Here is a 144,179-nt window from a genome sequence, read left to right on the forward strand (position 1 = left end):
ATGGACAGTAATTAAGTTATATCATATGTAGGTACTTTAGTTCCTTGCTCGCATAAATTATTAAGAAGATTAAGTCGTATTTCACCCTCTGCATTTCCATAGTGGATGAAGTGATATCTTCTGTAGTGACGTTCTAATTTGTACTTTTTTATGCCTAATAATTTACCACATACCAAACATTGTGCTCCTCCTTCACTTTTGGTGAACAAGTAATCATACTCCCAACTAGAATTGAACTGTAATATAGAACATCACTTTACCCGATTACTTTGACTAGCCATTTCAACTACACAATGCACTGTACCATGACATAATATAACAGGTGATCAAAAAGTCAGTATAAATTTGAAAACTGAATAAATCACGGAATAATGTGGGTAGAGAGGTACAAATTGCACACATGCTTGGAATGACATGTGGTTTTATTAGAATCAAAAAGGTACAAAAGTTCAAAAAATGTCCGATAGATGGCGCTTCATCTGATCAGAATAGCAATAATTAGCATAACAAAGTAAGACAAAGCAAAGATGATGTTCTTCACAGGAAATGCTCAATATGTCCACCATCATTCCTCAACAATAGCTGTAGTCGAGGAATAATGTTGTGAACAGCACTGTAAAGCATGTCCTGAGTTATGGTGAGGCACTGGCGTCGGATGTTGTCTTTCAGCATCCCTAGAGATGTCGGTCGATCATGATACACTTGCGACTTCAGGTAATAAATGGAAATGTCGTGTGGCTAGGGCCTCCCGTCGGGTAGACCGTTCGCCTGGTGCAGGTCTTTCGATTTGACGCCACTTCGGCGACCTGCGCGTCGATGAGGATGAAATGATGATGATTAGGACAACACAACACCCAGTCCCTGAGCAGAGAAAATTTCCGACCCAGCCGGGAATCGAACCCGGGCCCTTAGGATTGACAGTCCCAAGCCAATAAACGCACAGACTGAGGTCTGGGGAACTGGGAGGCCAAGCATCACGAAAGTGGCTGCTGACACACGATCATCACCAAACGACGCGCGCAAGAGATCTTTCTCGCGTCTAGCAATACGGGGTGGAGCGCCATCCTGCATACCCATCGTACGTTCGAGCAGGTGTTTATCAGCCAGGCTGGGGATGATGCGATTCTGTAACATATCGGCATACCTCTCACCCGTCACGGTAGCAGTTACAAAACCAGAATCACGCATTTCCTCGAAGAAAAAAGGCCGCTAACGGTAGATGTGGTAAATCCAACCCATACTGTGACTGTCTTGTCGTGCAATGGAGTTTCCACGAGCTCTAGGATTTTCGGTAGCCCAAATTCTGCAGCTGTGGGCGTTGACAGACCCTCGGAGCGTGAAATGAGCTTCGTCGGTCCACAACACGTTACTCAACCAATCGTCATCTTCCGCCATCTTTTGAAACACCCACACCGCAAATGCCCTCTGCTTCACTAAATCACCAGGTAACAGTTCATGATGCCGATGGAGTTTGTACGGATGGCATTGGAGGGTACGCCTCAGTGCCAACCAAACAGTAGTGTATGGAATGCTGGAGGTTTAAGTAGTTCTAAGTCCTAGGGGACTGATGACCTCAGCAGTTAAGTCCCATAGTGCTCAGAGACATTTTTTGAACAGTCTCCATTTCTTCCTCCTTCTGTCTCAGCAGCATTACGCCTTGTGCTCGGTCGGCCATTACGGGGTCCATCGTCTAAACAACCCGTGGCTTCGAACTTCGAAATCATTCTCGCCACAGCTGCATTTGTCAACAGACCTTTACCCGATGTGCTGTCTGTTTGAACAGACCTTTACCCGTTCGAATCCCGTTCCTATGGCGATAGGATCGTAACGCTGAACTAGTACACTTCCCCATTCTGATAATACAGCTCACTAGAAGCACCTTTTCAGGTAATGTCAACATGCTGCGACTGCTGGCGCATCTGATTCTATCTCTCATTACAGCTCCTTTTATACACGATTGTCATGCGCAGTCACTGACGTTTTGCTGTCGGACATTTTGTGATCTTTGTTTTTTTTTTGTTCTAATAAAACCCCATGTCATTCCAAGCATGTGTGTCAATTTTTAACCTCTCTATCTACATTATTCCGTGGTTTACTAAGTTTTCAAATTTATACTGACTTTTTGGTCACCCGGTACTCAGCCAGGTACATTACTGTGACTGTGCTTGCAGCTTGACTCCGCATATCGCCATCTAGTCTTTACAGCACAAAGTATTACATAGACGTTGGCTGTTCTTGGCTCCTTGGCTCTGCCTGCACTCATACAGATGGCTCTGGGAGAGCGGCTGTCTCATTGGCCACCTATGATATATATTACATGAATACACCAATTGTTGCATCTCTCCAACGCCTGCAGTCTAAGTGCTCGCTCTTTATGGCACTTAGAACATTACACATATTATAAACCATTTACTGAATAAAAGTTACATAAAACTAGTTGGTGCTGTATCTTTTGATGCACATGGAGTCCAAATGAGATCCATACATCAGCTGAATCATACTGTTTCCATCTTGATGTATTGTCCTTCGCTATACGAATTACCATTTGCATGGTGTGAGTACAAATGCAAACAATAGTTGATTTCGATTGTGACCCACTAACAGCAGAGCTGACATCGTGTCCGCTACTTTCAAAGTCTGACAGAGGAATGTGGTCCTTTTAAGCACTTAGCGTGCTACTGGCTTATATGCCTAACCTTATGGACCCCAGGGTGCCCACTCATCAGGAGCAGACTCCATCGACACCATCTCAGTGGCCAGCCTGCTGTCGAGGTGTGTGTGCCATTTAAAGTCTGCTCACCAAAAAACCTCATCAAAACATAAATTACAGACAATCGTGTTACGAAGTGCAGCTATTTATGCAAACATAGAATATTTGAGAATGCTTGTTTTCATACAGACATTAAATATTCCGGAATATACAAACACAAGATTTTTGAGAAACTTGCAGAAATGATAAATACTAAATAAGAAATAACTGCTGGTGGTCAGCTTTGAATTGGTGACCCATAGCATGTCAGCCAGCAATGCTAACCACTGCACCATCCTGAACGCACCAGAATTTGGGACAATATGTTGTGGGAGTGCTCATTGCAAAGGCCATAATATAATGAATGATTTGTTCTTTATAATGTTATGTTCTTCATTCAGTGTATTCAATAGTTTATTTGGTTCTATCCCCTGATAATGAAGAGAATGATGGTGATTCCTGAAAGTTGAGTTTCAACTTAAACATGACATTATTGAAACTTCCTGGCAGATTAAAACTGTGTGCCGGACCGTGATTCGAACTCGGGACCTTTGCCTTTTGCGGGCAAATGCTCTACCAACTGAGCTACCCGAGCACGACTCACACCTCGTCGTCACAACCTTACTTCTGCCAGCACCACGTCTCCTACCTTCCAAACTTTACAGAAACTCTCCTGTGAACCTTGCAGAACTAGCACTCCTGAAACGAAGGATATTGCGGAGACATGGGTTAGCCACAGCCTGGGGGATATTTCCAGAATGAGATTTTCACTCTGCAGCGCAGTGTGCGCTGATATGAAACTTCCCGGCTGTATTGTCATTTTAATACTACATGAGCCGATACCAAATCAATTCTAATACACAGTTTGTAATGTAAAAACATCTACTTGCTCATAGTGTGTACTATCACGTACTGCTCACATATCACATTCTGTCAATAGTAGCTGGCGTAATTATAGGGTCAGTACATGCTGTCTAAAGAACTTTTAACAGTCAACAAATTTCGTTGAAAATTTTACATGATGGTTATTAATTGTGGGATACTTGTTCAATACTATAAAGTTCACCAATATTCAGTAATCTAAAATTTCCATAAATATGACTGCATAGCTTACCAAGGGGGAATCTCCTAGGCCCCATTGGAAGAAAGTCAAAAATTTACTGAAAGAAACATTGTTGATGGTAGAGCCCAATCATTTTTCGAAACTGTCTATGTCTTAACGAAAGTAAATTATAATATTTTTGAAAATAACTCAAATAGTGAAACACAAGTCCTCACTCTACTAAATCTGAATTATAATTTCACATTGTGAGTGTGCACAAGCTTTCTCTCCTCCAGATCTCTCCTGCAGAATGCACAAACATTCTTGGTTCTGATTGGCAACATAGCTTTTTGTAGACAGTATGAAAATTTCCCTCCTTCACTAATCATCAATTCTGAGTTTATTTTAATCATTTTACAAACTTAATAATTCCCAAAAATGAAATAAACTTGAATAAATATTATCTTTACTAGTCTTAAGAACAGAAGTAAACCTTTGCTTCTATGATACTTAAACTGGCTGCTTTATATTAAGCATATCGTACCATGTATGTGACACACTCCTCGATTACACAGTATGATTCACACTCCAATCATCACTAATTATCAATACATTTCCAGATTTGTACATTACATACATGTTGCGTTCATCCCCTAACTCACTCTGACAGTATAACAAATGAAAATAATTATATCAAAAAACTGAAACTCTAAATTATTGCTTGTAAACTAAAATGTTACATAACATAAATTGTTATGAACAAAATATTCGCTAATTAAGTATATATTGAAAAAGTGGTGAGTTTAAGCTGTCGTCTTATGTATTTACAAAACTTATGAACGTGTCAGGATGTTGTTTTTAATGGAAAGTTGTAAAAATCTAGTTTAAGGTCTTTTTATGTATGCAAAATTATTACAAGTATGGGACTGGAATTCATACATCAGTTAACTATTGTCATTCTGAAAGGCCTTATAGAATTTCATCTGGGTTGGTGTGTGGGAAATGGCTTTATTAAGTCACAGGTTTGTGTGTAAATTTAATGAACTATATTGTGTCTGTGCATTACTAGAACTGCAACCAGCATTCGAGCAAAGAGAGCAGATGGCAGCTTCCCAGTGGGAAAATGTGCTTTTTAGGCCACCAGGCCGCTATACATCAGCAAAATGAATCTTACAGCATCCTAATCTCAATGTACAGTATACCGCTACACCACACTGCCCAAACAAGAATACATCACATCCTTTATTTAACTGATTTCAAGAGAGGTGTTGTGACACATGTACAGGTACATCTTTCAACCTCTGTAAAATGTTCATCATTAACATTTCAATATATGTTGGGGCATCAACTATGCCTCGATGTATACTAGTAGTTTTGGAGTGTCTTAACTTCGAAATGCTGATCTTTTGAATGCTTCTCACATGTGTTTACAAAAAGTGGCACTTTTTTAGATCAGGATAGAATCAGCTAAATACCATAAAAGCCACTCATAGCGAAGTCAATAGAATGGGAAGCACTGTCACCATCAAATGGTGATGTGTTCACGCAAGATGGGGAGTCGACACGAATTTGCTTCTCTTAAACTAGTACCGAATGATGAAAGTGAGATCATAAGATACTAACCATCACATAAAAAGGTGGAATATAGTTTCAAAAATTAGAAACGAGAAATGATAACATTTATTATGGGACAAAGCGAACTTCATAACTGATATTCTTCACAGAGTTTGTATGGCAAAACGCTAAGATGTGAAACAACAGTGAAAGTATCATCAAAACATTTTAGAAGATTGACATTTATTTGCTAGCTAAAATATATGCAAGCAAACACACAAAACAATATTTCTAAGGCAGTAAATAGAGCCTCTTTACATTATTTATTGTGTTTTTTTTCTTTCTAACTACCAAATGACGTTAAAAACGTGTGTAATCTTCTCCTTCAGTAGAGCTGACTTTTTTCACTGTTAAGAAAAGTTATTTATCGAAAACTTTTTCATCAGTTTATGTTCTTACCTATGCACAGCATAGATATTTTCTCTCTCCAGCTATTGGAAAATCTGAATTATTTTTCGCTTCCAAATATCTAGTCTCTCTTTTGAAAGAAAACTTATTTTAAAAATATCCAAGTCGTTATGAGAAATTTTTAATGTGTCAAGGAAACAAAGCAAGCAATATTTGATTTGATTTTTATTGTTGTAGAGACCTCAGAGATCATCTGAGACATTACGAAAGTCAATATTACACAGTATAAATGTTGCACAAATAATTACAAAACAAGAAAAATATTACACAATATAAATATTACACACATAATTATAGTACCTTCACACAGAAACAGAGAAACTTCTGGTACAAATTGATATTGCACAGTAAATTTAGCCAAATACAGACTTACTCAGATATAGAAGCATGTACAAACTGATCACATAAAGTGTAGTCATGCCATATTCTCTGCCTCTCTCAAAAATTCATGTTTCTTAAATGCTGAGCTCAAGAAATATTCTTTTACTTTTTTTTAAATTGTTGAATTGGAAGATCCCTGATATGTTGGTGTATGGCATTAAAATTTTTATGGATTTCTATAGGAAGCACTTTTGTGTATTTTTGAAGTTACATTGGAAGGAAACTATGTCCTGCTTGTTTCTTGTGTTATAATTATGTCGCATGTCATACTGTTGATAACTGAAATAGTTTCCCTTAATATGCATTACACACTGTAGTATAAATATTGATGTTAGGGTCATAATCTGTAATTTTTTAAAGCTTGGCCTACAGTGAGCTCTGCGTGCCAAGATACATATCAGTCTTATTGCCTTCTTTTGTAGTTTTAAGACATTAGCTGCCTTGCTTTGATGCTCCCACGGTATTATGCCATAGGAAATGTGACTGTGTATTAAAGCAAAATAAACCACTTTAAGTACTAGCACATTTAGACAAATACAAAGCTTCCTTAGAGCAAATATTCCTTTGTTAATGTTGCTTCCCACTTTTTCTACATGGCTGCCCCAGTATAATTTTTAATCAATTGAGATTCCAAGGAAATTAACGGCATTAGAGCATTGCTCAAATTCAGTATTATTATTCCACGATGCATACAGGTCTTGTATTTTTTTCGATTGCCACAAAGGGAATTGGCTTTACGCCAATTTTCAACTTTGACAGTGCACTGGTCTGCTTCTGTAATATTTCTGCAGCTATGCAGACTGCATGATCATCTGCAAGTAAGTAAGTCCTAGTTGATGGCCCAACTATGTTACATGGTAAGTCATTTATATAAATAATAAATGGAATTGGGACAAGTACAGAACCTTGTGGGACACCCGTGTCCACAGGTAAGTAATCTGATTCTGCACCATTAAAAACCACCTTCTGATTTTATCAGTTCCAGAGCACTACCTGTAAAGCCATATAATTGCAGTTTGTACAATAAGATTTCATGAGACAAAGTGTCAAAAGCTTTTGATAAATCATAGAGTTTCTTCTGAATCACTAGCTTGCTTTCTAGTTGCTTCACACACTGTATTAAAAGTAATAAGGCCAGTTTAACAGTTCCTAACCTTGATCTAAAGCCAAATTGACTATCAGTGAAAATTTTGTTTTCTTCAAAGTATTTTACTATTTGATTATTTAGTATAGCTTCTGTCACTTTACTCAAGATTGGCACAATTTGTGTATTAGAGTGATTTTAACAAACTTTAGTGTCTTTGGGAACTGATCCTCCAATATACATGTTTACTACATGTGTTATCAAATTTGGCACTTGAACTGAATCACACTTTAACATGGCTGAGCTTAAACCATAAACATCATTACTGAAACTGATCTTCAATTTCTTCAGTATATTAGTAACATCCTGTACCTTGACCAGTTTAAAGCTAAATGTTCTTTCAGGCTTTGTGGTGTTTCTCAGGTAATAATTACGGTCAGTGGCTATATTGGCTATATTGGAAGTGCCAATCACCTTTATTATTTCTGGCATCTTCTCAGTGAAGAATATATTTAACTGTGAAGCATTCAGATGACTGCTTTCAGCCTGTGAAGTCAATTACACTGACTACTAATGATGTTCCACATTGCATGTGTCTTATTTTCAGATGTTAGTATTATATCTTCATTTTTTTACACGTAGCTTCCTTTAAGGCAGGTCTTCATCTTTTCTTTTTCACTGTGAGCATGTTTTTAATTAATTGAGAACCTGTACTTCTATACTGGTCATAATACTAATCACACTCCCTCTTGATCTTCAACACCTTTTCATCCTTGACCATATTCACTCTAAGTGCCTTTTCACTATTTAGTAACTTAATGGGAGAGGGCATCTTAGCATATACAGAAAGAGTAGATATGAGATCTTCCACATTTTTATCTACTGTATGTTCTCGATAAACCTGCAACCAATTACTTTTATCAATATGATACTTAAACATATTTAGATAATTACCCACACATACTTTCTTTACTGCCATGTGCACTGAGTCAGTGTTACAATTTCTTGTTGTATCTGTTCCAAGAAATAGTGGCCAGTGGTCAGATACCCAGGTCTTAATTACCTCTGACTTGAGATGCATTAGATCATTTGATACAACTACATTGTCAATACAGGTATCTGTTCCTTTATAATGTGGCCTTGTTATTTCAGTGGTTGTAATATAAAGACCAAAAGAATTTAATAAATTATCTACATATGAGTTATAGATAGTGGACAACTGAAAATTCAAACTGAAATCTCCACAGATTATTATCCTACAGTTATACTTACAGACAGTGTCACATAAAGACACTACTTGTTAACGAAATCATCTGTTCAATTGCCTCCAGTCTTAGTTGAATACAAAGCTACAACTATTACATTTGGATCTTTTAATCTAACAGCTGCAATTTCACAGAATATTTTCTAAAAATAATGGCTTAACTTTTGCTATTGGTTCATATTTAATCCATTTTTTTAGAAATATCACACACCCACCATGATTTTTATTAGTTCTACAATATTTGTCAGCTGGGGTGTAGCCCTCAGGGAGTATAGATCTATTTCATCATGCTTTAACCAGTGTTCTACAAGACTGTCTACATCTATGTGGTAACTCTCTATGACATCTTCCACTACTTTCAACTTAGTAGATAAACATTGTACATTCCAGTGAAGGACATTAAAACTGTCTGATCTGTGCTTGAGTCTGTTTAGCTGGATATCTTCCTCCCCCTTCGGCTTACCACTAAAAATCATTTATATTGGAGGGAAGCACCGTTTTTAGTTTACTCACCCTGCTAGTATTTGGTCTTGTTACTGGGATTAGTGATGATGCTGATTCTTCTGCTGGTGGTGGTGGTGGTAGTGGTGGTAGCGGTTCTGCTGTTGGATTTTCAGCTACTGTTGGGACTATGCCTACTGTTGCTGTTGGTGCTCCTGGTGATTCACAGTTTCTATTGTGATAAATTCTTTATGAGGTGAACTGGTGGCTTGACTGTCTGCTGATGTTTCTCCTGCTGATGGTGGTTCTGTTGTGGCATCTGATATTTGTACTGCTGCTGTTGTTGCAGTTACTTCTTTCTGAACTGAAGCCACCACTCCTGATGTGGCTTGACTGACTTCTGCTCTGATGGTGATTCTGTTGTGGCATCTGATGGTTGTACTATTGCTATTGTTGATACTGTAGCTGTTGTTCCTAGTGTATTTACCATATCCATTGTTGTTTCTTGTTTTTCATTTAATACTACTATTACTGGTACTGCTAGGCTTAATTCTCTAATGTCTTCACTACTTTTTGTAGGTGAAATTGTTTATAAGGTATTGCTATTGTTGATACTGTAGCTGTTGTTCCTAGTGTATTTACCATTTCCATTGTTGTTTCTTGTTTTTCATTTAATACTACTATTACTGGTACTGCTAGGCTTAATTCTCTAATGTCTTCACTACTTTTTGTAGGTGAAATTGTTTATAAGGTACGTTTTACCTTCCAGCAGGACCTTATTAATATGACAATGCTTGCACATAGTTTGCTTTTTCCTCTTCTATTTAAATAAGTAAAATGATGTATGAAGTGCCTCCTGTGCAATATAGCATTCACATCCAAGGCACTGACATTGGAGTACACACCTTCCAAGTCCATTATTGCACTATTTAGTGTATATATTGCTACGTTGTATTCTGGTTTATCATAACGATAGGGAATTGTACATATCACAATTCTGGTATTGGTACTCATAAGATCGTTACTGCTTTTATCACAGCCGTTTCCCAAACAATACATTTCGTTTGATCATTGCAGACACATTGAACTGTGACTCCAGAGTTTCCCTTGAAATTGAAGCTCAACGTCAGCCTTGAGCATCTGACAACAGTAGAATCTTTTTTGATCCATTGACATTACATTTCACAGTGTCCCTGATTTCAAAATTAATAATTACACTTCTGTCTACAGTGTTACTGTGACATAATTTCAATACAGATCCGTGATTATCAGTCTCAGATACTTTTGTGACGATGTCCTTGTCTACACTTTTTTTGGTCATTAATAAACTGGATTTGTCAGTGCTTAAACCTACAGCCTTTTCTTGTGTGTTATGTTGGGAGGATGAATTTTTTAGGTCTACCATGGTTTGATTTCTTTGTGGCCTCTCCTGTAACACTAAACTGTTACGTTTGGCCTAGTTGCAGAAATGTTATTTTCGTCCTCTGTTTGAAGAACTTCAAACCTGTTGCCTGTCCTTCTAATTGATGAACGATCTTTTGAAATGCCTCTCACTGTTTTAAATCTCTTTTTAGACACCATGTATTGTTTTGTTTTCATCACAGTTTCTTTAACGCAACATTGATCTTCACATGATTTAGCAATATATTTTTTCTCTCATCGAACATCACTATCATTTTGTCGCTTCTGTCGAGGAAGAACATCGAGCTAACTTTTTAGTTCTTTCACTTCATCAATGAGCACGTTAATAACTTCATAAGAACACTCTTTGTTATTCAAATTTAATCCTAATTCGTATTCCATATATAACCAAAGTTTTTGTTTCGAATTCATATCTACACAGGTGGAATGAAATACAGCTTTGTGTTTGATACACATTATTCCCTTGCACACATGCTTTCCACAATAACAGAGTCCTGAGACTTTTCGAGGTGAAATTGTACTTTGCTGGTAAGGTGCTGTTGCTATGCTGTTTAATTTGACCATTTCCTCACGTCTCGTTTCCATAAGTTTTGATGTTATAAAGCATGTCTATTTATTGCTCCAAGAATCAGTTTTGTACATTGTTTGTACATGTGATATAGGACAGTGGTAAACCTAGTTAGTTTACAATACAGTAGTCAATTTGACTACATTGTTGACATAATAAAAATGCATAATAATGTGGGTTGGTGTACTACATTTCTTCTACATGTGGTAATAGCAGTTAATAAGTGATATGATATGATAAGCACAATGTAAACTATATTATGAATTGACAATTAGTGAAATTTGGTAAATGAGGTTTACTTATTATGATGTCCCATAAACTCAGACGAAGAATAGAAACAGTGGTCAAATAAGAACTGTTTTAACCTTATTTTAAATGCATTTAATGTTGGTATGCATTTTAGGTAAGAAACCATATGGTTATACAATATAGCTCTAGAATGATACACTCCTCTTTTGAATAAGTTTGTATTTACTGTGTTCCTGTGTAGGTTCATCTTCTGTCTAGTTTCATATGTGTCTGTATCATAGTTGTGTCTGAAGAGATTTTCCTTTTTTAAGATGCTCCTTTTTATGAAAATTAGTATTTCATATATATACAAGCAAGACACTGGCAATATTTTCAGAGTTTTAAAAAGAGGTCTACAGGAATTCTTACATTTAGCTTTTTTGATTACCCTCATAATCTTTTTCTGTATTTTAAATGTTTTTGTAGCATTTGTGGAATTCCCCCAAAAATTTATTCCACACATGAGTAGCGACTGTATACTGCAATGATACATTGTCAGCACTGATGTGCAGCTTGTATTTTGACTGAGGATCCCAACAGCATATGTTAGTGAATTCAGTGTCTTATTTAAATTGTTTTGGTGTACCTCCTACTTCAGATCTACTAGAAATTTTGTAAGACTAGCTTTCAACACATTTCTTCCTTCGATAGCGAAAACAGGGTTTGCAGGATGGAGGTTTTGTGTGGTATGAAAGTTAACTGCCACTGTTTTTTCAGAATTTATGTTGAGCCTATTGGTCTTGGACCAGTGTATTAAGGTATGCATAACTGATACTGCAGCCTCCAGCAGATTTTCCTACTTCTATCATTTAACTATAATATTAGTGTCATTTGCAAACAGTACAGTTGTTCCATAATGTATTTTACTAGCAAAGTCATTTACATACAGCAGAAATAGGACAGGTTCTAGAACTGACCCTTGTGGGACTCCATACTTGATTTTCTGCTGTCACTGCAAGAACTAGAATTTTTTGTGTTTCACTATCTTTGTGTTTTATTTCTATAATCTGCTGACAACTACAGAAGTACGACTGGCTCCACTTTTCAGACTAATTCCATAATTACTTAATTTACACGAGAGTATGCCATGACCAGTTACATCAAAGGCTTTACATAGATCCAGAAATATCCCAGATACATATTGTTTATCATCCACTGCTTTTAATATTTCATTTAAGCAGGCATAAATTGCTGACTGAGTTGACTTTCCAGCTCTGAACCCATGTTGGGAGTCACTTATCAGCCTCTCTTTATTTAAGAAAACTGTTAATCTTATAAGGTACATTTTTTCCATAATTTTGCTGAAGCCTGACAAGACTGAGGCTGGTCTATAATTAGCAATATCACTTTTTGTACCTTTGTTATGCAAAGGTGTTACTTTTGCAGTTTTTAGATTATTTGGAAATTTACTATGTCTGTTCCACAATAAATGTGGTTCCACAATAAATGTTGCACTAGCTTTGATAATAGCATCTGGTATCTCATCAACACCCACTGAATATTTATTATGTAATTCTTTTAGGATTCTTGACAGTTCCTCAGGTGTTGCTGGATACAGGAATAATGTGTTTGAATGAATTTTTTTATCTGAGTGACTGGTTGACTGTTTGCCATGGTGTGTATTGATTAACTGCCGTACTGTATTTGAGAAATAATTGTTGAAAGCACCAGCAACATGTTTGGGGTCAGATAGTTTATTATTTTTCATAATCAGCTCTATATTACTGTGGTTAACTGGCCTGGTACCCATTTCTGTCCTTATAATTTGCCAGGTTGCTTTAATTTCATTCTTGGAGTCACACAATATTTTGTCATTTTCTAGTTTTTTCTTTTGAAATAACTCGTATTAGTATTCTTTTGTATCTTTTGAAACGTGGAATAAAGTCAGGACTGGTATTATGCTTAGAGTAGTCATACAATATCCTTTTATTTTGACATGATATCCTTATTCCTTTTGTAATACACGTATTTGTTTTTTGAGTAAAGTTCAACATAGTTGTTTTCTTGGGTAAAGCCATTTTTTAAAAAAAAATGTTTGTATGTAGCCATAAACTTATCATATTTCTCATTGGTCTCATTACAGTCATATACAGATTTCCAACTTTCACCCTATAGGAGAGAACAAAAATATTCCACATTTTTTTATACTGAAATTCCTTACAGTGTCTTTTATTCGACTGGGAATTTGGCGTCCTGAAACATTCATTGCAAGAATTTGAGCATAGTGATCACTAAAACCCATGTTTACAACTTGTGTGCCATAGGCAAATTTGTACATATTTCTCAAGATCTGATCAATAATAGATGTAGAGAGAGGTGTTTCTCGAGTTGGTTCAGTTACTGTTGGACTGATGTTGAATGATTGTAGTAAATTTATAATGTCATCTCTGAATTTATTGAATTTCGAGAAATCAATATTGAAGTCACCACATATAATTATATTATTCTTGGGAAAGTGAATTTCTTCCAAGAGTTCCTCCACATGATTGTAAAACACTTTTTTGTATCCATTTGGTGACCTGTATACAGAAATAATAACTGTATTTTTGCCTTGGTAGATCAGCTATAGCGAGTTCTATATCTTTTTCACAGGACACTTTATGGTATTTAGTTACACTATTAAATTCAATATTTTCTTTAACACATATACAAGTACCCCCATGACTCAACATTTTCTTACAAAGCATACTTGCAAGTTTGAACTGAGGAAGGTGTGTTTGCTGTAACACATCTTGTTTGAGCCAGTGTTCAGTAAAGAATAGTGCAGAAATATCATTTAGATCATTTAATATTATTTCTCTTTCATTTAGTTTATTCAGGATCAACTGAAGATTTTGATGGAGTAATTCAAAATTAGGGACAGGGAGGGAATCATTTTTTCTTGACCACTTACCTCACTATCTGAGCTAGTGTACTTAGTGGAAAAAAATCCTCTTGTTTCCCAGGGATGGTCTTCATGGTGTTTGCCGTGTGGCTTGGTGGTTCACCGTTTGTGGGTTCCTGCCTTTCTTCTGTCGAAATTTTCCCAATTTTTACTTTTTTCCATCCTTTTTCACCCATCTGTCCATTAACGACTGCCTTGTTGCTGCATTTGATGGCCTGAAATTCGACCTAGTCAGTAAGTTGTTATGACTTTCATTGGGCTTATTTTTTGTTATAAAATGGTCCATAACTGTCCGTTTTCTCGTGAGTGGCACTTTCACTTCGAGACTGGTACTTTATATCTGATAGTTGGTTTGCGTATGCTTTTTTCCTGTACCGGTACTTGGCGTTTCAATTTTCGCAGTGTCTAAGAAAGAAGCAAGCCTATTACAAATGCAAACCTTTCCTTGTTTCTTCAGATGTAAACCATGAGTTGTATATTCATTTCTTTTCAGGCGTTCGATTTGGAAACTCACAGATAATCTCTTCCTACACACGCCTGTGATAGTATTGATTTTTTCTAACATAATGCGGTTTGCAGCTTAGATTTTTCTATTTAGACGTGGTACGTCATGTCTAAGCGGTATTGGATGAATTATTACATTTGTTTTTTGCGTGAATTTAAGTATGTATTCCAAAGAATCTTTCATGGTCCACTGCAGTTCTTCTAGAGGTTTATCAGTGTCATTTGTGCCACCATTAATGATTAAAGTATCATTGACGGAGAAGTTATCAGTTAATTTGTCTGCGTTTTTCACAACTTCCTTAACTGGCGCCCCAAGTTTTATAAAACCCTGCACACTGAATTTTGTGCCTAATTCGTCTTGTAGTAAACTCGCACAGTTTCTGCCATGGCTGTCGCTTAAAACAAGAACTTTATTTCCTTTTGTAGCAGTTGTTTGAGGCCTAACAGATCGCGAGTTTTCACTCGAAACATCATTACCGTTTTTCACTGCATTTTGCTCATTATGGGGTATTTGTGCTTCTGAATCCTTGATTTGAATCCTCATAGCAATGTTTTCTTCTTGCAACACTTTTTTAATTTCGTTATTGATCACTTGAGACCACTCGTCAGAAAAGGACGTTGTTTATGGCGGTATTTTCGGCTCACTTTTCTGTATCAGCGGTTCACATATTGGTGTTTAAAGTTTAGTAATTTCCATTTTTAGTGTACTGATAATAAACTGCAATATTTACATTTTTCCGAGGATATGCACTATATACTTTTACACTGGCCACCATATTGCTATATGTTAAACACATATTTACACTTGTCAATATATGAGTTACATTTACAACACTTATTTACGCGAATTTTACTTTTATTTGTCGAGTATTGTGACTGACTATTCGAATTTGACGCCATCTAGCTCATGAGAAACAAAAGCACGAATCTTCTTCTGTAACATGAGTAAGTGTGGGGGAATGGGTTAACTTCTGACGTTAGAAAATGACGCAACAATCCTTTGTCAAACATCAACATCAAACTTTCTTCTTGAGAAACATTTACATTGTTTTTCTGATTCGTTCCATTGATGGCCTGTGTGAATGCCACCAATGCCAGAAGTTAGAAGCCTTGAGTATAGTGTACCTCAAAGATCTGTTATGGGCCTATCCTCTTCATTTTATTTGTAAATAATGTAAAAATATATCACAATGAAAAAAAAAACTGTATGTGTATGACACGACTGTACTAAATCTTTCAAACAATTCTGAAGCACTTGAGGAAAACACTTTCACACAGCACAATGGCACATGGAAAACAAATTAATTATTAATATGAGAAGAAACTGTGTTCATAGCTTTCAACACTAACCAAAAGGAAGAGCACATAGATGTTTTTCTAGGAGAAAAGGAACTGGAAGAAGTAAGTTCAGTTAAGTTTTTAGGCATAACAATAGACAACGAACTTAATTGGAAGCAGCAGACATACATACATACAGATAAACAGTGTTTCCAACAAGCTAAGCTCAGTGATACCTACAATGAAACAAATGGGTCAGTATGAACATCAAGGCCTCTGGGCCACTGTCTACCATTGACTTTTCGAACTACACATGCAAATGAAATCACAGTATGAGGAAACACAGCCATCACAGAAATGAAAATAATGTTCATACTACATCAGAAAGTCATTCGAATTATATTGAAAAAGAAGCAAAAAGAATATTGTAGAAACTGTTTCAAAGATCTTAGTATTTTGACATTTCCATTAGTGTATACTCATGTGCGGCTCAGTTCATGAGCAGAGAATCAGCAAAAGTTCAGTCGGTGAGTGATAAATTGTGCACACCACTTTATGAAAAACTAGAACCAGAAATTAGTGTTGAAAAGTAAACTAGAATTTAGACTACTTACGTACCATATAAGATTAACAAAAATGCTTTTTTTAAAATCTGGGGTATGTACTTAAATCGTTTAACATTATGTATGTACTGTGCAAGCTGTTAAATCTATTTACTGTATATTGGTCGGTTGGTAGATTTGGGAGAAGGGACCAAACAGCCAGGTCATCGGTCCCATCGGATTAGGGAAATATGGGGAAAGAAATCGACTGTGCCCTTTCCAAAGAACCATCTTGGCATTTGCCTGAAGCGATTTAGGGAAATCACGGAAAACTTAAATCAGGATGGCCAGACGTGGGTTTGAACTGTAGTCCTCCCAAATGCGAGTCCAGTGTAGTGTTCTAACCACTGCACTAAAGAGAGTGAGATTTTTTTAAGCGTAATGACATGTGCTGTGGTACAATTACATACCTGTACAAACTGTAATGTATGGGAGCAATAAAAATCACAGTCACCATTTGAAAGGCATTGTGCAATGTTTTCACGTCACGTTCGTTAGGTGTGAATTGACCTTTAACTTCCTACCTCAATTATTATCAGCGCATTCAATATTCATTGCAAACCGAAAGTTGAAGGAAAGCGCTACTTCTGCTGTAGCTGATCGGGAAATAACATGGAATCGTATCCTGTTATAACTCATCGGAAAATAAAAGGGAGTCATAAAACGTGTACTCATAGTGATGCTGTAGTTAACCTCTTCCACGAATCCTCGTACAACCGGACGACATTGAAGCATAATGATATGCCGAATCTTGAAGTGGTGATCTTTGGTGTTAGGACTCACCACCTTTGGGTGGAACGAAATTGGTCAAAGATTGTGAAGTACAATGTTAGGGCGTGTTGTTATTGAATGTGTGGGTTGAACAGTTCGGGAAATGGGTCACACCCTGCTTTGACGTTAATGTGTCTGGGAGACGCTGTGCATACATTGTTGCTGTTAGTCGGAGTTTGTGTTGCAACTGACAAGGAATTATTCATTGTAAGTAATTTGGTTGTTTCCCAGCACCATGGAAAATGTACTTTGACGATAGATTGTTTCGGGGTTCAAATATAGTAGTGTATTGATACATGTATCTTCCTGTCATGTATAGTTGTGTCATTTGTATTGAATGTATGACGGACGTAAGGCTGGTTCCGGTTTGAACTGTGTGTAGATGACATCACATCTTCTCTAATCGTAGGATTGTCTCATTTGACCCTAGTGACATTTACATCTGACACTGGTGAATGAAATTGGAAACTGAAAGTTCGTTGTATGGCTTTAGATTATTAATTTGTTGAGGTTAATGTATATTATTTATACCGTGTCATTTTGTTATATTTCACGTAAATCGTAAAGGGAGAATTCATAATGTGAGGTTCTGGTGTTTACACAGAATTGTTTGTGTTGAATGACACATGAGAAGAGTGTAATTTAATTAATATAGAAATGTAATCTCCGTCAGTGTTTTAGTTATTTTTATTTGGTAGCGTACGTTTGAAAGCGAGAGATACACTTGGTGCGGGCTCCTGTGACGCAGGTAGTTCAGGTACTGAGTTGCAGTAACCTGAAGGAAACTACAAACGATGAACTATACTGTTTATCATGTGGTCGCTACTCACAATACTGCTGTTTCACTGACGTCAATCGGGTATGTAAGCGGCGTTTATCAATTGTGTATGGAAGTGAGCATAATCTCTATACTGATTAAGTGTTGATTCGCCAAATTTTAGAATCGTTAAATAATAGCGCCGTTTGGTATTTTCTGCGACCTGTCTAAGGCATTTGAATGAGTCACAGTATTCTGCAGGAACTGAAGTTTTATGGAATTAATGGTATAGCCAACCAATGGATAATCTCATATCTTACAGATAGAATGCTGTTTTTAGTAGTTCAACCAATGTAATTAGGTGGCATTCTGAATGGGGAGAAATAAAGTATGGGGCTCCCAAGGCTTACTCATAATCGACTATTGTTGCTCATATATGTAAACAATCTTCTAATAGACAACAAGCACAATTAGTTCTTTTTGTAGATGACATTAGTATAGTAATCAATCCAAGCATACATACAGAAATACAAAAATAGTAAACAATGTTCTCAAAAGTATCATTGAGTTGTTTTCTGTAAATGGTCTCACCCTCAGCTTTAAAAAGATGCAACACATTCAGTGATAAGCGTAACATGTGCTGAGGAAATAATAAACATGGTGGAAGCTACGGAATTCTTTGGTGTCCATTTGATAATTTAAACTGGAAAAAGCACATTTTGGAACTCCTAAAACTATTTCATTCAGCCACATTTTCTTGTAGAATCATTGCAAATCTTGGGGAGAGACAAATCACTAAATTTACATATTTTCATCCAATAATGTCATATGGAATAATATTCTCGGGTATCTCATCTTTAAGAAAGAAAGTGTTCATTGTGCAAAAACATGCCGTAAGAATATGTTGTTCTTGCCCATGATCATATTGTAGACACCTGTTTGAGTTGGGCATTCTAACTAATGCTTCACAGTATATTTATTCCCTCATGAAGTTTGTTGTAAATAATCCACTATAGTTCTAAAGGAACAATGATGTGCGTAACTATAATACCAGAAGGAAAAATGACATTCATTACTCCACATTAAGATTGTCTTTGACACAAAAAGGGGTGCACAATGCTGCAACAAAAAGTTTTGATCACTTACCCAGTGATATCAAAGTAAAATCTGAAAACAAATTGAAAAAGTTTTTCCTTGACAAGTCCTTGTAAGATTTAAAATGAAATATAATCTGTGGAACATAAAACTGTGTGTTTCTTCGTGCTGTGCTGGATTCCATGGCAGGGCCCTTATTTTGTATGTGTTGTTACACAGTTATTATAGTGTAGCAATAATTGTAACAGGTCTGTGAGCTGGATTTGTTAGTTATTGTACACATGGGGTGACGTAGACTGTTTAAGCATGATGGTAGTCCAAATCCCCATTGAGTCAACCAAGTTTAAAATTTCTTTGATTTTCCAAAATTATTAAGGCAAAAGATGGAGTAGTTCCACTAAAAAGGAAAGTAGACTTCCTTCATACTTGCGGTTGAGTGTCACTTTTTCTAAAGACCTTGTCATTACGTTACATTACATTAATGCTTGGGCTGTTGATCACGAATAAGATATTTCGTAATTATGTGGAATGTGTCAGCCTAAGATAAGTTTTCTGTAGCCAATAATTTTGTTGCTCCTTCATATCTAAAATTTCATTTATTGAGTAGGAGGGGTTGTCATTCAGATCTGCCTTTTTTCTAGTATTGTAGCTATGCACTTCGCTATTATTTTTGTGCTGGGATGATTTATTAACAAATTTCATGAAAGTGTGTGTATTGCAAAGAAACTGTGAATAACCAGAGTTCCTTAAATAAATGTGTACTAGGTGACCTTGGGTAGGCTCCAGCTATCATTCTGATTACACGCTTTTGTGTGAAGTATACTTTTCTCTTAATGATGAATTACCCCAAAATATGATGCCATTTGAAATCTGTGAATGAAAGTAGGCCTATTTACTGATATGTTTATCACCAAAATTTGTAATAATCCAGAAAAACATAAGTAGCTGTACTCAAACGTTTCAGCAGTTCATCAATGTGCACAGTCAAAAATTTGGAATATTCTGTCTTAGCAGCAGACTTACGTTAAGTCTATATTTATCCATGGTATTATGTCATTTACGGTACAGAACTATGTATACTGTGCTGTCTCAAAATTTAGTGAGGTGCCACTTGCAGAGCTGCAATTTTCAGAAAGACATTACTTGCAATTTCCTCAGCTAATTCTTGATTAGATTATTCAGTTTTCGTTCCATGGACCCAAAAAATGAGATGATTCTCATGGGTGTGGAACATGTTTGTTGGGTATAATCAGCAAAAAGAACTAGCTTTGCATCTTCACGAATATAGTGGCAAGTCATTAATATATATTAAGAACAATAAGGGACTAAAGAATTCTTGATATCTCTCCAGTTAGTGGACTCTATTGATTATTTCTGTAGTGATTGTAATAAAAATAAAAAAGGAGAAAAAAATATTGCAATGGAGTACTTGTTCTGGTTTCAGTATGCTTAGAAATGTTAATGTCAACACAACAACTTAATCATTTTTATCACATTACAGTCTGGCTGGAATGGAAACTGCAAACAAATTTTACACAGTTGTTACAGATTGCTTTTATTTTGTCTACATTTCATGCATGCAAGGAATGCCCTTGTCTCTTGTAGTGAGTTGGTGATTCATAGGTGCACTCTCTCCTTCAGGCTCATGAGGGCAAGGTCACTTTTTACGCCCTCCTATTGAGTAAGGTGCACAAGCAGTCGTCACAACAGCAACAGGAATTGCCATCTGTTCTGATTTGAAGTCTTTGTGGGTGATGTAACACCCCTTTAATCATTGGTTATACCAGCAATGTATGTGCAACAGTAAGACAGGCCAACCCCTGGTGATGAATTTCACGCTATATGTGCCCACAAGTTGATCCGTGATGTCAATGCCCCCTTGTGTTTATTCTAATGCTCCATTACAGAATGCCTTTTTGTATCACCAACTACAGTTGCTGAGTGAAGGGAGGAGACAAGTATAACTGCTTATGATTTCTTTGGTCCGTATGATAATACTAGTGATAAGGAATTGGAGATCTAACATAGTGGATTTGACTGCTAGCAGTCCTATCACTAATAGTACGCTACTGAAAAAATTGTTGGCTACAGTATTGCATCATTGTTGAACCATCTTGTAGTTGGATCTTTTATGACTCTGTAACCCAGGTAGTCTTCCTGGCTGGGTTGTTTTCTCAAGTAAATCTGCCCATTCAATGGAAAAACAGTTCCATCTCTTACTAATTTCTTTGGTATAGATATCTCCATTGCTCTCCATACTATTCCTTTGAATTTAAGCCACATATGGTCTATGTTCAGTCAGATGGGAAGGTGTGGAGGCTTAAGAAGATACCAAGTGAATTTTTATCTGCTTTTTTAAAATAGATATATTGTGTAAATTGGTTCTATTTCGTACTGGGCGCATGGTACAGTAAACAGTTATCAGTCTTTTGAAATACAAGTGTCAGTTGCAAAATCATTAATTACAGAAAGTAATGCTTTTCAACCTTTTGGGGCATCATCAGAGTGATGTAGGGGTAAAAAATGATGAATAGTGAGGCATAAACAGATAAAAATGGGGAAACTGGAGTTAATATAAAAACACAAGAGGCAAAAGTTCCAGGCTGTGCATCCTTCTCTACAATTAATCATAACTAGGAACTTGCGTAAAAATTATTTGGAAAACCAACATTTGTCTATTAATGCTCATATGTCGCTAGGATAAAATTTTATAAGGAACCGTCATCCTATTGTCATGAGATATATGACAGCACTACGGGACCTGGACCTGTGAGTACAGTGCCAAGTATAATTAGTCTGCTGGCCAGGAAGAATGTGACAAACCAAGATAAATTTAAGAAATCTTACTTCAGGAGATCATACGATTGAGAACAGGATATGTCGGTCCTCCAAGCCGGCCACACAGAGCTGTAGAGGCAAGATTATACACCTGTAGTAGCAGACATTACAAGGCAGACGGCATTTGCTAACCATTGTGCTTACAAAAAGCAATTACATAACTAAATTACATGTGTGGAAGGCAGATTATGTAGAACAATGAATTATTAAACCTGAATTTAGTGCAAGAATATTAATAGAATAGGTGAAAATTCGGTACAGATAAAAGGTATCTGACTTGTAAAATTTTTAAAACCTATCAAGCAGTAAAACTTAAAATGACACTGAAACATTAATCAGACAAATAAAATCAGTTAAAAGGTAAGGAATTAAAAAAAATGTAGCATCATATTCACAATAAAAGCTATTGGTGGGTACCATAATATAAGAAGACTGGTTTCTGCTAACCAGTTGACCATTCAACGAAATAAATTTCCCTGTACCAGAGGGTTTCAGAATGTAAATTCCTTCCAAAATATTTCTAAGCCCTTTGCCTTTGCTGGCAGTAGGGAGTACATGTGAATTGCTCAACATTGGATAGTTATGCCCACTAGATTTTAGGTGCTGTGCAAAGGCTGAATTCTGTTTAATTTGTGCATACTTGTTGAGCAAATGTTCGTTAAATCTGATTAAAAATTTCTTACCAGTCTGGCCCACATAGGAAGTCTCACAGCCGGCGCACTATTGTGCAAACCATGGATTCAGCGTGTTTGTCTTTAGTAGATATTTTATTATGGATGTACTGATGCTGGACTCTGTTGATGAAAAGGTGACATCCAAACAGTATTTTCCAAATAGATTTGCAAGGATGTAAGATAAGGTGCCTACAAAAGGATTTTAAAAAATCTAGTAATCTTCTGTAACAGACCTAATAGGAGTTTGGATTCATCAGGATTGGTTCAATAATATTAGGGTTGTATTTGTTGCTGACAGCAATATTCTTAAGGTTACCAATTCTTTCTCAGTGGACTACTGACTTGGGGAAAGTTCTGTGATGCAGTGAATCACTGATTTGAAGAAACTCACTTTGTGATGATATGAATGACAAGAAGAGGAATTAATAACCAACTTCTAATAGTAATTGTAAATCTAAGTAATTGATAATCTTGTCAACCATTACCTCATGGGCGAAGGCCCTCTGAGGGTGAGAGTTAGGGTGGTTACAATCGTCAACTAGACACGGAACCTTGTCCACAGTACCATCAAAGATGATAAAAATGTCATCAACATAATGCCTATTGAAAAGTGTGTGTTTAGATGTAATTGTATTGTTCTTCAGATAGTCACCTTCTAAATAATTAACAAAAACATTGGTATTAAAGCCCGCCAGACAGCTACCCATGGCTAAACCCTTGTGTTGCTTATAAAACTGATGATTGAATGAAAAATAGTTATATGAAGTGAGTAATTTAAGAAGGGAGATGGTTTCGGTGGTCTCATCTAATGTGAGCTGATGCTGTCTACAAAGATTTTTCAGTAAGAGTAATAGTCTCATTGATGAGAATATTCATATATAGATTCTTTAATATCTAAAGACAACAGAAAGCAGTCGGGGGGGGGGGGGGGGGTTGTCCACACATGACTAATAAGAGCTTTCCTGATACAAATAGCAAAACATTCTTCAGAAACATTTTGCAGCAGCTGCAGTAAATATTTAGAAATTGGTTCTCCTGGGTTCCCTATCCCATAAGAAATTGGACGAATCTTGTAGCCTGGTTTGCATCCTCACTAAAGCTTTAGGGTTCATGACTTTCAACTTTGCGGTGACCTCAGAACCCGTGTTATTAGGGCAGGCCTCAAGACAAGTTTTTAGTTCTTTAGCTATGCCTCAGTGTCTATTTCTTTAATGTTATTATGTTCAAAGAAAGTGTGTTTTAGCTATATAGTCTTCTTTGTGAAGAATGACTGAAGTATTACCATTGTCAGCACGAATTATCATTGTATAATCAGATCTTAGCTTGCCATTGAGGATAGTGAGTACAAGATATTCTTTATTTCTATGACTATTTTGTGTAGCCCTTTGGATGAATTCACTTGCTCTACAGGGTGTTACAAAAAGGCACGGACAAACTTTCAGGAAACATTCCTCACACATAAATAAAGAAGAGGTTATGTCCACATGTGTCCGGAAACGCTAGATTTCCACGTTAAAGCTCATTTTAGTTTTGTCAGTATGTACTGTACTTCCTCGATTCACTGCCAGTTGGCCCAATTGTGCAATCATGTCACCAACACAGATTTTCTGTGAACGTTTGGGCAGGCATTGTTGGCGATGTCTTGATTGGACCCCATGTTCTTCCACCTACGCTCAATGGAGCACGTTACCATGATTTCATACGGGATACTCTACCTGTGCTGCTAGAACATGTGCCTTTACAAGTACGACACAACATGTGGTTCATGCACGATGGAGCTCCTGCACATTTCAGTCGAAGTGTTCGTACGCTTCTCAACAACAGATTCGGTGACCGATGTATTGGTAGAGGCGGACCAATTCCATGGCCTCCATGCTCTCCTGACCTCAATCCTCTTGACTTTCATTTATGGGGGCATTTGAAAGCTCTTGTCTACGCAACCCCGGTACCAAATGTAGAGTCTTCGTGCTCGTATTGTGGACAGCTGTGTTACAATACACAATTCTGCAGGACTGCATCAGCGCATCAGGGATTCCATGCAATGGAGGGTGGATGCATGTATCCTCGCTAACGGAGGACATTTTGAACATTTCCTGTAGCAAAGTGTTTGAAGTCACGCTGGTACGTTCTGTTGCTGTGTGTTTCCATTCCATGATTAATGTGATTTGAAGAGAAGTAATAAAATGAGCTCTAACATGGAAAGTAAGTGTTTCCGGACACATGTCCACATAACATATTTTCTTTCTTTGTGTGTGAGGAGTGTTTCCTGAATGTTTGGCTGTACCTTTTTGTAACACCCTGTATATGATACTTTTATTTTGTTGGCCTTACTGCATGGGGTGGTATCAAGTGCCATTTTCAAATCACATCTAGACCTGTAGTGGTCTTTTCATTAAGTTTTGGTTGACTGCAATACTTTACACCTTTCTTCAGTAGCTGCATTTCTTGTGTACTAAACTCTTATTTTAGTTAGGCAAAGGGAAAATGCACTGCTGTGCTAGCATATCGCATTTTAGTGAAGTTATAGTCAGCTTCTTTTAACTTGTGCAACTTCTTAGTGTGTGTTTGAGTGATAGATGGGCTAACTTCCCATAAGACACAATTAAGGATTTTAAATGAATTATATAAAAGATCACTAGTTAAAATCCTTACAGCAATAAAATAGGCTCTGTAAGATAAGAGATCAAGCTCACCTCTTCCTTAATAAAGTTTCTTGATTTCGTTAGAAATAAGGATTTTACTACATTTCACCATGTCTTTACTGGAGCACTGATCCTTGCATATGTTCAAATGTTCACGAATATGTACAGGAAGTAAATGCCCATGGAGGCACTGTTTGCTAAATTGTATATTCATAGAAGTCTTCATTAATTTTAACTTGTAGGCACCTTATCATATGGCCTTGCAAATCTATTTAAAGAATATGGTGTGGACATTGCCTTTTCATCAACAAACGAAATCCAACATCAGTACATCCATAATAAAATACCTACTAAAGACTAATACGCGGAATCTGGGGTTTACACAATAGCATGTGGACTGTGAAGCTTCATATGTGGGCCAGAGTGGTAGGAAATTTTGAACCAGATTTGGTGAAAATTTGCTTAACAAGTATGGACAAATAGAGCAGAATTTAGTCTCTGCAGGGCACCTAAAATCTAGTGGGCACTGTTCTCCAACGTTGAGCAAATCACATGTACACCATACTGCCAGCAGAGGGAAAGGACTTTAGAAATCTTGGAGAGGGAATAGAAATTCGGAAACACTCTGGTACTGGGAAATGCATTTTGCTCAGTGTTCTATTGGTTAGCAGAAACCAGTCTTATGATATGGTACCCACTATTCCAACCCACCAATAGCTTTCATTGTAAATGTGATGCTACTTTTTTATTCCTTATCTTTTAACTGGTTTCATTTGTCTGATCAAGGTTTGTGTCATTTTAGGTTTTACTGCTTGACAGGTTTTAAAACTTTGACATTTCATAGATACCTTTTTAGCTGTAATAAATTTGTGGTTTTGCGCCTGTTTTATTAGTACTCTTGCACTAAATTCAGTTTTAATAATTTGTAATGTCTGCTACTACGGGCGCGTATAATCTCGTTTCTGTGGCCCTGTGGGTGTGGCCGGCTTGGGGGGCTGATGTATCCTGTACTCAACTGCATTATCTACTATTTGTCAGCTGTACGCAACACTCCATGCTGTGTACGCCGGAACACTGTTGGCTCTGTGTTAAGTAAGATTTCTTAAATTTTTTTGGTTTGTCATAGTTTTCCTGTCCAGCAGACAGTGTAGTTATACTTGGCATTGTACTCTGTTCCACGTACTGTAGTGCTGTTGTTCATCCCATGACAATAGGATGATGGTTCCTCCTAAAATTTTATCTTAGTGCCATATGTGGGCATTAATGGACAGATGTTGGTTTTCCACATTTATTTTTATGTAAGTACATAGTTAGGGTGAATTGTAGAGTTGGATGCACAGCCTGTAACTTTGCCTCTTTTGTGTTTTTATATCAACCTCATTTCCTCATTTTAATCTGTTTATGCCTCACTGTCGTCATTTTTCACCCCTAGATCAGTCCGATGATGCCCCAGAAGGGTGAAAAGGGTGAAAAGCATTTCCTGTAAATGAAAAAGATTTTGCAACCAAGACTGTCTTATTTCGAGATACATATTTTGTGTTTATTTTTTTGTGGGTTTGGATGTTTATGGTATTAGGTCTTGCTACAATGACCTTACTTACTAATCCCTGTATCTGTTACAAAGCTCTGTATTTGCTCAGGTTTATTTGTTGCTGGGAGGTAAAATATGTTTTCACAACCATTTACGCTTTGAGTTGGCTCCTGATGTAATTGTTCAAAATAATGTTTGAAGAAAACATTTAGTATGATTTTACATTACATTTAATGCCTACCACTGACCTTAAACATTTGTTCTGGTCAACATATCAAGGCCCCTCAAGGGGTCCACAACTCTCTTGTGGATATGTGCATGGCGAGCATGGGTCCCTATCTCCCCCCCCCCCCCCCCCCCCCCCCGGGTCACCCCGCCTCTCTCCTTCCATTTCCCCTTCTCCCTGTCTTTGGGAGTATGTTTTGTGCCTACGTCCGGAGATGGCACTTATGACTATAAGCCTAGTTTCTCTTCTTTGCTCTCTCTGCAAGAAAGTCTCTGTCCTCACTTTGTCCTTCTCTTTTCCTTGCCTCTTCTCTTTACCCTGTTCTCCACTGCAGCATTTGAGACCTCTTCTTTCCTTTTCTTTGTTCCTCCCTTTCTTTGTCTTTCCTCCCTGTGCGTGTCTGAAGGCCGACTCACACGTAACCGGTGATGGGTAATGCGTAATTCCGCGCTCTGGGTAGACAGGCAGGACATGTATGTACCCACTGGTAAAGGCCAAGCCCAGGGAGGGGTGCTTACCCGAGCTGGTACCTTCCAAACATGCGGAATGGTCCCACTGTCCGTTTCTCCGGATGTGTGACCTGAGGTGTGGACAATCACCCATGGGAGGAGTACCCCCAGACAGGCTCCCCATGAGGAAGGAGCATGCCATTGGAGACGTCGGTAATCATAGGGGATACTTTCGGAATGGTTTCCTCTGTCTAAAACTTCTGCCCCCAAGTAAAAGCTCGATGAGAACCGGCCACGGACAATCTTTCCATCAGTGCCAAAGTTGCTAGTTGTTTCTCGGGCTGATGAAGGTAAAGACTTCCCCACAGTCAACCCTTTCATTATTTAGAAAGGTGTCAACACATTTGCTGGTCCTGTAAAGTCTTTTTCCCAATTATGAAATGGCACCTTGTTGTTTGAAACAGTCGGTGCCCTCCAGGCACAAAAACTGCTGTGAACTACACTGCTACTCACCTTCCCTGTCCGGTTGGAAGTGCACCGCACTTTAAATTCATCATGCGGGGTGGTTTATACATGCTCATTCAATGGATTGTCCAACGAGGACATTCAAAACTACCTTTCTGACCAGGGCATAATGGCTGTATGTAGTCCTACAGAGGGTTGACAAGGACTTGATACCGACGTTTGACAAAGTTCAACTTCCATCAAACATTAAAGTGGGATATGAGAGAATTTCAATTTGCCCTTACATCCCCAACCCCACACGTTGCTATCGGTGTCAGTGGTTAATTATGCCAACCAGTCATGTTCCAATATGGCCAAATGTATTACATATAAGAGGGGTGCCCATGAGGGTGATCGTCCACCTCCATCCCCTCATTGTATCAACTGTATGGGCGACCACACTGCTTCGTCTAGAGATTGCCCTATTTTTAATGATAATGAATTATTCAGGAAATCTGACTGAAGGAAAAGGTGTCTACCTTTGCTGCTCCTAAGTTATTCACCAGTAGAAAACCCCGGTGGGTAATATAGCACTGTCCTTGTGCATCTGCTCTGCCTACTAAGGTGGTAGCCACACAGACTTAGGATCTCACTTTGTGTCACAGTCGTCAGATCAGCCAGCCTAAAGATTGCCCATTCAATGTCTCCACTATCACCTGCTCATTCTAAGGCTCACCCCTCATCGGCTCCTGCTAAATCATGGGCCCAAAAATTGGATGCCTGGACATCCAAAAAAAGAGCCTACTCGTGAAGATTCTTTTACGTACCCTGACCTCACAACCATTGATTCCTCCCTTATCTCAATGTCCTGCTTCCAAGAAGGCTCATATGAAACAAAGTTCCTCTCCTTCTCTGCCATGGCGTGTTTCCTCTATACCACCACCCAGCGGTAGCTGCCCTCAGCCGTTTTCCATGTTGCCAAGACGCACAGCTGGCAGCTGATCAAACAGCTGATCACTGGCGGCAGGAGCTGCCCCTGAACATCCTATGGATCAGGATCTTCTGCCTTTGACTGAATGCCGTTCCACGCCGTTGGCCGCCAGCTCTCAGCGGTCATTGAGTTGACAACAGCTGTGATGAGCTGTTTACCTTTTCTGTCCTCCCTATGCCAATTTTCCATTGGCATATCCGCAGAATTCGCTCCAATTTGGATGAATTGTTGATCCATTTATGATCCTAGTCCCTGGTTGTCTTCTGTCTTCAGGAAACAAAGCTACATCCACATGATCGCTTTGTCTTCCCTCATTTCCAATGTGTCCGGTATGATCTCCCCTCTGTTGATGTCACTCCGGCACACGGGGGACTTGATTCTTCTCCATGATACTATCCATTATCACCCAGTCACCTTAAACAGTTGCTTCCAAGCTGTGCTGTACGTCTTCCCCTTTCTGGATACGCCTTCTCTCTTTGTACTGTATACGTTCCATTGTGTACACCAATGACAAGAGGCGATCTCCTACATCTACATCTACATCGGTACTCCGCAAGCCACCCAACGGTGTGTGGCGGAGGGCACTTTACGTGGTCAGCTCCTGCCCCCTGTTTGCTGGTTGGGGACTTCAGTGGCCCCCTCCCACCTGCTTTGGGACCCCTGTGTCCTTGTCCATGAAGCTCTTCGACGAAGCGGATCTTGTTTGTCTCAACACTGGGAAACCTACCTTTTTGTCTGTCTCCACGTCAACCTTCTCTCGTTTGGACCTTCCGGTCGGTACTGTTCAACTAGCTCAGCACTTTGATTGGTTTACTCTCGCCGATAGACACTAGTGACACATTTTCCATGTGTCCTTCGATTACAGCTAAAATTGCCATATATGTGCCCAAGTCGCTGGAAGTTTTCCCAAGCCTATTGGACATTTTTCTCCTCTCTAGCAACATTCAATGACCGTCAGTTTCTTAGCACCAATGATCAGGTCACTTATGTTACAGAAGTTATTCTTACAGCTGCAGAACGTTCAATACCTCATACCTCCCCTTTGCCCTGGCACCCACCAGTTCCTTGGTGGAACAAAGCATGCCGTGATGCAATACGTGAGTGGAGACATGCCCGTTGCGTTTTCCACCACCATCCTACGTTGGTCAACTGTTCCCGCTGTAAGCAGTTACGTGCGCGATGCTGTAGCATCATCCGCGATAGCAAGAAGGCAAGCGTGGAGTCAAATTTGATGGTTATCCAGCATGTCTAGTTTCTCCCTTCCAGTCTCTGGGCTCACTGTCATGCATGATACCTTAGTGGATCCAGTCGCAATTTCTTACCCATAGGGTCAACACTTTACCCGCCAGCCTCTCTTCCGAAGAAACGAGCAGCAGAAGTGTGGCCTCTTGCTTTCTCCTCTCAAAATCATGAAAGCTATAATACTGTTTTCTCTATGTGGGAACTCCAAAATGCACTCTCTTCCTCTTGCTCTTCCTCCCCAGGACCAGATGGCATCCATGTCCAATTGTTGCCCAAATGTTGCTGCATTTATCATACCATAGTCTGCGTTACCTCCTTCGCCTTTATAATTGAATTAGGACCAACAGTACCTTTCAGAGAAAGTGACGGGAAGTTGTCATCATTCCTGTTCCAAAACCTGGAAAGGACAAACATCTCCCTTCTAACTATCGCCCCATATCTCTCACAAGTAGTGTATGTAAGATTTTGGAGCATATGGTGAATTGCCGCTTAGGCTGTTGGCTGAATTCTCATAACCTTTTAACCCATACCCAATGCGGTTTCTGAAAGCATCATTCTGCAGTTGACCATCTTGTTGCTCTCTCCACATATATCATGAACCATTTTCTCAGGAAATGCCATACGGTAGCAATATTTTTTGAACTTGAGAGAGCATGATACCTGTTGGAGGACAGGCATCCTCTGCACACTGTTCTCTTGGGACTTTCGAGGTTGGCTACCCCTTTTTCTTTGTGAATTTATGACAGAGCACACATTTAAGGTGCTGGTGAACCCTGCTCTCTCCCGTACTTTCTCCCAAGAAAACGGGGTGCCCCATGGCTCCGTGCTATGTGTTGGACTGTTTGCCATCGCCATAAATCCAATTATGGACTGTCTCCTTCCTGATGTCTCGGGCTCCCTCTTTGTCGACATTTTTGTGATCTACTACAGCTTTCAACAAACCAGCCTTCTTGAACGACGTCTTCAAGGATGTCTCGATCGCCTTCACTCGTGGAGCATTGAAACCGGCTTCCGCTCTTCTCCCAGTAAGACAGTCTGTGTAAATTTTTTGCATCATACAGTTTCCTCTGCCTTCCCAACATCTAGACCATGTCGACCTGTTCGCAGACATCGCCAAATTCTTGGGACTTAAGTTTGAGAGAAAACTGTGCTAATCTTCTCACGTTTCATGTCTTTCAGTTTGCTGTCTGTGATCTTTCAACACCCTCTGTGTTCAGAGTAGTACCTCCTGGGGAGCAGATAGTGGTGCTTCTCCCCCTATATTACGTGTTAGTGCGCTTGAAATTGGACTTTGGAAGCATTGTTTAGTCCTTTGCATGGCTGTCTATTCTTTGGTGACCGACTCAGTACACCGCCATGGACTGCGTTTAGCATATGGAGCTTTTTACACCAACCCCGTGAAGAGCCTTTATGCTGAGACTGCTGAACCTCTGCTGTCCAATTGGCGCGCTGTCCTGAGTCGTTACACTAGTCATGTCGTTCATGCCTGCTCATGCATTCCATGCTCGTTTTTTTGACGCCTCCTGAGATTTAGGGTATGCAGGCCACCCTTCCTCTATATTACCACTGGGAGTCCTCTTCCATCAACTGCTACATTCTCTTTCCTTCCACTATCCTAAAACTTTGACAGATGTGGGTACGGCGCCACCTTGGCTTTGTCACCAGACGTGCCTGCTTCGTGTCCTTTGTCAGCTTCGCAAGGATAGTATGCCCCCCCCCCCCCATAGTTTATCGTCAAACAATTGCTTCTCTATGCACACGAATGGAGGATTCCACATTTATTTACACTGACAACTTAAAAACGACATTTGGTGTTGGGACTGCCTATGTTGTTGGCAACACCCGTAATAGATTTTGGCTACCCGATCAGTATTTGGTTTTTACTGCGGAGCTTCACCCTTTTTTTCCAGGCTGCCCAATACATCTGTCGCCATAAGCGGCTACAGTATATTATATGCTTGGATTCACTCAGCTCTCTCCTCAGCCTCCAAGCTCTTTATCCTGTCCACTTTCTGGTCTACTGGATTCAGGACTGCCTCCACTTGGGGGTTGTGTCTGTTGCATTCCGCTGGACCTCCAAGCACATTGGTACCCGCGGAAATGAGGCAGACGATATAGCAGCCAAGGCTGCAGTCTCTCTTCCTCGGCCTGCTGTTCACATGGCTCCCTTAGCTGATCTACAGAGTGTTTTATTGCATCATGTTGCTCTTTTATGGCATATACATTGGTCTACACGTCCCGATAATAAATTATGGGATGTGAAACCTCTTCCCTTTGCTTGGACCTCTTCCTCCTGGCCTCGTTGTTGGAGGAGGTAATTTTAACTAGACTCCAGATGAGGCACTGTCTTTATAGCCACCAACATCTTCTAAGTGGCGATCCTCCCTCTCTTTGTCCCCACTACTTGCAACTATGGACGGTGAGACATCTTTTACTTCAGTGCCCCTATTTCAATCTGCTACTTGCCCATTTACAGATGTCGCCTGATGTATCTTCCCTTTTAGCAGATGACACGCAGTCAGCCGATTGCGTCCCTGAATTTATCAGTGTCAGTGAGATGACGTCGCTCGTTTGAAGCCCTTTTTTGGGAAAACAACCCCCCTTCAGTAGTAGTTTTGAGATTTCCTTCTGTTTTTAGTTTCCCTCGTTTTTGAGTTTCGGTCACATTGCTGATTTAACATTTGGTTTTTTGCCCTCCCCTAAGCCACAGAATGGGTGCTTATGACCATCGCAGTTTTGTGCCCTAAAACCATAAAAAAAAAAATAAAAAAAAATAGAAGTTGACTGATTCCGTAGTCTTGGGTGTGACATGTGAACTGTATAAATTAACTGTGAAACAATTTTAAAATATCCCAAATTAATGATTCCTCTTTCAACATATATTATTTAAAAGGAAATTGATTATATTAAGTCTGAATAAAGAATTTTTTGTAGTTAATGAAAATCTGTTATTAACCAAAAACCATGTGTAATGAGCGTCACGAAATTCAAAAGTGCAACTTAATACTTTGACCTGTCAGGGAAAATTCTGTGAATTGAATGATTATATGTAAACAAATTAATAAGTGCATAATTCTGAAAACTTACTAGCGATGAAAATATCAGAAAGAACATAACATTATTTTCAAAATAATAACGTATTTTGTGTTGTCATGGGTATGATGTGTATGAACTTCTCTAAATAGTTCAGAAAAACAAAAATTTAAAATGTATTAAAATCCCATTTTTGGCAGTTAAAAAATCACATTGCTTAATTAAGTGGTGTTGGAGTTAAATTAATAAACTCAGTTATTTAAAAGAAACAACTCATTTTTAACTAAAACACCCTCTTAGTTCTTCAGCGTATTACACAATATGGAGAATTAAGCAGTGTCCTGTTCAAACAAAGGATTCAGTAGTCAACAAAATAAAGAAGTATACACAGAAACACTCGTAAATAACTTTCTCATGAAAATAATAAAAACTAGATTTTTCCATTGGATTGCAGGGGGATACAAAATTGTAACAATGTTCTTTTGTGAAGAAAAAATTGAAATGTTATTTTCGTTAGCACAAGAGTTTCTTTTCTTTCTTGCAGCATTTTAAAAACATGACCTTGATATTATTCTCCACACACTCTGATTGGCAAACAGCAACAAAACTCTGTCCATTTTCCCTCACTTTGAATCTCTGTGATCTTCAGGAAGATTCCTGCTTTAATTTACTTTGTTGGATTTATGGTTGCATGTACTTTTTCTGATGTTGCTTGATTATCTTAAACATCACTCTTCTGAATCTGAATAAACATCAGAAAATTTCAGCTGTTTCTTGGATTTAGGGACCTCCTGAAAGATTTCATATGTTGCCATTTCACTGCCAGATGTTTCTGTAGCTAAAATATTTAGGACTGTCATAGTTCCTAAAATAATGGTTAGAATGCACATCAGAAATTGGAATGACCTTGTCTCAGGACTTTCCTTTGTTACGTGTACATCACTACTTCAACTGAAGAGAACTTGAACATCATTCAGTTTATCACTAGCACAATCAGAAAATCCCTTTGCATTAGTCACTGTCTCTTTCCGATTCCTCTCCATATGGTTCTCTTCAATGTCCCCCCCCCCCCCCCCCCACCTCCCTTCCCATCAACAGTATCTTTGCTGTGTGAAGCAGCAAAGAAGTTCCACTCAGTTACAACTCCCAAACATGATATAGTATGGCAGAAGTAGGACAGAGTAAATTTATTTTTAAACTGTGCTGTGAAGTGTATTTGTCAGAAAACATGCGAACTTTTTGTAAATTTGGATTTTACTGTTTTAGATGTACTATTATTTTTTTCAAGAAAGCACCAAACTGCAAATTTGACATGAGAAAGGTAATCATTTGCAATTGCATAAGAAGAAACATTTGCACTGTCCCATGTAAATGTTAAATATTATGGCTCCAATGTGCAACCTAAATTTCATCTTGTGACATTTAAGATAAGTTCTTGGTGAAGTCGGCTTGCATGGCAACATCATTCTTTGTAAGCTCTTCATACAGAATTAAAAATATTCGGCTTGTTACTACTTTATCCAGAAATGCCTTTTAAAAGTTAACATTTAGTCCTCTGAGGTGTCCCTGATCTTGGTAGTAAACGAGTTGGTCTTGGTTCATAAAATGTTGACTTGAATTCCTCATAGGCCTCACCAACAGTTGTGATCATATGCTGCTTCCGAACCTGTTCTCATTTTCCACTTAATGAGTCTTTAACAGATTTTACATTATGAATACTGGGAGTAACTTGACTGTCATCATTGTGACAGAAATACTCAGTTACTTTTTTGTTTCAGTTGACAAACTACTTGAACCTCTTGGGGTATCTTAATTTTTTTTTGTCAGAAAAATCCAGTCCCTTAATCAGTTTCCTAACAGCAGCAGTCTGTTTCCTTGGACTGTTTGGGAATGATTTCTTCACCTTATTTGCAGTCTTACCCAATATCTGCAAAATTTGTAGGACCGTAACTCACTGGTGTTGTTTGTTTCTGCAATATTTTTATGTTTTCTTTCCGTGAATCACCTTTTTGTAATTTCATCCTTCTGTCTTTTTTTTCTTCATTCTTCTCATTTTGTCCTTTTTTCTGTACCTTTTTAAGTGTTCATGTTTCAGTGAATCTTCCTTCATTTTATTGCACAGCTTTCTCATTATTTCTGTTGAAGTTCATTATCTGAGAATGTAAGACATATTATTTACATTTATTTTTATGTCAGTAGACCTATATTTGGCATAGTCCATATCAATTCAGGCAGGGTAGGAGAAAAAAATTGAAACCTGGTCATTACTCCAATGATACCCTTGTATTTCTTGTGGAGAAATACAGACCAGTTCTCAGCAAAATCACTGTGAAGCACTAAACATAGTTCTTCAGCCTGTACACACCCTTTCACTTCTGCACTGTATTGTTGTTGCAGTTTCTTAGGATGCTGGTGTGTTACTGCTTTCACTGACCATTTACCAAGTTCATCAATGAAACAGTCAAAGGCCACAGTTTTCTTAGTTTATCCACCTTGTTCAGATACTATCGTTGTTGTTCTGTCTAAACATTTAGAACACAGTCATTACTGGAAACATGTTCACTTTGAAACAGTCTTCAAATGAGAACACTTATTCCCAACCTGAACAAAGTCTGTGTTTTTGTTTGTGTTACATACAATTCCTTCATGGATATGCAAATAGGACATTCGCTCTGCTGTGGCCCCAGTCAGAAGAAATTTCACAGTCCTTTTCACAAAACACTGCATCTGTGTCAACTGGCAAATTCCTCACAAAAACACAGAACTCACTGGATGGTCTCAGATTTCTTAGAAGCCTCTTCAGAAAACAAATTAGCACTGAACAACTACAATACAGAAACCTGCAATGAACAACCACAACAAAGAAACTGACAAGAAACTACAATAAAGTGAAAAGAAGTAGGTGCAACAATGGAAGTGAAAAGAAGTAGGTGCAACAATGGAAGTGAAAAGAAGTAGGTGCAACAATGGAAGTGAAAAGAAGTAGGTGCAACAATGGAAGTGAAAAGAAGTAGGTGCAACAATGGAAGTGAAAAGAAGTAGGTGCAACAATGGAAGTGAAAAGAAGTAGGTGCAACAATGGAAGTGAAAAGAAGTAGGTGCAACAATGGAAGTGAAAAGAAGTAGGTGCAACAATGGAAGTGAAAAGAAGTAGGTGCAACAATGGAAGTGAAAAGAAGTAGGTGCAACAATGGAAGTGAAAAGAAGTAGGTGCAACAATGGAAGTGAAAAGAAGTAGGTGCAACAATGGAAGTGAAAAGAAGTAGGTGCAACAATGGAAGTGAAAAGAAGTAGGTGCAACAATGGAAGTGAAAAGAAGTAGGTGCAACAAATAGAAATAAACATTGTAACAAAAAAATTAGTAAGAAACAACTACAGTGAAGACATACATTACCCTTGAAAGTAAACAAAATGATTTTTTAAGATAAAACCTGTCCAACTTAAAAGTGGAAGCTCTCCTTTTCAGGGAATGTAGAACTATATGGTACTAACCAACAGAAAAAATAAATTTTATGGATTGGCATTTTTGAAAAAAATTTTTTTTCCATAAATTATAAAGTTCAGAACACTGTAGTAAAAGAACGTTGTCAGATAAGTACAAATGGAGGATTTCTTTGCATTCATAAAGCAATTACCTTTAAAATAAAAAAAATAAAAATTTAGAACTGTTCCAGGGATACAGCATTTGCAAATTTTTCCAAAATTTGCATGTTCAGAATGGGTTTCTGTGTCATGTTTGGAGGCCTATCTCTCAGGGCAGGAATTTTTATGGAGAAAACAAAAAGATACGTGTTTCTTACTTACTCCTGAATTTTAAGATGTGCTACATTCAGTAACATCAGAGACTATGAAGGTAACTGCTCTGCCTGAAGTGATGCAGATTATGCCATTTATTTTGCATCTTCAACAGAAACAGTTTGTTTCAAATTTTATATACTGGTATTTCATTATGCTGGAATATCTTAAAAAAGTGTGCATTTTGTCACACCTGTGACAAAAATTACCGTTGCACCTGTGACAACATTTAAATATAAAATAGTCTCGAAGTTTAAATATTTATTATAATATATATGTAATTAATATACAGGGTGATTCAAAAAGAATACCACAACTTTAAAAATATGTATTTGATGAAAGAAACATAATATAACCTTCTGTTATACATCATTACAAAGAGTATTTGAAAAGGTTTTTTTTCACTCAAAAGTTCAGAGATGTTCAATATGGCCCCCTCCAGACACTCGAGCAATATCAACCCGATACTCCAACTCGTTCCACACTCTCTGTAGCATATCAGGCGTAACAGTTTGGATAGCTGCTGTTATTTCTCGTTTCAAATCATCAATGGTGGTTGGGAGAGGTGGCCGAAACACCTATTCCTTAACATACCCCCATAAGAAAAAATCGCAGGGGGTAAGATCAGGTCTCCTTGGAGGCCAGTGATGAAATGCTCTGTCACGGACTGCCTGGCGGCCGATCCATCGCCTCGGGTAGTTGACGTTCAGGTAGTTACGGACAGATAAGTGCCAATGTGGTGGCGCTCCATCCTGCTGAAATATGAATTGTTGTGCTTCTTGTTCGAGCTGAGGGAACAGCCAATTCTCTAACCTCTCCAGATACTGTAGTCCAGTTACAGTAGCACCTTCGAAGAAAAAGGGACCAAAAACTTTTCCCTTTGCACAAACACCCATTCTCTGTAAACTGTTTATACCAACGTTTAATACACCACCTATCAGGAGGTTTAACACCATACTTCGTTCGAAATGCACGCTGAACAACTGTCGTCGATTCACTTCTGCCGTACTCAATAACACAAAAAGCTTTCTGTTGAGCGGTCTTAGCATCAACTGACGCTGACGCCTAGTCAACAGCGCCTCAAGTGAACAAATGTACAACTAAATGAAACTGTATAGCTTCCTTAATTCGCCGACAGATAGTGCTTAGCTCTGCCTTTTGTCGTTGCAGAGTTTTAAATTCCTAAAGTTGTGGTATTCTTTTTGAATCACCCTGTATTCTTAACCTCACTTTCACAGAATATTAAAAATTATTAAGTACTTGTTGAAACAAGAAGCAAACTTTTTTTTTGTCACAGGTGTGACATTCATTGGACACCTCCAGAAAGAGAGAGAAATTCAAAAGAAAGCTTATATGAAAAAAAGTACTCAGTGTAGGAAACCTATTGTTACATAATTTGCTCATTGTTTCACCCTCTGTTTCACAGAAAGCAAATCAGTTCAGCCAATATAAGTTTCTTGGTGTTCATGGAGTACATTAAACTACAATCTTTGTGGTTACAATTCATAACTAAAAATCTTGAATACAGTGAAAATGAGTTTGAAATCATTAAATCTTATGTTTTGTTAGTGCATTCATGTGCTCAAATCTTCACTTTCCTGATTTTGTAAAAATCACCATTTCGCTCATTTTGTGCTGAATGAGCCAGTTACCACAAAATATAATTGTACGTGTTGCTGTCTGTTTGAAATGACTGTGCAGGAACTGATCCTCTGAGTTGGAGGTTGGTAAAACAAATCAATTACTAATTTATTCCAATTGTCAAGTATAACCTCTACCCATACGAAATCATAGGAACTATCTATTTCAATTTCACAAGGTAAATTACTTCTGACAGGAGTAGACAATCCACCATGAACTGTGTTTAACCTATCGTTTCTGAACATGGTTAGGTTGTTTGTAAAAGTTTCGGCTAAATTTATGTTCAGCTTTAGCCAGCTTTCTAGTATGTATAATGATTAGTGCTTCTATTAGTGCCTGGAGCTTTGTTTCTTTCCCAACAGAGTTACACCAGTTTCCAAGTGAAGTACCAATAGTTGCTAGGTCTACCTTTGTGCTGTTTGCTCTGCACCTTCTAGACTGACTCATGTCTACTACTAGGCTCACTACCAACGGTCCACAGTCAATCCTGTAGATTATTCTACAGGCACTGAACTTCGCTTTCGTGTAACAGGCAATACCATGTCAGCTAGCCATCTGAAACGAGAGAATTGCTCCCAATCCAAAGTGACACACATCGTTAGTTCAGACATGAACCACCACATACAGCTTGTTGCACACTGTGCTCTTCATGGCATCCAAAAGCACCCTTTCAATGTCTGGAATGACTCCTTCTGGTATGCACACAGTGTACAATGGATTCCTTCCCATTTTTGGCAGCCACATTCCTAAGGGGTCCCATTATATGTCTAATGCTCCCAATTATTAGTAACCTAGCCCACTGTGACCTGGGAGGCCATTCAGTCAGCCCCGCAGAAAGTCTGTCTGCTAAACCTTGCAATGACCTCCCACTTAACCATGAGAGCAAGGCCAACCTCAGTGCGGGCAGTACCCAGGGTGGCCACAGTAGTGAACCTATTGGAGGACACATGGGATGTGCCAGATGTCTCTTGGATCTTCATATCGGGTCCCCTATGGTCATGTGCATTGGTAACAGCCTCAAGCTGTGTAATCAAACGGACTACCACGTGGAACTGTGAGCAGAGGGTCACCAGCTTGACTCACATGTGAACAGAACAACCACAATCCATATCCATACTAAATGTGGCAGAAAAACAGGATGTATCAAAAAACATTGGATTTAAAAAAAAATCTTAACTATCATGTTATTTGAGGTATGTGTGTGAACAACATACTGCTGGAAAGAGCAGAATCTAGAATTTCACAGGGTTCTCACTAGGTAGCAGCAGTGTGAGCCCACTTCAGTTCTAGTAAAAATGATGTCTGGAGAACAGAAAGCATTTTGTGTTCTAAGTTTTGTGCAGTGTGGGTCAGTAATAACTGTTCAGCGTGACTTTTATACTAGGTATGGTGTGGATCCTCCTACAGCAAAGAGCAGTAGAGGATGGCATGAACAATTCTGAGGAACAGATTGTTTGTGTAAAGGAAAATCGCCAGATTGTCCCCTAGTGTCAGACACAGACATCGAACGCATCCTGCATAGTTCAACAAGGGGTCCCCAGAAATACATTCACTGTGCAGCTCGACAACTCAGTATGCCTCGAATGTCTGTCTAACATTTGTTATGTCGACATTTACACATGAAACCATACAAAATTCAGCTACTGCAAGCTCTTCGTGAAGGTGACCATCATCATCATCGTCATCATCATCATCATCTACCCCACCCTGTGGATCCGGGGGTTAGAATAGGTCCAAGGTATTCCTGCCTGTCATAAGAGGTGACTAAAAGGAGCCTCGCACATTTTGGCCTTTATATGATGGTCCCCTGTAGGGTTTGACCTCGATTTTTAAGATTTTCTCAAAGAGTGAGCCAATTGGGGAAGGGCGCCTTACGTGGTGCATAGTGTCCATCATGCACTGAGACCTCTCGCATCCTACGTCGACGTGGATCTGCACTTCTGCTCATTCTTCCTGTTGGTTGTGTATCCCCCTGACCACTCAGGGATCTCTCTGCTGATGGCTGCACCGTAAACTCCCCATGTATGCCAAGGAGTAGATGCCAGTCACCCTGGAGCATTGGGACTCCTGGCAATGGCCATCCTGCCAGGTGGCCTGTGCTGCGGCTGGGTGGTGCCCGTGGGGAGATTCCCTGGTGGCATCAGGGCAGAGGACACGCCATGAAGCATAGTATGTCATCTCTTGCTGGTGGTCAAACACCAGCAGTCTCTAAGCGGTCAAGGGCTAACTTCAATGGTAAGAAATACGACCACAAATCATCGTCCCCCGGCCACACCATGTGAGGAACACCCGCCTAAGGATGGCAGCGAAGCTTAATCAGCCTGGTACCATGTATGTAAAAGACTTGATGGGAATCTTTCTTGTTAGTGAAACATCAATTTTTTGTGGAGTATTTGGACGACAATTTTGGGGAGGTGGAGGGCTTCTCCAAAATGTGGTAAAGGTCGGTCTTGATCAAAACAACATCCTCTGCCCAGACATGGGCACTACTCACCTGTGACAAGCTGGGGGATGTTTCTGTTTCCTTGATGCCCCATAAGAGCTTAAATATGGTCCAGGGTATCATATTTCACAGGGACCTTATTTCCCAGTCTGACAATGAGCTGCACACCAATTTAGAGCAACAAGGTGTCCATTTTGTCTGGCACGTCCACTGGGGTTTGAGTTGCCACTGGTGCCGTCATCTTGGCCTTAGAGGGTGTCACATGACCCTATATGGTCAAGGTGATAGTCTACCACTGTGACGTAAAGCCATAGATCCCTTCCCGGATGGGTGCTTAATTAAAGTGCTGGAAGTTTGGCCGTATGTCTTCCCACTGTACTTCCAGCATTACCTGTTGGCATTGTGAATGTCTTTCACATCCCAATTCTCTCTCTGCCCCGCCTCCCATCTGTGTCATCTGTGGAGAGCACCAGTCGCCTTGCTCGCCAGACTGCAGGATTCTCCTGAAAGAAAGAAAAATAATGGAATACAAGACCCTGGACCAACCGACCCACACTGAGGCTGAGAGAGAGAGAGAGAGAGAGAGAGAGAGAGAGAGAGAGAGGCTACATCCTGTGCATATGTCAACCTAAGCCGCCGCTATGGCAACGGTTCTACCTTCTTCCATTCTGCCGTGTACAGTTGGCTCTGAGCTGTCAGACTTTTCACCTGCCCCCTTGATAGTGGGATTACTTCCCTCCCCGTTGCTCCTGAAGTAGGTTGTGCAGGAGCAACACCCCCCCACCACCCCTCCCCTGCCCCCAACCCTCGGGGACGTCAGTCCCCACTTTTCAGCCAGAGAAGTGTCGTCCTCTTTGCCATCGCCGTTAACCCTATAATGACCTGTCTCCCGCCGGGCATCTCCGGTTCCCTTTGTGTTGATGATTTTGCCATCTATGCAGTTATCTACAGACCTGTCTCACTGAGCAGTATCTTCAGCGATGTCTTGATCATCTTTACTGCTGGAGCATCGACAATGGCTTTCACTTTTCCACTGACAAAACCATCTCTATGAATTTCTGGCGTCGCAAACGGTTTCTCACACCATCTTTACATCTTGAGCCTGTTGCCCTTCCATTAGTTAAAACTACGAAATTCCTAGGGCTCATGCTTGATAGGAAACACTCCTGGTTCTCCCATGTGTCTTCCCTGGCAGCCCACTGTATGCGGTCCCTCAATCTCCATGTCCTCAATAGTACTTCCTGGGGTGCCTATTGAACAACCCTCCTCCGTTTGTACCAGTCCCGTGTCCGTTCAAAAATAGACTATGGGTGCTTCGTCTATGCGTCTACACGTCCATCTCTCTTACGTCGTCTCAACACTATCCCCCATTGTGGCATCCATTTGGCCATGGGCATGTTTTACACCAGCCCGTTTGAGAGTCTGTATGCTGAAACTGCTGAACTACCACTGTTCTACTGCCATCACTTTCTCATCAGCAGGTATGCATGCCATTTGTGTGCCATGCATGGCCACCTATACTATGCTGCCTCCTTCGATGATTCCTTTGATCGCCAGTGTGTGGTGTTCCCTTTTCTCTTCTGTTACCTCCTGGAGTCTGCTTTCGGCACTTGATACAGTGGCTTAACTTCACACTACCTGCAAATTTCCCAGTGGGTGTGAACCCTTCACAACCTTAGCTTCATGAAGCGGCCCATGTTAACTTTGGCCTTCATTCGCTTCCTAAGGTCACTACTGCAGCCTTGGTCTATCACCTTCAGTTTCACAACCTTCACATGGAACTTCGTGATAGTACCTTTGTATACACTGATGGCCCTCGGACTAACCATGGGGTCGGGTGTGCCTTCATCATTGGCACCTGTGTCTTTAGATTTCGGCTTCCGGCAAACTTCTCAGTATTTACAGCCGAGCTCTTCTTCCTGTATCAGACCATGGAGTTCATCTGGTGACACGGCCTTTTCGATTGTGTTCTCTGCTCAGACCCACTCAGTGCCCTTCAAAGTATGTGTGCTGTACACTGCCCATCCCTTAGTGCAGTGGGTCCACAAAACTCACTTGCTCACTCTTGGTGGAGCCAGTGTGATGCTTCTGTGGGTTCCTGGTCATGTTGGTCTGACAGGAAACGAGGCTGCTGACGCTGCTGCCAAGGCTGCAGTCCTGCCTCAGCCTGCAAGTTCCTATGTTCCCTCCGATGATCTCTGTGTTGCCGTCTGTCAGGAGGTGGTATCCATTTGGCACCGCAAATGGTCCTGCTTTCACAGGAATAATCTCTGGATTATTAAGCCTCTCCCAGTGGCTTGGACAACACTCTCTTGGCCCTCCTGCTGGGAGGTGGTCATTTTAATTAGGCTGCATATTGGGCACTGTGTTTTTAGCCATTGTCATTTAATAAGTGGCACTATCCCACCACTTTGTACACATTGCTCCTAAGTTTTTAACTGTCCACCACTTCCTGATGGAATGCTTATTTTTTAACCATTTACGTTCCCGCTTGGCTTTGCCATCTTGAGTTATTGGCTGTTTTAGCAAATGACGCATGGGCTGTTGACTGCATCTTACTTTTTATCTGCCAAAGCAATATTGCGAAGCCCATTTAATTTTTAGTTTTGGACCTCTGTTTCAGTATGGTGTCTCTTTTAGCCCTTTTTCCACTTGCTGTTTTTAGCTGTCTTCTATTATGTCAGTAGGGACTGACATATTGTCATTTTTAACTGCTCTCTGTCTTTGTGTTCTATAGTTCTGACTTTGGCGAGTATGACCTCAGTTGATTTTTGTGCCCTAAAGCAAAACAAAACCCAAACCAAACCACATTCAAACCTTCCCATCAACTCTTACCAACTGAAATTGGGACTCATCTGATCAGGCCACAGTTTCCTAGTCATCTAGCGTCCAACGATATGGTCACGAGCCCAGGAGAGGTACTGCAGACGACCTTGTGCTGTTAGCAAAGGCACTCGCATCGATCATCTGCTGCTATAGCCCATTAACACCAAATTTTGCTGCACTATCCTAATGGATACATTCATAATGTCCCACATTGATTTGTGTGGTTATTTTGTGCAGTGTTGCTTGTCTGGTAGCATTGTAAACTCTAAGCAAACGCTGCTGCTCTAGGTCATTAAGTGAAGGCCGGCAGCCACTGTATTGTCCATGGTGAGAGATAATGCCTGAAATTTGGTATTCTTGGCACACTCTTGACACTGAAGATCTCAGAATATTGAATTCTGAAATGGAATGTCAGACGCATCTGGCTCCAATTACCATTCCATGTTAAGGTCTCTTAATTCCTGTAGCACGGTGATAATCACATGGGAAACTGTTAAACATTAATCACCTGAGTACAAATGACAGCTTTGCCAAGGTACTGCCCTTTCGTACCTTTTGTGAAGGATACTACTGCCATCTGTATCTGTGCATATCGCTATCCTATGACTTTTCACCTCGGTGTATATTATACATAATTAATCCTGGTCTTTAAGAAGGTTTACAACCCCAGTAGAATGATTAACTGTATAAAATGACATTTATAATAAAAAATATTCTTCTGGTTGGTATCTTGAACGTGAAATAGTGAGGGGGGAGAGAGAACCACCCCTACTAAATGGGGGCACGGTGTGCGTGTGTGCGTGCTTTTAAAGAGGATTCTTTGCCATAAGAAATAAACTGGTATGGAGTAAGGAATATTATCTGGCTTTCAAATAGGGTATTTCCACTTTAAAGAAGCAAATTGACAGGTGAAAAAAGTGTAATAGGTGAGTTTCATATCAATACAGTAACATGACTGAACTCTATGCAATAATTTATGTTCTTAGATTCTCCTCGATACTGCATAATGTTTTTGCCTTCGTGTTTAATGGAAAAATTGCTGCCCACATATTGCCATTCTTATTAGTGTACCCGTAAGAGTGTTTCCATCAAAGTACAATTATTGATGAGTATTTCTCCTCCAGTGCAGATTTTGGTGATTTCTTTGGTGTTCGCCTTGCAATGTGCTAAATACTTTTTTTATACAGGTAAGCCTGTCGAGGTGAGGAAGTCATGCATCATGGCTTCTATAAACAACCCTTCTGTGGGTATTTACAGTAATGGTGGAGCCGATCCAGGTATCAGACGTCAAAAACTCGTTAAACGCATGATTCTTTGCTTGTAATTGTTCCCACATCACCTTGTGTGCATATACATTCCACAATTGCAGAACAAATTATTGCACGTTGTCAGTACAAGGGTCAAGGATTTTTTTTACTCACCTAGGTTTTGCTTTATAGAATAACTTTATGCGGATGAGGAGTATCAGAGGCCTAAAATAGCCAGAAGTAATTTATGGTAATGCAGAGTCCTCAGTGGATTGCAATAGTTTCTGGTAGGAGAGGTGAGCAGATACTGAGGAGAAGTTCTCTTGCTTGGCATTTCAATCCATTTTCACTGCCCTGTTCCCACCTGTTGATGCACTGCCCTTTGCATGTTACATTGAAGTCACGTGTGTGCATGCTTGTTATTTACACACTAGCAGTACTGATATTGCCAAGTTTGGATTTGATATCATTCTAGTTGACTGATCAAGTTGCTAACACTCTGTTAACAACAACAACAACAACAACAAAAAAGTTCCTATCATTTGTTAGTTGCTATTGTTTGACTTAACCTTTTATGTTTACATGATTATTGATTTTGTGCATACTAAATAAACACCTTTGTTAGCTGCATTATGCAGTAAGAAGTATCCAGACAGCTGTGTAAAGCTGCTGTCATTCCTCTGGTGTGTCAGATGGGTTGACCAATTCTATAACCTGACAGCCAACACTCACATCTGTAGTTAAAGTTGAATTGATTCTTCTTGGAGAACTGCAAGGTTTTTAGATTTCGCTGGTTGCCTTGGTTGTCTGGTACAAAGCTAACAATCCCAGATATCTTGTTAAAGCTCAAATGAGTTCAAATCATGTGGTACACACACTACTGCCTTCTCAGCAGATTACTCCTCTGCAAACCATGCAGTATGAAAGTGTTTCTTCATGTCCATGCACTCCATGTGCACAATTGAACAATACTTTGACAGTCAGTAAGCACTCGGTATATTTATGAAAACTATTGGATTGGCATTCCACCTCATTATGAGTGCCCTTTCTGTGGGATGGTAGGGTGAGAAGGGGCAAGTTTTACTGTAGGCACTAGATAGAACTGCAAATTCCATTCACTATTTGCTATAATAAGATTCATCATGGCACAGATATGTGGCAGTGTTAAGTGCTATGAAGTACCTACTACTGGGTAATCTAAAGGCCATGGCCAAGTACTTAATAATGGAAATCACATCCTACAAAATCAGTAGCTTGTCTCTTCGATAAGTGAATTATTTTAGGTTGGTGTCTGGATACTTCAATCATGTGCTGCAGATTACTTGTAGAGTAGTAATTTATGAAAAATGTGCTTTGTTTTAATGCCACTTTTAATGATTATTATGACTAAATACAGTCATACAGTTTTACAGTTCTGAAACAGATATAGGAGAAATTGAAGAATGGCATATAAAATTTGGGCATGAATCATCCACATGTAATATTGCTGGAAGAATTCTTTGAGATATTACATTAGTAACTGTTTTGATTAGTATCTGAAAACTTTATTTCAGGTGCAAGTAAAAATGTTCCAAAAAGTGCAGCAGAATCTGGTGGTGTACGCAAACCTTCGTATCTTGGCTTGTCATGCTCTGTGAGTGGATACGGGAGGGCATCTGCATACGGTCTGCGCTCGAGAGATCACAGCCCAGCACCAACATCTGTTCAGCCTAGACTTGGCACACCAGTGCAAACCATGGATGATGCAGTGTGTGTACGTTAAATTTCTAGCACTTGCTTTTTGTTACTATTGTCATGTTTTACCTCACTGGTGAAACTGTGGTAGACACTTAACATTCAGTATTTAGTGATTATAATTAAAGAAATTGAGCTGTCATTTTTTCCTTGTAAGTTTGTAAGTTACATGCTACTTTTATTTGTCGGATGATTATTGGTTTCTATTATGTGGTAAGTGAAGGAAATATTTTAAATGTGGACACAATTTTGACTGTAAAAACATTTATTTTGATGGTAAACAGTCTTGGTCAGTTTTTGAACATCCTCAGACCATCATACTGAAATTTAAATATAGAATGGATTTAGCTGGATGTCTGATAATAGCAGTAACATAAATACATCATATATAACAAATATTAAAAGAACAAATTATAACACTTACGGCAGGCAGTGATGGTGAATGAAGCTGGTGTTGTAACTCGGTGTCAATTGCTAAGGAGAGCAAAACAGTTGTTGCTTAAATATGTGATGCTCTGCCCACTGCATACCGCATTACATCAGCTATAGCTAATGAGGTGTACAACAAGTAAAACAGTTATTGTAATATATATATAAATAATAGAGGGAAACATTCCACGTGGGAAAAATATATCTAAAAACAAAGATGATGTGACTTACGAAACGAAAGTGCTGGCAGGTCAATACACACACAAACATACACACAAAATTCAAGCTTTTGCAACAAACTGTTGCCTCATCAGGAAAGAGGGAAGGAGAGGGAAAGACAAAAGGATGTGGGTTTTAAGGGAGAGGGTAAGGAGTCATTCCAATCCCGGGAGCGGAAAGACTTACCTTAGGGGGAAAAAAGGACGGGTATATATATATATACACACACACACACACACACACACACACACACATATATATATATATATATATATATATATACACAGACACAAGTAGACATATTTAAAGACAAAGAGTTTGGGCAGAGATGTCAGTCGAGGCGGAAGTGCAGAGGCAAAGATGTTGTTGAATGATAGGTGAGGTATGAGTGGCGGCAACTTGAAATTAGCGGAGATTGAGGCCTGGCGGGTAACGGGAAGAGAGGATATATTGAAGAGCAAGTTCCCATCTCCGGAGTTCGGATAGGTTGGTGTTGGTGGGAAGTATCCAGATAACCCGGACGGTGTAACACTGTGCCAAGATGTGCTGGCCTTGCACCAAGGCATGTTGAGCCACCAGCAACAAACTGTCCATTTGCATGAATGGACACAGGCAGACAGTGTTTGTTGGTAATGAGGATCACCCTGTGGCTAAACATGCCTTGGTGCATGGCCAGCACATCTTGGCAGAGTGTTACACCGTCCGGGTTATCTGGATACTTCCCACCAACACCAACCTATCCGAACTCCGGAGATGGGAACTTGCTCTTCAATATATCCTCTCTTCCCGTTACCCGCCAGTCCTCAATCTCCGCTGATTTCAAGTTGCCGCCACTCATACCTCACCTATCATTCAACAACATCTTTGCCTCTGCACTTCCGCCTCGACTGACATCTCTGCCCAAACTCTTTGTCTTTAAATATGTCTGCTTGTGTCTGTGTATATATATATATGTGTGTGTGTGTGTGTGTGTGTGTGTGTGTGTGTGTGTGTGTGTGTGTGTGTGTGTGTGTGTATATACCCGTCCTTTTTTCCCCCTAAGGTAAGTCTTTCCGCTCCCGGGATTGGAATGACTCCTTACCCTCTCCCTTAAAACCCACATCCTTTTGTCTTTCCCTCTCCTTCCCTCTTTCCTGATGAAGCAACCGTTTGTTGCGAAAGCTTGAATTTTGTGTGTATGTTTGTGTGTCTATCGACCTGCCAGCACTTTCGTTCGGTAAGTCACATCATCTTTGTTTTTAGATATATTTTTCCCACGTGGAATGTTTCCCTGATGTAAACAGCATTTCCTCAATATGTGATGAGATAACCAGTCATAATCAGAGGTGAGGACAGATAGCCATCTGTGGAGGATTTATTGCAAACTCTGATTTCATGCCACCAAAGACAGCGATTAAGTGACGCCAATGGTTCCCATGGGGCTGCGGTGTATCAATATGCGACATCCAGCAAATGATATCAGAGCAGTGACAGTGACTGGATGTTAGATATGTACTGGCAAACTCGAAAATGTAAAACAATGACCTTAAGAAATTGAAGTTTTAAAGACCTGTGAATGTAGTTGTTTACAGATGAATATTCCATGAAATTCCATAAAATAAGCATACATCATGTCAGATGTATAGAAATACAGGTAACACCACTACCACCATACAATACATCAGACCCATCTAAGTAGTCATAAATGTAAAACAAATGCATAAGCAGTCAACAGTTTAAAAATACTGTGAGTGTGACTAAACAACTATAAAGTCCATTAAATAGCAATAAGCATGAAGTTACAATTATTATTTGGAGGAAGAAAAGAGGAATAAAAATCGAAGCAGAATGACATTTTTTAGTTAACTTGGAGCAAAATCCACATATTACATAAAGGGAGGTACTGCACAGTAATTATCACAAAACTAGGCATATGGAGGTAGTAATGAATAAAAAGTAAAAACATAAGCAGCCAAGAGTTTAAAATATATTGAACCAAGTTTTATACAATCATGAAAATATTTATTAAAGAATAAGAGAATAAAAGAGGAACAGAAAAGCAGGAACATTTTGTAGTATGTCTTCAAAAAAATTATGGAAATACTTGTCTCTGAAGTATTATTGCTCATTCAGTATAGACAGGGGTTTATTTTTCTAGTGAGTATAAATTTTGGTATAGATCTTTTCAAATGACTGTGATGTCTTTTTGTTGTTGTTGTTGTTGTTTCTGTGGCTAATCAGTCACAACTTTGAATTTGTTTTCTGTTGAAACACACACCACTTCCATGCTGGTTTCATGGTAAAAGACCACAGCACTTAAGCAGTATTTTCACATGCACTGCGACCTAGGTGCAGTCTGTAATACCTAGCATGGCATGCATTCTACATGTCGGCCTGCATGCCAGTGCGTATTTAACACCCAGTTACTGCCACACCTCTGAAATAGTCTTCTACTGTATGGCACATTTCGATATGATGCCGTCTCTTTGGGAACTATTAGCATTGTTTAATCGCTGTCTTTGGTGGCACAAAATCTATGCATTTGCAGTAAATCCCCACAGATAGCTATCTATTCTCACAACTGATAGTTTTGGTATCTCTCTTGTGCATGTATTCATCACATATTGACGAAATGCTGTTTATAGTAGTTACTTTATATCATGTAATATATCTATTTGTTCATTTATTGGCTTTCGTGTAACCAATTTGTATACACCTTATTGTAATAACTGTATTATGTCCTGTATGCCTGATTGTCTATCACTGATATTATTTCGGTATACAGTGCGTGAAAATAACTGCATTGTTCTCCTTAGCAGTTAACACTCAGAGTTAAAACACCAGCTCCTTTCACCACCACCACCACCACCACCACCACCACCATGTGCTATAAGGGAAATAATTTCTCTTCTAATATTTGTTATATAATGTATTTTATGTTATTACTGTTATCAGACATCCCATTAAATCCGTTCTATCCAAAAATTACTGAAGGAAATGTAGTTTTAATGAAAACATTTGGAAAAAATTGAACATAATGTCTGGTTCATGCAATAGTAGCAGCACTCTAAAATATTTTGCTATTAATGGAAGTTCGTCTTGATATTAGTTGGTTTCAGTACTGATGTATTAGTGTGTGGAAGACATTATTAGGAAGCCATAAACTGCTGTAATTTTATTCTTGAATTTGCCAAGCTCAGGCAGTTGAATAAACATGAAAGAAACTGAAATAGTGGTGTACCAAATCATATTCTCTTCATGGATTTTTATGGTTCATTGATGAATTTTAAAAGAATGCAATAGCTTACAAATTGGACACAAGTGTACACTGTTACCAAATTTGTCAACATTGGCGTGTAAACATCAGTGAATTAAATGAATCTTCCATTTTCAATTATATTTTAGGTTACAAATTTTGACACATTGATGAAAACACTTGTCTGGTCAGAACACTGGTTGTAAGGCAGCCCTTCTTTAAGCCATTTATTAGGTTCCTTAGGACAAGTAATCCAAAATATTCCAGATTTAATGAACTGGTGATTTCTTAACTTTCACTGCTTCTTAAAAACTCAGTTTACATGTTTTTGAACTTGGGAAGTAAGTTGCCGACGTATTTTCAAAGGACATCTTCAATTCAGTCTTTTTTTTAAAAAGTTCCCTCGGAAAGATTGGGAAATTCTGGGGCCATTCCACATCAAATCACGCAGGTCATCTCAGATTTTCATAAAACTTTGCACATTTGCCTATATTTATAATGTAAGAATTTATGCAAAATCTTTTTGCTCTCACACTAAAACTTTTTTATATCAAATTTTAAATGCAGTGATATTCTGATAGCTGGGCTCTGCAGGAATGTCAATGCAAAATGGTACTTACCAGCATAAATGCCCATAAGTCAGGTGTTTATGAAGCTTTTGATTTGGAATTTTTTTCATAAGTTAAGAGAAGCACATACTTAAGACATGTAATTATTTAGTGGTTGTTACAAAAAAACAATACAAAAATTTAATACGCATCACTTTCGAATTTCTGTAAAAAGTACACACATTAAAAAGTGCTTACATCACATTTCTACAGCCTGGTGAGAACTTACAATTGGTCTTAAATAATTCCAAAGACAGTATACTTTGTAGTAAAATAAAATTATTAATGGTTTTTTTCTACAAATGGATGCACAAATCTGAAATCACAATACTTTGTGATTTAAAAAATTATTCTAAGAAAGTTCATCCATACCTGACAACCATTGCTTGAGATTTTCACAGAACTTTTCTACTGCATGTCAATAGTCAGTGCAAAATTGCTCCATGTTTCATGTAATTTGAGGGGAAAAAATGGAAATTTTTACAAACATGAATGCTGCAACTGAAGTTTGTCATTTGGATTGCATTACTTCAGATGATGATGATGATGATGATGATGATGATGATAAACCCGTGGAGGCCCGGGAAAAGAATAGGCCTCCGGTATGTTCTGCCAGTCATAAAAGGCGACGAAAAGAACAAACCGCTAATAGGGCTTACCCCCCTTTTAGTGTGATTAGTTGGTTCAGGACAGAACTAAAGAAGCCTCGGACAAGCGCCGTCATGGTCGGGGACGATGCTTGAACCCTATGCCCGCCCACAATGGTAATGACTGCTAGCCAACTGGAAAATGATTTAAATCCAAATAGAGGTGTTTTGCAGGATATGCTTCCTGCAACCACCCTAGAAGGAAAACAAAGACAGAGGATGAGATTGTCAGATGAAGTTAAGACACCTCATGTTCTGTTCTTACCAAGCAACAAACCTAGGAACCAACACAACTGGATACAGATCACAAGTATACACAACATTTATTACCAAATACCCAGAATTAAAATTTTTAACAGAACGACGACTAGCTGATCAGATCCGTGTAATAATCAAAAATAACAGGATACCCCAGTCAGAATTAGAAAACACCAAACAACAAGTACAACAAATACTGGAACAAAATAATGTGCAATCAGAAGAAGAAGAAGAAGAAGAAGAAGAAGAAGAAAATACAGTAATGGACTCAAACATCCCAGAGCAAACAAACAAAGAACAACACGCATCAATTAAACAATCAGAGGAAAACTAAATCTTAAGACAGCCACCAGAACAAGCACAAATAGAACACGAAGTGACACACATGTTAGATATAGAAGAAAAATTTCAGCTGACATATATAGAATAATACAAAGACACAAATACAGACATTAGACCATTCTTGCATAGACCGCCAAATAACCCACAAGTCGAAACAACAATAAAAACTATCAACACAATCATACACAACAAAATAAATGAAAACACAACTATGGAAGAGTTACAACTACTGGTTTATATAGGAGCACTCACTACACTAAATATACACACTAGGCAGAGATCAGAACCAACCAACACACAGAAGAAACCCACAAAACCAGCATGGCAACACAGGCTACAGATCAGAATAGGAAAAACTGAGAAAGGACATTGGACAGCTAACACAATTTATAAGAAATGAAATGTCAGACAAAAAACGAAAAAGGTTAGGTAAAATCTCACAACAAGAAGTGATAGAGCAATTAGATGAAAAGAAGCAGAAATTACAAGCATTGGCCAAACGACTTAGAAGGTACAAAAAAGTGAAAATAGAAGGAAACAAAACCAAACATTCAACACAAACCAAAAGAAATTTTACCAGACAATAGATAACATACACGTTAAAATAGACAATCCACCAAACATAACAGACATGGAACGCTTCTGGAGCAACATATGGTCAAACCCAGTACAACATAACAGGCATGCACGGTGGATACAAGCAGAAACACACATACAAGATGATACCACAAATGCCTGAAGCGATAATTTTGCAACATGGAAGTCACCCAAGCAATTAATTCTACTCACAATTGGAAAGCCCTTGGAAAAGATAAAATAGCAAATTTCTGGCTAAAGAAGTTCACCTCAACACATTCACATCTAACTAAATTATTTAACAGTTACATTGCAGACCCCTATACATTCCCAGATAGACTTACACATGGAATAACTTATCTGAAACCTAAAGATCAAGCAGACACAGCAAACCCAGCTAAATATTGCCCCATAACATGCCTAAAATATTAACTTCAGTCATTACACAGAAATTGACACATACAACACAGAACAAAATTATAAATGAAGAACAAAAAGGCTGTTGCAAAGGAGCACGAGGATGTAAAGAGCAACTGATAATAGATGCAAAAGTGACATATGAAGCTAAAACTAAACAAAGGTCGCTACACTACGCATACATTGATTACCAAAAAGCTTTTGATAGTGTGCCCCACTCATGGTTACTACAAATATTGGAAATATACAAAGTAGATCCTAAATTGATAGTTCCTAAACATAGTAATGAAAAATTGGAAAACCACACTTAATATCCAAACAAATTTAAATAATATCACATCACAGCCAATACAGATTAAGCGTGGAATGTACCAAGGAGACTCATTAAGTCCTTTCTGGTTCTGCCTTGCTCTGAACCCACTATCCAACATGCTAAATAATACAAATTATGGATACAATATTACTGGAACACACCCACACAAAATCATTCATTTGCTATACATGGAAGATCTAAAACTACTGGCAGCAACAAATCAACAACTCAACCAATTACTAAAGATAACAGAAGTTTTCAGCAATGATATAAATATGGCTTTTGGAACAGACAAATGTAAGAAAAATAGCATAGTCAAGGGAAAACACACTAAACAAGAAGATTACATATTGGATAACCACAGCGACTGCATAGAAGCGATGGAAAAAACAGATGCCTATAAATATCTAGGATACAGACAAAAATAGGAATAGATAATACAAATATTAAAGAAAAACTAAAAGAAAAATATAGACAAAGACTAACAAAAATACTGAAAACAGAATTGACAGCAAGAAACAAGACAAAAGCTATAAATACTTATGCTATACCAATATTGACCTACTCATTTGGAGTAGTGAAATGGAGTAACACAGACCTAGAAGCACTCGATACACTTACACGATCACAATGCCACAAATATAGAATACATCACATACATTCAGCAACAGAATGATTCACATTAAGCAGAAAGGAAGGAGGAAGGGGATTTATCGACATAAAAAAACCTACATTATGGACAGGTAGACAATTTAAGAAAATTCTTTATTGAATGAGCAGAAACTAGCAAAATACACAAAGCAATCACTCATATAAATACATCGGCTACACCACTGCAATTTCATAACCACTTCTACAACCCTTTAGATCACTTATCAACAGATATGAAGAAAGCAAATTGGAAAAAGAAAACACTACATGGCAAGCACCCGTATCATCTAACAGCCACACATCGATCAAGACACATCCAACACATGGCTAAGAAAAGGCAATATATACAGTGAGATGGAAGGATTCATGATTGCAATACAGGATCAAACAATAAACTTCAGATATTACAGCAAGCATATTATTAAAGATCCCAATACCACAACAGATAAATGCAGACTTTGTGAACAACAAATAGAAACAGTAGATCACATCACAAGTAGATGTACAATACTAGCAAATACAGAATACCCCAGAAGACATGACAATGTAGCAAAAATAATACACCAACAACTTGCCATACAACATAAACTAATAAAACAACACGTTCCCACATACAAGTGTGCACCACAAAATGACCTGGAGAATGATGAATTCAAATTATACTGGAACAGAACCATTATAACAGATAAAACACCACCACATAACAAACCTGACATCATACTCACCAATAAAAAGAAGAAATTAACACAACTAATCGAAATATCCATACCCAATACAACAAATATACAAAAGAAAACAGGAGAAAAAATTGAAAAATACATCCAACTGGCTGAGGGAGTCAAGGACATGTGGTATCAGGATAAAGTTGACATTATACCAATTATACTATCAACTACAGGAGTCATACCACACAATATCCACCAGTACATCAATGCAATACAGCTACATCCAAACTTACATATACAACTACTTAAATCCGTAATTATTGATAAATGTTCAATTACCCGAAAGTTCCTAAATGCAATATAACATACACCGTACAGTTAAAAGGAAGTCACGCTTGATCAAGGTCCGCGTCACTTTCCATTTTTGACCAGACATAACGTCTGAGTAAAGAAATAAATAATAATATTAATAATAATAATAATAATAGAAAGTATATCATTTTCAAGACATTACTGTCATAGTTCCTAGAGGTCACAGAAGGGATGTATCTTTATTTTTTTAAAAAAGGATTACTATTCTTGATTTATGGGAATATAGAAAATTAACTTAAGCTGTTGTGGTTCAAACAATGATTTTTAAATATGTAAAATACTGGCAGCTGATAAAAGATTTAGTTTTAGTACAACTCTTGTAGTATTTAAAGAAAAAGAGCCCTGAGTTTTTATAGATGTTGGATGTTCATTTAACATAATCGCATCATTGCTCAGAAGATCATTCACGTCAATTATGTAAACCAACAACATATAGTAAGGCTGCCTCATGAAAGTACGGAACTAAAAGTTATAAATGTAATTGAAACATTTTCAGTTTGCGGATTAACTTTACTTATGGTGTCAAATTAGCACCTTTAAAAAATTATTCTAGCCACACTAACATCAATTTAAAATATACATGTTCAGCAATGAAGATCTCTGAAGCTATTAATGAAAGTCTTAAGATTATCACTGTTTTTAATCCACTGCGACGAATTATATTCTGTTAACTTCATATCTTTTTCATTGCGGTAATACATTCTGCCTAATGATGTTGATTTATGTACACCAACAGCACATAAAATGTTTTACAAAGGCACAAAACAAGATTCTTCTGTCTCTCAGGCCAAAAGAATGATACTGCTGGTCCAGGTGGGTGGAGAAAAAGTAGTTAAATGTCTCCTCCATCTTACACATTTCTGACGAAGGCAAAGTACCATCTGTCATCATATACAGCTGCTACAAAAGAATATTGTTGGACTAGTGCATGTCCATTGTGGGGGCATTTTCATTGAATGAGAAAATCATGGAAAGCTTTTCGGAAGACTTACTCTTCTAGTCTCTAAAGAATCACAAGAAAGTGGTTTGTAATTCTGAAAATTCCTGGTACCAGGTATTGTGCAGGTTGTCAAAAATCTATTCTTCAGGTTTTTGCATAGGAAATCTATATTTAGTTCTCCAAGAAGTGGAAAAAAGTAAATATTAGCTTTGCAGAAATCAAACACCAGATGCAGTTGAAGACTAGCTCTTTTCAATATATGTTTTATAGTTCTTCCCAAACCATTGCACACTGATTTACTGTGGTTAGCAACGAAAAAGGAATACTCAGCATCAATAGAAAAATTGTTTTCGTGCTCACACAAATTTTTAAATCTTTTCTATTCTTATATTGAGCAACTCATTCATCAGTGAAATAATGCACTTTCTTCACTTGTAGGTAATGCTCTGCCAGCTACTTACCCATTTGTTTTCTGGAGAGCATTTACAAATCCTGCATCATCTTCCATATCATAACTTATAAAGCAGTGGATTCGCTATTACCAATTTACATTCTTCATTTACTGCATAAACACACACAGGATGGATTGTACAGCTGCTTCTTGTCCAGCTGTAACTCTGAATTGCAAAACTGTAGTTTTCAGCAAAGTCCATTAACAGAATTGCTTTATCCTAAGCTAGATTTTTCTTTCAATTTTTTTCAATGATTTTGACTGACACTTGGGTATAAATGAGTGTAGTTTAAGTGCCTGTAATTTTGTTACCAACAAGTCTATGTATTCACAAACAGTTGCAGACTGCGTTACCAATTCTGCCCGATGATCTGTGTTTATCCACTGGCTGAACTCAATTTCATCATCAGCATATTTGTAAGAGAATTTCTATTTTTAATAGTTCTGACAGTTTGCTGTCACGGGGACAATTATCACAGTGATTAAGCATGCAGTGGTAGTTTTCAGAGTCACATACAAGAAGTTTCATAAGTTCTTTGTATGTTTCTTCAATGTCTTCTGCATCCAAAAGCAGTTTTAAATTTTGGTGGAACGCGCTCGTGTGCGCGTGCGCTCTCGCGTGTGCACGCACGCACACACACACACACACACACACACACACACACACACACACACACACACACACACACACACACGGAATGAGTGCTGGCAGCACCGGCTAAAATACCACTTTGGTCTTGGTGAACAAAATTTAGAAAGACCGAAGTTAATGTTCAGATTCTCCCATTCAAAATGAGAGTACAGTTCTCTTGAATTGCAAGGGATGAGTCTTTTCTGCATATACACATTCTTGTGAACGGTAACTTTTTCTTTTGCGCTTGGTAACATTTGACTATATTGTCGCAGAGGAAGCCGAGTAGCACTGTCACTGTGGTGTAGCAGTTATGACACTAGTGTTGCATGGAGGGTTGTGAGTTCAAAACTCACCTGAACTGTGAAATTTTAATTTCTATATTCAGTTAGAGGACATTCTAGAAGTATCCAGAAATATCAAGAATCATTGTACTGGAATATTCTGCAGCTGTATATATACTGTGTGTGTACTGGCCAGAGGCAGTTCGCTCTGCACTCTTGTATGTGCAAGTGCTGAATAAACCTTCGTTAAGTGAAGTTACTGTTCATCATTCATCTAATTACACCTTCTTCTACGTGACAATATTCATCATTTTGGTAGAAATCAGTGACAGTGTTTACCACTTCATCAGGAATAACTGTCCCCCCTTTTTGGTTCAGGAATTGATAAAATACCCATTTCTGTTTTCAATTTCCTTGCTTGTCGAACCACATACTCACTAACATTGAATTCCAAAATTGTTTTGTTTTGACCAAGAGGGTGGAGCGAAAGTTGAAATTGCAATTGCAATTTTTTCAGGCACACTTATACTAGGCACTTTTTCTATTATTAACAATATATTGGCATCAAAATCTTCGGCTTTATTAACAATGTCATCATCAGAATCTTCCAAACTGCAGTCTAGTGCCTGGCACACTTTTCTTTCCAAAATGTGCTTCACTTTTTCTAGCTTCTTTTTGCCATATGAAACCTTGCTGTCATTTGGAATGGAGTGAAGTTTTAAGGCAGAGCACCCCAAATCATGTAAAGTTTTATTTGCACCCTCAACACTTTATTTAGTACTGATTCGTGAAATTTCACCTCTGGGTCATCTGCATAATTTCATTTCTATCAGTGATGTCAGTTTTCTGGTCACAAATCTTATGACATGCTGTTCAGTTTTTGGCCTGGTTTTCGTTACTCTCTTTCAGTGCTTACTTTTTAGACAGACAAGCAAATTGACCTCAAAGATTTTTTAACTGTTTGTGTTTTTAGAAAGGATCAGAAGTTCTTTCATGACTTTCAAAAACTTTTAAGTAATAGTATCTCTGATGTCCACATACTGCTGCACTTTCTTGATTTTGTGGAAAGATTGTGTTGGACCACAGCAATATCAAATCTCATTTGTCTTCTCAGCTCTTCTATTTTTTGCAGAGTTTTTACTAAGGTATAGGTTGTCAAATGACATGGTGTTTTTATAATTTTTGAACAGTGAATGAATTAATTTTCCATTGCAATTAACTGAGTGTTAATGCATGTAAAACATACTTTACACAAGTGGAATGATAGGTCCACACCACAAACAGATATGATCTGTCTCATAGAAAGTCAAAGAGCAACTGAGGCCAAATAGACTAATTGTTTCATGCCATTTATTCTCAACAGTAAATTTCAGCAATTGTTGCATTGTTTCCATGCCTAGAAAGCTTTCAAACAAGCTACTGCTGTCTAAGGGCACTATTTTATCACTGTGAGCAGGTGACTGGCTGAACACACAAATCATATCTATTATAGTGTTTAAAAAATTACTGAATTAGTTGAATGAAAGGAAATAAATTTTCAAACTTAAAGTCAACATGCCTGCCTAGAATGAGTTATACTTAAATATGCTAATTTGATACCCTTGCATCTGAGGCAGTGAGACAGTGAGTGGATGAACTTACCTAAAATGACCCTTTTCCATCATAGCAAAAAGTATTTTGATTTCAGATGTGTGTCATAAAATTTTTATTTTATTAGAAAACTTAGAATTTAGGGGATTATTTAAGACCAAAATCAGGTTCCCAGCAGGTTGGAGAAATGTGATATAAACATTTTTTTCACACAGTTACAGTTTGTGTGAAATTGAAAATTAACACACATTAATATTTTTTAAAAATTTTCTTTGTAACTTTACTGCTTCAATAAATGGATATCTGTTAACTGTATGCCTTACTTCTGAAAAAAATCCAAATCAAAAGCTTCATAAACACCTGAGTTATAGGCATTTATGCAGATAAGTACCATTTTGCTTTGACACTATCGCAGAGCCCAGTTATCAGAATATCACTACATTTAAAATCTGATACAAAATAAAGTTGTAGTCTGAGACCAAAAAGATTTTTCAGAAGTTCCCATGTAATAAGTAAAAGCAAATATGCAATGTACTGTGAAAATCATAGATCGAGGGTTACAAATCCTCGAATTATTGCGTGTTTTGACGTGGAATCACCCTGTATGCCTGTAATGCACTGGGTGTGATACGGCAATTTGTCATAGTGGTAACTGATCAGGAATGGTGTCATGCATCCGTTGTAGTAAACCGTTGACTTTAGGTTTACAAAGACCAAATAGAGAGGAAACATTTCAGATATGGACTTGTAAGTTTACAGAGAGTTGTTCACTATGCAGTGGAGTGCCACACAGATTTCAGTTACTTCAAAGTTCCTCACATTGCTACAGTATGTACTTGCTTTCAAAGTACTTAGCTGTGCGTAAAATGTTCTTGGTTCATATCTTATGTATATTGTCTTTGTTAATTTTGTGAATTTTTTCCAAATATTAAACAATGAAAAATAGTCTAAACTTATTTCTTGTTTTGCATTGAATAGCACTCTGGGCCAACTGCACGAACATTGACTAAAAAGCCAGATAACTGAGGGTTCTGTGATCACTGCTAAAGCTTAATCGCCAATAAATTCTGTGTTGCACCAGTGTTTAACACTGGTTAGCAAAATGTGTTCAGTTAACTGGGAATTTGACTGCAGTAACTCATTGTGTTACAAAGGAAAGTGCTTATTGTACATTCAAAGATAATAATTGCTGTCTCTGGTACTTATATGCACTTCCCAGTTTGTTATTGTAGTGTGGGTATTGTTACTGCAGTACAGAGATCAAGAAAAGTACACCGAATTTCTCGAAATTTCAAAATGATTCATGTTTAGAACTGGTAGGCTTTGATGAGAATTTTTGAATGCAAAAAATGCACAGTTTCATGTTTCACTGTGTAAATGTTCTATGGTGTATTAAGTGTATTTAATACAAATAGTATTAATCATTTATAAAACGTCTACATGAAGTGGAATCAACCATTCCCACAACTTCTACATAATTTGATTTTGCTTATTGCACTGAACGTTGGTGTATGGTGGCATAATAATGTAACAGGTTATTAAATTCAGTAGTGACAAGATTTTAATGATTCCACAGAGCCAGGCTGTCAAGCAACAATATCCCATATTATTAAATTTTGGTCCCTGATGATGATGATGATGATGATGATGGTGGTGGTGGTGGTGGTGGTGGTGGTGGTGGTCTTCAGTCCTGAGACTGGTTTGATGCAGCTCTCCATGCTAATCTATCCTTTGCAAGCTCCTTCATCTCCCAGTACCTACTGCAACCTACATCCTTCTGAATCTGTTTAGTGTATTCATCTCTTGGTCTCCCTCCACGATTTTTACCCACCACGCTGCCCTCCAATGCTAAATTTGTGATCTCTTGATGCCTCAGGACATGTCCTACCAACCGATCCCTTCTTCTAGTCAAGTTGTGCCACAAACTTCTCTTCTCCCCAATCCTATTCAACACCTCCTCATTAGTTACGTGATCTACCCACGTAATCTTCAACATTCTTCTGTAGCACCACATTTCGAAAGCTTCTATTCTCTTCTTGTCCAAACTATTTATTGTCCATGTTTCACTTCCATACATGGCTACACTCCACACAAATACTTTCAGAAACGACTTCCTGACACTTAAACCTATACTCGATGTTAACAAATTTCTCTTCTTCGGAAACGCTTTCCTTGCCATTGCCAGTCTACATTTTATATCCTCTCTACTTCGACCATCATCGGTTATTTTGCTCCCCAAATAGCAAAACTCCTTTACTACTTCAAGCGTCTCATTTCCTAATCTAATTCCCGCAGCATCACCCGACTTAATTCGACTATATTCCATTATCCTCGTTTTACTTTTGTTGATGTTCATCTTATATCCTCCTTTTAAGACACTGTCCATTCCGTTCAACTGCTCTTCAAAGTCCTTTTCTGTCTCTGACAGAATTACAATGTCATCGGTGAACCTCAAAGTTTTTATTTCTTCTCACTGGATTTTAATACCTACTCCAAATTTTTCTTTTGTTTCCTTTACTGCTTGCTCAATATACAGATTGAATAACATCGGGGAGAGCCTACAACCCTGTCTCACTCCCTTCCCAACCACTGCTTCCCTTTCAAGCCCCTTGACTCTTATAACTGCCATCTGGTTTCTGTACAAATTGTAAATAGCCTTTCGCTCCCTGTATTTTACCCCTGCCACCTTTAGAATTTGAGAGTATTCCAGTCAACATTGTCAAAAGCTTTCTCTAAGCCTACAAATGCTAGAAACGTAGGTTTGTCTTTCCTTAATCTTTCTTCTAAGATAAGTTGTAAGGTCAGTATTGCCTCACGTGTTCCACCATTTCTACGGAATCCAGTGATGTGGTAGGAAAATGCAAAATAAGATTTCCTGTTCTGTGTTATATCTCGCAGAAGACCGAATACTTCTGTGAGCATAATCCGCTGTACGAGTGACACCAGGAAATCATCCAGTGCACTGAAACCATACATCAGACAGTAATTCTGCTCAGGAAGAAGCTTTATGTATTGTGGAGACATTGGTGCTGTGATAACCGATAAGTCAGTAATAATTCTTTGCGGTGTTGTCCTATCTGCATTAGTACCATTTTTAAATGGCTACTCTGTTTGTAAAGATTAGGAAACATCGTTCCATTGAGGAAAGGTGCTGGAACAAAATTTTCAAAACAAAAATTTATTACAAAATCCATTCATGACCGATTTTTAAATTCTTTCTTACTTGCTACAAACACAAAGATGCCTAATTTCTACTGGAATTTTACACTGGCTTCAATCATTCTAAAGGTATTCATCATTCCAATGATTAAGAAACTTTCACTTTGATATGATTAAAAAAAAAAACAGAATTCACTTTAAGAAAATATATAAAAGAATAGACATTCAATTTAACAATTAAAAAAACTTTCAATAAAATCTGGCAGTGGGCTAAATTTTAAAGGAACAACTGTAATCTTAAAAGGATGTTCAGCAAACAAAGGTAGCCTAACCAACACTGGTTGCCTAAAGAAACTAGTTAACTAGAACTTGTTAGGAGATTCTCAAAATGGCCAACAATAATTCCCAAGTAATTACACTTACAACCAGTATAGGCTGTTTTAGAGTTTGCCTTTTTTCCCGTGGGCCGGACACAGAATGGTCAAGCCTACCCAGTCACCTGCCATCACAGTCAAACCCACGATCACACGGAAGGCAAAATAAGCAGGCTTCCCCTCATGCAGTTGGATGATTAAGGAAAACAGTCTTTGAGAAAATTACTTGGGTCACAATATGGTAATAACCGCTTCTCCTTTGTTGAGCTCAAATGCTTGACGGTTAAGCGAAAGGTTCCTGATCCATCAGCACACCACACAGTTACTATCTGAAGTTGTTGGTGAAATTTTGAACTGCTGCAATCAACACCCTGAGTATATGTTTAACAAAGTTAGCATGTCATCACAAGTCCACACAGTTCCCAAGTGCAGCTCACCAAGTTATTGTTTGTACGTATCTGCAACAAAGTCCTGCTGGATGACAAGGACGCACACACTCTCATCCTGGTTGAAATCAAAATGTACTGAGACAACAGTGTCCACTTTACAGCTGTATCTTGCTACTTCTGGATGCTGCTGCCCAGAGCAACTGCCAGCACAAGTGTGCCCTGCACCTTCTCACGGCTTCCTTGACAACATCTAACTTTTTTGCGCATATGGCATGCCATTTCATAGGTTTTGTGCTGCACAGAACCTGCATCCCTGAGTGTGATACCAGCAATATTGCATAGTGCAAATCTATAGGGCAGACTTGATGTGGACAAAACAGTTTTCAATATCTATATTATATGCATCCGTTGGACATGCGCTTAATGTCTTTCGAACTCTGTTCGTGGGAGGTGAAGGGTTATTTAGCTTAGTAGGCAATTCCAAGCTTTCGTTGATTTGGCCTAGTAACCATAATACTGTTTTGAAAGATGAAATCTTGCTTCAAATTTCTTGTCACCATAATCTTTGAAAGAATTTCCTCTTTCGACAACTACTCCAGTACAGTTGCGGTGATGCTTTGTGGTAAAGGTATAATATTTCATCATCTATGCCATCTAAAACATCAAAATGCAGCATCAACTTACATTATTTTAATTGCGATTGACTCCCCTCACTGGCCGCTGTGACCGAGCAGTTCGAGGCACTTCAGTCCGAAACCACGCTGCTGCTACGGTCGCAGGTTCGAATCCTGCCTCGGGCATGGATGCGTGTTATGTCCTTAGGTTACAGTTAGGTTTAAGTAGTTCTAAGTCAAGTCCCATAGTGCTTAGAGCCATTTGAACCATTTTCAACTCCCTCATTTAACTGATGTTGATGAAGTGGAATTTTGCATTGACTAGGTTTACATGCTGACTTAACTGCAGTTAACTTTTAATCAGCGTTGGTGCAGTCAGTCATGACAGGACCAGAAAAGACTAGAACCAATCTATACTTGGGCTTTGTTCAGTTGTGAGGCTCTTTGTAAGTGGCTTTGTTCGTTGGCACACTGTAGTACTTTGTCTTCATCAGATTGTTTTTGATCTCTCTCCTGAAAATCTCAATGCTTAAATGAAATGCTGTTAGCTTCATTTAGTTGCTCACGTAATGTTAATAACTACTCCATTCATGTAGGTACTTTGACTTGGTTACAACAAACTGGAAGAGCTGTAGAGCTTTGTCTGCAGGCAGTACCACACTTACACAACGGATAGTATTATGTGTTGTAGCTACTAGTAAATGCTAAACTGTGCTGTCTCTTTTATGCTAGTGAGTGATACTGTTCGTAATAAATTGGTGACTTTACACTTGACTTCACAGAAAAGAAGGTTGCGGCATGCTGTGAGGACTTGACTTATAACAAAACATAGGTGAAGTAGCTTCACTTCTTTCCCCACAAAAATTGTTGTACTGGACAGTTTACAGCACTCAATAAAAAGTTTATAGATATAAGACTGAAGAACTTCTGCAGTTCTTTTAAAATATTGAATACCCAGCTACTTGCATGATCATTTTAGTACCAAATCTACTTGAAAGAAAATTTAGTTTTATAGATGTCAGTATGTCCATAATGTGTAATGCAGATTTCAAGAACCAAAGATTTTGCTACTTGGTCTGGAAACTGAACAAAAAGTGAAATGAGCTGCTCATTGCATAGGAGGTACCAATATGGAAGGTAATTAAACAGTTCTGCAATATGGGAATTTCCTTTGTCAGATCAATAATATTAAGTTGTAAGTTTTATTAATAACCAGAAAATTAATAAACAAATTATTAATATTAAAGGAATCCAAATAAAGAATAATTATTTTAAGAATAAATACGAGCTTTTGAGCCATCAAAGTTTTTGCATTCAAGCATTCTCACACCCTGACCCAAAAGGTGAAAACTTCTTGGTCTAATAAACAGTTTAACATAAGGGATGATAATGGGTGATTTTGAAACACACGTTAAAAAATGAAAGATTACTTTTTTGCTAAAATTTTCTGATTTTGTGCTAAGCTGAAATAACTGTAGTGGAATTTATACACAACAGAATATAAATCCCAGATATATTCCTTAATAAAAGCAGAAAATGGAAGATAACAGACTCAATTAAAAATGAGCTTGAATTAAAGTAATTTTAATGAAATCTTGTGCAGCAAAAAGTAAAAATATACAGGGTGGTTATAATTAAACTTCTGCTTCTTGAGCCAGTGTATAAGGAAAACTGTTTACTTTAAGGATAATCAACTTCATAGGAATGATGTTCAGACTGTATACTGCAGGATTTGCACTGTTAGTAGTGTGCCATGGCTTGCTGGTAAGGTGCAGCTACTGGTACAGCAAGATAGGGTTGAAAGACAAGTGTCAGTGTGTATTAGTCTCAGCCAATCAATGTCATGTCTGGACAAGGTGAGCAGGGCTTTTACTCCGAAAAGTGGTTTTAGCAAAACAGCTATAGTACAGATGCTATTTGTAAGTAAATGCATTAAAGGAATATGGAGAGGTCCTCTTTCCACAGTGCGGTTGAACATAATTTGGAAGTTAGAATTACCAGGCAATTTGGGAATTGCTCTTGGGAGAGAGCAGTGGCCAATTGCACCACAAATGGTTGAAGTACACTGTAGCCATGGCTGAGAATGCTGGATGTAAAGTGCAATCATGGAGTATCGCGTGAGCTGTGTCATGTCAGCTGAACACTCCATTGTCCACCATTCAGAAATGCTAAGAATAATTCTGAAATTGTATCTCTAGTATGGTTGCAGGTGGATGCAGATGGCCGTCACATTGGGCAATGTTTGTAACCTAGAATGTAAACATTTTATACTACTAACAGTTGTTACCCCGTCATGTGTAAATTAATCTTTTATTACTGTATTCGTTATCTCTCTCCTCCATGTCTGTACAGATGCTGTCACAAAGTTTCATTGTCCTATAATCCCTCATTTTTCATGGGAGCCTCTCAAGTAGTCAAAGTTTAGTTATAAACGCCCTGTATATTTTTTGCGTAGAACAGTGTCAGATAACTATGTTGCCCATGCCACGCTTTGAAGGCATCCTGGCCAGGAGGTGGTATTATAAAATAGTGGCTGTAGAAAATTCAACTCTGAATGAATTGCAAATTGTTGTTAAAAAAATCATCATTTTTATTTAATATTCTTAGCCAAATACTGGTATTATGTGCCTTATATGGCACAGTATGCATTAGCATTCTGTCATCGCCCACATAAATTCTGCACCTTTGATGATATATCTCGATGTTTCAGAGGTAGAGTTAAGCAAAGGCTGGTTTGTACAAAACTAGATCTCTCCCAAAATTATCACAGTAGTCCTGTGAAATATGTTGGGAAAAATCTCTAACAGTGAGAGAATCTTTCTACCCCTCCTTGTAATATAAAAATTTAAAAGTGTGAACTAAGTTACATGCACATATACTGAAAAATGTGCATTATCTGTGTATCCTGGCTGTAAACTAGAATGCATTATAGTAAAACCTATATTTTGTTGCCAAGTGAAACACTCATTTCAGCCACAAAATGAAAGCTTTTATTTGTTATGCTTTCTGAAAATGTATGCTATAAAATATTGTGTAACTTTTACTGTATAATGTCATGGGTGGCAGTTACCCAAACTTTGAGTGTTGCATGTAGCATGAAATTTGTAAGTACAATTTTTTCATCTTTCTTCCTTTACATATGAGTTAGTTAAAGATTTGAATAATTCTTTATAGAAAATCTAGAAATTATTGCTGTAAGGAGTGAAGTTATCTTGTTGCCCATCAGCATTTCTTTCTCTTTCCTGATTGTGGATGCCTCCATTTGTGCAGATTAGCAGATTAATTTGCAAGGATGCCTTTCAAGTCTTCAGGTTGTTGCATTTCTGCCATATTGGCAAGCTTATTGGTGTTCTTGTGGAACTTTTCTCTTGTGAACTCGGGCTGTGTTGTTAGTGAGGTGATGTCTTCTTGCTGAGTTAGATTCCACCCTCTTGCTCGCATGAGGTAAGGCAATATCATCTCGTTATGTTCTGCTTTCCTCATTGTCAGCTTTCTGCCTGTTTTGTCATTGAGACATGGGCATTGGCTGGGACTATGGAATATAGATTAGCGTTTTTGTAGTAAGAGTTCCAGAATCAAACAAGACGACATATTTGAAGTGTCAGAATGAACCAGTGAAACAGTCTACAGTGCAGATATTTATATGTATGATTTTAGGACCATGACAAATCGTTAATAGCAAGTTACTTTAATTCTATTTTTGTGAAATGTAAGCAGTTATCAATGGATGGGCCAAACATGAATTTAAAGCTTTTGAATGATGTTAACAAGTACAGAGGCCACAATGCACTGTGATAACTGGATCTGCATCCTTTCCTACACCATTTTGTGAAACGAGATCATTGAAGATGCCAATGCAGCTGAGAAGGTTGTGGAAATTTTTGAACATATTCACACTTACATTACTGAGGTAAAGAAATAGAAAAGTATTCCTCATTCATAAAGTTGTACCTTATCTGCATTTCATATGCACCAATGTATTAGCTAAAATAAATCGTACAGAAAGTTTATTCAATGCATTTTTACCTCTGCAAACTCCTTAAAATTTAGGGCAATGGTTTAGTTAATTTGATGCAGCACAGTAACTATTATGAATAGTCCTTCATTGAGTGAATGAATCGGACAGTAAGATGTGCAAAAATATTTTTTTTCCACCTAGTAGTTTCCTTAAAATTGGATGTGTGTTTCATAGTGGATGGAACGCAGTCTCTCAGCACAGAATGCAAGAAGCATGTCTGTAACAGTGAAAGGGTTAATGCAGTGAGTTTTGAAAGAAGTCTTAAAAAGCAAAAATTTTTCTTATAAGAAAATAGACTTGAAGCATGTAACAAATCTGATTATGGGAAGACATTTCAATCTAGATTTTGCTACTAAAAGTGCACTAAAAATTAATGTATATGAACAAAAAATATTGTTGCTAAAAGAAAGCATGCAATCACACAGTATTGGCGTACTAGAGAAGTTAGGAGAAAGATCATACTTCAAATATGACTTAACACATGTGATTTCGTGCTTGAACCCAGAAATCATTTTAAACCACAAAATAACTGAAAGATGATGAACAGTATCCCTTGAAATTTTGGTATAAAACAATGTCACATTCAGAGGCAGACTGCGTCAAACTTGAATTTGGAGATTTGCAGAGAAAAGAGAATTGAAGAAAAGATAAAATCTTAATAGAAAAGTGAAAATTGTCTCTCTAATTTGTCGATTGATATACTCACATTATCTTTAAAGCCGTGTCCAAATTTCAAAGATTTTGTGCAAATAGTTTTAATAATCTCACACGGAAGTGTTTGTTGGGTAAGGCTTTTATGTAAACTCTGAAATTATATGATTTAAGAGAAACTCTGGACCTCGGCCACAATCTGGCATTGAAATAAATCCAGTGGTGACAAATGAAAATCTGTGCTGGATCAGGATTCAAAGCCAAATTTCCCACATTATATGAGTGGTTGTGTTAACCGTTTAGACTATACAAGCACGCTTTCCATCCAACTCAAATTATCAACATGTCGCACACAACATATGTAGTGTCCACTATCTGTGATCCTCTTTGCTGGCAGCTTCACCAGATTCCTGCTAGAGTTCACACTTAATATACGTCTGCACTGAAGGTATCTCGTGTGTGTGTGTGTGTGTGTGTGTGTGTGTGTGTGTGTGTGTGTGTGTGTGTGTGTGTGTGTGTGAGTGAGATCTGAGTCTGACCCCTTTTTTATAGATGTCACCCTGCCCTCACTGGTGACGGACGGTGACTCAGCAGCGCGATTGGTTCCCTTTGACATTGAAATATCATAAACATCTTACTATAGGAGAGCTTGCAAAAGCAGATTAAGCTTTTATCCTTGATACTGTAGAGGATTTGATGAATTGCATAATCTATTACCAACTTGGTGTGGAGCTATATAACTTCAAAAGTTTTTGCAGATTTTGTTCATTTCAAATTTTTCACATCATAGCATGAACTTATTATATAAGTGTTTCTGGCGATAACACTCTGCTGCCAGAAAGAAACGTATGTTAATAGAGTAGACATAAAATTTATATTCACTGCTAAGAGAACACTAATATTTTGATGAAAACTTAAGATAATATTACAGAAAACTACCTTTCAGTTTTGTTGAAACTAAATTTGTATATTTCCATGAAAGTAAAACATGAATTGATCAGACTCTGCAATATTCATGTAGTTTCATACAGTTTCCAATTAGTCCCCAGAGCTTTTAAGGAAGCAAATAAATTTGGATTAGTAGTAGTTTCTTGTAAAATGAAGAACGGCATCAGTTTTTGAGAACTTCTTAAGGAGTGTGAAATATATATTTTGTAAGAAAAGGAAAGAAACACTGATGTGAGACTATTTTGAAAAATAAGTGTACAAATGGTATTACTAGTTCTATTTTAATATCCAAAACTCTTGATGTCTCTCATAAGGTGACGGTCTTTCATTAGTGGAGTTCAGTTGTTCTTCTGAAATTTTTATGTAGCTGTGGCCCTGAATAGTGTATCATTTAGTTTAAGTTCTATTATTATTATTATTATTATTATTATTATTATTATTAAACAGGATGGGAGATCATCAACCAGAGTCAATGGTCATGTCCAGAATTCTGATGATCCAGACTGCAGTCATCCCATTATGGCTGTGCCTGGAGCGGTTCGTGTTATTGAATTGGAACTGGCTACTCAGCAAAAGGGTTTTGTGCAGCATCAGCAAGAGCCAGATTCTCCTGCAAAATCTGTTGTTCAGCAGAGAGTTGAACGGCTGTATGGGCCTGGTGCCCTGGCCCAGGCTTTCTTAAAAAGAATGAGTGGTTCAGTGCCAAAATCACCTACCATTGATGATGATTCACAGGTTAGTATTTTAGATGCATATGTTTGAGGTAAAGTCCAAAATAGATCTTAACATGACTGACAACAGGTAAAAATAAATTTTGTAACCATAGTAATGAAAAAATCCTCCTCCCCTTTTGAGGGATATATCACCACAGTTGCCAGTGCACAATAATAATGATTAAGTAAACAAGAGATACTGAAATCTCATGTTTTCCTTGCCAATTAAAGAGGGAAGAGGAAGAGAGAGAACACTGCATGAATTTGAAAACGAAATTGATTTACATTGCTTCTTCTGTTTTTTATTTCCACTTTGTGGAGTTACCCTTCGTAACTTATATGTATTCTGGCATTGTTTTTTCAAATCATCTTATTTGTTCATGTCAAGTTGAGTTTTGTGAACAATCTATGACACTTCCTTCCTCTTTACCGATCTTTCCCCATCCTTCGTTATTTGTGTGATTGCTTCCCTTTTTTTCTATTTCAGTCCTTAATTTGTGTCGGTAAACTTTTAGTTAGCTAAAATTATGTTGTGATGCTTAATGGTACACACTGAGAGAAACTTAATTCTCACTAATAAATAGTATCAGTGACTAAATGTATAAAGAAAGCACAGAGTAGCAGGTGTTGTAATAGTTGTACACTCTTTCCAGGTGTCACCTTCGGAAAATGATATTAAGGTGGTATGTAGTTCTTCACCCCCAGCTCTGCCTGTGCTGAGGCACCTAAGACCAGAGTTTCGTGCTCAGCTTCCTATAGGCAGAACCCGGCGTGTCCCACCACCGACTCCCCAAGAGTCGGAGTTGGCAGGATCTACCTCAGAACAACAACCTCCTCCTGACTTACGACCAGCTGCTCCTGACGTTGTACTTCCACGTCCCACTCTGACTCCTCATGAATCAACTATCAGGGATGGCCATTTCTTCCTGAAGGTTAGATATGTACTTTCATTGCACGTAAGTTTGAGTAGAGTTAAATGTTGCTGTTTAAGACTTTTTAACTTGGACGATATTAACCCTGACCATCATTTAGTATGTGTGTTGTTGTATCACATCCTACAAGATGATTTGTGTTTGAAATGAAATGTTACCCACAAAAGTACCTTGTACTTCATTTCACCTATTTAAGTGTGCAAGCATTATTGAGGGTGGTCCATTGATAGTGACCGGGTGAAATATCTCACGAAATTAGCATCAAACAAAAAATAACAAAAAATCTGTTAGAGCGTTACGGGGGGAAACAGATGGCGCTATGAATGGCCCTCTTGATGAGGCTGCCATAAATCAAATTCATAAAAACTGCTATTTTTTTAATTACATATTCGTATAGTATGTCAATAAATATGAATGTTCAATTTGGAACATTTTTTTCGCTTTATGATGGATGGTGCTGTAATATTCTAACACTTATAATATGCCTCACCCATTTAGATAAACAGTTGGTAACAGTGTGGTTTTTTAAATTACAACCCAAAAAGTAGTTATCTTTAGACTTTCTTTCTGTTGTTCCAGTGTGATACATTTACTTTTGTGACCTTTTCGTAAATTATGGCAATGCATGCTGTTACTGCATGAGCAAGTATAATAACCTCATTAATTAATAAATGCTCAAAATTATGTCCTTCAACTTCAATGCATTTGGCAATATGAGTGACAAAATTCCTGTCAACAGTGAGTAGATTGCGTTCAGTGATTGTCGCACATGCATTGACAATGTACTGATGCATGTTTTCAGACATTGTTGGTGGATCACGATGACAAATATCTTTAAATTTTCCCCAAAGAAAGAAGTCCGGAGATCTGAGGTCCAGTGATTGTGCAGGCCATGGTATGGTGCTTCTATGACCAATCCATCTGTCATTAAATATTGTATTTAATATCGCTTCAACTGCACGCATGCTATGTGCCGGACGTCCATGTTGAAAGTACATCGCCATTCTGTCATGAAGTGAAACATCTTACAGTAGAATCAGTAAAACATTAATTAAGAAATTGGCATACATTGCACAATTTAGATTGCCATCGATAAAATAAGGGCCAATTAGATGTCCTCCCATAATTCCACACCATACATTAACCCGTCAGGGTCACTGATGTTCCACTTGTCGCAGCCATTGTGGATTTTCCGTTGCCCAATAGTGCATATTATGCCGATTTACGTTACCTCTGTTTGTGAATGACACTTAGTCACTAAATAGAACTCTTGAAAGAAACCTGTTATCGTCTTGTAATTTATTTTGTGCCCAGTGGCAAAAATTTACATGATGTTCAAAATCACCACTGTGAAATTCCTGGTGCATATAAATAGGGTAAGGGTGGAATGTATGATGATGAAGAATTTTCAAAACAGATGTTTTTGAAAGTCTTGATTCTTGTTCAGTTTCTCTGCTACTGATGTGTGGATTAGCCTCAGCTGCAGCTTAAACACTTATTTGGGCATCTTCATTTGTTGCAGTTCTTCTTTGCTACTTCTTCTTTGGCTGAACGCTTCCGGTTTCTTTAAATGCATTAACTATGCGACAAAAGGTCTGAACAGTTGGATGCTGTGTGCCAGGATAACGATCAATATACAAAGCACAAGCTTGTTGGGCATTTTGATCACAATAGCCATAAGTAAATACCATACCTACCTTTTCTGTGACTGTTAAACATTCCATTTTAACAGGATTGTATTATTATTTCTGGACAAGCATGTTGTTATACCTAATTTAAGTAATGAATTGCACACAGTACTATTGGGTGCTTTGCTACATTTGTGAGAATTTTACAGCGCCATCCATAACAAAGTGAAATAGATGTTCCGAATCAACCATTCCTATTTATGTATGTACTTTATGAATATGTAATAAAAAATTGGGGTACCTATTTAAAAAAATGCAGTTTCTATGAATTTGACCTATTGCAGTGCCATCTAGTGGGCCATCCATAGTGCCATCTGTTTTCTCTTGTCACACTTGAACAGATTTGTTGTTCTTATTTTTTTGTTTCATGCTAATTTTGTGAGACATTTGGCCCAGTCAATACAATGGACCACCCTATATAGTGTTTTCCTTGCAACATGAACTGTTCTGTGAGAAAATCTTAGTTATCACACATCAACATATTACACCATTATGTATTGTAAAAATTTTGCATTTCATACTTTTGAGAATGATATATAGTGTATTATAATTAATAGTAATAACTAACATGATTGAAAGTATATGATAGAAGCAAAAACATGGGTCCACAACTGAACCATTTGTAAAATATTTGTAAATGTGTGATTAAGAGTTGCCATTGGCTTCAGTATGAATTATTGTCCTAGTTAGTACTAATGTGTTGGAAATGTAATGGTCTTTATTAAAGTCAGGGCTCAAATTTCACCCATGGCACATGGCTGGAGAGTGTGGTAAGTGTCTGTTGGAGGAGTCACATTCTTCAGCCAATGTAGGAAGACATCTAACATGCCAATATGGTCAGAGATGGATGGGTCAAGAAAAGCCTGTACTGGACCTAAAATTTCCTGTCCAGGTTTATCTCAAAAGTGAACTGCGAAGTGTGTGTGAACAGCACTCTCATTGATACAAATGAGGAACTGGAACAACTGATTGTAGAGTCTTCTCAAACTTTGAGATATACCAGGGTGTTTGAAAGAGTTTGTAACTTGTGGCAGAGACGAATATAGTATTGTGCAAATGTACAGTAAATTGTTAAATCTACGAGGGTTGAAACTTAAACATTAGCAACTATTTATTTAGGACTTACACAAAGCATGTTTCAAAGTTTTACTGTCCTTGAAAAATAGTCACCAACATTGTACTTAACCTGTTGCCAGTGGTATGGATGTCATAGGATACCATTAGCTGTACCAGTTGTTTATAGTTAGTAGAGCAGTCTATTGCCCAATGAATCTTTGTAACAGTTCTGAAGCAAATGCCATGAATATTTTCCTTCAATTTAGGAATAAAGTTGTCATAAGGGCTTGAGTCTGGAGAGTGTGATAGGTTGTACAGCACTTCCCAGCCCCATCGATCGATCGAACAAATCACTGACAAAACTTGTCATATACACTTGAGCATTGTCGTGCAAAATGAAGGGCGGGTCACACAGAAAGTGTCATAGCTTCTTTTTCTAAGCTGGTCGCAGACTGCATTTCAAAAATGGAAACAGCTTAGAGAAGGAATGGGTGACACTGTGCAGGACCTGCCCATCATTTAGCAGGACAGTGCTCGGATGCATATGTTGTCAGTTGACTGACATGCTCAGCTGGAAAATGCTGCACCTTCCACCATACTACCCAGACTTAAGCTCCTGTGACTCCAACTTGCTTCCTAAATTGAAGGAAGCACTTCATGGCAATTGCTTCAGAATTGTTAGAGATTCATTGCGCAGTGGACTACACCACACAAATTATCAACACAACGGGTACTGCTAAGGCTATCCTAAGACTTCCATATCACTGGCAACAGGTTATGCAGAATGGTGGTGACTACTTTGAGGAACAGTAAAACTTTGAAACACATATCTATTCTTAAAAGTTGTAAACAAATAATTGCCACCATTAAAGTACCAACCTTCGTAACATAATGAAGTAGTCGAATAAAAGCTACGTGGAATTCATGCTGCATGAAACTTACATTCAGGCTCCAAGCTTCCAACTACTTCACCTGTCATCGTCAAGCATTTGCTGCAGGCTGTTTCATACTTAATTTAGTTGACCAAATTGTCTTGAAAATGTCACGAAGTCATAAACTTCCACATGTTTCCAGAGATGTCTGTGATAGAACTACATTGGTGTTGATGACTGTTGTTTGGTGCTTGGCTGTTTTATTTCTCTGTTGCCCTTCATCATAAAGTGCTTTTTCCATGCACCAGTTAGGGAATAGCTGCTGTCCCGGCTAAAGTTGTTTTGATTCTTGGTTGTTGACAGAATCCCAGTAGGTAAATGCATGGTATAATTTCAATTCAGCAAACCTAATCATATGTTTGTTCATGAGGCTGTGTTTGGCAACAGATTTGGAGAAACTGTGTATGTAATGTGATGCCAGTGCTCTGTATTGTCCTGAAACCATTCGTGTTGAATGACAAGTGTAACAGCTACAACATTCATAAGTAATTTTATAAATTTCAGGAACACAGAGGCCAGGGCTGTCATTAACTGTCTCCAGCTGCTCTTAGATGTACTTGGGTAATCAGAAAATGGATTGAGTTCAGTTTCTGCCCAGGACTCTGCCTATTTTATGTGTTGCTCTGCAGACAAGAAGAGATGCTATAGGCTGATAATCTTCAAATGATTCTGTGTTTGTTTCTTAGGGATGGCTACCAAAATTTTGTGGAATATGTTTCAGAATCTAATCTCTGACTCCATGTATTCTTGTCACAACAGTTTTAGGTTTGTGTATCTACGGTCGCAGGTTCCAGTTCTGCCTTAGGCATGGATGTGTGTGATGTCCTTAAGTTAGTTAGGGTTAAGTAGTTCTAAGTTCTAGGGGACTGATGACCTCAGAAGTTAAGTCCCATAGTGCTCAGAGTCATTTGAACCATTTTTGGGTTGGTTGACAAGTTTTGCACATTGAGATATAGGTCATTATGTGTTGGCTACCAGTAAACAGGGTCCTATCTGCTCATCTGATTCTCATTGAAGAAGAATTTCTAAAAAAAAGGGTAATTTTCATTCTCTCCCTCCCTCACCCCATCTCAGCAGTGAATTTGATGTTAGGGTGTTTATCAATTAATTGGTGTATAGCTTAGATTCCATGTGGCCAGATCACAAAGGTGTCATCACCATAGTGAAAGAAGCAAGATGGATGAAGAGGAGTTGAATTTAACTTGTGTTCTTCAAAATGTCTCTGTGAAAACCAATGTTGTCATGCTGAAGTGGTGTATTTCTTGTTAATGTAGGCCATGGGTGAAATTTGAGCCCAGTTAGATGGAGACTTAATAAGTTTGCATTTCAAATACATTTGCACTAAGAAAAGATTTCATACCAAAGTAAGTGATGGCTCATAACCACGTTTGTTATAGTCTTGTTAAAGGGTCATTTGTGGACCCATATTTACTGGATCATTTTTGTGTGTGTGTGTGTGTGTGTGTGTGTGTGTGTGTGTGTGTGTGTGTGTGTGTGTGTGTGTGTGTTCACTGTTGTGATACACTATGTAGAGTGAAATGTTTAATCAAATCAACATTTGGTAAGGCTTATTTTGCATTTAGAAGAACCTGTGCAAACCTGAAATTCGTGTGAGATCAAAACTTTAGTAATTCAATAAGATATAGATGCTACTGTTGTACTTCTGATCATGTAACAATACTGGACTCATAGTAAAGACACTATATCTACAACATTCTTTTCTGAAACCAGGATTTTCTCCCTCAATAGTTACTTCAGCCTTGTTAGTGAACTCTTGTTTAACAGTACCAGAATACATATAGACAGTGTTTATAAAAGTCTTACTTAATCTCTAGTTCTCTTTTTCACCCTAAAGAATTGAACTTTCTGAAAAACTGCCATTGTAAACTTCCACTGTAGTGATAGTACTTTTGTGCATTTCATTTCTCTTGTCAATCTTAATTTTTACCAGTCAGTCGGGTAATTACCTGTTCCAGAATGAATTGTTTACTCTGCAACCAACTGTAAACTTTTGGGTAAATTGCCATTGTAGGACTGTGTGTTTGAGTCCTACTCCAGCACACAGGATTGCCCTACCAGGATTTTAAAATTGTTGCATCCAGTAGTTGCTTATCTGCTTCTGTAGATAGTATTTCTCCTTTCCAGATCACACTGCCTGCACATTATGTGCATTTTAATCATACTCTCCCTCTTCCTGTCCAGCATTGTGACTGCCAGTCACTCCTTACTGTCAGTATGTTTGTGTTCTTCCTTCACTTCCCTCTCAAATGTATTTCATTAGTGTTAAATTACATTCCGATCTTTAAGCATATAATACTGCTAGATATAGCTCACAGGCTTTATCTTGACCCATTTAAATGGAGGCATGCAGATTGTGGAGGAAGCATGTTCTGTCCCATGCTTAGGAGGAGGGAGTAAGCTCTGGCTCCCTTATACAGTGCCCATTTGAGATAAATGGAATTGTGCTTGTGCTTCATATTAAGTGTTTACAAATGTAAAAATGACAGCAGTAACTAACATAGAAATGTTCTGATTGTAACACAAGCGAAGAGTACAGCACAAGAAAATGAAACTAAAGACAACATTCACCAAAGGCTATCACTGTACTTTAATATTATTTAATCACAAATGTTGACAAAAAATTGAGGAAGAAAAAAATTATGGTCTGAGGTCTTAATGTGTGAACAGTGAACTAGGAAGCAATGCAATAAATAAAAAGTGTAAACCCACAAGTAGTTTCCAACTGTTGGAACAAACTAGTTGAAATTTATGAAAAGTGTGTTGTTGGTTTACCATAAATGAGATTTTTCTACAATTGAACATAATTTGTAAATTATTCCCAGAAATTCTTATTTATCAATTCAACATTAAATTTTATATTTTTGCTCTTTAGAGATGAGAAAGTACTTTACTCTTCTGCTTTTGTCACAGCAAGTGCATCAGGAAATGGAAAGGCTGCTGTCGCTGGTGAGAAAGACTGAAAGTGAGCTGGAAAACAATGAAAAATTGAATGAGGAAGCAAAAGGCAAGCTCCGGGCGGCAGCTGGTCAGGCTGGCCTTCTCGTGCGTCAGAAATTGCAGCAATTTGAAGGCCTGTGTCAAAAGAACATTGTAAGTATATTAGTATACAGTTATGTCAGATATTCATTGCTGTTAATGTACTGCAAAAAGAATGATTTCCTGCTCTGACTTGACTACTTAAACAGTGGGCAACAGACGCATTGGATGAATTGCAGTTATGGAGAGATTTTAGACACTTGGTGTGGCTACCATCTAGGAAGAGTTTAGACAAAGACTGAAGATACTACTGCTGTTACAGATTTTCACATCAGTTTGTATGAAACAGGCAGTGGCTAGAAGTTTTACTAGAGTAACGTAGGGTGTCTCCTTCAGAAAACCATAAACATGTTAGATGTAGACAAATTCTGACATCTTTAACTTACTCCAATTTGAAAAGAATTTCCGTGTTTTTTCTGTCCAGGAATTCCTTCACAATGCACAAGGTGTCATGAGTGCATTGTCATGGTGCACCAACCAGTCTTTCTTTTTCCACAGCACTGGCCGTTTGTGCAGAACATTGTCCCTCAGTCACCTGAAAACCTCACACTAAAACTGCCTTTTGACAGTTTGACCAGGTAGAACAAACCCCCTTATGAACTATTTGCAGAGTGTCAAAAAAATGATCAGCATTGACTTCTTGTTACTGTGAACCTGTCATACTTGTTCCAGTCTTGGAGAAGATGGCATTTTCCGTTGTAATGATTGCCGCTTCATTTCAGGGTCACAACTGTGGCACCAAGATTCATCACCTGTTAAGATTGGATAAGAATTTTGGAGACTATCTAACTCTTTGTTGCAGCTCAGTGCACGTCTGAATCCTGAGGTGTTGACGGTTGGTGCTGAGAAGGCGAGGGACAAACTTCACTGCAATTTTTCTTATGTTCAGGTCATTGCCTAGAATTTGTTGACATGTACCGCACGACAGCCCAAGTCTGTTACAAACATCATAAATTACCAGCCTTCGGCTTTCGTGAACCGCTTCACACACTTTCATGATCATTTTCGGTGTTGTGCATGTTGCGATTCTTGGCCTTCCAAGAAGTGATTGAATCACTCAAATGTCCTTGCTTGACTCTGTAAACTCTCGCCAAATGCCTCTGTCAGCATGTGGTGGGCTTCTGCTGCAGTTTTCTTCAACTTGATGCAAATCTGTTGTTCCTTCACATTATCCATTTCACAATGCATAGCAGCACAAACATGTCTCGACATGCACTGCTACAACACACAGCTATGTGCATCAAAAATGATTCACCTTTGTGCCACTGTAGCTAAGATGTATCTAGAAACATCTAGTGGCAGAATATCATACTGCTATAGGTTTGACCAGTAAAATGAAATTCTCAGATATTTTGGGTAACATCTTGTATGTCAAATTAACTTGAGATATTTTAATTGCAATATCTAAAAATTGTATTATCAACAATGGAGTAATTGTTTGTAAGTGTACATTAGGGTGTGAAATGGCGAGTTTATGGTTCACTGTTGATCTGATATTCACAATGGACTACCTCATCTCTCAATAATAAAATGTCATAAAAAATATGGAGGTGTATCTTTTACTTAATTCGAGTAGCATGCTGAATGGATATACGCCGAAGTCCTGTTTTTGTGAAGAATTCCAGGACATCACATTAGTATTAGTTAAGTACCTGCATTACACTGCCCATCTGAACTGATTTTATTTTGTTGCTCTTAAATTGCAACAAACTTACCGTTTTCACTGTCAAGAAGTAAAATACATTTAGTTGGAGTTAAGCCACAATGGTGTGGAATGAACTGGGATCAGTCAATACAGGATAAAGTGGTAATTCTGTGTTGAGTTTCAGGTATGCTGATCATAGAAATAAAAGAAAATAGAATGAACTTGAACCTACAGATATAAACAAGGACTGTGGAGCTAAATGTTGGAGCCAAACTAAGAGGACAGAAATTGAATTGCATAACCAAAATGAGATGTGGGATGACAAACATTGTCTACTTCAACAAACAATACAAGGATTTTAAAAAGTTAATATTGTCTGCTTTGGTCAGCTTAGTGTGATTAGGTCACGGGAGGAACTTTTGTTCAGATTTGTTCATTATTAACTTTTTAAAAATGAGTGATCTAGGTGAAGTTGTTGTTTGCTAACTGGAGGTAGGTGAGAATGTAACCTCAGAACAAGATAGTGGTGATGAGCAATCTTCTGTGAATAATAAAAAATTATATTACTGAAGTTGTAAAGGGGGAGCTGTGGGCAGAGATATAAGTACCGTATGCTCTCCATTTCATAGATTTGATCAGCGGAAATGTTGGGCAGCAACAGCAACCTATTTGAACAGCTTACAAAATTCTTAGGGGATAAAATTGTGCAAGCAGAGAAGTAAAAGGAGTGAAAGACCAGTCAGCCAATATAATCACACAGATTGACAATGTGGAGGAACTAACCAGTTCCAAATTTTCTGTCGATACCAATTATCAGCCCCCCCCCCCCCCCCCACACACACACGCATTAGTGCAGTAAAGAATAAAGTCAGTTAGGTAGAGAATGATTTGGTTATATAAAATGGAAAGGAACAAGAAATTTTAACATCATACATAAGTCAGGATGAGATTTTTACTCTGCAGCGAGTGTGTGCTGATATGAAACTTCCTGGCAGATTAAAACTGTTTGCCGGACTGAGACTGAATCTCATACATAATAGTATTAGAAGTGAAAGGGAAATCTTTGTGCAAGAATTTAAAGTAAAGAGTCTGTTGATAGGAAGTTTGCAGATGTAGTCAGTAAAACAGAAGGAGAAATTAACAAAATTAATCAGTCTAGATGTAAGTAGTAATATTGATGCATGTCAAAGTAGCATAATCAGGTATTAGTAATAATACACTATTTAAATTACAAGGAAGTTAAATTACTAAGTGTTTCGGTAGTGGTTGTGGCAGTGGATGGGGAAATGTAAACATTAAAGAATTTTCCAGGATCAAAGGTTACACCCTGTTGATTTGATTTAGCAGTGTAAAGATAATTTTGTTTCTGGAATGTCTGAAGCCTCTAAAAGTACATTCATAAAAAAAATTGGATGGGGAAGCATTGTCTTGGAACAGTCAAAATATTAGCACAGATATGACTTTCCCCGCAGGGGGTCCACAAATCTTTTGTGGATACGTGCGTAGCGAGCACGGGACCCAGAGCTAATGTCGCCCTCCTTCCTTTCCGGGCTGCATACCCTCCCTTTCCGCATCCTTCCCTGTCCCCCATCTTCTCCCACCCCCCCCCCTCCCCCCTCCCCTCACCTCTGGCTCTTTCCTTCCCTTTCTCCCCCTCTGGGAGTATGGTTTGTGCCTACGTCCGGAGACGGACGCTCGAAACTGTTACAAATTCCTTGCTTTCTATACTTGCAAGTCTTCGTCCTTCCTCTGTCCTTCTCTTTTCCTTCCCTCTTCTCTTTGCACTTTTCTCCGCTGCGGCATTTTCAACCCCTCTTCTTTCCTTTCCCTTTCTCTTTTTTCCGCCCTGTGCGTGTCTGAAGGCCGACCCACGCACTTCCATGCTTAGCCGGTGACGGGGTAACGCGTTATTTCCTGCCCCGGGTAGACAGGTAGGACACGTACGTACCCCCTGGTGACGGCCAGGCACAGGGAGGGGTGATTACCGGAGCTGATACCTTCCGAAAGTGCCGATTGGTCCCTCTGTCCGTTTGTCGGGAGGTGTGATCTGAGGTGCGAACAGTCACCTAAGGCGGGAGTGCCCTCAGAGAGGGCCCCCACAAGGGAGGAGCGCGCCATCGGAGACGCTGGTAATCATGGGGGATTCTTCCGCAATGGTTTCCTCACCTTCCACTATGTCTGCTCACAAGCGTAAGTTCACTGAGTCTCACCCACAGACAGTTCTTCCATCGTTGCCACAGTTCCTTGTTGTTTCTCGGTCTGATGAAGGTCACGACTTCTCCACGGTCAACCCTTTCATTATTCAGAAAGGTGTCGATGCAATTGCAGGTCCTGTAAAGTCTTGTTTCAGATTACGGAATGGCACCCTGTTGTTAGAAACAGTCAGTGCCCTCCAGGCACAAAAGGCGTGTCCCATCTACAGCACCACCTGGCGGGAATCGCCCTCGGCAGTCTTCTGTGTCGCCGAGGCGCACTGCTGGCGGCCAATCAACCGGCCGATCGCTGGTGGTGGAGCTGCTCCTGACCAACCTATGGATCAGGATCTTCTGCCTTCGGCTGAATGCCATTCCATGCTGTCGGTCGCAAGCTCTGAGCAGTAGTTGAGTTGACAGCGACCTTGGTCACATTCCTCCATTTTCTGTTCACCCTATGTCCATTATCCACTGGAATATCCGCGGTATTCGAGCCAATCGGGATGAATTGTCGATCCTCTTGCGATCCTACTCGCCGGTCATCTTCTGTCTTCAGGAAACAAAGCTGCGTCCCCATGACCGCTTTGTTCTCCCTCATTTTCAGTCCGTCCGATATGATCTCCCCTCTGTTGAAGGCACTCCAGCACATGGAGGACTCATGATTCTTCTCCATGAAACTCTCCATTATCACCCAATCCATTTAAACACTTCCTTCCAAGCTGTCACCGTCCGTCTTTCCCATACACGTTCTCTCTTTGTACTGTATACATTCCATCATCCACACCAATGGCACGAGCTGATCTCCTTCATCTTCTTGGTCAGCTTCCACCCCCCTATTTGCTGGTTGGGGACTTCAATGCCCACCACCCGTTTTGGGGATCTCCACATCCTTGTCCACGTGGCTCACTATTGCTAGACGTCTTCCACCAAGCGGATCTAGTTTGCCTCAACACTGGGGTCCCTACATTTTTGTCTGCCTCCACGACAAATTTCTCTCATTTGGACCTTGCGGTCGGTACTGTTCCGCTAGCTCGGCGCTTCGAATGGTTCGCCCTTGATGATACACACTCGAGTGACCACTTTCCATGTGTCCTTAGACTGCAGCCTCAACTGCCATACATGCGCCCGCAACGCTGGAAGTTTGCCCAAGCTGATTGGACACTTTTTTCGTCTCTAGCGACATTCGATGACAGTCACTTTCCCAGCGTCGACGATGAGGTCACACATATTACCGACGTTATTCTTACAGCTGCGGAACATTCAATACCACGCACCTCCGAATTGCCCCGGCGCCCCCCAGTTCCTTGGTGGAACGAGGCATGCCGTGATGCAATACGTGAGCGGCGACGTGCTCTCCGCGTTTTCCGCCACTATCCTACTTCGGCCAAAAGTATCCGCTATAAGCAGTTCCGAGCGTGATGCTGTCGTGTCATCCGCGATAGCAAGAAGGCAAGCTAGAAATTCTTTACTAGCTCATTTAACACCTTCACTCCCTCCTCGGAAGTTTGGAGTCGGCTTCGACGGTTCTCAGGCGCACCTAGTTTCTCCCCGGTCTCTGGGCTCACTGTTGCGCATGACACATTAGTGGACCCCGTCGCAATTTCTAACTCGTTGGGTCAGCACTTTGCTGAGATTTCGAGCTCTTCAAATTACCCGCCAGCGTTTCTCCCGAAGAAACGTGCAGCGGAAATGCGACCCCTTGCCTTCTCAAAATCGCGAAAGCTACAATACTGTTTTCTCCATGCGGTAACTCCAACGTGCACTCTCTTCTTCTCGCTCCTCCGCCCCAGGACCGGATGGTATCCACGTCCAAATGTTGCTGCATTTATCAACCCATAGTCTGCGTTACCTCCTTCGCCTTTATAATGGAATTTGGACCGACAGTACTTTTCCCAGACGATGGCGGGAAGCTATCGTCATTCCTGTTCTGAAACCTGGAAAGGACAAACATCTCCCCTCTAGCTATCGCCCCATTTCTCTCACGAGTAGTGTTTGTAAGGTTTTGGAGCGTATGGTGAATTACCGTTTAGCATGGTGGCTGGAATCCCGCAGTCTTTTAACACCTGCCCAATGCGGATTCCGAAAGCATCGTTCTGCAGTTGACCATCTTGTTGCTCTCTCCACTTACATCATGAACAATTTTCTCCGGAAACGCCAAACAGTAGCAATATTTTTTGATCTGGAGAGAGCATACGATACCTGTTGGAGGACAGGCATCCTCTGCACACTGTTCTCTTGGGGCTTTCGAGGTCGGCTGCCCCCTTTTTCTTCGCGAATTTATGGCAGAGCGCACATTTAGGGTGCGGGTGAACACTACTCTCTCCCGTACTTTCTCCCAAGAAAACTGGGTACCCCAGGGCTCCGTGCTGAGTGTTGTACTGTTTGCCATTGCCATCAATTCAATTATGGATTGTCTCCTTCCTGATGTCTCGGGCTCCCTCTCTGTGGACGATTTTGCGATCTTCTACAGCTCTCCACGGACTGGCCTTCTTGAACGATGTCTTCAAGGCTCTCTCGATCGCCTCCACTCTTGGAGCATCGAAACCGGCTTCCGTTTTTCTCCCAGTAAGACCGTTTGTGTTAATTTTTGGCGACGTAAGGAGTTTCTTCCGCCCTCCTTACATCTGGGTCCTGTCGACCTTCCGTTTTCAAATGTCGCTAAATTCTTGGGTCTTATGTTTGACAGAAAACTGTGCTGGTCCTCCCACGTTTTCTATCTTTCGGCTCGCTGTCTGCGATCCCTTAACACCCTCCGTGTCCTGAATGATACCTCCTGGGGAGCGGGCCGAGTGGTCCTTCTCCGCCTCTATCCCGCCTTAGTGCGCTCGAAATTGGACTATGGAAGCATAGTCTACTCCTCTGCTCGGCCGTCTATTCTTCGGCGTCTCGACTCTATCCACCACTGTGGATTACGTTTAGTGCCTGGAGCTTTTTACACCAGCCCTGTGGAAAGCATTTATGCTGAGACTGCTGAGCCTCCGCTGTCCAATCGGCGAGCAGTCCTTCGGAGTCGTTATGCTAGCCATCTGTCTTCCATGCCTGCTAATCCAGCCCATGACCTTTTTTTCGATGTCTCCTTTGATGTAGGGTATGCAGGCCGCCCCTCCTCCCTACTACCACCGGGAGTCCACTCCCGTCAACTGCTCCATTCTCTTTCCTTTCGCTTTCGTAAAACCTTCTTGACAACTTGGGGTACAGCACCGCCTTGGGTCCGTCCCCGGATTTGCCTGCTCCGTGACCTTTGTCGATTTCCCAAGGATGGTACCCCTTCACTTGTTTTTCGTCGGGCATTTGCTGCTCTATGTGCACAAATGACGGATGCCACATTTATTTACACCGACTGCTCGACAACATCGTTAGGTGTAGGGAGTGCCTATATTGTTGGCGACACCCCAAATCACTTTCGGCTTCCCGACCAGTGTTCGGTGTATACTGCGGAGCTTTACGCTGTTCTCCAGGCTGTCCACTACATCCACCGCCATCAGCGGATACAGTACGTTATCTGCTCAGATTCTCTCAGCTCTCGCCTCAGTCTCCAAGCTCTTTATCCTGTGTGCCTTCTGGTCCACCGGATTCAGGACTGTCTGCGCTTGCTCCACCTGGGGGGCGTCTCGGTGGCGTTCCTCTGGCTCCCGGGACACGTTGGTATCTGTGGAAATGAGGCGGCCGATATTGCAGCCAAGGCTGCAGTCTCTCGTCTTCGGCCAGCTATTCAATCGATTCCCTTCGCCGATCTACGGAGTCTTTTATGTCGTCGTGTTTTTCATTTATGGCACGCGCATTGGTCGACACTTCCCCATAATAAATTGCGGGACGTGAAAGCTCTTCCTTGTGCTTGGACCTCTTCCTCCCGAACGCGTCGTCGGGAGGAGGTAATTTTAACTAGACTCCGGATAGGGCACTGTCTTTTTTAGCCATCGACATCTTTCAAGCGGCGATCCTCCCCCACTCTGTCCCCACTGCTCTCAGCTGTGGACGGTAAGACACCTTTTAATTGAGTGCCCCTATTTTAATCCGTTACGCTCCCGTCTACAGCTATCGCCTGATATATCATCGATTTTAGCAGATGACACGCGCTCAGCCGACCGCATTCTCAAGTTTATTAGTGCCAGTGAAATGACGTCAGTCATTTGAAGCTTTTTTTGGGGACTACCAACCCCTTTCTGTAGTGAATTTTTAAGCCTTCCTTCTGCTTTTAGTTTCTCCAATTTTATGACTTTCGTTCCCATTGCTGCTGGTTTCCACTGTCGTTTTTTACTGTTTCCTAAGTCACGGACCGGGCGCTAATGACCATAGCAGTTTTGCGCCCTAAAACCAAAAAAAAAAAAAACTTTCAGTGAATTTGAAAAAATGTTTTTTAAACAAATATTGTTCAGAGATTAAGTAAGTTGGAATAAAAAGTGAATTCCTAAATGGGCCTAATTTCAGGGAAGGTAGTGGGTGAAAAAAAGATGTTTGGAAACAAGAGTGAAAAACATTAGTACATTTGAATAAACCACTTGATTGATTGGTGCGTTAAAGCAGAGATTACCAAACAGTCCAGTGGGAATTGGTATACAGGCATCACAATTCTATTAAACAGTTTACAAGATATGTGGACAAGTTAGACAGAACATGAGAGGGAAATGAGACTAGGAGATATACGAAGAGAATATTGTTATCACTAGAATGAGGAGTGGTCTCAAAATTAACATTAGGAAAGATGTAGGAGTAGAGACCCAGGAAATTATGGGAATAATTATCAGTGTAATAATAATAAGAGGGAGAACTATTGGAATGACAGGAATAGAAATGAAAATAGGGAACATGAAGGGGATGTAGACCATGGAAGGAAACAAGTGGCAATTTGATAACAGGAGAACAGAAAATAGAGGGATGCCCCATTGGGAGCCTACCAGTTTGGGGTGAGAAAAATGGACGGAAATTAGGCTGATGGCTACTGAAGGAGGGGAAGAAAGATCCACAACTGATATTTGGCCATGGGAATAATAGAACATACCAGGTAAATAGGTGATTTTAATAGGAAACTCTGGGAAACTGTACTAAGTAGAATGAAAGGTAAGGAAGACGGGAATAAGAGCAGTGAAACTGAACTGTGTGGAGATCTTCTGACAAACATTGTGATGAATCAAGTAGCCAATCTGTGTCAGTAGAAGAGAAAGTGGCTAATAATTATGATAAATGCAGATTTGTAAGATCAGTGGGAACTGAAAATGTAGGGAGGGGTGGGGTGTTTGAACCTGTAATTGTTGAGGTCGAGGGTGGTGAGGCTGCAGATCATGCACTAAAAGGGAATGAAACAGGGCAGATACAAGTCATGAGGAGAATATTGAGATTATTGATGTTTGTACTGAGGATAATGAACAGATGGATGAGAGGTGTTATTATGAAGTTGAGGATTTTTGTGATCATAATATGGTAAATGAGTCGTGTAATGAATTGATTACAGAAAAGGTGTGGGAAGGTGAGAAGTTGAACTCTAAGGAAAAAGAGGAGCTAAAGAAATTTCTTGGGAATATTGTGAAATTTTTGATGAAAAATCGGGGAGAGTAAGAAATTATCTGTGTGAGCTGAAGTAGAAAACACATGATCAATTCTTTATCAAGCCTTATGGTGTACCTATATGCAAAAGGAAAGCGATTGTAAACTACAGAAGATGGAAAAGTGGAAAATAGTATAGTAGTAGTCAGTACAATAGCCCATTGATGGAAGTCTCAAAAAAGGATGGGGGAGTGAGACTAGTTTTAGATTCCAGACATTTAAATAAATGTTTGGAGAGAGAAACATATCAGCCTGAAAGTATAGATGAATTATTAAATTAAATTTAAAGATATAGAATAAAAGATTAATTAGTAGTAGACTTCTGGATAACAGCAGGTTGCATTCGGTCAGTCAATGTACACAGTGTGGAAGATGTTCTCAATATTGTGTAGTACCATTTGGTTCAGATTCTGTGCAGAATCTATTTGTGCAATAGACTTTGTTTTAGGAAGTGAACTTTTGGCAAAATTGACTATTTATATGGATGATGTTTTGATAACTGGGAAACCATGGAACATCTTGAAACCTTAAGAGAAGTAAGAGAAGTTAAGGAAAGGGGGGGAGACATTAAAACTAGAAAAGTGTAAATTTGCTGTGAGATAACCCAATTTTCTGGGCCACAGTATAACTGAGGGAGGTTTGTCTGACAGTGATAAAATCCTAGCCATAGCAAAATTTTTGAAATGAAGAGTGAAGGAAGAATTAAGATTGTTTCTTGGGTTAGCCAGTTTTTATAGAAAATATCTAAAAACACCCACCTTACATGCACCATTTTTGAACAACCTTTAAAGGAAAAATGGAATATGGGAGGAGAGTGAGAAATGCCATGTAGAGATAAAGGAACAAATTTGTATAAGTGAAATACTACACAGACCTGGTGTTTAATTACCATTTTGTTCCATGACATGTATTAATTTTGGATTAGCAGTTTGCCTATTCCAAGAGAAGGTAGGTAATGGTAAAAAGATCAACCAACTGCCTTTGCAATTGAAACACTTCATAAACATGAAAAGAATTGTGTAGTTACTGAGAAAGAACTTTTGGCCATTGAATGGGGATTTATGAAATTCAGAATTATTTAGTTTGACGCAAAATCATTGTTTTATCTGATCACAAAGCTGTATGTTACATAAAGGACTGTGAATTCTACAACAGTAGAATCACAAGATGGGCAGTTTATCTGCAACAGTTTGACAGTACAATAAAATATATGAAATGGAAAGAGAATGTCATTTCAGATGCTTCATCTAGATTATCTGTGAAAGGGAGTGAAGATGAGTGGCATTGCAGATGGAAAAAGAGGTTTTAAAATTATATCGTGCATATAAGGGAATTTTGTTTTGAAAGCAGTCCTGATAGTGACAGCTGGAAAGTTTGCTGGCCAGAGCAACATATTGAAACTATTACAATATACCGTATTTACTCGAATTTAAGCCGCACTCGAATCTAAGCTGCACCTGAAAAATGAGACTCGAAATCGAGGAAAAAAAATTTTCCCGAGTCTAAGCCGCACCTGAAATCTGAGACTCGAATTTCAAGGGGAGAGAAAAGTTTTAGGCCGCACTTCCAAATCGAAACAAAGTTGGTCCATTGTAATATGAGACACAATTTAGGTTGAATGAATGACGATACAGCTGTAGTAGTTTGGTTCGAGTCGTAAGCTTAGCAGTTAAGCTTTACCAGGTAGCCGTTGTTATGCGTCAGGCGCTCCGTCCGTATTTATACGGGTACCCTTCCTTTTTCACGTGCTTCATCTGGTTTGAATTGATTGCTTATTTTTCTTTGATCTGACAAGTGCAGTTCTCTTTGCTATAGGTGTTTCCGTCACTCAAAGCTGAAAATGCATTACTGTAGTGTGTCATGCATTGTTTGTCGCATTCTGAAAATGAGGGTTTACGGCCTGTCGCCGCTCGCGGCATGGCTTGCTTTGTGCATGCTACCGCCGCTTACAATTTAAAAAAACAAAGAGAGGAATCGTCTCATTAGCGAAACAATGGCAAGAGATTGCTATTCGTTGCTACTTACACTGCTGCTTTCTTTGATAATGATCAAGAAGAACCAAATAATAGATTGCGTATGATAGGTGATGTTCTGAAAGAGAATTTAGCGAAAATTTTTTCCGTTTGAAAATCTTTGCAGACGCCTCTTTAGTACATCACATTATGCCCAGAAATTAGTCATCTTAGATTTAAAAATCTAGTCAATTGTCGTGCTTCATTTCTGACTGTATCACTATTAGGCATAAGAATAATACGAATATAAACATGACATGGTATGTATATTCTTCCGCGTCTGCTGTTGTCTCACTCTAGTTTCGTAGTTTATTAGGCGGACAGGATTTAAATGAGATAGCAGCAAACACGAAAGAATACATGGGAAAATGTTTATATTCATATTATTCTTATGGTGAAGAGAATACTGTATGTGATTCACAATTCATAAAAGTTCCTATTAGCAACGATTTCTTCTCAAAGTTAGGAAAAAATTCAGAAAGCAGAGTTGGCCATATTGACAAATATCCCAAACAGTCTTGCCAGTCGGATTTTCGTAGTACATTGAAATGCTGCTACGTTCGAAGAGGAACAATACGGAATTTGTATTTACTTCATTGGATAATGTATGAAAATGCAGTGGTCGAAACTCGGGGCGGAGAAAAAAAAGCTCGTTTTCCACCTTTTTTTATTTATTTACTGACACAGAGGTTTTGGTGCCAGTATTTGTCTTTGTGCCTGCGTAGCGTTACATATATTCGACGACAGAAGTTAGTTGTGGCGGCACCTACCAACATTTTTCAAAACTTCCGCTTACTTTGCACTCGATTCTAAGCCGCAGGCGGTTTTTTGGATTGCAAAAACCGGAAAAAAAGTGCGGCTTAGATTCGAGTAAATACGGTACACACATGAAAGTTCGGACATGGTCGGCCATAAAAAGTGTTCAAAAAATTCAGGAAAATGTGTATTTATGAAACATTGCTAGGTTAGTGTTGAGCTACTCGTGGTAGCTGCCAATGAGTAAGTCACCAATTACACATGTAAAGGCAGCATACAGAGTGTTACTTCAAAAATAATTATCAGGATCATTAATGCACCTCCCGTGAATTATTTTAGGTTAGGTGGATGTGGAATTTACTGTATATGGTAAGCCTACATCAAAGAGGTGGTCTTGGTGGTCAGAAAGACCATTTGACAAGTTCTCAAGTGTTACTACTGGGATAGAGTAACAGTTTACAAAGATTGTCAGTGAAAGAAGAGGAAGTGGGAGTTATTCTAGTAGGTTCTCTTACAATATTTTCCACTGAGAATGTTGCTAGCACATTTCTGAATTCGCTGGCTTCCTTTGAAGCTAAATTCGCTGGCTTCCTTTGAAGCTACTGTTAAATTTACATTGAAATCAGAGCACAGAATAATATTTTTTTCTTTTCAAAATGTAATAATTCCATATTTTGTAGAAAGTGAGCCATGTTTCCATCTGATGATCTGTAGCTGCAAATGATGACTGACTACTGTTGTTTCAGTTAAAGTAAATAATGTTCAAAGTGTTTTTCTACGTTTAGATGATTTTATTGACTTGACTGGACTGAATGTCATCTCTTAAAAGTATTGGCAAGTACCACCTCTTTTAGTGGTGCTGAAGTAGCTAGCACTTGTGACATAATTCAGAAAATTAAAAAAATGAGTGCTCGTCAGCTTTTATCCAGTGTTCAGCAAGGTCGTATAATTTCCATAGTGGGAAGGTCGGACATGAAATAAATTTCAAATTCTAGAAATTTATTCCATATAGATTGGAAGTTGTGATAAAAAATATGGAAGGTTTCTTTAGTTTCATAAGGCTTGTCAAACCTACTCATAAAAAAATTTCCGCAGTCTGAAGGCCAACTTAATGGGTTCTGTACGACCCGATATTGCTGCATTCTGTAGTACTTCAACATAATCTGTAATAACATCGCATATATCTAATTTGCCAAGACAGTTTAGGTGCAGTCCATGATGTTAGTGAAATATCCTGCTGAAATAAGTGCTCATGAAGTTAACATTTTTCAAATGCTCACATATTTTTGCAAATCTCTAATTATCAGACACTCTTTCAAAATTTACACGTGATCAGTTTGGAAGGCCATAATAGTGTGGCATGTCAATGAACATCACAGTAGTATATGTTAATTTGCTGAGACAGAACTTCAAAACATGAGATGAAGATGCATTGTTAGTTTCATTTTTGTGTATTTTGTTAGATCCACCAGCAAGTATCACAAAATCAAGATTGGTAAGACATTACACACCGGAAGAATCAACCAGATTTTGTAAGTGATCTAGACATGCATCAGGTTTGACAAATCCTATAGCTTTCACATTTACTTTATTTAAGTCTACTTGTAATTCCTCAGACATGACTATCCGCCAGTATAATTATTTTTCTATGTTCAGAGTCTCAGTTGTATAAGGCTTGCCTAGCCACATGTGACTTTTATTTCCGTAGCTGCCCTTGGGACTGAGGTGAATCCCTTGAAATTTTCTTTTCCTCCTCCCAGTGGAAAGTTTGGGCTGCTGGAAGATACTGAGACCCAATCCAATTAGAGGGCTCATGTAGGCAGTCATCAAAAAACAAAAATATTTCACAATTGTAGTTTTTATAACAATAGAATACACGCTGTTAGTCGAAATGTATTTTTGACAGTTAAAAGGAAATATGGGAGCTTTGAAAAAGTCTTGCCTTTTTACATTTAAATGGGTTTAGAGGGGATTGCAGTTGCAGGTACATTAAAATATGTTACCATGTTGTGAAATGGGATAATGTTCGAAACCTCAAGTTACCAACAAGTGATAAACTTGCAGAAGACAAAAACCCTAGAGGAATATGCCATGGAGACCGAGCTCCAGACCACCTTAAACTACAGTAATGGTATTATGATGTGCAGGGACCTGGTGAACATTGCCAAAGGCGACTTGAAAGTTGAGTGGGGTCAAGAACGTATCATGAAAAGGGTGGAAGGTGAGCCGATTAAATAAGACTTGTTCATGCTCAATTTTAATGACACTAAACTCCCAGAGTATATTAAAGCCTGTTTCCTTCGCTTAACCATGTGGCCGTACATCCCCAACCCAATGCACTGTTCTAAATGCCAGCGCTATGGGTACAACACTTTCAGATGTGAGAGAAGTCATTTGTGGCAAATACGGTAAGGTTGCATGCAAAGGAGTCAACGTTCATCTTCTCCAAAGTGTGTGAATTGCTCTAGGGCTCACTCTGTCTAGAGTGGGGACTGCTGTGTTGTCCTTGAAGAATGAAGGATAAATGAGATCAAAGCAACAAAGTGGCTCCCATAAGTGAAGCCAAAAAGGACAAGGCTGTGCAGTCACACATGTTCACTGCCTCCTTTGCTTCGGTTCTGAAAAAGCCAGTCCAGAAAACTGACGCTGCTACACAGACAGAGGTTGCGAGTGTCAGCACTAGTACCTGCGTTTGTCAATGCACTTTTGCTGCTGCAGTTCTTTAAGTCTCTTTCTCCCCCAGAACTTCAGGAAAGGTCATGGTTTCTAACATTGCAGAACTCCTTATCCCTTTGAAGATTCAGTCCGGTCCACCGTCCAGTGTTGCGACTACCACTTCCACGATTGTGGCTCCAAAGCATCCCCAGACCAAACAAAACTGAAGCTAAAGCTGAAGAATCACCAACAAGCTGAGACAGGAAGTAAAGAGACAGACAATGTTGACATTGTAGTCTCAGACTCCTCTCTCGAATGTTCAGAGGCGATTGACCTCGATGACAGACTAGGGCGTGCACAAACACACCCGTTGCGGGATCCCCTCTGTTGCAGAAACTCAGAATGAAAGTGCTACCACCATGATAATAGATGCCCATCCTGTAGTGGAACATTAATAGATTTAGGACCCATGTGGATGAACTGTAGCTCATAGCACAGGCACACCACTTGTACTTGTATTCACAAGAACCACATTTTAAAGATACTGACACCCCTATGCAACTGTGCTGTATCCTACATCACAAGGATGATCTGACTGCGGAAAGAGTTGAGGGAAGGATAGCTGTGTTTATCAATAACGCCCACCATTCCTCTGCTTCCCCCCTTGGCTACTGACCTGCGAGCAGGTGCAGTTGAAATGCATGTGTGTCGGAGGATCACTGTTTGCTCTCTGTGTTTATCTCCCCCAAGATACGGTAGGCTCAGAGACTATCACAGACGTTATAGAACAACTCTCCTGATGATTTCTCTTACTGGGATACTTCAGTGACTGTCGTGTCTTGTGGGGTTCGACCTCTACTCCCTTTCAGGGTCAGATTTTGGAAAGCCTCAAGATGTCTGGTGAGCTGTGCATCCTCGACACAGGTACTCTCACTTCTGTGCTGATACTGGGTCATTCTCAGCCATTGGCCTCTCTGTCTGCTCTCCAGCCATCGTGGACTGTTCAGTGGGAAGTTATTGACAACCTTCATTCCAGTGTCACCTACTGGATGGAGTGTTACCTTAACAGAAGCCACCAAAATGGTCAGCAGGGCTAAATGGACGCTGTTCAGCCAGCTGGTGATGTCTGAAGACCACAGCTGATCCAGGAATGGGTGGACCACATTTGCATGATTGATCCGTCATGCTGCTGACTTACCCATCCCAAAGTTTTCAGGTCATCTTAGGAGGCGACCTTTACCTTGGTGAACTAATAAGTGCCATTCAGTGATCTGGGACAGGTGTACTGCTCTTAGAGGGTTTAAATGCTGCCCAGAAGCAGGCAACCTCATAGCTTTTAGAGTTGTGAGAACCAATGCTCAATGTGTAATTAAGGAGAGCGAGAAAAGGTTGTGGTAAGCCTTCGTGGACTCAACTCTTCCACTTTCTCTACAAAGTATGGAAAGCTATTCAGAGGATTTCCAGTAAACACGCTTGTTTACCAATAACAGCAGTGCTGAAATGGGAGTTTCTTCAAACAATACCCTGAGACATCGCTCAGACGTTGGCAGTGTTTTGCAAAAACTACTGCCAGTGCCAGATAGTATCTGGCATTTCGCCACTATCGTGCAACTGTAGAAAGGGGCAAGTGGACTTGCAGATCGAACAATTCTTAAAACTGCCCTTTCTCCATGTGGAAGCTGGAATCGGTCCTTTCTTATACTTGTGATAATGCACCCAGTCACACCCAAATCCAGTACTGCAAGCTTCGACATCTTCCAGTAGCATCAAAGAGAATCATTATCTAATGGTTTTAATTTAATATGGCAGACAGATCAGTTCCTTCGCTCGTGGAGAGAGGCAATTTTGATACCTCTCATCAAACCAGGATAGGAGGGCACACATCCCAGTAGTCAATGGAGGATCACCTTAATGAGCTGTGTAGGAAAGACCGTGGAGTGAATGCATAACCATCATCTTGTCTGGTTCTTAGATACAAGGCAACTCTTTAGCCAGTCTCAGTGTGTATTCGGGAGATTTCGGTCCACTGTCAACCTGATCCTGCTAGATGTAGCTGTTCAACAGGGTATCCTACATAAACACCAATGTATTGGCATATTCTTCTATATCTATAAGGCGTATGATACTACTTGGAAACACAGTATTCTTGTGCAACTGCAACAATTGGCCTTTCATGGACACCACCCCATCTTCATATGGTCTTTTCTGTCTGGTTTTTTAGGTCCTGAGTTGGTGACATGCTGACAGATCTATTTAAGCTGGGAAATGGTGTTTCTCAGGCAATGTTTTGTTACCCTCTTTGCCATAGCCATAAACAGGATCATTTCCCATACAATGCTACTTACTTGTAAACAATTTTGATGTTCTCTGTTCCTCCTCCAGTGTTGCAACAGCGACTTTTCAGTCGCAGCTCACAGTGTTGAGATCAGGGGAGTGGGCTGTACAGACAGGTTTTCAGTTTTCTGCAGTGTGTGTGTGTGTGTGTGTGTGTGTGTGTGTGTGTGTGTGTGTGTGTGTGTGTGTGTGCACGCATGCGTGTTAATGTGTTAATGATTCTCACTGTATTTTTAATTTATCTGACTTGTGTAGGAAGGATACCATACTACATTTAAAAAAAAGATTATTGGCTCGGTCCACCATGAGGGATTAGGTTGGCCACGGGGTCTTACAGAACCAGCCCATACCCAGTCTCTGTGCTGAGGCTGGTGAACTGCCACTTACCGTCAGACGGCATCTCCTCGTGATGTGCCAAGAGTGTAAGTTTTGCACAACTCTGTCTTCATGTGCGTATCATACTGTTACTCATCCACTTCAGGAGCACGTTTTCTCCAATCGTCCACGAGCAACAAGCCCATTTGGGACCCCTGTACAGTATGTGGTGGAGTCATTTTGTATGGAGCACGTACAACCGCAGACTGCTTGCCATTGTGGTTACTTCAGAGGCCCAGAGTAATATTGGATTTAGTGCAGTGCACTACAGGATAGATTGCACTCCTGCATACTTTTTTAATATGTTATTACCTAACTTTCAACTGAGCATTACAACTCTACAGCTGTCTTCATGGATGGGTCAAAACAGGCAGACTCCATTGGTTGTTCTGTTTTCTCTGATCGTGTTTTCAAGGTCAGACTGCCTGGAGACTGTACTGTCTTTGATGTGGAATTATATGTGATCTTAGGAGCACTGGAGCAGATGTGATGTGCTTAAAGTGTTAAATTCCTTGTCTTCAGATTCTCTGAGTGCACTTCACTCTCTACAACCCTTGTACCCATCAGATAAAATAGTTCATAATATCCAGGACACCCTCCTCCAACTAAAATGGCTGGGGAAAGAGGTGTCTTTCTGCTCCCTCAGTTTGTGCAGTGTGCCATCCTCCTGCATGTTATCTTCTTGCTGTTAAGGTACAGAGTGAGGTATCAATGGGAAAACGAGTGACTGCAAGTGACGTCAGCTGCGTCTAGTAAAGCCCACGTCGTGACCGTGGCATAATTCCTTCCAACCATGGAGACAGGAAGAGATCCTCCTTACTTTTCTTTGCATAGGCCCCAGTCCTATGACACATGGCTTCTTGCTCCAGTGTGTTTGGCCATTGTGCTTGTGGAGTACAGATCACTGTGGGCCACATTGTACTAGACTGTGTTTTGTTTTTGGACCAGAGGGTAATTGCAGATTTGTCGGCAGATCTTTCCTCTATTTTGAGTGACATTGAAACAAAGGTGGTTATAGTTTTAAGGTTTTGTGATCTGTCCAACTTGGTTCTGCAAATTTTAGGGAGATGTTCTTAATGTATTAACAGGGTGACAGGCCCACCCAATTTTTTGTAAATAGTCAGCCAGTCACATTTCCCTGTGCCTTTCTTTTAGCTCTTCTGTGGTTTTACTTCTGTTTTAATCCTATGTGTAGCACCTTCTGACCTTCTCTATTGCATTAAGGCCTGTAAGGTGCGGGGTCAATGCAAGTGAGGTGAGAGTGAGTGAATGTGTGTCACTTTATAGGTTCCTTCCTCATTGTGTAATAAACATTTTAGTAATTTTTTCCCCAGTCATTTCTTTTAATGTGTGTGAGGGTGCCAATAACCTCAGCATTGAGTGCTTGTCAGCTGCAAAAACACCCTAGAGTAATATACCCCTGCAATGCCGCTGTGCTGCAATGGCACCTCGTGCAAAGATATACTGTTGTGTTTGGCCATTGTGCATAATTGCTGCCTACACTGTAATGCCTAGACCATAGTGGTGGTGATCCCAGGAACATTCTGTGGTGTATGATGTGTTCTCTCTCCAGGCTAACTGGTGGCCAGAATCACAGGATATTCGTGTGGGATGCTCTTGGTGGATGTTTTTCTCAATGAACCACTCTCCCTGAGCCATGCACAACTGCAAACTGCCTTGAGAGAATGTAACCCCAACCAACATGCTCCCTGACCCAACAAACTCTGTTGATGCTTGCATGGTTGAAGTGGGATGCGTTTAACAGGCTTCAGAGCATACAGACCAGTCTGATTTAATTGCTGCGAAATGATTCTGGCAGAGGCATGTGTACTGATAGTGGTTGCAGGGTCTGAATTTATCTGGCTAGGAGTGAGATGTCTGTTCCTTTTTGCTACGTATCAATACTCTTGCACTGTTGTGGTCAGCCTGCAACCACTTTCAGCGACCTTTTTTAATCATGAAATGACACTTTCGGACACATCCATTACTGTGACAGCAGTAGTGACACTCTGATTGGCTTTGAGCTGTCCAACTTCTTATCCACAATTGTAAGCACTCAAATGATGTCTTGCAGACATGTTGCCATACCACACGGAATGTCACACTCATCGGTTGCACAAACGTCATCAAGCCCTCTGCTGTATGAACTGTCGAATGCAGTGTGTTCATGCACAGACTTTATTGCAGTTACCACATCCCACCATCTACATTTTCTTTCAGTATCACTTGTCGGTTGTTCTGTAGCAAGTGTTGGTTATTCCGTAGCATCTTCATCTACATTATTACTCTGCAATTCACAATTACGTGTCTCATGGAGGGTTCATTGAAGCACCTTTAAGCTATTTCTCGCAAACAGTGCACAGAAAAAATTAACACTTCAATCTTTCCCTGTGAGTTCTGATTTGTCTTTATTTTATTATGATGATCATTTCTCCCTATATAGGTGGGTACCAACTAAATATTTCAAACTATGAGGAGAAGGTTGGCAACTGAAATTTACTAACAATCACTGGTTTTCAGTTGCTGGCTTCACTGTGGGTAGCAAAAGAATAGTTGATGATTTTAGTTTTGAAGTTTATGTGCACTTTCTTTATGTTTGCTGCCATCATGTCTTTATTCAGTTAAAACATTATCTACTAAATGAATTATGTAATTTATTTTTTATTTTTTTACTTAGTCACACCAGGTCTGTTGTGGTCTAATTCTTTGTGTGAAACACAATTCACATTTGTCCTTATACACTAAAAAAGTTATGTTTGCCTATCAGCTGACGTTGCTGTTTCAAAATTTGAATGCATGAGTGAGCTGTTGTATTACTGTTATACACTCTGTAAATGGAAAATACCATTTTGTATTCACCTATGTTAAGATTGCACAAGAAGTGTGATTGCTAATGTAAACTGTAACTGAGGGTTGCAATCCATATTACCTTGGAATCCTGGTATTTTTGGTTTCTGCTTATTGTAAAATTACTCTTTTTTTTTTTTTTTTTTTTTTTTTTTTTTTTTTTTTTTTTTTTTTTTTTTTACTATATACAACTTATTTTACGTAAATCGTTGATCTAAAATATGTTGTTCTTAAACATTTGATTCAGAGATGCATATAGACAAATTTAAGGTGTATATAGATTGAGTAATCTGCCATTCAGTTCACTGACAGCACTTGGAAAGTATAATTTCTTATGACTGGTTATTTTATATGTGATAGATCAAACTGTACTGTTGTTAAAATAGCATAACATAAATTCTGACTGTTACTCAAAACTTTCACCTGTAGATGTACACACTGTGTGTGCTCTGTAGGGTGGACAAGACTGTCAGTATTTTTACTCATATCTACTGCCCGCATCTCGTGGTCGTGCGGTAGCGTTCTCGCTTCCCACGCCCGGGTTCCCGGGTTCGATTCCCGGCGGGGTCAGGGATTTTCTCTGCCTCGTGATGGCTGGGTGTTGTGTGCTGTCTTTAGGTTAGTTAGGTTTAAGTAGTTCTAAGTTCTAGGGGACTTATGACCACAGCAGTTGAGTCCCATAGTGCTCAGAGCCATTTGAACCATTTCATATCTACTATTTATTCGATCAGTGGGAATTGATACATTCACACCCTATATGAATAATATATTATCAGCATATAATATTATATTTTTAAGTCTTGTGTAGTAATTGTCATTGTATATGAACATTGAACAACTACACAAATAATTTAGAATATGTGCTGGTTAACATAGCAACTCGACTGTAACATTCATTTGAGGTACCTGACCTGCAGATTTATTTTAAAGGTTTTCAGCTTTTACATTTGTGTCGCTACTAATTCATAGTTTCATTGCAGTGATACTCTTGTTCAATTAGTGCACTTATTTGATGAAGGAAAAAAAAACTGTTATAAAAAGTAAGGCATGATGGCATATAAGAGAATTGTTGGCTTTGATTATTGTGATAGCACACAATTTGACACTGGAAATTATTAGAGAGAAAAGATGAGGATGAAAAGATAATTGTAACAGAGAGGCATATTTTTATTTTGTGGTAGAACTAACTACTGCATATGAATTCGTGAGCTTTTACTAAGCTGTAGTAACATAATGTAAGAAGTAATAAAAAAGGACAAATTAATTCTGTATGTTAAATCTAATCACTATATATTATTGGAAAGCTTTGTGTGCATGTTCAATAGAAACTAAGTAACAGTCTGCAAGGAAATGCACAACATTACTGAAACAGGAGACGAGGAATGTTACCTTTAGTGTACATAATTGTAGTTTGTTCTGAAGTTTCTTTTTGTATTTTATTTTTATATAATTTTATAGTGTGTTTTCGACCTTAAGTTTATACCTTCGTTGTCAATCATGTATAAAATATGTTGCCCTGTGCTGCAAGTGTGTTATTAGAAAAAGTGATCCATTTAAGTGATCTTTCCCAGGACTAAATAACATACATTACATTAGTGGAGAGTTACCTGTTACAATGAAAGAAGAGAAACTATGTGAATGAGTAGCTCAATTATGAAAGGTTTAAGCCTTGGTTGTTCAAAATACAATATAACCTAGATTATCTGACCTTTGAATAACATACTCCTTGGGTTATCCAATCATGTACAACTATCGGTCTGCACTCTGCACCGAACAGCATGTCAGCATTATTGATAGATCTTATTCCTGTCGGAGCAGGTGTCCATCCAAGTCAGGTTAGTTACACGTGTTTTTGACCAACTACTCTACTCCCAGACCGTTTGCTTTACTGTACTCTTTAATCTGCTGTTTTATCTGTGCACTCAACAAGTTTTTCTGTACTTGTTTTAATTTTAAAGTTGCTGTTTGGTTTTATGCAGTTTATTAATTTGTGATTAAGAAATGTAAGGAATTCTGAAAGGCTAAAAATGGCTACGAATCAAAAAAGGAAATGTGCTGTGCATGCAGTCAAACAGAAACTGTGTTGTGCAAAGATGTAGCAAAGGTAAGTCTGTTAGTAAATCAGCCTGTGAACTGGGTGTTACAGGACAACCACTAAAGGCTGGGAAAATAACCGAAAATACCTTGAAGCTTCTTCATGAACTTCAGGTGGCAAAAATGCTGTAAAAACTAGAAGTGTTGAAGGAAAAAAAAGTGAGCTCTTGGATGTATTGTGTAGGTTTGATTTTGTCGGGAGGATACAAGGGCACATAAAAGAAAAAACTTTTCATTTGCACAAAAAACTGTGGTATGAAGAATACGAATTTCAAGCAAATGATGGTGGAAAAATTGTCATGTCATTGGACAACTTGCCATTTGAGAATGAAAAACTATGCAGGTAGGCAGTTTGCTGAAAATTTTGAAAAAATAGTCTCTGAGCATAAACTGGTAGCTGATTAGCCCCGTCTCAATTTTATGTAACTAAACTGTAAAATGCTATCACAAAATACCCTTGCTCCAAAGAATCAGCCTCAGGCACGAAAATAGGAAAGGGCAGGCTGACCATTGCAACATGCCACAACACAAGTGGTGACCAAAAATTGCTACTGTTAGTAACTGGTACATCCAAGAAACCAAGAGCCTTCATAAACATAAAGTATAAGTACTTCTGATTGTTACAAAGCTCAAAAAAGTGCTTGGATATATGGTAATTTGTCTGAAGAATGGTTTTCGGTGGATTTGTTCTGGCTATTAACAAATAATTGAAATAAAAAAAACCTACTACTCCATGCAGTTGTACTGCTAGACAACACCCAAAGCCACACCCCTGAGACTAAATTTCAACAAGGTGACAGAAAAGCTGTATTTGCCCCTCTCCCACATGCCGACAATAATCCAACCAATGGACCAGGGTGCTGTTGAGTGGTTAAAACGACATTACAGGAGGAAGTAAATCAGCTTTTGTTAGAGGTTTTTCATTGCTTCAGAACAGCTGCAACCCTCTTCTGTTTTCTCTATGTAATTCATGCAATTTATGCAGTTGCTTAAGATTGGGAAGAACTTAAGATAACCACTCTACAAAAATCGTGAAAGACGGTTTGTCCTTGCTTAAACCAACAGCAAGAACTTCGACAGACTAATGAGTCAGACACTGGAGATTTTGTCACTAATTCGCAAACTCTTCCGAATACATGGCCTGGTGATATAGAGGAATGGCCAGCAGAAGGTGACATCGCAACTGTTACTGGTGAAGAACCTGTCAAGATGGTCAGATCATTGATCTTGTTTTGGAACAATATAGTGTTGAGCAAGAGGAGTCAGATGATGAAGAAAAGGAAGAAGACAGAGATCAGCCACTCTGCAGCAAAGGATGTGTTAGAGACTGCCCTCTAAAGATCTGGAACAGCCGCCAACCGCTACATTTATTGATATAATGTGAGCAAAGAAGTGGCATAACACAGCTGCAAAGTCTAGGTTTAAGAAACTGAAACAAGAAACATTTTACTTTTTTAAAAAGATTTCCAGTGTCCAAATTTTTCTGTTTTCCTTTCTTTTTATTAGAAATGTAATTTTTTCCTTAGTTTTGATTTATTACTTCAACCACCCTCTGTTCCCAAGAGTAACAGTTAATTGAGGTTGTACTGGAATCCACAACCCCACCTTTTTTCTGTGGTACTAAGTTGTTTATTGGTAACTAACTGTGTAATGCTTTGTACATAATATCTTCTGTATACATTTTTATTCACAAATTTTGTTGTTTACCTTAAAATGTGTTCTCAATGCCAGCTCTTACGTGGATTGCCTGGAAGAGTCTTGCACGACCGGTGCTATACAATGCCCTTGAGGGGGTACTGAAATGTAACAGACCAGTTTTGAAAGCATAATGAACAGAGAGGTACCACAACTCTCTGTTCATTGAGGGCTAGTAATTGCAAATATTCTGGTTAACAAGATACTTACAATGTGAGAACCAGTAATCTCTGTCCTGTGAATGATGTAATATGTAATTGACTATGAAATACCAACATATTAAACCTATGAAACTTGGTCAATATCTGAAATTGTCTTGTTTTACTTAACATATAATGAAATCGTGTTATGTCATAGGTCTCACTTTCGTTTTGTGGGCCAGAATACTTAAAGAAATGTTTCGAATAACACAAGAACTGCTATTATCCATCTTTGTAAATAATGTATGTAATTTACTAAATAATTAACATTTTGCAAAATAATGAAACCCAGTGTGTACAATCAAATTGTCAAGATACTTCATGTTAAATACAGAATGACTGTTAAATTGGTCAAAAGCTCTAATCGAATGTCTATCGAAAACATGGTAGGAACACTATGCTTAATTTCATTACAGTAAAACCCCTTTTTAACTAATCTCTGGGATCCAAACGTTTTTTACTTAAGTAGGGATTTTCCTTAAATGGGTGGTTTTGCCAGAGTACACAGAACCAGTGAGCAAGAATCATACATAAAGCATGTTTAGGTGGTGTAAGTGCTATTTAATTATAAAATTAGCAACATCCTGTGATACAAATTTAAAGCAGCAAATATATAATTATCACTCTCTTCGCAAAATTCTTTTTTAAAATCAATTTCTTTTTTATTTTGCCCTTCCAGCATATTTTACTGAAAGTTGTTGTTGCTCCAGTTGGTTGGTATTAGAACTGAGTCATCTACATTAAAAGAAGAAAAGAAATTCCTGTTAGTATAAACTTTTTGCACAGCAGCAGCAAAACTTGATGCAAAGCCTGCCTGCCTTTTCACCTTTTTCATAATCGTTGCTGCCAGCTTCTACCTGTATTCTTTCATAAGCATTTCACTTGCATCAGTCTCACATGTGGAAGTCAGGACGCTGTCATAAAAGCAATGAGTGTTCTGGACTGTTGAATTATCAGAAATATCAGTTTTGCTACTCCATTCTTCTTGTGGAAGAACTTTGTCTTAAACAGCAACTGGTGTACCACAGCTAGCCATGGTGAAACAGTTCAACAAAGTCTGTCGTTTTACAGAATTCTAGGCAGCAATGCTGAGTCTCATCACTTCCTTCTTCTCAAAGAATGAAATTAACTTTTATACAACTGATACTTTGTATTTGGAGTTAAGCGTGTATTGTGCCCAGGTCCAGAGGCTGCAGCGTACTTGTGCAGTTTGAAGGAAGGAACAAAAATTTGCAGTCTTCTGAAACTGTTTCCTTAGTATGTACAGTGTGCAGGTCAATAAGTACAGTTTTCCTTCCTACTGTACCATCTTGGCATCTAAACACCCAAAAAGTCATCAGAAATCTTTTAACATCTCTAGGGACTGCTGTTGTACCCTAAAGTACAAAGTAGTGTTTTTATGTTGTGGAAACACCTGGGATATAATGGTGTTGGCTACTTCACACATCCGTCTCTATTTACACACAATAGCATCACCCCTCCTGTACTTTTTACCTCCATGCCATTTTTCTCCCATAATGGAATATGATTTTTCAGGAAATAAATTACAAGACACCAATTTCAACAGCATTCAAAATGTATCTGGGCTCATACCATATCTCAATCGTGGCAATGTAATGTTCTTCCAATAGTTCACATTTTCTGTGACCAGAGCCTCACATTCTCCACTTACACTTTGAAACGACTATTTATGATATGTTTTAAAAATGATGCAACCAACCATTCAATACACTGAAATTTTCAGTGCCGATCTGCAGAAAGATTTCGTGAGCCTTCTCTTACAGTATGTTTTTACTTTTAGGAATTCTTCCACTTATCAGTCCTTGAAAACTAATTTAGAATATTTTCCACATCACACACACATAAGGATGTTATTTCGTGCACCAGTAGGAATTGTTAGCTTGAGCATAGAAGAATGCTTCCTTATCTTTGAATATGCTGCACATGTAGGTGTTGTTAAATAGTATTTCTTCACCATGTTGGAAAGATTCGTGTTAAGATTGTCATCAGCTTTTGCTGAGCTTCAAGTTTTCTACGTTTGCAGGCTGTAAAACTCCACAAAAATAAAAGTGACAACTTTGACCCTTCAGAAAGCAAACTAAACTTTTCGTGCTTCATACTTCTAAGATGAGTGACTGTGATGTAAGATCTTGTGATCTAAGCTACATGGGAATTGATTTCCAATTGTTTAAACGCATCTGCCATTTTCACTGTAAGTGAAGTAGACTTACTGACTACGTTCTAGGCGCATGTTGAATTGATTACCATTTACTGCACCACACGACAAATTATGACCTGTAAAGTGGAAACAAATCAGAAACTCACTAGAACATGTTAGGAATTACATAAAACTGAATTTCAGTTTGCAAAATGTTTGTTTATGAGAAGTTTCCTTTTAAGGAATAAAGTGAGATTTGTTAAAAGCAGAGAGAAATAATAATGTTCTTATGGGAGTTTGTTAGGACCAATGGAAATATTTAGGGTGTCCTTAAAAGTGGGTTCAATAATTCGTGTTTTACTGTATTGCGTAATTGATAAAATTGTTAGGATTGTTGTTTGGTCATCATATTTGATGTAAATTCAAGTGATGTCATTGTTTTCTGGCTGATTGGTCAGTATGAAATGAGTAAGAGAGATTATAAAGTTTCTGCACGTATGTCAAATTAACTTGATGTTAATTGCAATATCTAAAAATTGTAATATCAACAATGAAGTAACTGTTTGTGTGTATAAGGATGCAAATTAGAGTTCATGGTTGATCATTGATCCGACATTTGTTATGGACCATCTGTGTTGCTCTGAGTAACAAAATGTCATAACTTGTATGAAGTCGTATCTTTTACTTAATTCAACTGGCTCGGTGAATGGGTATACATCCACATCCTGCTCTTGTGAAGAATTGCAGGACAGTGAATAAGTAGTAGTTATGTGCCTGCACTATTTCCAGTTTGGAATATCAGCAGTATGTGGAGAAAGATAATTACCGCTCACCATAAAGATGATGTGAGCTGCAGACAGGCACAACAGAAAGACACACACACAAGCTTTTGGCTGAAGTCTTCTCCAGAAAAGGAAGCACCACACTCTCCCTCCCCGCTCCCCTCCCCAATGTTCACGCACGCTGTGGGGTTGAGACTTGGGGGGGGGGGGGGGGGTTGGTGATGGGGAGTGAAACAGGAAAAGAGAGGGGAGGGGAAAACAGGTGGATGTGTTGGCAGTGGGTGGCACACACAGGTTGAGAGACAAGACTGGGGAGGTGGTGTTCGGACAGAAAGGGGTAGACACTGATGGGTGGAAGATGGGGCAACAGTAGGTTACTGTAGGTTGAGACGAATAGTTTCGGGAGTGGAGAACGTGTTGAGAGTATCTCCCATCTGCACAGTTCAGGAAAGCTGGTGGCGGAGGGGAGGATCCAGATAGCTTGGGTAGTGAAGAAACTGTTGAAATCTATAAGTCTATCTTATTCACTTCTTAAATAATCAGACAGATCTTACCAAACAGGTGATACATAACACTGCTCTGTGTACTTAATTATATAAGATATTTTCCATGATTTCAATATTTTTATCACATCACATGTTTTTACCTCCACAATTACGTAATAAATTTAATTTCAAAGTAGCACGATATTGTTTTAAATATTGTCAAAAGTTTATCTTTCGAAGCTTTCTCACAGCTCAAGAGTAAGAAGACATGGCACAAAACAACTAATTACTTTATGCAGATCATAAAATCAGTGATTCATCCTGGAACATAGTTCAAGGCATAATAAAAACAAAAGCTTACTGTGTAATAGCAATCCTACCATCATGTAGTCAAAATATTGAATGTTCAGTTGGCACTAAAAATTCATTTGTAAAGTATAGCTTAACACGTGAAAAAAATGTGCATTAACAAAACAGTGTTTTGCATTGTCTGTGAGAAACAAAATATTTTAAAACACCACTGGTGCTTTTCTGAACCATGACTGCCAGGATGCTTCTTCTGTTCTTTAATGAATGCACTGTGGTACTGTAATGATGTTGTGCACTACTACTGATGTATTTATATTTGTTCTTAAGCGGACGCTACGTAACTGTTGACTACAAATTTCTACTGCTTTACCTTCACAGATTGGTATTTTATTCTCTCTCAGCAATTTTCAACTATAAATTACAGTGATTTGTAAAATCAAGAAGAGTGTGTGTGTGTGTGTGTGTGTGTGTGTGTGTGTGAGAGAGAGAGAGAGAGAGAGAGAGAGAGAGAGAGAGAGAGTAAATGTTAAAGTATTAGCCTTGTTAGATATGTTTACTGAATTTCTGATTAATCCCTGAAATTTGCGCGTCCAAGTTCTGTCAAAACATTGTTGTAAATATATGTCAAAACAGGGGTTGTAAATATCATAGTGTTTGTAGCGCGCGCGCGCCCACACACACACACACACACACACACACACACACACACGCTCTTGTAAGCTGACAATGAAACCTGTTTTGATAAATTGTCCACCACTTAAGCTGTAACCAACCGTAAAATTGTAATCATTTTTCAGAAATATATGTTTCTAAAAATTTCAGACAGTTTTCTCCACATTGGTGTTTCGTAAGTGATAGACTGTACAATTTTGAGAAAGTGGTGTTGAAAGTTTATTTAGCCTAGACAGTTCAGGTAATATTTAGTTATCTATGTCAGGAACATCTTTCATTTCATCACCAGTGCATTGTACTTTAGTTACTAAATGGGACTGTAATTCAATTTCATCACTATTTTCAACATGTACACTCTTGTTTAAAGTTCGCATATTGGTCAGTTGTCTTGAATACTAATCTTAGTTTTGCTGGATTCTACAGTTAAGGCTATTGGTGCTACAATTACAGTTTGTCACAGTTTTGCAAATTTCCTGAAGTGTGCACCATTCATCACTTTCATTTGGTATGTAAATTGGTTCATAGTATTAGGACATCATCATCAATCCATAACTGCTTTGAAAAAGGGTCATTCCTTTGAGTACTGGCATGTGGAAATCCAGATAAACGTGTTTGGGAGATTAAACCTGTTTGAGATTGCGCAGTAGCACATGCTTGAGATTTAGCTACCAATAAGCTTTCAGCTGTTATCCCCTCTGCTCAAACATTAAGAATAATGAGCTGTTTCTGTGTTAAACTACTTCTATTGGGAATTAGCCACCTTTGATTCATGATACTGTCTTCCTGGTTTGGATTCCCTAAATCACTTCAGATGGTAGTGTGTGTGGCTCATTCAGTTAAGTCAATTGATTCCTTTACCAGTCCTAACAAAACTACTTCAATTTTATGTTATTGCTGAACCCTAGCAAAAAAGAGGAAAAAAGTTAGTTAAACAGGTATTTCTTATCCAGTGGTAGTACAGTGTTTCCTGTGAATGCTATTTTCAGTAAATTGGCATTCAGTTTGTAATTCTCTAAAGTTGGGTCTTCAGAAATGCCTTCCCTCTTCTTTCTGTTGTGAACAGTCTTTCAATTAATCAGTTGAACAAAACATCAGTGTGCTTTTTTGTCTGCAAAAATTGTAACTGTACAACTTGTTTTTACTGTCCATTGTTTTTGGCAGGGAATGGTGTGACTGCAACCTATTATAAACTACATCAGTGGTTAGATTGACCTATTGAAAGTCACAAGAGTGTGTGTACTCGTGTGTATTCAGGTGTACCTTTTATGTACTGCTCTGCCGACAAATATGGGTAGGCATAGCAATAAATTTGATATTTTCTTTACTACTTGCAGACACAAAGTTCAGATGAGCAATTCCCAACTACAAATGAAGACCTGGAGGGTTTTTGGGATATGGTAAAACTTCAGGTGGATCATGTTGACCGCCTTTTTGAAGACATTGAGAGGCTTCGTGCTGCCAACTGGATTGAGGTATGTTGTATCAAGAACTTGGCCCTTTTAAGTATTGGGTATATAGTAATGCTGTAATAGTCCCAGAATAATGGGATTTGTAATTAAAAACAATAATAATTTATCATCATTTGTGGAAGTTGGGAGTAGGTTATAAAAAGTGCGGTCTCTCTCTCTCTCTCTCTCTCTCTCTCTCTCTCTCTCTCTCTCTCTCTCTCTCCGGGGCGGGGGGGGGGGGGGGTTAGGCGCATAAAATCCAATACAGTCCTTAATTTATGTTTGTACTGCAGTTAATTGAATGGGTGTATGACCAGGGTGGGCACCAATAAGAGTTTTAGTCACAAGTTTTATGATCACATTAAATTTTGTACACAGTGAATTTTTCAAATATTTTATTGCTTTGTGTTTGTAATTGCTAACTTTGTGTTTGTAATTGCTGCTAAGTGCCTGTGATATATTCATACAAACCTTAAATGATTTTTAGTTGAAAATTAGATGAGTGGCAAAACATTTTCATTATATTCCTTAAAGTTACTTAAATTTCTTCCTTTCTTTCTGTTCTTCTTTCCTGCCTTCCTTTGTTCCTTCCCCATACATTGCATTCATAATCACCACAGTATAGTAATAATTTCAGTGGCACCTAAAACTCTACTCCTATCTGTTGTATTTTAAACTCTGTATATCACATAGTACAAAAATTTATCTTGTAGGAACAACCAACAGTGGTGAAGGGTGCAACTCAGCGTCGTCGTGGCACACAGCGCAAGTCCAACTCGACGACAACTGCACGATCTGCTGATTCGAGTGGAACTGTAGAAGCAATCCGTAAGGCACGAGATGATGCCCGTCGCAGGATGATGGAAGATCGTCGCCGTGCTGCTGCTGCTGCTGCTCGTGCCTGCCAGCAACAGGATGATGCACCAGTACAAATCTTCCAATAAAATTTCTCAGCTCTCATACAGTATCTGTTTAACCAGAACCTGTCTTCAGACTGTTGAGTTAATGTGTTAAATATGGAAAAGATATAATGTGTGAGGAGAGTGCTGTTTTATTTTGTGTATAAAAGTGGATTTATTTGGTAGGGGAGGGGGGGGGGGGGCTAAATGTCTCAGCAACACAGGCTGACAGTATTATTTGTGTTGTAATATGGCTTGCTGTTAATTTCAGTAGTGTAGTGAAGTTTTCACTGGAGTTGTGTGGCTGTTAATTTCGGTTTTAGGAATGTGTTAGCTGGTGATTTATGATCCACTTTCTCTTTTCGGCAGCTGTTGTAATGTTAAAGATTAATGCGGTGGTGTCACACAGTATTTTTAATTTTTTTATTTTATTTTGAGACTGCGTGTAAGCAAAGCCTTGTAAAAGGAATGCAAAACTATTACCCAGCTGAAGTCACATATTGTTAAATTATAAACATTGTCCTTTTACATGACTGTATCATTAATGCTTTGAGTGTTGGCATTGTATTTTTTAATTATTATTTCTGTTGTTATTAATACATTTATCTTGCATGAGTTGTTGTTGGTTCAAGTTTGCTCTGTGCTGTGAGACTGTTATTAGCATTCTGTCTGCCAGACTGCTGAATAAGTGACACACTATTTCCAGGCCAAAATCTGCTGTTAAAATTCTTAAAAACATTAATCTGATTAGAAATACGGTACATGTTCGAACGTTTTGTTACTCTCGTCATATATATAGCTCTACAACTGTGTATTTGTTAAGACTCCCAATAGTTTCAGTTCTGATATGGGTCACAGGGATAAACACAGATAACCTGTTAAAGTGGGACGAATTGAGGAAGCTTGTGGAAAAGTCAGAAACCTTATCACTTCGTTTACTTTTTCAGTGTTTGTTGGCAGAAAAGATGGGCAGATATGTGGTTGCACATTTTGCAGAGATTTGACATGTTCCAGACTATATTATAAAGAAGAAAGTAATATTTTTCATTGTAAACTGGTGCATTGTCTTTAAAGGCTTCAAAATGCATTTTTTTAAAGACTAATTTGGCCACAGTTGGGTAATAGCAATCATGCTAACCAATATTGTGGCTATAACCTGAATGTGGATTTAACTTAAAGTTGTTGGGGCAAATGCTAAAAATGTTTGTGGCAAAAAAATCTTATTGTAATGATACAGCTTTCAGTGGGGTTGTTGGCAAATTTAGGTACAAATAGTCTAACTGCAGTGCTGAGTGATTTTATTCTTTCACTGTCCATGAAACATCACTTCAGGTATGTAGTGATCTAGAGAAAAATTACATAAACAATTAGTACAAATATAGGGTTTTCTTTATTTTGTGATGGTAGTGTAGTAAAGTTTAAATTTGACCACCCGTGACTGAAATACTTTGAAATTTTTAGTAAAGACATTTTCCACACTGACCAGTAAATTTATTTATTTGTATCCGTGATGGACAGTTTCAAACTTTGGGTCATTCTCAAGTAAATGCTGAGTAGTATTAATGCACTGTATGCAACGACTCTATATATTGCCAATATCTTGAAAGGCATGTAAACCATTAATCATCCAACAACCAAAATTAACTTCACAAATTGGTACATGTCCAGACATAGTATAAAGCATATTGTCATCCTGTCATGTGAGAAATTACTGTAGATGGCAGAAATGAGGTCACTTCTAAAATTGTGTACATGTTATAAAATTTTATGGGACTACTACATCTGAACTTTTGGGCCAATGTCTCCCCCCTTCAATATTATTGTTAATATAGGGATTCTGTTACCTGTGCTGTTAGAAGAGTAGCTAATAAATATTAAAAATTTGCCACTTAAATAATGATGGCAAGGTCTTGATTGCACAATAAATTTATTTATTTATCATCATTTTACGCCTTCAATGAAACTTTTCAAGCTGAGCAAATGGGTCGTCATGTTATACGGACCAACGTTTCTGCCACTGTTGCAAATGTCCATCTTTTGTAGTGTTGCTTAATCCTGCTCCTAGTTAAATATACCAAAAAAAAAATCAAATTTTGAAAATGTAATGTAACTGGATATATAAAGAATCTACTATTGTTATAATCAGTATTCCCTTCTCATCCCATCCGGTAAGTCTCCCCTGACCTGGGGTTCTGGATGACTTGCAAACACACTCCGTTTTGTAAACCTCATCAGTCCTGTTTCTTTATCACTCTCTCTTTCCCTCCAACATTTCTGCCAGAAGGAGCCACTTTGTCTGAAATCTTGCAGATTTCCTTAACCATTATATGTGTGTGTTCTCCTGCTGCCACTTTGTGGGTGGATTTTTATCCATCCACTTGCATTATGTGCTCCTAGTGTCACTCTTTCAAGAATCTAATTGAAACTTAATTTTCGATTGGATAGCAGAATTGGAGAAGTGGGTACTGACATCTTTTATTTAAATGCTTGTTTGGTGATATTGACAAATGAGGGACAAGCCAGTACAGTAACACAGTGTACTGCTCACAACACAGTATGTTATGTGCTCTTGGTTGCGGTCTTTACTGTTGCCCCTGATAGGACTGCCTAATAAATGATGTTGACCCATAGGCCAGCTACTGATGTGTGACCCTGTATTTGTTGCCATGAATTTAGTAGGTCACTTCACAATTCCTCTTACCTCTTTAGCTATTATTTAAGCTCCCAAAAAGTGTACTTACGCTGCTCTCATTGTGTCTGCCCCCACCAATTTGCTGTGTTGTCAGAACTGTGTATGGCCCTACATGTTTCACTTTCTTTATTATCAGAATGTATGGTATATTAAAATACCACACTTTCTGAAGATGAACACAGTGAAACTCATTAAGTGGTGTGAAACTGAGTAGGTGATAGCTTTTGCCCTAATTAAGTGTTGAAGGGAATGGTAACTAACCTCTACTGAAATGTTATGTCTTAGGGTAATTAACAAACTGGACCTATGAGTAATGAAAACAGTAACATTGGAGCTAGTGGAATTTTACTTGCCCATTCAATAATGCAGTCCTAAGTTAGTCTAGTGTGACATTTGTTTTATTGATACATATTAACAGTGATAGTAAAACCAGAAGTAGCAGTACTCTAGCAGTGAATGAGAAGTGCTGCTGTGTGGTAGTAGCAGTTGGTGAGGGTGTTGCTGTCATTACTGGAGAACTGGTTATTCTTTGTGTTGTATTGTTGATATTAACACATATTGATAAAACAAATATTGCGCTAGACTAATTTGCAGCCTCTATTGAATAGGCATGTAAAAGTCCACTTAAAAAAATAATTTTAGTTGTGATTGGAAATGGTCACTTTCTGTTGACAATGTGCATTGCATGAAAGATGTGATGAGCAGTATTTGTTTTGGCTGACCTCTACTACACATTGCAAAAATGAAATTGCAAATATCTGCCAAAACAGCAGAGAAAATGTGCATTATGGCTCTTAGGAGGGATGCCCTGTATATGTGGCCTTGTTTTAAAGTGAAAATTGTCTGTGCCCATTTCGAGAGATGAAGATGTATAAAATTATGAAACGATGATTTTAATAACATAATGTAGTAGGATATGACTGACTGGAATTTGTGGTATTTTCACTGAGCAGTCTAGATAGAATTTTCACTCCTTTGGTCAGTTCATTTTAATGTCGTGGAAACATCTGTGATAATAACACATTCCCTTGTGCTTTGTCTCATTCCTAATAACAGCTGCATTAGTTCTTCCTTTTTGCATATGTAACGAAAATTACAGAGTTTTAGTCTAGTTGTCAGCTTATTAAACACTTTTCCCAGGTAGGGTTAAGTGCTACAATATTTCCGTCTATTTCCTGTTGATTTTTGCAGAAACTTCTGTGATGTCCCTTACAGCCAGTCTGACAGTAACATAGTATCACTGTTTTAAAGTTAAAAATCAGTTTTGTTCAGATGGTTATGTGATACTTGTAAATATGGAGGTATATAACAGGAAATTTGTGAAGTACTCTATCTTTTCTAAATGATGACTGTTAACTGGGAGATCTTTCTGAAATGAATTATTTATGGGAACAATGTTATTCGTGATATACTCAGATATTTTTCCTGTGTGTATATAATTTCCTTAGGAGGAATGTAAGGGGAGGGGAGCAGACGAGACTGCTAGGAACAACCCTGACAGTTATATGTAACACAATATGGCACTGGTAGTTACTCTTGGAACCAGCTCATAGTTGCTTTTAAGTTTTCTAAATCTAGCATGCCTTCTAGTTAATAATTTTTTTCATTAACCATACAGGCATTTAGCATGGCTGTTTTCTCCCTCTTCATTGGGTATTTTAATTGGCAACCTAAACTTGATCAAATTTCTTCAGTGAAAAACTGAAAAATTGGGAGATGGCTGAAAATAAGTTTTGAAAATAATTTTCTGTTTTTAATATTTTACATTTTTGTTAATACTTACAGTTTGCAGAATATTGACTTCGTGTGACTGGTTCTTAGATTGGAGTCATAGATATGGATTTCTCAGATTTTAGCAGAGGTGGGAGAGTATCAGACTAGGAATCTAGAGGTATGGGTTTCAGTTCCCTGTTGGTCCTTGGATATTTGTCATCACTTCTTTCATATCTGGAAATAATTTTTGTACTGATTTGCACTATTTCAGAATCGTTGTTCCACTGTAGGTTCCCCTTTAATTGGCTGAAGGAATCAGTCCAAAGTTTGGAGCAGGAGCAGGCTAGTAAGAGCATACCACCTCCATTAGTACTGCAGTGTTCAAACTAACATTAATGTTGAAGAGGTTGCAGTAATGTGAGAGAAATAGATGAAACATGTTTATTTGCTGTTATGCTTTTTCATGTTCTGTGCTAACAGTTGATCTTCAGCAAGTATCTGATGGTACATTCAGCCAAATGGATTGAGCAGTTGTTTATTATTGTGGAACACTGTTCAACATTCAGTTTACGTAATTTCTCTGGTAGTTGTTCAAAAGGAAAAAGTCGTATTGTTCATAACTTACTACCATTGTTATTAGATCTTCTGCAGTGATTTAAACAAATTTTCCTATTGGTACAGTGTTGAAACATTTTGGCATAAAACACAAATTTTTAAATTTATAAGAAATTGGTTGGTTGAGCCTACCATTGTTACTGTTTTATATGAAAACGCAGTTCAGATTATTTTTATGCTGTTAATATAAAAAGCTATATAAAGACTGATAATTTGTATTTTAAATTATTATCGAAATAGATGATTTCAGATGTACATTTCATGCAGTTGGATTTGTTAATTCTTTATGTACTGTATGTACTATCTCTAGTAAAGTTTTTGCACATGTAGTTTAATGTACACAACTTATTTTTGATGTAATTTGAAATTGCCAAACAGTGAAATTTTGTGTGTGTGTGTGTGTGTGTGTGTGTGTGTGTGTGTGTGTGTGTTACGTGCTTTCCGTGTACAGGGTTAAAAGAACTGACTCATAAGTCTGAAGAAAGACAAACTTAAGTTCAATAGTGTGCTGTATGTAAGCAGGTGGCAGCACAGTGTGTTCTGTGCAGAGAGAGAGAGAGAGAGAGAGAGAGAGAGAGAGAGAGAGAGAGAGGGGGGGGGGGGGGAGACGAGATGAGGCATTGTGGTGGTGCCAGTAGGTTCTGTCTGTCCCACACCTCACACTGCAGCTGTCACCTGTCCTGGTAACTGGCAATGCAGGAGTGATAGCTACACCTGTCCACTGTTTCTGCTTCAGACTCTGCTTAGCAAAATTTATATGCTTGAAAAACTTTAGTTGTTGCTCCTTAATATAATACTTATCATGTTTGCTTTGTCATCTGAAGATACTATTGGCAGGAGTATCACATGGTAAACTGCTCCTTGCCACTGCACATCACCCCACCACCTGCCTTCTTATGTGCACACTGCTACAGCAGCATGTATAAAACAATAAAGTTGACTTGAAACATATTACTGGGTGAAGAATGTAGATCTTTTGTGCAAAATTTATTAACCAGGTTTGATTTTTAAGCAATCTGTTCTGATGTTAGTTCTTCATGCTATCCACTCATAGCAGCAGCAGGAGTGGTAGTAGTAGTAGTAGTAGTAGTAGTATTTATTTCAGCTATTAAAGTGAAACTTACCAGTGGTGAGTAATAAGCTCTTCTCCTCAGTTACAAATATTTGTTATAACATATGTAGAAATGTAGGAAAGTTTCCCTAGAGTTTAAAATACATTAATGAAATATGCAGTTAAAACACCAAAATACTGGAAAATGTCTTCTCTTGGCATCAGGCGTATCTATGTTCCATATGTTTGTTTCAGTTTATCAAATTGTGCCATATCTCTGCCTCTGGATGGTTTAAATTGTGCAGTGATGATGCACATGGTGCAATGTAGTGTGTAGTGGTAATCATTAATTTCTTTGGAAGAGCCATATGTTAGTTTTGATGAAAACTTTGATTTTTAAGGTGATTGAAATTCACTTAAAATTTTGATTTTTTGCTGGATATTTAGTTGGTTGTACACAGAAGTATCTGCAGAAATGTGGTAGATCCAGCTGTGGAGGGGAAAAAGCTAATGCTGTCTGAGATGTTCATTTTGATACTATTCTTTAATTTTGTTAACACAGATGAACCTTTTGTATTTTATGAGCAAGAGTTTGATTCTCAGTAACAAACTATACTTGAAAGATGGTTTATGCTTATTTAAGTTTCTTTCCATTATCTAGGGGAATGTGCTGGCAAAAAAGTGGTAGTCTCTCTTTTTAAAGTAGTATGGCATACAGTTTGTTACTATCTAGCTTGTGCACTAGAGTGGCTAATATAATGAAGAGTAATACTGTTCAAGCAATGCCTGGAGGAAAATAACTGTAAATTCCTTAAAAGTGTAGTAAATTACTGATTTTCAGTTGGCACATTTTGTAATGAAATTGCTCTTACCTTATTATTTTGAAGCTTTTCATCCTGACATTCTTTCTCAGTGATTTTAGTCAATATGCATCCGAGTTTAATATAAATGACTACTTCATTTTATTACTTCTCTTCATTAACTTGAGGAGAATGAACAAATGAATTTCAATATATTCTCGTAAACCCACAGCAAATTATTATTTTTTCATGAAGTATGGTAAAATTTCAATATTTTTCGTGATTCCCATAATACTTCTCAGGGTACAGTATAAATGTAATTTTTTGTGTGTTTAAGAGCAAAGACTTTTTATGAGTTTATATTTATAAAAATATTTAACTGGCAGTATGTTGATCGAGATTAAGTTGCTTTTATTGTTGTAGGAGAAAGGAACTGTGTTCAGTTCAATTTTTGTTTTTGAAATAACATGCTGCACTTAATTGAAGACTTTAAAATCCAAATGTGAAGTGCAAAAAGAAAATTGCGGCTAAATGAGTGCTGTTACATGGGCCCCTCCTACCCCCCCCCCCCCCCCCTCCTACCCCGCCCTCCCCCAATTGGTCATCCCTATACCGTTTTATTGGCGTTTGGTCATTGACACTGTAAAATATTTTCAAAATAAACATGAAAAATATATTCTGACAATTGTCAGTATTGTTATATTATGCCTTATGTCTCACCTAAGTGGTGAAACAAACACATGCTGGTCATGTAATGAAATTCAAATGCAGGAGCTAGTAATGTTATTCTAGACATTAAATATATTAGAAACTTAAATAAACAAGTTTTCACTACATTTTATTGAAGTGGAAAATAAAACTGTCAAGTTGAATCATTATAAAATTTTTGTAACAATTGAATTTCCATTCTTTACATGACTGACCATTTACATGGTTAATAGTTGCATTCAAATGCAGAGATATTAGTCATATGTTACACTATTAATGAATGAAAGGATTGTCATATCTGTTATTACTTTCAGACAGGGTGTGCTGAATGTCTTAACGTTTTGGAAGTTACAATATACAAATGTCAGATGCCATAAATTTCTTTGGTTTGTTGCTACACATCAAACTGTTTTACTGTAGCGAAGCAACAAAACAGTAGTTTGAACAGTAATGAAAACTTGAACTCCAGTACCTCTCACACCAGGAATGATTGTTTGCAGGTTTACATACTTATTCTGCTAAGTGCTTCTAGGACTGGGGGATTTAATTAGAAGTGTAGAATCCTCAAAACAATTTAATCTCATCTGGGTGACACCTCAGTAAAACATTTTCGCCTTTGCAAACAATTCATTGCATTGATTAGCTTAATTATTTTATGAAGTGCCTGTGGACAATTAAAACTGCATGTGTATGAAACTTAAAAACATTGTGCTTTCTGCATTATCTTACTATTGAGATGCTTATCAGTAAAACTGAAACTGTGTATGTGATCAATTTCTAGCTTTGAGGCTGTGCCAGTGCCTAATGAAACTGAGTCAATAAAGCAGGTATTATAATGGACCACTGTGTGTGTGTGTGTGTGTGTGTGTGTGTTTTGTGAAGATTAATTTTTGTCTGCTGAAATTCTTGACTGAGTTTAACTTGTGATATTAATGTAGGTTGCAAAAAAATGACAATTTTCATATTACATTGATATATATCATTGTTCTTTTAAAATGATTTACATGAATAGACTGGGTTGCAAATTTGTATGTGACTTTGTTACAGTTGGTGGAAAATATAGTGGTCTGAATTTTCGGAATATGTAACAATTTTAAAATTGTTTTTCTAATTGCTTGCTTTGTGTGTGTGTGTGTGTGTGTGTGTGTGTGTGTGTGTCAGTCATAATTCTAGTGATATGATGCCTGTTGAGTAAGTGTTGCTTCTGTTATGTTCAGCAAGTCATTAACATGCCAAATACTAAGATTTAGCATTCATTGGTTTTGTATTTTCATATTCATTTGAAGTATAATGTGCTGATTTTTAATAATAAAATAGCTTCATATCAAAAAAGTGTGCTATGTATTTGAATTGTTTATTTGTGTGGCCAGAGGAAGGCAGCATTTGGATGACTAGTAAAGTGATTAGTGTGTTTAAAACTTCTTTGTGAGTCGTATGTTAGTAAAATCTTTGATTAGCAGAAAACTGATATTTGTCAAATTTCAGTTACAAATGGTATCTAATGGAGAAACTCGGTTTGTATTGTGGAGGGAAATGGCACATTACAGAATTATGCTGTAAATGGTAGTGTCATTAAGCATAGTGTTTTTTATAAAAGATATTGTACCTCTTTACTTGATCTTGAAACTATAAAAAGCCAGGGAGAAAGTTTTGTTAAGGATCAAATATGGTCCACAAAAACCTGAAACGATACACATGGACTGAAAGGTTAATAATACTACACAGCTGTTGATATATTTTAGCAGTCTTATACATAAATGTGTGGTTGTCTGCAAATTATAAAATGGAGTTTAGTATTTTTACTAACTCTGGTCTGTGTATTTATCATACAATTGCTGAGAAACATATTTTTAGTACTGGCAATCCTCTACATAGGTCAAATGAAAAACTGATTCAGGCAGTTAATATAGCAACTCGTTTTGTCACATAATCCTTTATTCAAATCTGTCAAATAAAAGCTTTATGCCTGGAGATTTATTTTATAATAATGCAGTATTTTTAACTTGACAGCACGATCTAAGGTACAGCACAGAGTAACATTTTTATTTTGTGATTAGTTTCATTACTTTTACTCTAAGTGCTTTGTGTTAATCAGTGTGAACATTTGCAAATTGAACAGTAATCATACTTTCGTTGAAAAATAGTATACATGTAATTAAACACAACTTAGCTTTGAAATGTGACATACTTTCAGATTAAAAATATGAAGCACTATGCATTTAAAGGGAGACAATTTTGTTGGTTGCACTGTTTAAATTTGTTAACAAAGTTATGTTTGTACATATAACACTTGGTTTGTAAAAGTGTGTTTTATTTCTAATTCCTTACTCCATTCATTCCTTTCTTTTATCTTTCTCAGGTACTGAAAATACACTCATGGGTTACATAAGCCTAGGTTGTCAGTACCTAGTATATGGTTCGTGTGAAACCCCAAATTAAGGAATGCACTTTCAATGAATATATTCGTTAGTCCTGGCAAAACTTGTGTAAGAAAAATATTATACCTTCCCCCTTTAAGAAAGTCTGTTTTTTAAGGAGTTAACATGAAACTGGCTACAAATTAAAATCCAGTTTTTACACAATTCCTAAAATGTCAAAGTGAGTTTCTGATTTTTCAGTCCCACAATTAACATTTAGTGCGTCACATGACACAATCAGTTGACGCATACCTAGATCATAGTCAATAATGCAACTACATTTGTAGTGATTATAGTAGGAAAGTTCTGGGAGAACATACTTAGGGAGTAAAGGAGACTACTCACCACAAAGCAAGCGTCGAGTTGATTTGTGCATAAAAAATAAGGAAAAGTTGCTAGCTTTTGGAGTAAGTACTTTCCTGAGGTAGAGTACAAATGCACACGTGTGCATATGCCCCTATATGGTGCCAGCTGGATGCACAATGCTAGTGCTACAATGCTAGTGCTACTGGCAAACTAGGCTGTGGTGGTGAGATAAAGAGTGGCAGTTTGTCACTGAGGAATGGGACAGGGTGGGTCAGCAGGTGCACGGGTTAGGCATGTGATGCAGGTGTCACAGTAGGTCTGGTATGGTGCACACTGTAAGTGATGTGGGAATGTGAATTGGAAGGAGCAAATTTCACAGAGGAAGGGAAAACATGGTGTGGGAACATGTATCAACCGGAGATTCAGGCCAGGATGATTACAGGAATGAAGGATATGTTGCAAGGAATCTTCCATCTGCTTAGTTCAGAGGTAGGTGGAGGTAAGGATCTAGATGGTCCAGGTTGTGAAGCAACCATTGAAATTGAGAATTTTATGGCCAGCTGCGTGTTGTACTGCTGCGGTGACAACTTTATTCTTGGCAACAGTTTGGTGGGGGGCCATTCATCCAAGTGGATTGCTGGTTGGCAGTCATACTGAAATAAAAAGCTATGCAGTATTTGCAGCAGATTTGGTTAAATGTGTGTTTTGACAAGTGGCTCAATGTGTGGAGTACAAGAAGCCTGTGACAGGACTGGAGTAAGAGGTGCTTGGTACGTGGATTGAATGGGTCTTGCACTTTGCCACGTTACAAGGTGTTGAGAGTGGCATTGGGATGGACTAAGATGTTGTGGAGGTTGGGTGGGTGACGGAACACAACTTAACGAGGTGTGGGAAGGATCTTGGGTAGGATGTACCTCATATCAGAGCATGATGATAGATAATTAAAGCCCTAAAATACTGGTACCAACAGATACGCAGATCGAATCAAAAATAATTTCTGCCTTGCCTAATGAAACTACGTAGACCATGTTATTTGATGTCCATCACTGAGTGTACGTAGTGTGAGAAGTGTAGTCGTTTACTGAACTGTTGAAGTTATGAATTTTGTGGTGTTAATGCTTGCAAACATAGAAAATCTAGTTCTTCAAAAGCTAGCAATCATTTGTGATGTTGATGACAATTGTAACTTAAAACTTCGACATGGAAAAGAAATAAGATTCAGTGTTACCTGTGTGGCATTCTCGGGCAAGGAAGCATTCGTAAATGCCGAAGCTAAATATACCTGTATATCTAAAAGGAAGGACATGAAATCACCCTGAAGATTGGCATGCTTCATAACTCATGTCCCACAAAACCTCACTCTGTCAAGAGAACAAAAATTCTGCGGAGGTAAAAAAAGTAAACACAGGGTCACTATGCAATTGTGTGTAAATAGTGATGGAAGTGAAAAGTTTCTTCCACTAATAAAAGGAACATGTAAAAATACTTGGGAATACAACAGCTGTGTGTGGGTGACATCAGAAATCTGAGATTTTTCAGGTGTTAAAAGTGCCAAGATGGTGCAGCAGGAAGGAAAATTGTACTTATTGACCTTTGCCTGGTACATCCCAAAGAAACATGATTTGAGGGATGTTAATGTTGTGTTCATTCCTCTGAATTGCTCAAATCATCTGCAGCCTCTGGCCTTGGGCATAATATCTTTGTTTCTAATCATCTCTGCCATTTGAATTTATTTTTTGCCCAGCTTTCACAGATGTAGGAAACACAGGAACTGACACCCCTTTGTAGCATTTCATGATGGTCTTGTTTTGCACTTGATGGCCCAATGTTCTGCTGATCGTACCATGGACAGCTTGGAATTTTTTAAATTTAGTATCAGTCAATATCAAAACTTACTGTGCAGCCTAAATAAGAGATTTGAGAGACTTGATCTAAAACTGGGTTATCTAAAACAATTTTTGATATGACTGGATAATTTCCTTGGGTTGCCATTATTTTCATTTTATTACCAGAAATTTTAAAGTTCTATGTAGTGCACATTTCACTTAGCTGGTATACTTATCTCTGGATGCCATCTTCATTCATTTTAATGATATTGTCTGCAAACAGAAACACATTTGGGTACTCCTTATTCCATAACTTATCTGCTTTGTTAACTTTACATTTCCATTTGTGAAGAATGACGTCAATGCAAACATTAAAAAGGGCAGGTGATAGTCCACAACCTAGTCTTAATCCTTGGTTAACTATTTCTTCTAATTGATTCCAACCTGTGTGTATTGCAATGCATGTATTTTTGTAAAGACTTTCCACTACCTGTATTAGCTGATATGGATATCCACAATCAGACATAATCATCCATAGGCAATCACAGCTCTCACAGTGAAAGACCTTCTCAGGATCTATAAAGGCCATATGGGTTTCTGTATGCTGTGTGGTTTTCTATGATGATTTTAATCACAAACACACTGTGCATGAATGACATCTTCTAAATCCATTTTGTTGTTCAGAAATAATAGCTTCTGTGATACTCTTCGTGTGATTATTGATTCTCTTTGAGTAGAATTTGTAGCCAGTGTTTAAAAGACTGATGCCATGGTAGTTTTTAGAGTCACTTTGTTCCCCTTTTTTGGAAAGAGTGAGAGTTTCTGCTGCGTACCAAGGGTGTGTTGCCTTGCAGTTCATCCAACATTCATTTACTATTTGCAAAAGTAATTTTTATCTATTGATAACCCTCCATATTTAATTACATGTGCATTTATTTCATGTATTCTAGTAGCTTTTCTGTTCTTCATAGCTTTTAACCCCTCTTGTACCCCCTTGACAATTACTGGATGTAATGTTTCATTGTACGTACTTTCACCACCCTCATTTTTGGCTTTGTGTGTGCTCCGCGCGTCTGTATAATCATTTATGCATTGGTCATTGGGTATAATGTTCAGTGGGGCAGTGTATTATTCTTGTTCAGGACCTTCATGACTTTGCATGCGCATTGCTGGCTATTGTTACATCATGTTCTAATACACTTATGAATCCTATGACTCTTGGTGTTATTTGCACACTATTTGTTTTGCAGCATCCCTTTATATTTTGTGTGTTTCCCAGTGCTCTGGTGTTTCTGTGTGTAGAAACTTCAAATAAGCTACATGTTTTTCTCTAAAGGCTTCTTTAATTTCTGTGTTCTAAATTGAGAGTTGCTCTTTCTCATCCGTTTCCTTCCTTTTGCCAAGTGCTTTTGAGACTGCTTTGATGATGCGGGTCTTAATATTACTCCATTCTAGATCAGTCTCTCTATTGAGTGGCAGAGCAGCAAGCTTTTCTAGGAGTCTGTACTGTGTGAACAACTCATGTTGTGTATTCTTTTGGAGTTTGTTTCCTTCTATTTTGACAGTAGCCTGATGTTTGTGTCTTAGAGGAAGTGGTCACTACCTATGTCCCTCCTACATAAATTTGTATATCTTGCATAATATCCTTTATTTTATCATTAATTAATATATAAGAATTCAGACCTTAATCCTCATATACTCCATGTAAACTTGTGAAAGTCTTTCTTTCTGTAAAATGTGTTGGTAATTTTAACATTTTTAAAAGAGGCAAATTGGCAAAATTCCTATCCATTTCTGTTAAGTGTATTTTCTCTTGTAGTCCTATTCCTGGTATAGACAGGTTTCTGACTTTTGCATTACAGTCACCAGAAGTGACAACATGGTTTGTCTTTTTAATTTTGTTCACTTCTTTCAGAAGATGATCATAAAGTGTCAGTATAATCATTCCTTCCTGGGGCCTACACACTGATAACTGTTAGGTGATCTCTTGGAATCTGAAATCAGAATGGCATTATTCTTTAATTTATGAAGCTGTTTTCATGAATCTTTCCTCCACATTTACCACTGACAAATTGCTAGTCCAGCACTATCTCGTTTTCTTCATGGAATGCCACTGTCAGCCATCCAGCAGTCTGTCAAATCTTTTGTTCCTTTGTTCTTTCTTAGTTTCTGTTATTATTGCAATGTCTACTTTCCTCTCTTTGAGTACACAATTTCACTTGCTCTCTTTCTCAATCCTCAAACATTCCACATAGCCAAAGACATGGAATCAGTAATACCAAATTGTTTGGTCTTAAAGATTTTCCACTTGTCACCAGTTGATCCAGTCCTGTATCTGAGGCTGTTCGTGAGTTTACCAGTAATTTTAGTATCCTCCGGCTGTGTTAGGAGTGCTGCACGAGGTTAAGTTGTGTGATGGAGCTGCTACCTGTAGGTGTTGCAATGTGCCTGATTTTCTGCTGGGGTTGTCTCCCATAGGGAAGCTGGCTTCAAAAAATGGATCTGAGCACTATGGGACTTAACATCTATGGTCATCAGTCCCCTAGAACTTAGAACTACTTAAACCTAACTAACCTAAGGACAGCACATAACACCCAGTCATCACGAGGCAGAGAAAATCCCTGACCCCGCCGGGAATCGAACCCTGGAAGCTGGCTTCACTTGACCTTTAGAGCCTTCCCTGCGCCACACTCTATTACAGCCAAATCTATAGCAGCAGTAGTGCAGAAATCAATTTCATTCGTTGAGGGGAAGATAGTGATGATTCAGCATTGTACTGTGCATACGTTTGTTGCTGTCTGGAATTCTGTGTCTCACCAGACACTGTTAAATTATTTCACGGGGATTGGCTATGATATATCAGTTGCTGTTGACGACAACTGTTCCAGAAGTATTCTGGAGGAGGATCATTGATATTTCTGAAAAAAGTGACATCCAGGACTTCAGAATGAAATTTTTACTTTGCAGTTGAGTGTGTGCTGATACGAAACTTCCTGGCATGTTAAAACTGTGTGCTGGTCCAAGACTCGAAATCAAGCCCTTTGCCTTTTGCAGGAAAGTGCTCTATAACTGAACTACCCAGTCTGGCTCATAGTCTTAATCTATCAAGTTTCATATCAGCACACAGTTGGCTGCAGAATGAAAATGTCGTTCTGGATACATCCCTCAGGCTGTGGCTAAGCCGTACCTCTGCAATATCCATTCTTCCAGAAGTGCTAGTCCCTCAAGTTTCACAGGAGAATTACTGTGGAGTTTGGAAGGTAGGAGATAAGATACTGGCAAAAGTAAAGCCGTGAAGACTGGTCAAGAGTCGTGCTTAGGTAACTCAGTTGTTAAAGCACTTGACCACAAAAGGCAAAGGTCCTGACTTCAGGTCTCCATCCAGGGCACAGTTTTAATCTGTCAGGAAGTTTCATTCCTGGATTGTGTTTTGATGATGATATCCTGACTTTCACATCTTGGTACTGATGCAATAAACACTAAGGTAAGAGCTGATGGTGAAGAGGAGGAAGAGACTGTTGCACCAGGTTCAGTTGTTGCTATGCAAAGAGTTGTTACCATCAGGAATTTCCTTGCATCTTTAAATTAAGATGAATTGGGTGTACCTAATACCATGTCAACAAACTAAAGTGAAAACTTGTTTTCACTACAATATGCTGGAAAGACAAGATAAAAAAGTCTTCTTAATTAAAAAAAATGAAATGTTCTGCAGAAAGCATAATAAATTTGTAGCACCAGATATTGGTAATTTTATGGGTAAATAGCACTAACACTTTTGAATTATGATTGTTTTGCTCCTTCAATGTACCCTAATGAAACTCCCATTTACAGAAATCCCATGGTTTTTTTTTTTTTTTTTTTTTTTTTTTTTTTTTAAAATTAAGTATTTGGGCTTCCAGAGATTTGTTAAAAAGGGTTTTTATTGAATATCGTTAAAGAAGTGTCAGTTTTCAGTCCTGACACAGCTTCTCATTCTTTCATTCCAGCTCAACAAATTGTCACATTGTACATGACCTTATTTGTGTGTGAAAATGAAAATGCACTGCTGGTTTGTTAGGAGACACTAATCAGATAAACAAATGCTTTTATGGATTAATAACAACAAAGAACACATGAAAAGCTCTTTATCAGCAACAGGTGGAACATTTTTCTGTTTACTCCATGACAGTTTCATAGAGAATGAAAACTAGTTTGGTTTCAGATTTATTTTGATGCTCACAGATAAAAATGAGAGGAGTTGTTAGTTTGAGTAAAACTGCTCTCTTGAAGCCTGCAATGTTGTGACAACTCTGGAATGATTGTATTTGGCAACCTAATAAGCAGATGAAGCTGAATGAACAACTGCAACTGAAACAATGTAGGTTGGTTTTTTTTGATGGAAGTGGTATGTGATGTGGAATCAAAAAGTCCACCAAAAAAGAAATTTGAAGCAGGGCATCTACACCCTTCGTGGTGATGGTGCTAATGCTACTTACAGTAAAAGGTCAGCAAAGGGAGATACCGTGAAATGTGAAATATGTGGGGTGGGGGGGCGAGAGAAGGGTCAGTGAAAACTTAACTACTGTACGCTGTCAATTAGAACATTCTAACCAAGACTTGTTTAATATTTGTCAAGTAATGTGTGTTTTGTTTTCACTAGTACATCCATCTTCAGTTTCTATCCTTTATCTCCAGCAGGAATAATTACACATTTGTTTTCATAACAGGTGTTTATATGTAAGGCTCATTGGCAATTTTTTATTCTTAAATATTTCAGGTTGCGTATTTACTGGTGATGCAGATAAATAAACTGGAATGGCTGAGAAATGATGTGATCCAAAATTACAGAACTACACTGATATCACAAAATGAACAATGTGTTCAGACTGAGCACCATAAACTGGCGCTTCTAGTGTCTTACAGCATTTCTTTTTCAGCTGTGCAGTTGAATACATTACGTCCAACAGCAGTGCAAAAGTGCAGTAGAGAGATTCATGAGTGCTATGTAGTACAGGTTGTCAATTATTGAAATATATGAAATAAAATTGTCATAACTTCTGAACGGTTTGTAGTAGGACGTTCAAACTGCCATGATTGGAACTAGTATGAGCATATATGATTTTGTTTAGCGACAAAGCCGACTTTTGTTTGGATGGGTTCGTCAACAAGCAAAACTGGCACATTTGGAGGACTGAGAATCCGCATTTCGCAATCAAGAAGTCTCTTCACCCTCAATGGGTGACACTGTGGTCTGCAATGTCCAGTTACAGAATAAGTGATGTGATGTTCCTTGATGGCACAGTGACTGCCGGATCTTACGTGAAGGTTTTGGAAGATGATTTCATCCCCATTGTCCAAAGTGACTCAGATTTTGACAAGATCTTGGTGTATACGACCCGGGAGATCCGGGAAAAACCAGAGAATTCCGGGATTTTTTAGAATTCTGGAAATTTTTCATTGTCTTGTTTTCAATTAAATTTTTTGACTTTGACTGGTAAGAACCAGTTCTGTAACAAAGGATATTACTGTATCTCGCTACTGCAGAATAATTATGCTGCAATAAAATATGAATGAGAAAAAAACAAAAAATAAAATAAAACCTAAGTTGGAAAGGAAATGCATCATATACAACAACAAAACACAGTGCTCATACAAGCGTCTGCGTACAGCAAAATGCGTCGATGGCTTTAGGAAGACTATGCAGTGCTTCGTAACAGCAAATTACCTCCGACGAGCGTGACGTCACAACTGTTTACATTAGATTCCTTTGAGCGGTTGCGAACGAGTTCATGCGTATGCCCAATTGAGTCGCGTTAAGTGTAGTACCTTCTCCCGCGTCTGGCTACAGAAGTGTGGCAGTATAAGCAATAGCAGCGAGCAGCCAGGTGCTATTCGCAAAAATTTTACTGGTGCGCCTAAGCTGCCAGATCCACTTATGCGCAACAATCCCGGAAATAAGGGGCGGGGACAAACCGGGTTTCTGCCACGGGCGGCAATTTTAGGGAGGAAGAAGACATTGTTTCACACAGCGCCTAGCATCCAGCGCACGTTGGTCTATCTATTATTTATATACTTTTCAGATGCATCCATGTTGGTTTTTGAACAAATTCTAAGTTGATTTCTGAATGAATCATAAGTTGATTTTTGAATACATGCATACTGTACGTGATGTCTCTGCCAGGGGAATCCCCATCGCATCTAGAAATAAACTCTCCTGCAGACAAAAGGGGACGGGGCTATACGAGCTGAGCGGAATAAGCGGATGAATGCCAATCGCTGTTTATGTTGTTGACTGAGTTTGCAAGTGATCAGCGTTGTTATAATTACTAGCGAAATCCATAGATTCAGACTACCAGAATTGAAATAAACGACTAACAGGAATAACACGTAACAAAGATTACGTATTATCTTCTCCGTGTATCGAATAAGTTGAAATTTTGACAGAAAATTTTTGACCAGACCGCTACACTAGTAAGGGCCATTTATACAGTCCCCGGCTAGCAGCCGCTGAAGTTCTATTGTGGGAGTAGCGCGGAAAACGCGTTGTACGAACACGTAATAAAGCCCAGCCGGAGAACAAATGCTGGATAAATAAACCGGTGATTGTGGCAGGGTTAGTGATGTTAACCAAGAGGATAAGTTTTGACACTGGCGGGAATAGTTACAGAATTAGTGACAAGATTTTTTTGTTAGAACGAGGAAGGAGAAAAACGGGGACTCAAACAAATTATGGAAGAAGATGACGATTCCAAATATATACAAAAATTTTGTACTCCTACTTTTCAGAAGCTATAGAGTGTGAATGAAATGTGAAACTGTTTCTTAATATAAAACGTTTTGCTTGTAGTAGGCCCAATAGTCATTTGATATTAGTACTTCGCGAATTATATTCTGTCGTCTTATAAAAATGGCCATTTCTGCCAAAATAGTCTCTTTTATTTGGTGTGTGTAACAATTGCTGCAATATTAGGTAGGCCTATTTCGTTTTATCTAGCAGATAATGACAAAATATACCTAATCAGATCGAAAAACCACACCAGTCCTGACTACTATTTGTATTAACAGCTTTTCTCGTATTAGACAACGACATTTCGTTTTTTCATGTAGCAAAACGTTGAGGAACTTTGATGAGTAAACAGATTCTTTTCCAGAAAGGAACGTACGCCATATAAAGCAGTGGCAAGATAAGAGAGAAAAAAAATACTAGGATCTAAGGATTGAAGAAATGTGTACTGTCTTGCTTGTCTTTACTGGTTTTATGTATGCTATATTTAATTTTACGTCACACAAAACAATAAGTTATTAGCTAATAGGCACTAAAGACTGCAAATTTTCTGAAGCGTTCTTGTTCTGCCGGTTACAAATAGTCCCTTCCAGTATTAATTGCGAGTTATTTTTTTAAGAGGGGCAGGATGTCAAACCGGCCGACTGGAATCAGGAGAGGCACCATAGGACATTTTAATTTCCTCTGGCTTGAATATAGTTTGATGGCACCCATTACAAAATATTACACGTTTGAATCCCACAAATGGTTCAAATGGCTCTGAGCACTATGGTACTTAACTTCTGAGGTCATCAGTCCCCTAGAACTTAGAACTACTTAAACCTAACTAACTTAAGGGCATCACACACATCCATGCCCGAGGCAGGATTCGAACCTGCGACCGTAGCGGTCGCACGGTTCCAGACTGTAGCGCCTAGAATCGCAAGGTCGCTCTGGCCGGCTGAATTCCACAGACCGAAATACAGAGACGTGCGATGGAAGAATGCTGTGTGAACTGGCGTGGCACTGCACTTTGGCACACTTACGACCAAATAACATGTCTTAGGCCTACGTTCCCTGGAACGTATTTGTTTTATACACTCCTGGAAATTGAAATAAGAACACCGTGAATTCATTGTCCCAGGAAGGGGAAACTTTATTGACACATTCCTGGGGTCAGATACATCACATGATCACACTGACAGAACCACAGGCACATAGACACAGGCAACAGAGCATGCACAATGTCGGCACTAGTACAGTGTATATCCACCTTTCGCAGCAATGCAGGCTGCTATTCTCCCATGGAGACGATCGTAGAGATGCTGGATGTAGTCCTGTGGAACGGCTTGCCATGCCATTTCCACCTGGCGCCTCAGTTGGACCTGCGTTCGTGCTGGACGTGCAGACCGCGTGAGACGACGCTTCATCCAGTCCCAAACATCCTCAATGGGGGACAGATCCGGAGATCTTGCTGGCCAGGGTAGTTGACTTACACCTTCTAGAGCACGTTGGGTGGCACGGGATACATGCGGACGTGCATTGTCCTGTTGGAACAGCAAGTTCCCTTGCCGGTCTAGGAATGGTAGAACGATGGGTTCGATGACGGTTTGGATGTACCGTGCACTATTCAGTGTCCCCTCGACGATCACCAGTGGTGTACGGCCAGTGTAGGAGATCGCTCCCCACACCATGATGCCGGGTGTTGGCCCTGTGTGCCTTGGTCATATGCAGTCCTGATTGTGGCGCTCACCTGCACGGCGCCAAACACGCATACGACCATCATTGGCACCAAGGCAGAAGCGACTCTCATCGCTGAAGACGACACGTCTCCATTCGTCCCTCCATTCACGCCTGTCGCGACACCACTGGAGGCGGGCTGCACGATGTTGGGGCGTGAGCGGAAGACGGCCTAACGGTGTGCGGGACCGTAGCCCAGCTTCATGGAGACGGTTGCGAATGGTCCTCGCCGATACCCCAGGAGCAACAGTGTCCCTAATTTGCTGGGAAGTGGCGGTGCGGTCCCCTACGGCACTGCGTAGGATCCTACGGTCTTGGCGTGCATCCGTGCGTCGCTGCGGTCCGGTCCCAGGTCGACGGGCACGTGCACCTTCCGCCGACCACTGGCGACTACATCGATGTACTGTGGAGACCTCACGCCCCACGTGTTGAGCAATTCGGCGGTACGTCCACCCGGCCTCCCGCATGCCCACTATACGCCCTCGCTCAAAGTCCGTCAACTGCACATACGGTTCACGTGCACGCTGTCGCGGCATGCTACCAGTGTTAAAGACTGCGGTGGAGCTCCGTATGCCACGGCAAACTGGCTGACACTGACGGCGGCGGTGCACAAATGCTGCGCAGCTAGCGCCATTCGACGGCCAACACCGCGGTTCCTGGTGTGTCCGCTGTGCCGTGCGTGTGATCATTGCTTGTACAGCCCTCTCGCAGTGTCCGGAGCAAGTATGGTGGGTCTGACACACCGGTGTCAATGTGTTCTTTTTTCCATTTCCAGGAGTGTATATCAGACCCTTCAGAAACACGTGCACTACAAAATGAAGATATCTTTGAAAAGTCGATTTTTTACATTTTTCGCGTCCTACCTCAAACGCTCGAGGGAGGTGGAGCTCCACTATCTAATATCGCCCCAGTTTGGAAATATCGTAGATCCGGACCCGATGCACAGAACAGTCTGAGTTGTGGGGAGGTGGGATAGTTTCCACGTGACCCGTGTTTACGTTAAGTGATTTTGCTGTTTCCTCTTCGTTTATTGCTCTCACGTCAAATGATCACAAAACTGATTCCTGTGACCGGAGCTATCAAGTGAATTAAAATACGTTCACATAATTACGGAAGGCTAAAATATGTTATTAGTTTCAGATTTTATTTTATTTCCATCTTTCTGACAGTCAAGCATTAATCGCCTTGCAGAACAATGAAGTTATTTTTGTCGGTTTGCTAAAGAAATTTGACTTTTATTAATCTTTTCTGCTGATGCAGCGTGTTTAATTCCACACTATTGGCTAGTTCCAACTGTTCGCTGCATTTCAAGTGCACGTTTTTATCTTCTAGCACGTATGGCATTATGCCACTATAAAGAACCAAACATGAGGTAATGCCGTACTGTTACTCCAAGAAAATTTACATCCGAATCTGGATACACGAATGCGCACTTTAAGCCGAATTATGCATTTTAGTATGGTTCACAAAACTCCCATGCTCTTGGAGTATCCTCTAATGTCATGTTTCTTTTGTGACATAATCTAAGATATTTTAATGTTTTATACGTACGAACGTAGGGCTAACTGCGTCATCGTAGCTGTGCAAGCGCGGTGACACGTGTTACCTGGCGCTCTCTGGAAACTGCTGAAGCGAACTTATTTCTAACAGGTCGCGGAAAAATATTCCGAATGGTTGTTTGAAAAGCGTTACTTTCAAAGTAAATTTCCTTTTACGCAAGATGAACTCTGTGCTCGAATGTACGATGAATTTCTTAAATCGCAGAGCGTTTGGCTCTCATTCAAAAATCTACTCTTTGAGGATGACCATTTAAAATAATTTCGAGCCCAGAAGGCCAGATATTTCTGTCGTTGTTAAAAATTGTACTGGCATATTTGTGTGATGTATCTTAAAGTGTAACATGTTCAAAAAATATCAACATTATGTGTGAAAGCTTAGTTTCTCTTGCAGCTTATTAACCTTAGAGACCAATATTATACGTGAAAGCTTTTCTTTTCTTGTAGCAACACTATGTATATTAATTTAAACCATTACCTTTTCTGTTTGTGTGTTCGCGCTACTTAACAGTGACGTTGCTGTTGACTGACTACATCACGTGTCCTATGCTCTGAATATACGCGTCATCAGCTGGCGAGATCGCTTGACATGAGCTACGACTGGCTTACACCCCTGTTCATATTGCTGCACATCAGACACCTTTCCGAAACGTGTTTTTTTTCTGCGTTTCGTTTGCCAAAGTGCCAGGAAATTCTACGCTGGTGTATAAAGCCACAACCATTTAAAGGATTGATAAGTTCCGAGGAAAAGTATACTGTTACTTAACGCAGAAAATGTGTATTTTCATCCGGGAGAAAGTGTATTTTTAACCCGGAAATCTGGGAAAAATCCGGGAATTTTTTTTCCACGTATACACCCTGAAGATGTAGTTCATTTAAGACAGAACTTGACCTCATCGAAGGACAGTGTTTGATGGTGAGGAGCACTTCGGGGACTGCATTCTGTCTCTAGGGTACCCAGGGGCCACTGGCATAGATCTGAATTGGCCACCACATTCTCCAGATCTGAACACACACCATTGCTGAGCTGAAAACAGCCATTCAGGAGGTCATCAACAGCACCGATGTTCGACACTTCAGTGGATCATGGCAGAATTTTGCTATTCGTCAGTGCTACTTCATTGCCAATGATGGCAGGCATATCGAACATGTATAACCTAAATCCAAATATCTGTAGTGACATTTACATGCTGAATAAAGTGTGTACACACAGTAGTTTGTTACTAATTCATGTTTCTTTTCATATAGTTCAATAATTGTCACCCTGTATGAAGTTGAGATTCCTGCAAGTTAGAAAACACTAATAAATCGCTTTTTGTTAACTATACTATATTAACATTAATCTGATCACGCACTGTCGGATCAGTGTAGTTTTCTGTAACAGATTCTGATTTTACGTGCTCATTTCTGTACAGACAGTTCATTCATTGACAGCAGCCGACACATTCAGAATTTTGGACATTAAAATATAATCACTAATTGAAACAATAAACTGATCAAGTTGCATTATACTGAGGTGATAAGCCATGGGATGCTTCCTAATATAGTGTCAGACCTCCTTTTGCCCAGTGCAGTGCAGCAACTCGACAATGCATGGACTCAATAAGTCATTCAGAGTCCCCTACAGAAATACTGAGCCATACTGCTACTATAACTGTCCATAATTGTGAAAGTGCTGCTGGTGCAGGGTATTGCAAACGAATTGACTTCTCAGTTATGTCCCATAAATGTTCAATGGGATTCATGACAGGCGATCTGGGTGGCCAAATAATTCGCCCTAATTGTTTAGGATTTTCTTCAAATCAATCACGAACAATTGTTGCCCAGTGACACGGTTCACTGTCATCCGTAAAAATTCCGTCATATAGTTTGGGAATATGAAGTCCATGAACGGCTGCAAATGGTCTCCAAGGAGCTGAGCACGACCGTTTCCAGCCAATGATCTGTTTAGTTGGATGAGAGGACCCAGTCAATTCCATGTAAACACAGCCTTCACCATTATGGAGCCACCATTGTTTTGCACAGTGCCTTCTCGACAAGTTGGATCCATGGCTTCATGGGGTCTGCGCCACACTCGAACCATACCATCAGCTCTTACCAACTGAAATCAGGAGTCACTTGACTGGGCCTTGGTTTTCCAGTCATCTAGGATCCAACCAATATGGTCACGAGCCCGGCAGAGGCACTGCAGGCAATGTCGTGCTGTCAGCAAAGGCACTTGCATCGGTCATCTGATGCCATAGCCCATTAACACCAGATTTCACCACACAGTCCTAATGGATACGTTCGTTGTACGTCCCACATTGATTTTTGTGTGTGTTTCACTTAGTTTTGCTTGTATGTTAACACTGACAATTCTACGCTAATGCCACTGCCCTCAGTCATTAAGGGAAGGGCATTGGTCACTGTGCTGTCTGTGCTGACAAGTAATGCCTGAAATGTGGTATTTCTGGCACGCTCTTGACACTGTGGGTCTCAGAATATTGAGTTCCCTAACAATTTTCGGAATGGAATGCCCCATGCATCTAGCTCCTATTACTATTCCTCGTACAGAGTCTGTTCATTTCCATCGTGCAGCCATAATTGCTCCAGAAACCTTTTCACATTAATCATCTGAGAAGAGAGAGAGAGAGAGAGAGAGAGAGAGAGAGAGAGAGAAATATACTACCGCCATCCGTATATGTGCATATCGCTATCCCATGAGTTTTATCACTGCAGTATAAGTATAAATGCTATGGGGTGGGGAGGGGGTAGCGGACTTGCTCATAAATACTGTCCCTGGGTAGCTTGTTCCTTGTTTCTGATATCCATGAAAGGAAAGAAAAACAAATTAAAATAAAAAATAAATGAGAAATTACAATATGAAACAAATATGCAAATCCACTACGAGGGTAGTTTGAAAAGTTCTCAGAATGGAATGCAAACTCGGTGAAACTTTATTTTCCAATGTAGTCTCCTTGTTCACTAATGCACTTCATCCAGCAGTGCTCCAAGGCATCGATCCCACCCTGAAAATTATATTCGTTGAGACCTGTAAAATACCCATCAACTTCAGTTGTCAGTTCTTCGTTTGAAAAGAATCTTTTAACATTTTGACGTGGGGAAGAGAGAAGTCTGATGGAGCCAAATCAGGGGAATAAGGCAGTGCGGCAACAATTTATATGTTAGTTTATGTATTTTTTGTGCGTATGTTTTGCTGTATTTGGTCTAGGAGGTTAATGTAGTATAGTCTTGCAATTTTTTTGACTAGTGGGAAGATGCTCCATCAGCAGAACACCCTCCTCATCCTAGAAAACTTTTCTGGACAACTTTCCTGCCTTTGCTTCCTGTTGGGGTGATGAATCAACGCATTCCCATTGCTGTGACTGTTTTCTCTCTGTGGTGTAGTACTGGACGCATGTTTCATCTGTGGTCACAAACTGGTGCAAAACTGGAAAGAGGTCAAACATTGCTCACACATTCCGATTATGATGCATTTCTGACACAGTGTTAAGAGTTGTGGCACCCTTGTAGCAGGTAATTTTCTTAGATCTAGTGCCACTGTTAAAACATGATATGCATGTTCAGATGATTCCCATAAAGCTTCAGCAACTTCCTGCACTTTGTTGCACTTTCCTAAAATTCTCCCAATTAACTGAAGTCGACCATTTACCTTCCCTACTTCAATCCTTACACGCTCATTCCATTTCATATCACTTTGCAAACTTATATGCCTAGATATTTCATTGACGTGACTGCTAATGCTGTTTTTGAATATTATGGGTTTGTTGTTCCTACTCATCTGCCAGACTGTCGTTGAAGAAGACAGATATTGTCATGAGCTTTGGCGCTTGCAGTTTTGCATAATGGTTTGCGTCGTTGGGTAGCGTGCTGCAAACTGCCAGTTCAAACTGGACCACTAGCCATTGTTATTTAGTATTTATCATTTGTGAAAGTGTCATGAAATATCTTATGTTTGTACATTCTGCAGTATTCAATCTTTGGATAAACACTAGCATTATGGAATATTCTGTGTTTGTGCAAATAGCTGCACTCTCCATCCAGGAAGTCAGTTATATTCTGGCCATACATTGAAGTCAGTAGCACATGGGATTTCAGTGGTAAGTATTGTACTTCACTGATAACCCTGCCTTTGGATGTGAACTTAATTGTGGTGTTGGCACGACATTGTTTTGTTGGAGGCAGTGGGTACTTTAAAACATCTGCATCACGATGGATCCAATTAGGAAATGTAAAAGCAGTTGCCTATGCGAACAGGAACCGGAATACTAGCAGTACGTCATTCCTAAGATCCATATATTCAGAAGACACATTTATTCCAAAACAGCAGTATGTCAGCATCCATCAGTGTTTTCCAGAGACACTGATCAGGCCCCAACAAAATAGCTGAAAGAATTCAACCAAGTCACCATACACAGCATGTTTACCAATGTTTATCCAAATGTGTACTTTAACTAGGATGGTACAGCCCAGCAGTGGCCTGAGAACAACGAAGAGAAGCACAATAGCTGGGACAAATTCCAGGCCGAACTGAACAAAATATTTGGTGACAATCTACAATCTACGGCAAGTCCACCATAGTGGAAGGACAATTAAAGAACAGGGGCCAACGTCATGGCAACATGATACTCATACATACAGAATGTTCTTGCTCAGTGTAACATTGTGAATCTGAGTATGACAGAAGATGGCAGAATTTCACATCTGACGAAAGGAATCACAGAAGACATTAGCAAGCTCTCCTAGTAAAGGATGTCACAACAACCGATGTATTCATCAAATGGTGCCAGTGAATCGAGGAAATGGAACAGAAGAAAGATGTAGGACTGACTGCTAAATGTAGACCTGTGACAGTTCTAGGAAATCATGGCGAACTCGCCACACTCATATGTCAGATAGTAAGGGAAGAGATACAGCACTGTATGGTAACCCGAACTGTCGGGCCGCATACACAAGAGGTAGCAGCCATGTATGTCAGGAGGTAACGGGAATGTGAATGAAGAGGTGTCTCAATCTTTAGTGTCAGTCTCCACAAACAACGGAAGATGCCACAAAGAATGGATTTGACCAACTGGCTTTATGCTGCAGCCATCAGACAAGAACCCAGGACCCAAACCCATGCAGGTACAACGAACTATGCCAAAGCGGAGGAGGGAACCACGTCCATGTCCCCCCCTCCCCCCCTTTGCCCATCGGCATGGGCGCTCCTGCATTTATTTTAAGAATGGTTTTCCCCAGAGCCCTTAAAATTTGTTATTTTAAAACAATGTAGTCATAAAGTTATTCTCGGATGGGACTTCTTGCAGGCATCACAAGCAGTCATAGACTGCGGAACATCAGATTTACGGACTGACAACGCTGTTTCAACTTGCACACACAACAAAGATTGCTTGCCATCATCAGCACACCAGTTCCAGTTGACAATCAAGACTTAGGCTGCAAAGCTTTCATTATTGCAAAAAGGTCCTAAAGCTCACAAAAAACTACATCAGCATAGATACTTTGCAAGACAACATATGACACATCGCAGAGGGCACCCTGCATCACCACTAGTCATATCCCTTCCTGTTCCACTCGCAAATAGGCAAGGGAAAAACAACTGTTTATATGCCTCTGTATGAACCCTAATTTCTTGCATCTTATCTTTGTGGTCCTTATGCACAATATATGTTGGCGACAGCAGAATAGTTCTGCAGTCAGCTTCAAGTGCCGGCTCTCTAAATTTTCTCAATAATGTGCCTAGAAAAGAATGTCGCCTTCCCTCCAGGGATTCCAATTTGAGTTCCTGAAGCATCTCTGTAACACTTTCATGTTGTTTGAGACTACTGGTAACAAATCTAGCAGTCCACCTCTGAATTGCTTAGAAGTCTTCCTTTGATCTGACCTGGTACGGATCTCAAACTCTCAAGCAGTACTCAAGAATAGGTCACACTAGTTTCCTAACTGTGGTCTCCTTTGCAGATGAACCACACTTTCCCAAAATTCTCCAAATGAACCGAAGTCGACCACTCACGTTCCCTATCACAGTTCTCACATGTTCATTCCATTCCATATCATTTTGCAACATTATGCCCAGATACTTAACCGCTGTGACTATGTCAAGGAGGTCACAACCAATGCTGTATCCAAACATTACATTTAGATCTAACTGCCATTCATCACACCCCTCAACTTCAACACCTCACTGTACACCACAGCATCATCAGCAAACAACCACAAATTGCTGCTTATCCTGTCTGCCAAATCATTTATTAATATAGAGAACAACGGTAGTCGTATCACACTTCCCTGGGGCGCTCCTGATGAGACCCTTTGTTCAAGGAACACCCACTGTCGAGGACAACATACTGGGTTCTATAACTTATGGAGTCTTCAAGCCACTCATATATCTATAAACCTATTCCATTTGCTTGTACCTTCATTAATATCCTGTAATGGCACACCGTGTCACTAGATTTCTGAAAGTCTAGTAATACAGAATCTGTCTGTTGCCCTTCATCCATAGTTCACAGTGAGAAAAGGGCAAACTGAGCTTCGCGTGAGCAATGCTTTCTAAAGCCATGCTGATTCATGGCCATCAACTTCTTAGTCTCAAGAAAATTTATTATATTCAAACTGAGAGTGTATTCAAGGATTCTGCAGCAAACCGATGCTAAGGATATCAGTCTGTAGTTTTGCAGGTCTCTTCTTTTACCATTTTTGTATACAGGAGTCAGCTTTTTACATAACAGTGATGATCATAAGCATTGTATGTGATCAAGAACAACTTCAGGTGACTAACTGTGATTAGCAGCCACAACTCGTCCCTAAACAAATGTGGCTAGGGGCAGCAGTACTGTTTCAGGAAAGGCAGATTAGTGTCATTGCTCCACTAGCACTGCAGACAATGTGGGCGATGAAAATACTATTGGTCTCTCAATAACGTTTGGTCTGACAGAGAAACTCTGGCTAGTGATAGCCATTCTGCATCAATTTTTTGGTACTTTCAAGTCCAAAATGGAGAAAAGGCAGACCATGCAGCTTGTGGTAAAACGACAACTAGCCGGTATTCTTATGAAGTGTTACTGGCTGAACAATGGATAATCCAGGATGAAGTGTAGGAGGTGCTGTAAGATGATGACTCTGAACGCTCAGACAGTCGGTTCTCTTCTGTAGTCCTTGTGAAGAAGGGCATCACATAATGTTTCTGTGTTTACTACCAAGGAAGAACAAAATCATGGCCGGCCGTAGTGACCGAGCGGTTCTAGGCGCTGCAGCCTGGAACCGCGCGACCGCTACGGTCGCAGGTTCGAGTTCTGCCTTAGGCATGGATGTGTGTGATGTCCTTAGGTTAGTTAGGTTTAAGTAGTTCTAAGTTCTAGGGGACTGATGACCTCGGAAGTTAAGTCCCATAGTGCTCAGAGCCATTTGAACCGTTTTTTGAACAAAATCACGAAGAAAGGTGTCTATCTATTGCCATGCACAGATGACATCTAGACTGTGTGAAAGGAGCAAAGTATTTCTGAGCAGTGAATATGCAAACAGGCTAGTGGCAAATTGAGGTTGATGATGCTGACCAGGAAAAGACAGCCATCATAACTCCTGATGGCCTCTATGGGTTTAAACTTATGCCATTTGGAGTGTAATGCTCCATCCACACTGGAACACGTGATGGACAGTCTACTTTAACATCTTAAGTGGACGATTTGCTATCTGGATGACAGGGCACTTTTTTGAAGACATTTCAAGAACACTGAAGCTACCTGACAGCTGTGTTTACGTGTGTTCACACTGTAGGTCTCTGCCTGAATCCAAAATCCTATTTTTCACCCAAGAAAAATAAACCCTGTGGCACCTACTGAATGGCAATGCAATCCACTCCGATACAAAGAAAATAAGAGCAATCATGGATTTTCCAACTCCTTGGTACGTTTGTCATGTGGAAGTTTTTTCAGAATGTAGTCATACTACCAGCGATTCACAAAGGATTTCTGTACAAGGCAAATCCCGTGCAAGAACTACAATAGGATGATGCCATATTTTCCTGGAATGAGGTGCAAGGAAGCTCTTTCCTTTTCCTTAATGAGAATATTATTCAGTTCCTGGGCCTGTGAAATCCCGCTCTCTTTTATGAAATGGCACTTTGCATTTGGAGACCAATTCCGATTCTCAAGCACGACAACTGCTTGCTGCCTCACTTCTCCACGGTTACCCTGTTCATGTCTAGCCCCATAGAACTTTGAATTCTTCCCATGGTGTAATTTACACCAGGCAGTTCGATAATCTAACCGAGGCCAAAATACAGTCTTACCTCTGACCAGGGTGTCATTGTCGTCCATTGTGTAATGAAAAAGGTAGATTCTTCCTTAGTGCCCATCCGCACTCTCTTTCTCACCTTTGACAGAGTGGTGCTTCTGTCAAAGCTCAAAGCAGGATATGAAATTATCCCCGTCCGGCCATACATTTCGAACCCGATGTGCTGCTACCAGTGTCATCATTTCAACCACACTAGAACATCTTGTCGACAACCAGCCAAATGTGTCATCTGTGGTAGGGATGCACACAAGGACAATTGTCCAACTCCTTCTCCCCGCTGTATCAACTGCAGTGGTGGCCATGCTGCCTCCTCTCGGGAGTGTCCAGAGTATCTTGATGAGAGGGCTGTTCAAGAGATCTGGGTAAGGGAAAAGATACCTTACCCAGTCCCTCGCAAGTTTCTGGCAAGTCGCAAACCCTGCGTTCTCCCGTCTGGTACCTATAATTCTGTTCTTGTTACCCCCGCTCCATGAAGGACATGACCACGCAGATGTGCGACCTCCAATTCAGCTCTGAGGTTGTGAAATCGCCCAGTGTCAAGGTAGCATCGCCATCCCCCCGTCCAGCTGTGCAATAAGCCGTCAAACTCTCGCCTCAAGGGGCGAAACCACCAGTTACACAACAAGTAGGCTGGAAAGGACAGAAGGAATACTCTCGTGGAGACTTCCTCCATCCCTCCAGCCAAACAACACCCGAGTCTTCATCTAACCGGAAAGGCTCGAAGAAGTTCACCGAAGGCAAACGATCTTCTCCTTGGCCATGTCGAATATCCACTTCGATGATGTCGGCACGTGATACCTTAGCCCGGCCAGCCTCCATGTTGCCGGTGTGCACCAACAGCCGTTTTTCGGCATTGGACTCCACAGGTCACTACAACGATAATTTCTGCGGTAGAAAACGCCATCCCTCGTTCTCTAGGCTGCCCCCAGTGAAAGACAGTCCCTTGATGATCGCTGAGACAATAAAAAAGCGTCGGCGAGCTCTAAAGCAACATAAGCAGCACCCTTCCCTACAGCATGTAATAACCTTTAAGCGACTTCGTGCCCACGTTTGCCAGCTTATAAAACGACGGAAACAGGAATGTTGGGGGCGGTACGTTGCGACCACTGGGTGCCATATGTCACATTTCCAAGTCTGGACGAAGATGAGACATCTTTTTGGGTACCAGACCCCAACAGGTGTCCCTGGCGTTAACATCAATGGCGTTCTCTCTACCGACGCAAACGTGATTGTCAAGCACTTTTCTGAGCACTATTCTCGAGCCTCTGCATCGGAGAACTACACAACCCCCCCCCCCCCCCCCCGGCCCTTTGCACCTTCAATCAAACGTCAGATGGAAGGGAAAGTACTCTCGTTCACTACACGCTACATTGAACTCTATAACGCCCCATTTACAGAGTGGGAGCTCGTCAGCGCCCTTGCACATTACCCTGACACAGCCCCTGGGCCGGATCGGATGATCCACAGTCGGATGATTAAACATTTCTCATCTGAATACAAGCGATATCTCTTCGTCATCTTACACCGGATTTGGTGCGATGGCGTCTTTCCATCTCAACGGCGGGAGAGCACCATTATTCGAGTGCTAAAATCCGGTAAAAATCTGCTTGATGTTGATATCGGCTCTTCACCCTCACCAACGTTATCTGTAAGCTGCTGGAATATATGGTGTGTCGACGGTTGGGTTGTGTCGTGGAGTCACGTGGCCTGCTGGCTCCATGTCAGGGCGACTTCCGCCAGGGTCGCTCTACCACTTATAATTTTGTGTCCCGCGAGTCTGCCATCCGAGCAGACTATTCCAGGCGCCAAACGCCTGGTTGCCGTCTTTTTTTTGATTTACAAAATGCGTGTGATACGACCTGGCGACATCATATCGTTGCCACATTATACGATCCAGATTTTTATCCAAAATTTCCTGTCGCTCCGTAGTATCCATGTCCAAGTTGGTGCCTCCCATAGTTCCCCCATATTCAGGAGAATGGCATTCTGCAGGTCTCTGTATTAAGTTTATCTCTATTTTTAGTGGCTATTAACGGTCTAGCAGCAGCTGTAGGGCCGTCTATCCCAACTTCTTTGTATGCGGATGACTTCTGCATTTCGTATTGCTCCTCCAGTACTGGAGTTTCTGAGCGGCGCCTACAGGGAGCCATTCACAATGCACAGTCATGGGCTCTAGCCCACGGCTTCCAGTTTTCAGCAATGAAGTCGTGTGTCATGCACTTCTGTCGGCGTCGTACCTTTCATCCGGAACCTGAACTTTGTCTTAATGACAATCCACTCACTGTAGTGGAGACGTATCGATTCTTAGGACTGGTTTTCGACGCCTGCTTGACTTGGCTACGTCACCTTTGTCAGCTTATGCGGGAGTGCTGGCAGCACTTCAATGCTCTCCGCTGCCTGAGCAACACCAACTGAGACGCAGATCGCTCTACGCTGCTGCAGCTCTACAGAGCCGTTGTTCCATCCCGCCTTGACTATGGGAGTCTGGTTTACGGTTCGACGGCGCCCTAAGCGTTGCGTTTACTCGACCCAGTGCACCACTGTGGCGTTCGCCTAGCGACGGGAGCTTTTAGAATGAGTCCGGCGACCAGTGTCCTGGTGGAGGCCGGAGTTCCTAAATTGCGGATCCAATGTGCGCAACTGCTTGCCAGTTATGTTCCACACATTCGTAGTTCTCCTGAGCATCTTAATTACCATCTCCTTTTCCCACCTGCAACAGTTCATCTCCCGCATCAGCGGCCCAGGTTAGGGCTCACGATTGCGGTTCACGTGCTACCCCTTCTCTCCAAACTGGAGTCCTTCCCTTTACCACCTCTACTTGAGGTCCATTCACGTACAGTCTTAGACATAAAACCTGACCGCCGGCCGGCCGCCACAGAGACTAAGTCCGAGTCGTTCACTTAATGTGGCCAATAAAACTGACCGCCCCTGACAACGCTAAGTCCGGTCATCTGCACAATCTGGCAACACTGTAAGATGAGAAAGTGTCAGGAAGAAGTGTTAACTACTTCTTGACAGTCCGCTGTTAGCAGCGGTGGGGCAAGGTCGTCGTGCCTGTGTCCCCCTGTTAGCGTACCGCGCGCGCGATTGTTTGCTGTTTACCGTCCGCTGCGGCTAGTGTTACGCGTCCGTGTCTCGGTAGTGCCATGGCGCACTCGTACCGCAAGTCCACAATTAAGATCACGTCTCAAGCGGACTACGCAAGACCTCGAGCACTTGACACTGAACGTTTAATCCGGGAAGAACTTCATATTGCACCTCAAGACATAATTGGGATCCACTTTTCTATAACACAAAGTGTCGTCTACAGAAAACTGATCAATGAAAAGGCGTGCACTGATGTTGTGTGCCGACACACTCATGGACTTAAATTTAAGCATTCTGATGGCCACATAGGAACTGTCACGATCGACCACGCTGGATTAGGCCTTCGCACTCTGAGGGTCTTCAAGCTGCTATTCGAAGATCCGCCAGATGTTGTGATGACAGCTTTCAAACCGTATGGCAACGTGCTAAGCTACCTGGCTGAAAAATGGCAAATGTTTGAGACATACCCCGTCTTAAACGGAGTGCGACAAATTAAGATTGAACTGACGAAGCATGTGCCATCCTATTTAATAATTGGCGGCTGCAGAGCCATTGTCACATACGACGGACAACCGCGTACTTGCGCCGGCTGTGGCCAGGAAGGACATGTCCGATCGGCCTGCATTTAGCGCCGACTGACTCAGACACCGGTTGGTGAAGTTCCATCCCTGGCGGCGCCTACTTCACTCCCCATCACGGTCCGCAGCTCGTGGTCGTGCGGTTGCGTTCTCGTTTCCCACGCCCGGGTTCGATTCCCGGCGGGGTCAGGGATTTTCTCGGCCTCGTGATGACTGGGTGTTGTGTGATGTCCTTAGGTTAGTTAGGTTTAAGTAGTTCTAAGTTCTAGGGGACTGATGACCATAGATGTTAAGTCCCATAGTGCTCAGAGCCATTTGAACCATTTGAACTCCCCATCACGTATGCAGCGGCTGCAACCACAACAGCTGTTCCTGACCAGGATCGTAACATCATATTGCAGTCAGTGGTCGATGACAGTGTGGTGGACAGCATACCCCCCTCTACGACGTCATCGGCAGACTTGCCTCAAGACGGTGATCAATTGTGCCATCGAGACGAGCCTAAAGAGAAGATGGAAGTAGAAACGAAAATTTTCTGCCTTCCTACCAATGGAGACCGCATCAGACGAATGCCGCCCGCACTCTTACACAGAACAACATGTCCGGAAGCAACGATCCCCTCGTAAACGCAAGAAACGGTGCCATACGCCGTCCGATGATTGCCTGCTTCGGATGTGTGACCCGGACGAACATCTGGCGTCGGACGACACTCAGGACTCTACCACCACAACTCGCCCTTCCCATCACGATGCTACGGCGGATACAATTTCTGAGCCTCGGTCTGACAACACCACTTCTGCTACTGAACATGCGTGCGAGCGCTCTACTGACAGCACTAATCAACAGTTACCAATTGCTGCATCTGATTCTTGGGCGGATGATGTCGA

General features: G+C 39.3%; 1 protein-coding gene across 2 annotated transcripts; it reads left to right on the plus strand.

Moving 5' to 3' along the window:
• The first annotated feature begins 17,380 nt into the window (after positions 1–17,380).
• On the plus strand, positions 17,381–110,955 carry LOC124555148 (disks large-associated protein 1-like). Of its 2 annotated transcripts, XM_047128965.1 has the most exons (8): positions 17,381–17,507; positions 45,115–45,204; positions 46,728–46,927; positions 70,137–70,424; positions 71,056–71,334; positions 77,942–78,121; positions 108,154–108,291; positions 108,981–110,955. In XM_047128965.1, the coding sequence occupies exons 2-8, from the start codon at positions 45,147–45,149 to the stop codon at positions 109,209–109,211; spliced, it is 1,374 nt and encodes a 457-aa protein (XP_046984921.1). In that variant the 5' UTR covers positions 17,381–17,507; positions 45,115–45,146; the 3' UTR covers positions 109,212–110,955. The 2 variants fall into 2 exon arrangements, with proteins under 2 accessions (XP_046984921.1, XP_046984922.1); XM_047128966.1 differs by lacking the exon at positions 45,115–45,204 and having other exon boundaries at positions 17,405–17,507.
• The last annotated feature ends 33,224 nt before the right edge of the window (positions 110,956–144,179 follow it).

Source organism: Schistocerca americana, chromosome X (assembly GCF_021461395.2).
Source record: "Schistocerca americana isolate TAMUIC-IGC-003095 chromosome X, iqSchAmer2.1, whole genome shotgun sequence".
Lineage (NCBI taxonomy): Eukaryota > Metazoa > Arthropoda > Insecta > Orthoptera > Acrididae > Schistocerca > Schistocerca americana.

Excerpts from the sequence above, each read along its gene's own strand:
- LOC124555148 (XM_047128965.1), top strand. The coding sequence starts at position 45,147 with ATGGCTTCTATAAACAACCCTTCTGTGGGTATTTACAGTAATGGTGGA. Across the intron at positions 46,928-70,136 it reads CCATGGATGATGCAGTGTGT|GATGGGAGATCATCAACCAG; the intron begins GTACGTTAAATT and ends ATTATTAAACAG. Across the intron at positions 71,335-77,941 it reads ATGGCCATTTCTTCCTGAAG|CAAGTGCATCAGGAAATGGA; the intron begins GTTAGATATGTA and ends CTTTTGTCACAG.